Source organism: Homo sapiens, chromosome 4 (assembly GCF_000001405.40).
Source record: "Homo sapiens chromosome 4, GRCh38.p14 Primary Assembly".
Classification (NCBI taxonomy): domain Eukaryota; kingdom Metazoa; phylum Chordata; class Mammalia; order Primates; family Hominidae; genus Homo; species Homo sapiens.
In genome coordinates this window covers 69,553,462-69,697,640 of record NC_000004.12, presented here as the reverse complement: position 1 = coordinate 69,697,640, position 144,179 = coordinate 69,553,462, and the positions used below count along the sequence as shown (strand labels likewise).

General features: G+C 35.1%; 2 protein-coding genes and 1 pseudogene across 7 annotated transcripts, besides 2 other annotated features; all 3 read left to right on the top strand.

Annotated features, from left to right (window-relative positions):
* Positions 40,118–41,317: an enhancer, noted in NCBI's record as "MED14-independent group 3 enhancer chr4:70522042-70523241 (GRCh37/hg19 assembly coordinates)". NCBI's record gives its function as "activates an origin of replication core promoter dependent on BRD2, BRD4, P300/CBP and CDK7 cofactors, and independent of MED14, by STARR-seq in HCT116 cells {active_cell/tissue: HCT116}" and the evidence as "EXISTENCE:reporter gene assay evidence [ECO:0000049][PMID:35650434]".
* Positions 44,394–109,224, top strand: UGT2A1 (UDP glucuronosyltransferase family 2 member A1 complex locus). 5 transcript variants are annotated; one of them, NM_001389565.1, is made up of 8 exons: positions 44,394–44,453; positions 49,943–50,711; positions 58,113–58,742; positions 98,247–98,395; positions 101,260–101,391; positions 102,392–102,479; positions 102,945–103,164; positions 107,990–109,224. In NM_001389565.1, exons 2-8 carry the CDS (start codon positions 49,997–49,999, stop codon positions 108,267–108,269), a joined length of 2,214 nt encoding a protein of 737 aa, NP_001376494.1. In that variant the 5' UTR covers positions 44,394–44,453; positions 49,943–49,996; the 3' UTR covers positions 108,270–109,224. The 5 variants fall into 5 exon arrangements, with proteins under 5 accessions (NP_001376494.1, NP_006789.3, NP_001239204.2 ...); NM_006798.5 differs by lacking the exon at positions 58,113–58,742; NM_001252275.3 differs by lacking the exons at positions 58,113–58,742; positions 101,260–101,391 and adding an exon at positions 61,819–61,950.
* On the top strand, positions 57,999–109,224 carry UGT2A2 (UDP glucuronosyltransferase family 2 member A2). Of its 2 annotated transcripts, NM_001105677.2 has the most exons (6): positions 57,999–58,742; positions 98,247–98,395; positions 101,260–101,391; positions 102,392–102,479; positions 102,945–103,164; positions 107,990–109,224. In NM_001105677.2, the coding sequence occupies exons 1-6, from the start codon at positions 58,001–58,003 to the stop codon at positions 108,267–108,269; spliced, it is 1,611 nt and encodes a 536-aa protein (NP_001099147.2). In that variant the 5' UTR covers positions 57,999–58,000; the 3' UTR covers positions 108,270–109,224. The 2 variants fall into 2 exon arrangements, with proteins under 2 accessions (NP_001099147.2, NP_001288162.1); NM_001301233.1 differs by lacking the exon at positions 101,260–101,391.
* Positions 102,963–103,163: a silencer, noted in NCBI's record as "peak5055 fragment used in MPRA reporter construct". NCBI's record gives its function as "represses an SCP1 promoter by STARR-seq MPRAs in K562 erythroleukemia cells {active_cell/tissue: K562}" and the evidence as "EXISTENCE:reporter gene assay evidence [ECO:0000049][PMID:32103011]".
* On the top strand, positions 112,114–123,300 carry LOC100422024 (UDP glucuronosyltransferase family 2 member B7 pseudogene; annotated as a pseudogene).

Here is a 144,179-nt window from a genome sequence, read left to right as displayed (position 1 = left end):
TCATAGAAAGCATACTTTCGAACCACAGTGTGATAAAAATAATGCTTAATCTTGAATTAGTCTGTTTTCAAACTGCTATAAAGAACTACCTGAGACTGAGTAATTTGTAAAAAAAAAAAAAAAAAAAAAAAAGAGGTTTCGTTGACTCACAACTCCACATGGCTGAGAAGGCCTCAGGAAACTTACAATCATGGCACAAGGTGAAGAAAAAGTAAGGAACTTTTTCTCACAGGGCAGCCAGCAAGAGAGAGAAAGAGAGAGGGTTGGGGACTGCAAAACACTTTTAAACCATCAGATCTTGTGATAACTCACTCACTGTCACAAGAACAGCATGTGGGAAACTGCCCCCATGATCCAATCACCTCCCACCAGGTCCTGCCCTCAACAGATGGGGATTATAATTTAAGATGAGATTTGGATGGGGACACAGAGCCAAACCATATCAAATATAAAGAATGGCTCTTAAAACTAAACAAATACATATAAATTAAACAACGTGCTTCTGAATGATTCATGGATGAACAGTGAAATTAAGACAAAAATAAGATAATTCTTTGAAATTAAAGAAAATAGAGACACAACCTCCCCCAAGTGTCTCGGTTTTAGCAAAATCAGTGTTAAGAAGAAAGTTTATACTGCTAAATACCTTCATCCAGAAATTAGAAAGATCTCAAATAGGCTGGATGTGGTGGCTCATGCCTGTCATCTCAGCACTCTGGGAGGCCAAGGTGGGTGGATCACCTGAGGTCAAAAGTACAAATAAACTAGAAAATCTAGAAGAAATGGATAAATTCCTGGACACATACACCCTCCCAAGACTAAGCCAAGAAGAAGTTGAATCCCTGAAAAGACTAATAATAGGCTCTGAAATTGAGGCAATAATTAATAGCTTACCAACTAAAAAACATCCAGGACCAGATGGATTCACAGCCGAATTCTACCAGAGGTACAAGGAGCAGCTGGTACCATTCCTTCTGAAACTATTCCAATCAATAGAAAAAGATGGAATCCTCTCTAAATAATTTTATGAGGCAAGCATCATCCTGATACCAAAGCCTGGCAGAGACACAACAAAAAAAAGAGAATTTTAGACCAATATCCCTGATGAACATCAACGCAAAAATCCTCAATAAAATACTGGCAGACCGAATCCAGCAGCACATTAAAAAGCTTATCCACCACGATCAAGTGGGCTTCGTCCCTGGGATGCAAGGCTGGTTTAACATACACAAATCATTAAACGTAATCCAGCATATGAACAGAACCAAAGACAAAAACCACATGATTATGTCAATAGATGCAGAAAAGGCCTTTGACAAAATTCAACAGCCTTCATGCTAAAAACTCTCAATGAATTCGGTATTGATGGGATGTATCTCAAAATAATAAGAGCTATTTATGACAAACCCACAGCCAATATCATATTGAATGGGCAAAAACTGGAAACATTTCCTTTGAAAACTGGCACAAGACAGGGATGCTCTCTCTGACCACTCCTATTCAACATAGTGTTGGAAGTTCTGGCCAGGGCAATCAGGCAGGAGAAAGAAATAAAGGGTATTCAATTAGGAGAAGAGGAAGTCAAATTGTCCCTGTTTGCAGATGACATGATTGTATATGTAGAAAACCCCCTTGTCTCAGCCCAAAATCTCCTTAAGCTGATAAGCAACTTCAGCAAAGTCTCAGGATACAAAATCAATGTGCAAAAATCACAAGCATTCTTATACACCAATAACACACAAACAGAGAGTCAAATCATGAGTGAATTCCCATTCACAATTGCTTTAAAGAGAATAAAATACCTAGGACTCCAACTTACAAGGGATGTGAAGGACCTCTTCCAGGAGAACTACAAACCACTGCTCAATTAAATAGAAGAGGACACAAAAAATGGAAGAACATTCCATGCTCATGGATAGGAAGAATCAATAGTGTGAAAATGGCCATATGGCCCAAGGTAATTTATAGATTCAATGCCATCCCCATCAAGCTACCAATGACTTTCTTCACAGAATTGGAAAAAACTACTTTAAAGTTCATATGGAATCAAAAAAGAGCCCACATTGCCAAATCAATCCTAAGCCAAAAGAACAAAGCTGGAGGCATCACGCTACCTGACTTCAAACTATACTACAAGGCTACAGTAACCAAAACAGCATGGTACTGGACCAAAACAGAGATATGGACCAATGGAACAGAACAGAGCCCTCAGAAATAATGCCACACATCTACAACTATCTGATCTTTGACAAACCTGACAAAAACAAGCAATGGGGAAAGGATTCCCTATTTGATAAATGGTGCCAGGAAAACTGGCCAGATTTATGTAGAAAGCTGAAACCAGATCCCTTCCTTACACCTTATGCAAAAGTTAATTCAAGATGGATTAAAGTTTTAAATATTAGATCTAAAACCATAAAAACCCTAGAAGAAAACCTAGGCAATACCATTCAGGACATAGGCATGGGCAAGGACTTCATGTCTAAAACACCAAAAGCAATGGCAACAAAAGCCAAAATTGACAAATGGGATCTAATTGAACTAAAGAGCTACTGCACAGCAAAAGAAACTACCATCAGAGTCAACAGGCAACCTAGAGAATGGGAGAAAATTTTTGCAATCTACTCATCTGACAAAGGGCTAATATCCAGAATCTACCAAGAACTCAAACAAATTTACAAGAAAACACCAACCACCCCATCAAAAAGTGGGCAAAAGATATGAACAGACACTTCTCAAGAGAAGCCATTAATGCAGCCAACAGACACATGAAAAAGTGCTCATCATCAGTGACCATCAGAGAAATGCAAATCAAAACCACAATGAGATACCATCTCACACCTGTTAGAATGGCGCTCATTAAAAAGTCGGGAAACAACAGGTGCTAGAGAAGATGTGGAGAAATAGGAACACTTTTACACTGTTGGTGGGACTGTAAACTGGTTCAACCATTGTGGAAGACAGTGAGGCAATTCCTCAGGAGCTAGAACTAGAAATACCGTTTGACCCAGCCATCCCATTACTAGGTATATACCCAGTGGATTATAAATCATGCTGATATAAAGACACATGAACACCTATGTTTACTGCAACACTATTCACAATAGCAAAGTCTTGGAACCAACCCAAATGTCCATCAGTGATAGACTGGATTAAGAAAATGTGGCACATATACACCGTGGAATACTATGCAGCCATATAAAAGGATGAGTTCATGTCCTTTGTAGGGGCATGGAAGAAGCTGGAAACCGTCATTCTCAGCAAACTATCACAGGGACAAAAAACCAAACACCACATGTTCTCACTCACAGGTGGGACTTGAACAGTGAGAACACTTGGACACAGGAAGGGGAGCATCACACACCGGGGCCTGTTGTAGGGTGGAGGGAGGGGGGAGGGATAGCATTAGGAGATATACCTAATATAAATGACCAGTTAATGGGTGCAGCACATCAACATGGCACATGTATACATATATAACAAACCTGCACGTTGTGCACGTGTACCCTAGAACTTAAAGTATAATAAAAGAAAAATAAGTACAAGATCAGCCTGGTCAACATGGTGAAACCACATCTCTACTAAATACATGAAAATTAGCTGGCGTGCTGGTGGGTGCCTGTAATCCCAGCTACTCAGGAGGCTGAGTCAAGAGAATCACTTGAACCCAGGAGGCAGAGATTGCAGTAAGCCAAGATCATGCCGTTGCGCTCCAGCCTGGGCAACAAGAGTGAAACTTCGTCTCAAAAAACATAACAAAACAAACACACAAACAAACAAAAAACAAACACACACCAACAAAATAACTCAAATAAACAATCTAAGTTTGCATCTAAGGGAATAGAAAAAAAAAGAACAAACTTACCCCAAAGCTAGTAGGAGAAAAGAAATGACAAAAGTTAGAGAATAACTGAACAAAATTGAGACATAAAAGTCTATACAATAGATCAATGAAACCAAGTGTTGGCTATTTGAAAAAATAAACAAGATTAATAGACTACTGGTTAGATTAATAAATAAAAAGAGAGAATATCCAAATAAACACATTCAGAAATGACATAGATGACATAACAACTGATCCCACAGAAATAGAAAAGATACTCAGAAAATAATATGTACAAGCGTATGCACACAAATTAGAAAATCTACAGGAAAATGATAATTTCCTGGAAACACACACTCTCCCAGGGTTGAATCAGGAAGAGATTGAAGCCCTGAATAGACAAATATCAAGCTCTCAAATTGACTCTGTAATAAAAAAACCTATCAACCATAAATGCCTTGGACCAGATGGATTCACAGCTAAATTCCACCGGAAGTACAAAGAAAAACTGGTACCTATCCTACTAAAACTATTCCAAAAATATTGAGGAGGAGTGACATTTCCCTAATTCATTCTACCAAGCCTGCATCACTATGATACCAGAATCTTGCTGAAAGACAATGAGAAAAGAAAACTTCAGGCCAATATCCCTGATGAACACAGAAGCAACAATCCTCAACAAAATACTAGCAAACCAAATCCAGCAGCACCTCAAAAAGCTACTTCATCATGATGAAGTAGGCTTTATTCCTGGGATGCAAAGTTGGTTCAACATATACAAATTAATAAATGTGATTCACCCCATAAACAGAATTAAAAGCATAAGCCATATGATCATCTCAGTAGACACAGAAAAAGGCTTTGATAAAACCCAACATCCCTTTATTGTAAAAACCTCAACTAATAGGCATTGAAGGAACATATGTCAAAATAATAAGAGCCATTTATTACAAATCCACAGCCAACCTCAACTGAATGGTAAAAGCTGTAATCATTCCACTTGAGAACTGGAATAAGTTAGGAATGGCCACTCTCATCACTCCTATTCAACATAGTGCTGAAAGTCCTAGCCAGAAAAATCAACCAGATAAAATAATAAAAGGCATCAAAATAGGAAAAGAATAAATCAAACTATCTCTCTTTGTTTTGATATTATTCTTTACCTAGAAAACCTTAAAGACTCCATAAAAATGTTCCAAACTGATAAATGACTTTAGTAAAGATTCAGGATAAAAAACCAATGCACAAAAATCAGCAATTTCTATATACCATTAACCTCCAGGCTGAGAACCAAATCAATAACACAATACCATTTACAATAACCAAAGGAAAATGAAACATCTAAAAATACAGCTAACCAAAAATGGTCAAAAATGTCTACAAGAATAATTACAAAACACCACTGACAGATATCAGAGATGATAGAGATAAATGGGAAACATTCCATGCTCATGAGTTCAAAGAATGAATATCAAAATGGTCACACCACTCAATGCAATTTATGGATTCAATAATATTCTTATAAAACTCCCAAAATCATTCTTCACAGAATTAGAAGAAAGTAAACTATTCTAAAATTCATATGGAACCAAAAAAGAGTGTGAATAGCCAAGGTAATTCTAAGCCAAAGAACTAAGCCAGAGGCACTATACTACCCAACTTCAAACTACATTATAAGGCTACAGTAATCAGAACAACTCGGTACAGTTACAAAAACAGACACATAGACCAATTGAGTAGAAAAGAAACTCACTATTAAAGCCACCCACCCACAAGCATCTGATTTTCAACAAAGGCAGACAAAAACAAGAAATAGGGTAAGAACTCCCTATTCTGTAAATGGTGCTGGTATGACTGATTAGCCACATGCAGAGGAATGAAATTGGACCCATATATTTCACCCTATACAAACATTAACTCAAGATGGATTAAATATTTAAATGGAAGACTTCAAACTATAATAAAAATTTAAATGGAAGACTTCAAACTATAAAAATATTTGAAGAAAACCTAGGATATAATTTCTTGTCAAGGGCCTAGGTAAAATATTTTTGGATAGGTCTCCAAAAGCAATTGCAACAAAAACAAAAATTGGCATGTGGGACATAATTAAATTAAAGAACTTCTGCACCATAAGAGAAACTATCAAGAGATTACACAGACAATGTATGCCAAGTATATACACTGCTGAATTGACAGACTTTTCAATGAATGGTGCTTGGAAAACTGTATATCTGTATGCAGAAAAATGAAACTAGACCCCTATCTCTTGCCATATATAAAAATTAAATAAAGGAGGATTAAATATTTAAATGTAATACCTCAACCATGAAAATACAATAAGAAAATGTTGAGGAAACACTCTAGGACAGTGTTCTGGGAAAATATTTCTTGAGTAAGACCTCAAAAATACAGGTAACCAAAGCAAAAACGGACAATGAAATAGCATCAACCTAAAAAGCTCCTGTACAGTGAAGTAAACAAACAACAAAGTGAAGAGACAGCCCACTGAATCTGAGAAAATATTTGCCAAGTGCCCATCTGACAAAGAATTGATAAGCAGAATCTATAAGGAGCTCAAACAACTCAGTAGGGAAAAAAAATTGTCAATTTTAAAAATGGGTAAAAGATCTGAATGGATATTTCTCAAAAGAAGAATGGCCAACAAGTATATGAAAAAATGCTCAACATCACTAATCATCAGAGGAGTGCAAATAAAATCTATAATGAGATATCTTATCCCAGTTTAAATGTCTTTTACTCAAAAAAGTAGGCAATAACAAATGGCGATGAGGATGTGGAAAAAGGGGAACCCTTGTACACTGTTGCTGAAAAAGTAAATTATTACAACCATTATGGAAAACTGTGTAGTTTCCTCAAAAAACTAAAAATATGACTACCATATGGTTCAGCAATTCTACTGTTTGGTATATATCCAAAGAAAGGAAATCAATATATTTAAGAAATATGTGCACATGCATGTTTAATGCAGGACTATTTACAATAGCCAAGAGGTGAAATCAACATCCATTTCCACCAATGGATAAACGGATAAGGAAATCCTGGTACATAATACACAATGAATTATTATTCAGCCATAAAAATTATGAAATCCTGTCATTTGCAATAACATGGAGTGTCCTCCAGTTACGTTAAATTAAATAAGCCAGGCACAGAAAGAAAAATATTGCATGTTTTCACTCTTATGTTGGAGCTAAAAACAAAAATTAACTCATGGACATACAGAGTAGAAGGATGGTCACCAGAGGCTGGAAAGGGTGGTGAGAATGGGGGGTATAAAGAGGGCGTGGTTAATGGCTACAAAAATCAAGTTAGAATAAATAAGATCCAGTGTTTGGTAGCATAATAAGGTGACTATAGTAAACAGTAAGTTATTGTATATTTTAAAAGAACTAAAAGAGTTGAACTGAAATTTTCCCAACACAAAAAAAGATAAATGCTTGAGGCGATCGGTATCCCAATTACCCTTATTTGATCATTATACACTTTACACTTGCATCCAAAACAACATGTACCCCATAAATATGTGCAACTATTATGTATCCGTAATAATTAAAACTAATCTTTTTATCTTCTAACTAGAATATGCAACAGTTCATTAAGGGAAATAATAAATGGAAAAGTGCAAGCTGTAAATTCTCTGTTTAGCTAGGATTGTAGCTTATCATTACTACACAAATCTAAAACTAATGACACTTTGAAATTTCTTTGCCAAAGATTTTTATTTTTTTGGAATAGTCGTCTTTAAGTTTCATTGTCCCACTTGAAATTACCTTCTGTGTATGTGGCATCTCTAATTAAAGATAGTGGAGTAAAGAAACATATGCATAAGTTTTTGCCCATGCTTTTCTTACTACTGTTTTGTAGTTAAAATGTAAGTGAATAAGAAATATGTAATTGGTGAAAATGGAACATAATTCCAGTTTGCATTTGCCAGGGATTCCTCAACTTCTCTGATTTTGATTTCTTCATCTATAGCATAAAGTTAGGAATAGACAACTTTTGCTAGGGTTCAACATGAAACTGTGTAAAAGCACTTTCGAAACTGTAATATTAAAATCTACATCCTTTAGGATATGCTGCCCTCATGTGGATGATGATTGATAGTGCTGAATAAGTATGATGAGTCCAAATTATTAGGAATTTAATAATTTTGTTGATGGCAAAATGATAAAGTTTCATCTAAATATATATATATATATCCAAAACAGAGATGAACACACACAATATATTTATTAGGAAATTCTGTGGTTATTCTCCAAGCACTAGTTTTTTTTTATATTTATCAAGACTTTTTCAGGTTAGAGTTAGTGCTATTTATAAATTAAAACAAAGATATAAATACATTAAAAGTTTAAGCAGATTTCATTAGCAACATATCGGCTCCATTAATAGGTTTAAAATAATTTTAAACAGTAAAATGACACAATTTTTATTCAATACTATATATTAAAACTTCTAAAACTATTTCCACTAACATCTAATTAATATCCAGGATTATCTGATATAATTTTCAAGATCATTGAATTAAAATATAACTAGGTTTCAAAATAATGCTGGAAAATATTATTGTCTGATCTAAAAATGTTCAATACCTAGTTTCCTGAGGAAGTAACAAAGGTAACACAATAAAAATAACAACAACAACAAAATGATAAACAAGACATTGTAATCCTAGCGTTATTGTGTTTTAATAAGCCGTTTGGAAATCACTCACATTTGATTTTAAATGAGAGATAATTTTACAGGCCTTAAGAATTTATTTGTTCAAAGTCATTCAATGAAAGGTCTAAATAGATTCAAATTACAGAATAACTTGATTGCAGATTTTTATATAGTTTGTATCCATGTTGTATAATCATCATAATTCTATGAGAAAATATCATTTCACAGAAAAATAAGCCTGTGGGAAAATGTGTGTGTGTGTGCCTATGTGTGTGTGTGTGTTGTGTATGTACGTTGAAGGGGGAAGCATGTACTGAATTTGATAGAACTGATTATATTTCACTTGAAAATATTTTTGAGACATCAAATTAAATAGAGTTAGAAATTCCAGGAACTCAAATTCATCAATATAGTTGAGAAATTCTACCAAAGTTTGGCAAAAATATTGTCACATGAGAACAGTTTTAAAAAGCACAAAAATATCTAGGCAAATTCTAATACATTTCTAAGTGTATTGATTCAAATGATCTTTTGCTATTCCTGCTGCCAAAAATAAATTTATTTTAGCCCTGCGGTAGTTGCATGATTATATAAAAATAGAGCACAGTTAAGTGAACACTTTCAAATGTTTCCATTTGCACCCCCAAAAAGGAAAGTATGTAAAGACTAAAACATATTGTCCATTAATTCCTGAAGCCCTTAATGTAGTAAAACCTTCATGCTTTTCAGATTGAGCTTTGAATAAAATTTCTTAAAAAGGTACTTCAAACTTTAATTGACTCTATTAAGCAACAAATGTAGAAAAGTCTTAAATGTAGCCCAATACCCTTATTGATTAAAAAATAGCAGTGAAATTTCTTAATCAGATGAAAAATATGAAACAACAGCTATTAAACAAAAAGAAAAAATAAAACAAGGAAACTACCTTGAGGAAATAATCTACTTAATAATGAATGATTAGAATAATTTTTAAAAATCAGGATCAAGACAAAGATGTTCTTTAACATCTCTCCAATTTAACGTTGAATTTGATGTTTTAATTAATGCAATATACATATTTATGTTTTTCTAAAACAAATTGCTGAATTATTCAAATCAGAAAGTCTATCAGAATTGCTATATATGAAACTAATATACAAAAGTAAATTGCAATCTTACACACAAATAACAATCAGAAATTTTAAAATCACTGAATGAGACACTACAAATAATACAATATACCTATTAATAAATGTAACATAAAAAGATTCTAGTAATTCTAAAACAAATTATCCAATGGTTAATTCTGTGTTTGTATGAACTTTATTTCTAAAATCTGTGAAATAAATAATCGGCTTGATATGGTTTGGCTGTGTCCCCACCCAAACCTCATCTTGAATTGTAGTTCCCATAATCCCCACGTCATGGGAGGGACCAGGTGGAGGTAATCGGATCATGGGGGCGGTTTTTGCCATGCTGCTTTCCTGAGAGTGAATGAGTTTCACGAGATCTGATGGTTTTATAAGCACCTGGCATTTCCCCTGCTTGCACTCATTCTCTCTCCTGCCCGCCTGAGAAGAGGTGCCTTCCGCCATGATGGTAAGTTTCTTGAGACGTCCCCAGCCATGTGGAAACTGAGTCAGTTAATACCCTTTCTTTATAAATTACTCAGCCTCGGGTATTTTTTCATAGTAGCGTGATAATGGACTAATACAGGGCTCAAAATAGCCAAAATACATTTTAAGGACAAAGTCATACTCACCTGAACAGCTAATAAGGTAAATAATAAATAATAACACTTAAGTAATAATATAGTGTGGTAACAACACAGGGATGGAAAACTAGCATATAAAGAAAGGTAGAGACCTAATCATATATGTATAGCTAATATGTCACTGCATTTCATACCACTGGGAAATGGGAAAAATTATAGATTGCTTAATTAATGACCTGAAACAATTGTTTAACCACATAGAAACAAAAAGAGAACTGCATTTTTTTGTGCCTAACAAAACCAATTACAAATTTCTTAAAGAAACAGATTTTAGAAAAAAATAATTTTTATTATATATTATCTGTCAAATAGACATATAGTATTTATATAATATATAATATTAATGTATAAATAATATAATATTTATTACATATTAAAATTATATATGTTATATATCATGTTAACAACTCCTGGTATAGAAGCTCGAAGGTGAGAGGGGCATATATTATTTTGTGTGTTATAAACTTTAATTCTATGCATTGTCTCCATGCAAGAGGATGCTTAATTATCTAGCTAGGAGAAGAGAGTCTTCAATTGACCTGTAGGGTTCAGGGGAATATGGAGGTTCAACGTTCTCAAATATATCAATCCAGCTGTCCCAATCCTATGCCTTGGCTTTGGTGTAGGTTATTTGCTGGCTAGGCAAAAAGAATTGCTGTAAACTCAGCATCCTTTGTAATTCTGAGAAGCCAAAGATTAGGTCCTGGTTATGATTTTCAAGACAGTTTGCCCATTTGCTATGGGACTTAAGGGTCTCTTTAAAAACTAAAAACTCTCAATAAATTAGGTATTGATGGGACGTATCTCAAAATAATAACAGCTATCTATGACAAACCCACAGACAATATCATACTGAATGGGCAAAAACTGGAAGCATTGCCGTTGAAAACTGGCACAAGACAGGGATGCCCTCTCTCATCACTCTTATTCAACATAGTGTTGGAAGTTCTGGCCAGGGCAATCAGGCAGGAGAAGGAAATAAAGGATATTCAATTAGGAAAAGAGGAAGTCAGTGTGGTGATTCCTCAGGGATCTAGAACTAGAAATACCATTTGACCCAGCCATCCCATTACTGGGTATATACCCAAAGGATTATAAATCCTGCTGCTAGAAAGACACATGCACACGTATGTTTATTGCGGCACTAGTCACAATAGCAAAGACTTGGAACCAAACCAAATGTCCATCAATGATAGACTGGATTAAGAAAATGTGGCACATATACACCATGGAATACTATGCAGCCATAAGAAAGGATGAGTTCATGTCGTTTGTAGGGACATGGATGAAGCTGGAAACCATCATTCTCAGCAAACTATCGCAAGGACAAAAAACCAAACACCGCATGTTCTCACTCATAGGTGGGAATTGAACAATGAGAACACATGAACACAGGAAGGGGAACATCACACACCAGGGCCTGTTGTGGGGTAGGGGGAGTGGGAAGGGATAGCATTAGGAGATATACCTAATGTAAATGACGAGTTAATGGGTGCAGCACAACAACATGGCACATGTATACACATGTAACAAACCTGCACGTTGTGCACATGTACCCTAAAACTTAAAGTATAATAACATTAAAAAAAACTGTACTGTAAGTACTATACTCTAAACACAGTATAGAGTATATAAGGCTAAAGTAACCAAAATAACTGGCACAAAAACAGACACATAGATCAGTGCAACAGAATAGAGAACCAAGCTCTGCCACTACCATCCGATCTTTGAGAAAGTCAACAAAAACAAGGAATGGGGAAAGAAGTCACTAATCAATACATGATGGAGGAGTAACTGGCTAGCTATATGCAGAAGACTGAAACTGTACCCCTTCTTTCCACCATATACAAAAAACAACTCAAGATGGATTAAAGACTGAATTGTAAAAACCTAAAATCATAAAAACCTTTGAAGATAACCTAGAAAATACCATTCTGGACATAGGAGTTGGCAAAGATTTCATTATGAAGATAAGAAAAGCAATTGCAACAAAAACAAAAATTGACAAATGGGACCTAATTAAACTAAAGAGCTTCTATACTGCAAAAGAAACTATCAACAGAGTAAACAGCCTACAGAATGGTAGAAAATACTTGCAAACTATGCATCTGACAAAAGTCTAGTATCCAGAATCTATATGGCGCTTAAGCTAACAAGCAAAAACAACCCCATTAAGAATTGAACAAAGAACATTAGCAGACAATTTTCAAAAGCACACATACATGCAGCTAATAAGCATATGAAAAACTACTCAAAATCAATAATCATTAAAGAAGTGCAAATCAAAACCACAACAAGATACCATCTCACACAAGTCAGAATTGCTATTATTTAAAAGCCAAAAGATAAACAGACGATGGCGAGGTTGCAAAGAAAAGGGGATGCTTATATATTGCTGGTGGGAATGTAAATTAGTTCAGCCATTGTGAAGCAGTTTGGTGATTTTTCAAAGAACTCAAAGTGGAATTACCATTCAATCCAGCAATCCCATTGTTCGGTATATGCTCAGTCATATAAATCATTTTACCTTAAAGACATAGGCACACGTGTTCATCACAGCACTATTCACAATAGGGGAGACACAGATTCAATCTAAATGCTTATCAATGGTAGACTGAATAAAGAAAATGTGGTATATATACACAATTGAATACTATGCAGTAGGAAAAACAAACAAAAACAAAAACAAAAAAATGAGATCATGTCCTTTGCAGCAACATGGATGGAGCTGGAGGTCATTATCCTATACAAAATAACACTGGAACAGAAAACCAAATACCACATGTTCTCACTTATAAGTGGCAGCTAAACATTGAGTATATATGGACATGAAGAAGGAAACAACAGACTTTGGGGCCCACCTGAGAGTGGAGGGAGGAAGGAGGATGAGGATCAAAAAACTACCTATTGAGTCCTATGCTTATTACCAGGTTGATGAAATAATCTGTACATAAAATACCCAAGCACAAAATTTACCTATGTAACAAACCTTCACATGTATCCCTGAACCTAAAATAAAAGTTTGAGAAAAGAATTACTATGAGAAAAAATAAAACCTGTCATGGATGCCTTCTGCTTTTTATTGTGTCCTGAGATATACATGGCTGAATTGATTCTGTTATCTTCTTTCTACCTTATGTTGTTGAAGGTAATAAACGCAGCTAACAGGTACGTAATCTTATAATCGTTATTGGTCCCATATTTCTTAAGTGTTGATTTTGCACAAGAATAGTCCATCCTCTTCCATCTGTTCCTCATCACAATTCACCAACAATGAAAATAGTAGTAACTGTGATTGTACTGCATGCCAAGTAATATCTACCTCACTTCTACCAGTAATGTAGTTTTTATAGCTGTATGGCCTAGAATCACTACAGTATTACCCTCTGTTTTGAGTTCCTAAAGAAATAGGCTCTCAGGAAAAAATTTGAGTGCAAATAATTTCTGTAAGAAGCATTGCCAGGTAATTCCACAAGAGCAGTGGATAACATTAAATAGGGAAAGGACAAGAGCCAATATAAAGGTATTACTAAGTCACTTACCACTGTCGGAAACTGTGCACACATGTAATAAAAATCAACATAATATTTAACAGAATATTGTGTATTCTGTTATATATTTAAAAATATATAAAATGTTATTTAATAATAAATACAAAAAATCATTACAAAGAACATGAGAATTAAAGAATTGAAGTCACAGATAGAAGGAGCAAACAAGCAGGCAAGATATGTAGAATTGTATTGTAATATTTAATTTCTTTAGATGGCTATCAGATAGATTAGTATTTGTTTTACCTCACTTTATGTGTGAAATTATGTATGACTATGTATAAAAATAGTTCAAATAAAACCTTTGAGATAAAGGTAAAAAATTGAGCTTAATACTTTTTGTAACAGATTTATTTGAAAGTAAATTAAACAAAAATAAAGACATAAGCAAAAGCATTTCAGAAAATAAAAACAACAAGAAAGATAAAGATTTTACAAAATTAATGCAGGTCAAAATGCCCAGAAAAACACCTTAAAAAGGCATGTTGTATATCGTAAAATATAACAAGAACATTTAGTTTTTGCAAATTATTTTTCATGAACAATATGAACTCTATTATTTCTTATTTACTTTCTGTATGCTTATTTTGTCAATTAGTAAATGAAGGCCATCATGATTTCCAAGTATAAATGGGAATCTATTTCTCCTTTAATTTTCATCAATTTGCTTTCTTTACTTTGATGCTGTTAGGTACATATATATTTATGATTGTTATGTCTTCTTGATGAAATGACACCTTTAATTATCAAGTCACCATTTTTCCCTAATAATTTTTCCAAAAATTTACTTTATTTGATATTATTGTAGCCACCCCAGTTTTACTATACTTGTATTACTATAAAATGTGTATTCTCATTTTATTTTTAAACTTTTTCTTTATAAAATGAGTTTCTTCTAGACATCATATAGATGTCTAGAAAAACCAATCTGACAATGTCTAATTTTTAGTGAGGGTAGTGAGACCATTTATATTTATTGTGATTATTCATATGTTTGAGGAGAAATTTATTATTTTGCTATTTGTTTTATAAATTCATCTTATCTCTTCTTTGTTCTTTTTTTCTTTTCTACCTTCATTTGAACTACTAGAATATATTTTTTAATTCTATTTGACATTTTATTGGCCTTTCAGATATTTGTTTTGTTCCTTTTCTTGTAGTTGTATGTTCAGTTTGCAATTAATATCATCTTTCGCATAACAACTTTACAACAGTTTACTTCCTGTACCTCTTCTCAGATTTTCTGCTATTGTTGCCATATATTTTACACCTATGTGTTATAACTTCACAATACAATAAATAACAGTAGTTATTATTTTGGTTTTAAGCAGTCATTTAACCTTTAGTGATATTAAATAAAATTTTTAAACATCTTTTATATTCACACACATATTTACAATTTTTACATCTCTCCATTCAGTTGTCTATGTCCAAATATCCATTAGATATTATTTTTCTTCTGGCTTTAACATTTTTTAAAGAAGTGGTCTTCTAGAGAAGATTAATTTTCTTGTTTCTTGTAGCTATAAAAAATCTTTATTCAGTCTATTTTTAAAATTATATTTGCTATATATTTAATTTTCTGGGCATACATATATTTATCACAAGGATTGTATTTTTTCAGGACTTTTTAGATTTAGCTTTATTGTTTTCTAGCTTGCATTGCTTTTAATGAGAAGTCTATTTCTATATTTTCTTCATTCATTAGGTGATATGTTTTTTAAAACTTTTCTGCAATTTTTAAGGTTTTTTCTTTATCACTGGTGTTCAGTACATTGATTATGATGTGCTCAGGATGATTTTTTTTCTTTTTACCTGGTAAATTGAATTTCTTGGATCTATGTGCATATGGAATTCACCAAATTTGAAAATAATTATTATTTCTTTCCAAATTTGTTTCTGTTGATGTTCCCTCTTTCAGGAAATCTAATTACATGCATGTTGGGATGCTTTGTTTATTTTGTAGGGGGAGTGAAGAGTGGTTTTGTTCATTTTTAGTAGTTTATATTACACTACTTTAAAGTTTATTGTATTTTTCTATAGTATGTCTAATCTATTAACACTATCCTAAGTATTCTTAATTTTAAATATTGTGTATTTCATCTCTGGTAGTTTAATATAGGCTCATGTTTAGATCTTTTATTTTTCTCCTTACATGCTCACTTTTATGTTTTTCGGCCATAGCTATTTTTTTTTCAGGTCTAAACTATATCATTTAAGTAAATTTAAAAGTCACACACAGAAATACAGAGCAACTGCTAAGTATTGTAAAGATGTATCCTTTCAAAAGCTCCAAGCAAGATAACTTGCAAAATCAATAAACAAATATTAAAACTAACTAAAGAGTCTAACAACTAGTCTGATATAATATCAAGTTATAAAATTCAATAGCCTTCCCTAAGCCAGATACAATTAGAAAATATAGCAAAACCTATCCTCGGAGGATTATCTTAGAGAAAGCTCAATAACCATAAGATGTTTATAATAGCTGTTTTCAAGTCTACTAATTCTATCATCAGTGTCATTAGTGTGACTTGGTTTATTAAATAATATGCCATATTTTATATCATATGTGTCACATATTTATGATTTGTTGAATATTTCAGAACTTTTTAACTCTGATTTTACCTTGTTGGTTACTGGACTTCATTTATGTATGTACGCATGTATGTATGTATGTATTTATTTATTTATATTCTTTTAAGTGTTTGGTGGCTTTGATCTGGTAGAGAGAAATTTCTAAATGATCCATTAGAAGCTGGCTTTTAAGTTTATTAAATCATATTCTAACATTTTATTTCAGAGTAAATTTTACCCCACCAATGAGGTAATAGACTTTAAGGAATGTGCTTTGATGTTTGGAGATCTTTTCACCATGGCAGGAATCAATACGAACTAACTAACTAACTCTTCCTGGACCACCTATTGTTTGTAGTGGTTTTATGCCCTATTATAGCAGTTTCCTCACCTGCATGTGCAGATCAGTATTCTGACAAAGGCAATGATTCTTGAAGGGGATTTGATCATTACTATTTTTAATTTTAAGAGGCTCTTTACTGAAACAAAATAGCTCATATTTCTTAGGAAAAAATGAACTTAATTGTTTAGTTTCTAGTGATTATGTTTACTGCAAGTTATTTTATTTTTCTTAACTTCATAGGACACCCTTCTCTCTTAAGCATCTGTCACTCTTTTCATTGCCGTCAAGTTTTTTAACAATTCAAAAAAATTGATTTATTACTTTTTTGGAAAAATATTTTATTCCTAGTGAGCAATTGAATTGTTTTATAACAAGTCTCTACTCTACATTAGAAAATTATAGTGTCCTATCAGGTTATATTGTGGATCAAATTACATCAACCTGTCATATTATATTGTCCTTCCCGGCTGAGACTATAATCACAGATTAATTTTTACTTAAAATTTAATTATTTTTTATCTTAATCAAATGTTCTTATAGAGAGCAGATAAATCATTTAAAAATATATTTACACAGAATATAATTGTCAGATACCAAGAGACTAAATAAATTTTTAAAATTAGGAAAAAAAATTAGTGTCTTTCTTAAAACTTTTGCAAACTGGATCTCTCTCCTTTTTAATGAAAAATATTCTATGTCACTTTAACGTAACAAGAAGCCATGAAGCTAGAAGGGATAACTTTGTTTATTTTGCATCTTTTCCCTAAGATTAATACATTGTCACATCTGTGATTATAGTCAGAGAAGACTCGTGCAATATTTATTACACAATAAATGTATAATTTTAGTAGCAAAGTATGTCTCCAAATGCATTGCATCAAATTTTGTTGTCTTTTAATTAAGATCCTATTTCAATATTTTAGTGCCATGATTTTTATCTCCTTATTCCACATATTTTTTGTGCCAATATTTATTTTATGCTTTTAGAGATGTTTTTCTTGAGTGTGTTTTCTTTGTGTAATTACCTTAAAATTGATATCATGGAGACTAGAGTGGTTCTGTACTTATATACTATTCTGAAGGCAAATATGGTCCCTATTATATTTTTAGCAATTGTAAATTATTCTAGCAAAGTGTCCATATATTAGACTGATTCAGGTATGAGTTACAGAGATCTTATAATATTGTCTTTTCAGCACCTTTGAGTGCTCCATGTGTCTCACTGCTGAAACATACGTTGACTGTTTAGTATCATGCATCCCAACACACTACCTTACCCCCATCCTTAAGTGCCTCACTTCCCAGAGTTATATACATTAAACACAATAAAACAGGAATTTAAAAAATTTTACGGGAGGTGTAGTTGAGGAAATAGATGTATCCTTATGGCACAAAAAGAAAAAAACTAAATGTTATTGTACTGACAAATATATAAGCTTGGGCTTAAGAATAGAGAAAAACAAGAAATGGGGAAAAGATTCCCTATTTAATAAATGGTGCTGGGAAAACTGGCTAGCCATATGTAGAAAGCTGAAACTGGATCCCTTCCTTACACCTTATACAAAAATTAATTCAAGATAGATTAAAGACTTAACTGTTACACCTAAAAACATAAAAACCCTAGAAGAAAACCTAGGCAATACTATTCAGGACATAGGCAAGGGCAAGGACTTCAGGACTAAAACACCAAAAGCAAATGGCAACAAAAGCCAAAAGAGACAAATGGGATCTAATTAAACTAAAGAGCTTCTGCACAGCAAAAGAAACTACCATCAGCGTGAACAGGCAACTTACAGAATGGGAGAAAATTTTTGCAATCTACCCATGTGACAAAGGGCTAATATCCAGAATCTACAAAGAACTTAAACAAATTTACAAGAAAAAAAAAAACATCAAAAAGAGGGCAAAGGATACGAACAAACATTTCTCAAAATAAGACATTTATGCAGCCAACAGACACATGAAAAAAAAGCTCATCATCACTGGTCATCAGAGAAATGCAAATCAAAACCACAATGAGATGCCATCTCATGCCAGTTAGAATGGTGATCATTAAAAAGTCAGGAAACAACAGATGCTGGAGAGGATGTGGAGAAATAGGAACACTTTTACACTGTTGGTGGGAGTGTAAATTAGTTCAAGCATTGTGGAAGACAGTGTGGCAATTCCTCAACAATCTAGAACTAGAAATACCATTTGACCCAGTGATCTCATTACTGGGTATATACCCAAAGGATTATAAATCATGCTACTATAAAGACACATGAACACCTATGTTTATTGTGACACTATTCACAATAGCAAAGACTTGGAACCAACCCAAATGTCCATCAATGATAGACTGGATTAAGAAAATGTGGCACATACACACCGTGGAATACTATGCAGCCATAAAAAAGGATGAGTTCATGTCCTTTGCAGGTACATGGATGCAGCTGGAAACCATCATTCTCAGCAAACTATCACAAGGACAGAAAACCAAACACTGCGTGTTCTCACTCATAGGTAGGAATTTCACAATTAGAACATTTGGACACAGGGAGGGGAACATCACACACTGGGGTTTGTCGGTGTTGGGGGGGGGTTGGGGGAGGGATAGCATTAGGATAAATACCTAATGTAAATGATGAGTTGATGGGTGCAGCAAACCACCATGGCACATGTATACCTATGTAACAAACCTGCACATTGTGCACATGTACCCTAGAACTTAAAGTATAATATTAAAAAAAGAGGGACTGCTCATAAAACTAAATTAAAATTTTAAAAAAATGAATTTTGCTAGCTGGGCATTAATCCTTTCTACATGAAATATTTTAAATCTAGTGAAAATGATTTTAAAGAGAAAGTCAAAAGACACTACTTGTGGTTGAGATTTTAAATACAGTTATATATATATAATGTTCACTTCTATGAACAGATGATTAGGTATTATTATTGATCATTGTACCTAAGATCAAAAAACTAGGGTACTTAATGAAATGTTAAGATTTTGAAGACCCATAGACTTTATGATATAAAGGTAATGTTAATATGATCTTTGGTTATGCATACTGAATTTTGACATGAATACTCTATGTAAAGAAACAACATAAAGTTTTTACAAGATAAATGTGTGCTTTTAGAAAAATAATTGAGTTTCTCTGTGTTATATTTTTACCCACTTGATATTAAAAAATATGCAAAGTCAAAGAAATGCTTTCAAAAGCAACAGAATATGCAAGATGGGCTCTATGGATCTCTAAAATATACTATGGATCTCTAAAATTTTTTTTTAATTTTTAAATTTTTTTTTGAGTACACGGTAGATGTATATATTTATGGGATATATGGTATGCCTTTCATAAAGTCATGCAATGTGAAATAACCAAAATAGCCACCTTATGCAGAATGGGGTATCTGTCTCTTCAAGCATTTATCCTTTGAGTTACAAACAACTCAATTACATCTTTAAGTTATTTTATAATGTACAATTATTATTCACTATAGTCACCCTATTCTGCTATCAACAGTAGGTCTTATTTATTCTTTCTATTTATTTTGTAGACATTAACCATCTCCACCTCCTTCCTCCCTCCAGCCCCTCACTACCATTCTCAGCCTCTGGAAACCATCCTTCTTCTGTATGTCTATGAGTTCAGTTGTTTTGACTTTTGGATTCCACAAATAAGTGAGAACATGTGACGTTAGTCTCTCTGTGCCTGTCTTATTTCACTTAAAATAATTATCTTCAGTTCCACCAATGTTGTTGCAAATGACAGAATCTTATTCTTTCTTATGGCTGAATGGTACTCCATTGTGCATTATGTACCACGTTTTCTTTATCCATTTATCTCTTGATGGACACATACGTTGCTTCCAAATCTTGACTACTGTGAAGAGTGCTACAACAAACAGGAATGCAGATATCTCTTCAATACACTAATTTCCTTTCTTCTCACTATATACCTAGCAGTGAGATTGCTGGATCATATGGTACCTCAATTATTAGTTTTCTGAGGAACCTCCAAACTGTTCTCCATAGTGGTTGTATTAACTTACATTTCCACCATCATTTCCTTTTTCTCCACATCCTCAGCATCATTATTAATGTCTGTCTTTTGGATATAAGCCATTTCAACTGGGGTGAGATGATAGCTCATTGCAGTTTTGATTTACATTTTTCTGATGAACAATGATGTTGAGCACATTTTCATATGCCTGTTTGCCATCTGTATTTCTTCTTTTGAGAAATGCTTACTTCTGCCCATTTTTGACTGGATTATTAGATTTTTTTCCCCTATAGAATTGTTCAAGCTCCTTATATACTCTAGTTATTAAGCCCTTGTCAGATGGGTAGTTTACAGATATTTTCTCCATTTCTTTGGGCTTTCTCCTTACTTTGTGAATTGTATTTTTTTGATGTGCAGAAGCTTTTTAACTTGTGATCCCGTTCTTCTGTCTTTGCTTTGTTTGCCTATGCTTGTAAGGAATTGCTCAATAAATTTTTGCCTAGAACGATGTCTTGGAAATTTTCCCAAATGTTTTCTTGAAGTAGTTTCGTAGATTGAGGTCTTAGATATAAGTCTTTAATTCATTTTAATTTGATTTTGGTAGCTGGTGAGAGATAGGAGCTAGTTTCATTCTTCTGCATATGGATATCCAGTATTCCCAGCACTATTTATTGAAGAGACTGTCTTTTCTTCCAGTGTATATTCTTGGCACCTTTCTCAAAAATGAGTTCACTGTACGTGTGTGGTTTTTGTTTCTGGGTTCTCTATTCTGTTCCATTTGTTTCTGTGTCTGTTTTTATGTGAGTACAATGCTGCTTTGGTTACTATAGCTCTGTCATATAATTTGAAGTCAGGGAATGTGATTACCCCAGTTGTGTCTTTTTCCTTAGGATACCTATGGCTATTTGGGGTCTTTTGTGGTTCCACACACATTTTAGGATTGTTTTTTCTATTTCTGTGAAGAATGTCATTGGTATTTTTATAGGGATTGCATCGAATCTGTAGATTGCTTTGGGTAATATGGACATTTTAACAATATTGATTCTTCCAACGAATGAACATGGAATATCTTTTCATTTTTAATTTTATGTGTAGCTATTGTAAATGCTATTACTTTTTTATTTCTTTTTCATATTGTATGCTGTCAGAATGTAGAAATGTTGCTGATTTTTGTATGTTGATTTTATATCCTGCAACATTACTAAATTTGTTTATCAGGTCTAGTAGTTTTTCAGTGGTGCCCTTAGGTTTTTCCAAATATATTATCATATCATCTGCAAACAAGGATAATTTGACTTCTTCCTTTCCAATTTCCATGTCCTTTATCTTTCTCTTGTTTGATTGCCCCAGCTGGGACTTCAAGTACTATGTTGAATAACAGTGGTGACAGTGGGCATCCTTGTCATGTTCCAGATCTTAGAGGAAAGGCTTTCGGTTATTCCCCATTTAGTATGATACTAGATATGGGTCTGTTGATATTGTTTGGATTCGTGTCCATGCCCAAATCTCATGCCTAATTGTGATTCCCAGTGTTGCAGGAGGGGCCTGTTGGGAGCTGACTGGATCATGGGGGTGGATTTCTTCCTTTCTGTTCTCATGATAGTGAGTGAGTTCGCACTAGATGTAGTTGTTTAAAAGTGTGGAGTACCTCCCGCTTTGCTCTCTCTTCCTCTTGCTCTTGCCATGTGAAGACATGCCTCCTTCCTCTTCACCTTCTGCCATGATTGTAAGTTTCTTGAGGCTTCCCCACCCGTGCTTCCTATGCAGCCTGAAGAACTATGAGCCAATTAAACCTCCTTTCTTTATAAATTACCCAGTCTCAGGTAGTTCTGTATAGAAATGCAAGAATATACTAATATATCTGTCATATATGGCTTTTATTATGTTGAGGATTGTTTCAAGACAGTGTTGGAAGAATGAGCTGAGCACTCAAGTGAGGGGGATGGGAAAACTAAAACTTTATTACTGTGAGCAAATATCACAACAAAAACAGCCTTGTAACAAGAGAAGAAAAAAGTGTAACCAAAGCTCAACAAAATGTAACCAGAAGCTCATCAGACCACAGGAAGAATCATCACCGGAGTCAGAAGGCAGACGCCTAGCATCCTGGAGTAAAAGTTGTAAGCAAATATCACAGCAAAAGCAGCATTAAGTAGGTATAAACGAACCAGCAAAAGAAGACAACATGTAACCATAGCTCACCAGACCACAGGAAGAGTCATCATCAGAGTGGGAAGGCAGACACCTGGGATCCTGCAATTGGCGTTGGTGCTGTTCCCCAGCACACAACAGCCTTCAATCCTCCTTTGTGTAAACTCCCTTTATTAAGTCCAGTTGTTACTTTGGGCACCCTCTTTTGTTTGCTCAGGAGGCCCCTTCCCAAGCAAGCAACACTGAAACAATCATTATGGGAGCAATGTTCTGGGACCCCCTCCCGGACTTTATCATTCTGGGAGCAGTGTCCCGGGACATGTTCCAGGACTTGAAGTAATTTCTGGGCTTTTAGTGAAATCTTACACAAGGTGTTTACCTTTTCACCTTTGGTGCCCCTGCCTCTTATAGATGGAGGCATATTTTAAAATGGTTAGTGTGGCCATTTTTTTCTCTTCCTAACAGGGTGTTTTTCATGAGGGGATGTTGAATTTAGCGAATGCTTTTTCAGCATCAATCGAAATGATCAAATGATTTTTATCCTTCATTCTGTCAATATGATTTATCACATTGTTTGATTTGCATATGTCGAACCATCCTTGCATCTCAGGGGTAAATCCCTCTTCGTTATAATGAATGATATTTCTAATGTGTTGTCGAATTCAGTTTACTGGCATTTTGTTGAGGATTTTTGCATAAATATTAATCAGAGGTATTGGTCTGTAGTTTTCTTTTTTGATATGTTTGTTTCTGGTTTTGTTATCAGAGTTATTCTGGCCTCATAGAATAAGTTTGAAAGTATTCCCTCCCCTAGTTTTCAGAATAAATTGAGTAGGATAGGCATTAGTTCTTCTTTAAATATTTCTTTAAATATCAACAGCAAAGCCATCAGGTCCCGGGCTTTTATTTACTGGGAGAATTTTTCTTACAGCTTCGATGTTATTACTTGTTATTTTTCTGTTCAGGTTTTGCATTTCCTATTGGTTCAGTCCTGGTAGGTTGTATTTCTTCTAGATTTTCCAGTTTATTGGCATATAGTTGCTCATAGCAGCCATTAATGATGCTTTGAATTTCTGCAGTATCATTTGTAATGTCTCTCCTTTCATTTCTGATTTTATTTATTTGGATCTTCTCATTTTTTCTTAGTCTGACTAATGGTTTGTCAATTTTGTTTAACTCTTCAAAAAACCAACTTTTCTTCATTGATCTTTTTATTGTTTATTCATTTCAATTTTATGTATTTCTGCTCTAATCTTTATTATTATATTTTTTCTTCTTCTAATTTTGGGTTTGGTTTGCTTTTGCTTTTCTGGTTCTTTAAGATGTAGCATTAGATTGTTCATTTGACCTTTCTCCTCTTTTATGATGTAGGCACTTATACAAATAAACTTCCCTCAGTATTGTTTTTGCTGTATTTCATAGTTATTGTAATGTATTTTCATTATCATTTGTTTCAGGAATTTTTTCATTTCTCTTCATTTATTCACTGATCCCTGGTCATTCAGGAGCACACTGATTAATTTTGATGTGTTTGTATAGTTTCCAAAACTCTTTTTGCTATTAATTTCTAGTTTCATTCCATTGTGGTCAGAGAAGATGCTTGATATTATTTCAATCTTTTGGCTGTTTTAATACTTGTTTTGTGACCTAACATATGGTCTATCCTTGAAAATGATTCATGTGCGGAGGAAAAGAAAGTGTATTCTGCAGCTCTTGGTTAAAATATTCTGTAAAGTTCTATTAGATTTGTTTGATCTATAGTACAGATTATTTGATCTGTACTTTAGATACATATATAGTACCAGATTATTTGATCTGTACTATAGATCAAACAGGTCTAATAGATCTTTACAGAATATTTCATTTTTTTTATTTTCTCTCTGGAAGATCTGTCCAATGCTGAAAGTGGGGTGTTGAAGTCTCCAGCTATTTCTGTATTGGGGTCTATCTCTCTCTTTAGCTCTAATAATATTTCTTTTGTATATCTGTGTGCTCCAGTGTTGAGTGCATATATATTTAAAATTGTTATATTATCTTGCTGAATTGACCCTTTAATCATTATATAGTGACCTTGTATGTCTATTTTTATAGTTTTTGTCTTGAAATCTATTTTGTCTGATATAAGGTTAGTGACTTCTGCTCTATTTTTGTTTCCATTAGCATGTAATATCTTTTTCTATCCCTTTATTTTCAGACTATGTATGTCTTTATAGGTGAATTGTGTTTCTTATAGGCAACATATAAATGGACCTTGTTTTTTCATCCATTCAACAAGTCTATGATTTTGCCAACTACATCTTTTGATTGAAGAGTTTCATTCATTTATGTTCAATATGATTCTTAATTGATAAGTATGTGCTTATTCCTGCCATTTTGTTATTCATTTTCTGATTGTTTTATGGCCTTCTCTTCCTTCCTTCTTTTCTTCCTGTCTTCCTCTCATGAAGGTTATGTTCTCTGATAAGATTTCGTATCTTGCTTTTTAATTTTTGTGTATTTATTGTATTTTCTTTAGTTTAATTTTACCATGAGGCTTGCAAATACTCTTATAACCCATTATTTTAACCTGATAACCACTTAACACTATCTGCTTTAACAAACAAACAAGCAAGCAAAAATAAAACAAATAAAAACTCTATGCTTTAAATTTGTCTTCTCACTTTTATACTTTTTGTTGTTTCTATTTATATTTTATTGTACTGAGTATGTCTTGAAATGTTTTTGTGGTTATTATTTTTTGTTCGTTTATTTTTTAGTCTTTCTATTTAGTATAAGAGTAGTTTATACACCACAGTTACAGTGTTATAATATTCTGTATTTTTCAATGTACTTACTATTACACGTGATTTTTATACCTTCAGATGATTATTTATTGTTCATTATTGTCATTTTCTTTCTGATTGAATAACTGTCTTTAGCATTTCTTTTAGGACAGGTCTGGTGTTGAAATCCCTCAGCTTTTGTTTTTCTGGGAAAGTCTTTATTTCTCTTTCATGTTTGAAAGGTATTTTCGCTGAATATACTATTTGAGGGTAAAGGTTATTTATTTATTTATTCGTATTTTATTTGTTTTTTCCTTCAGCCTTTTAAATATGGCATGCTACTCTCTCCTGGCCTATAAGGTTTACACTGAATACTCTGATGTCAGGCATATTGGAGCCATATTGTGTGTTGTTTGTTTATTTTCTCTTGCTGATTTTAGGATCCTTATTTTTTTTTTTAATCCTTGACCTTTGGAAGTTTCATTATTAAATACCTTGAGGTGGTCTTATTTGGGTTAAATCTGCTTGGTGTTCAAAACCATCTCATATTTGGATAGGATTTCTTTGTTTAGCTTTGGGTATTCTCTGTTATTATCCCTTTGAATAAACTTTCTACACCTTTCTCTTTCTCTACCTCCACTTTAATGCTGATAACTCTTAGATTTGCCCATTTTGGACTATTGTTTAGATTCTGTAGGCATGCTTCATTGTGTTTTTTTTTCTTTTATATCTTCTGACTGCATATGTTCAAGTAGCCTCTTTTCAAGCTGACTAATTCTTTCTTTTGTTTGATCAATTATGCTATTAAGGGACTCTGATGCCTTCATTATGGAAATTGCATTTTTTCAACTCTAGTATTTCTTGAGAATTCTTTTTAATTACTTCAATCTCTTTGTTACATTTCTCTGGTAAAATTCTTAATTATTTCTCCGTTATCTTGAATTTCTTTGATTTTCTTCAACACAGCTATTTTGAATTCTCTGTCTGAAAGTTCACAAATCTCTGTTTCTCCAAAAACAGAGATACCTGGAGCCTTATTTAGACAAGTCCCTGGTGCCTTATTTAGTTCATTTCAGGAAGCCATGTTTCCCTAGATGGTGTTGATGCTAATAGAGGTTCTTTGGTATTGAGGAGTTAACTATTTATTGTAGTCCTCACTATCTGGAGTTATTAGTAGCTGTACTTTTTTTGAAGGTTTTCCAGATACGTAAAGGAACTTGGGTGTTGTGATCTCAGCTGTATCTTCTTCAGGGAGCACCATAAGCCCAGTAATACTGTAGTTCTTGCAGGCTCATGGAGGTATTGCCTTAATGGTCTTGAACAAGATTTGGATGAATTCTCTGGTTTACCAAGAAGAGAATCTTATTCCCTTCCCTTTTTTTTCTCTCAAACAGAGTCTCTCTCTCTCTGGTCTGAGCCACCTAAATCTGGGAGTAGAGTGACACAAGAACTGTGTGGCCACCACCACTGTGACTGTGCTGGGTCACACATGAAGCCAACACAGCTCTGGGTCTCACCCAAGCCCTGCTGAAACAACTCCCTGGCTACTGTATATTTGCTCAAGGCACTGGGTGCTACAACCAGCAGGTGAAAAAGCCAGCCAGGTCTGTATTTTTCCCTTCAGGATGGCAAGGTCCTTCAGGCACTGGATGGGTCCAGAAGTGCTTTCCAGGATTCAGAGATTAGAGCAAAAAATCTTAGAAATCTATACGATATTCTATTGTATTGAGACTGAGCTGACACTCAAACCACAAGACTCAGTTCCTGCCACTCTTACTTCAACTTTCAAAGGCAAAGGAGCCTTACCCCATAGCCACCTCCACCCCAGCCCACATGGAGTACTGCCACACTGCCACTGATGTTCTCTTAAGGCCCAAGTTCTCTCTGTCTCTATTTCTGTCTCTCTCTCTCTCTTTCTTTCTTTCTTTTTTTTTTTTTTTGACAAAGCCTCGCTGTGTCATCAAGGCTGGAGTACAGTGGCACAGTCTTGGCTCACTGCAACCTCTGCCTCCCAGGATCAAGCAATCCTCCCATCTCAGCCTCCCAAGTAGCTGAAACTACAAGCACATTCCACCACACCAGGCTAATTTTTTGTATTTTTAGTAGAGATGGGTTTTTTTTCCATGTTGCCCAGGCTTGTCTGGAACTCCTGGGCTCAAGTAATCTGCCCACCTCGGTCTCTTACAGTGCTAAAATTATAGCATGAGCCACGGTGCCCAGCCAGCCCAAGGTCTCATAAGTTGGCTTGTGGTGAATGCTACTTTCTCTGGAACTCACCTGTTAGGGAAGTGAGTTCCTCTCTGGCCTAGGGTAGATCCAGAAATTCCGTCCAAGAGTCAAGTCCTTGAACCAGGGACCTTAAGAGCCCAACTGGTGCTCTATACCCTTGTGGTCATGCTGGTACCTAAAGTGTAAGACAAAGTCTCCTTTAAATTTTCCTCTGCTTTTCTCAAAGAGAAGAAGTTTTGAACCACATCCAACAGAGCTGATAATGTTCTGTGTCTCACCTGAAGCTAGCATGTCTCACACATGGCTCTGTATGTAGAACCTGAGTATCACTGCTTGTTATTCAGGGCCCAAGGGCTCTTCAGTTAGCAGGTGATGTTTTCAGGACTGGGTCCTTCCCTTCAAGGCAACAGGTTCCTTTCTGGCCCTGGGTGTGTCTAAAAATGTCATCTGGTAGCTAGAGCCTGGATTAGGGACTTTAAGACTTTGACTAGTGCCCTATCCTACTATGTCTGAGATGGTATCCTAGATTCAAGGTAAAGTGGTCCCCACTCTTCCTTCTCCTCTCAAATGCAAGGAAGGGGTCTCTTTAGGAGCCATAAGCTGTACAGCCTGGGTTTAGAAAAGAGGTGATGCCAGCACTCCCTTGGCTGTCCTAACTTATCTCAATATGTCACACGAGCCCCAGTCCATGGTCTCTGGGCCTGGTACAGCAGTAGGACTCACATAAGTGTTGCAATCCTTATGGCCTAGACTGCCTTTCAAGATTACTTGGAGATACAGAGCACTGTAGTCCTCTGTGGTGAGGTTTGCAGGCACTCAAGTTCTGACCACTGGACTTGGTGGTTCCCCTCTGACCAGGGCTGGTTTAAATGCTCCCTCTGTGAGTGGGTGTTAGCTGAGTTTGGTCTGGGTTTACTTTCTATTCTGAGTTCAATGCCTCACTCTTGCTGTGTTCTCCTCCTCCAGTGCCCAGAAGTGCTCTCCACACCACACTGCTGCTGTGGAGTGAGGAGGGGTAGAATCTGCAATTCATGACTTTTTTTTTTTTAATCTCTTCAATGCCTCTTTCAAAGTTAAAGGCAGGTACTATGTAACTATGATACAAAGTTAAAAGCAGGTACTATGAGTGGTCAACTGATTTTTTTTATAAAGATTTTTTTTCTGCGTAGATATTTGTTAACTTGGTGTCCTTGTGATGTGTGTGTGGAGGAAGATCGATGGAGCTTTCTATTCCACCATCTTGTTCCATCTCTTGTAAAATACACTTAAATGAATACAAAATTTAATGTCTTAAAAAAATGGAGAACCCAATACCAAGGTTTTTTTTTTTTTTTTGGTGTTGTTCGTATTGCATGGTTTGATATCTGCATGGTTGTTTCTAGAGGACATAAGGATAGCAAAGATTAATTTACCAGTTATAAAATCAGCTAGAATTTCCTAAGAAAAAAAGGAAAACATTTACTTGTTATTTTTCCATATGAGAAGGCAGGTTAGCTGTCAAAAGACCATTGTTCTGAACTTCAGCTTTCCTCTTATTTAATATTCTATAGAATTTGACAAAGTTCTAAAACCTCATATATTGGGTAAGTAGAATATAAAAATGCTACCTGATAAACATAGGGATTTTTTCCAGCTGTGCTAAAATAAGTAAAGATATAAATGTCACCCTTAGTTTTTATTTTTTCTTTACCATATTGCATTATCACATATCTCCAAATATTAGGCAGTATTGACAGATTATATTATAAGCAATACTCTTTGAGTGCTCAAAGTACAGAGACTGAAAATGGAAGAGAAAATTAGAAGTTAAAGAAGATTGGAAGAATATCACTAATTTAATTTAATAAAAAGTGACTATTTTGTGTATTTCTAAAGTGTTTAAAATTGTTCCTCATATAGATTTTGTATATGCTTTGTTAAATTTATGCTTAGTTATTTTATCTTTTTAATTAGATTATGAACAACTTATCTTTCTTATTGTATAAAATTCTACACATATCTCAATTTAAACTTTATATCTTATTATTTTGCTCTATATACTCTCTTGAACTTTATAATAGTTTTCCAAATATTCCTCCATATGAACTGCAACTAAAGATAAATTACCTCTCCCTCTCCATTTTTGACATAACTGATTGTCTTCTTTTGCCTAACTTTTCTCATCTATACCTCTAAGCACATGTTTAATTGTAGTAAAGATAATGGCCTTTGTGTCTTAATTTGAATTTAGTGTCAGGATTATGCTGGCCTCATAAAATGAGTTAGGGAGGATTCCCTCTTTTTCTATTGATTGGAATAGTTTCAGAAGGAATGGTACCAGTTCCTCCTTGTACCTCTGATAGAATTCAGCTGTGAATCCATCTGGTCCTGGACTCTTTTTGGTTGGTAAACTATTGATTATTGCCACAATTTCAGCTCCTGTTATTGGTCTATTCAGAGATTCAACTTCTTCCTGGTTTAGTCTTGGGAGAGTGTATGTGTCGAGGAATTTATCCATTTCTTCTAGATTTTCTAGTTTATTTGCGTAGAGGTGTTTGTAGTATTCTCTGATGGTAGTTTGTATTTCTGTGGGATTGGTGGTGATATCCCCTTTATCATTTTTTATTGTGTCTATTTGATTCTTCTCTCTTTTTTTCTTTATTAGTCTTGCTAGCGGTCTATCAATTTTGTTGATCCTTTCAAAAAACCAGCTCCTGGATTCATTAATTTTTTGAAGGGTTTTTTGTGTCTCTATTTCCTTCAGTTCTGTTCTGATTTTAGTTATTTCTTGCCTTCTGCTAGCTTTTGAATGTGTTTGCTCTTGCTTTTCTAGTTCTTTTAATTGTGATGTTAGGGTGTCAATTTTGGATCTTTCCTGCTTTCTCTTGTGGGCATTTAGTGCTATAAATTTCCCTCTACAAACTGCTTTGAATACGTCCCAGAGATTTTGGTATGTTGTGTCTTTGTTCTCGCTGGTTTCAAAGAACATCTTTATTTCTGCCTTCATTTCGTTATGTATCCAGTAGTCATTCAGGAGCAGGTTGTTCAGTTTCCATGTAGTTGAGCAGTTTTGAGTGAGATTCTTAATCCTGAGTTCTAGTTTGATTGCACTGTGGTCTGAGAGACAGTTTGTTATAATCTCTGTTCTTTTACATTTGCTGAGGAGAGCTTTACTTCCAACTATGTGGTCAATTTTGGAATAGGTGTGGTGTGGTGCTGAAAAAAATGTATATTCTGTTGATTTGAGGTGGAGAGTTCTGTAGATGTCTATTAGGTCCTCTTGGTGCAGAGCTGAGTTCAATTCCTGGGTATCCTTGTTGAGTTTCTGTCTGGTTGATCTGACTAATGTTGACAGTGGGGTGTTAAAGTCTCCCATTATTAATGTGTGGGAGTCTAAGTCTCTTTGTAGGTCACTCAGGACTTGCTTTATGAATCCGGGTGCTCCTGTATTGGGTGCATATATATTTAGGATAGTTAGCTCTTCTTGTTGAATTGATCCCTTTACCATTATGTAATGGCCTTCTTTGTCTCTTTTGATCTTTGTTGGTTTAAAGTCTGTTTTATCAGAGACTAGGATTGCAACCTCTGCCTTTTTTTGTTTTCCATTTGCTTGGTAGATCTTCCTCCATCGTTTTATTCTGAGCCTATGTGTGTCTCTGCACGTGAGATGGGTTTCCTGAATACAGCGCACTGATGGGTCTTGACTCTTTATCCAATTTGCCAGTCTGTGTCTTTTAATTGGAGCATTTAGTCCATTTACATTTAAAGCTAATATTGTTATGTGTGAATTTGATCCTGTCATTATGATGTTAGCTGGTGATTTTGCTCATTAGTTGATGCAGTTTCTTCCTAGTCTCGATGGTCTTTACATTTTGGCATGCTTTTGCAGCGGCTGGTACTGGTTGTTCCTTTCCATGTTTAGCGCTTCCTTCAGGAGCTCTTTTAGGGCAGGCCTGGTGGTGACAAAATCTCTCAGCATTTGCTTGTCTGTAAAGTATTTTATTTCTCCTTCACTTATGAAGCTTAGTTTGGCTGGATATGAAATTCTGGGTTGAAAATTCTTTTCTTTAAGAATGTTGAAAATTGGCCCCACTCTCTTCTGGCTTGTAGAGTTTCTGCCGAGAGATCCGCTGTTAGTCTGATGGGCTTCCCTTTGAGGGTAACCCGACCTTTCTCTCTGGCTGCCGTTAACATTTCTTCCTTCGTTTCAACTTTGGTGAATCTGACAATTATGTGTCTTGGAGTTGCTCTTCTTGAGGAGTATCTTTGTGGCGTTCTCTGTATTTCCTGAATCTGAACGTTGGCCTGCCTTGCTAGATTGTGGAAGTTCTCCTGGATAATACCCTGCAGAGTGTTTTCCAACTTGGTTCCATTCTCCCCATCACTTTCAGGTACACCAATCAGACGTAGATTTGGTCTTTTCACATAGTCCCATATTTCTTGGAGGCTTTGTTCATTTCTTTTTATTCTTTTTTCTCTAAACTTCCCTTCTCGCTTCATTTCATTCATTTCATCTTCCATTGCTGATACCCTTTCTTCCAGTTGATCGCATCAGCTCCTGAGGCTTCTGCATTCTTCACGTAGTTCTCGAGCCTTGGTTTTCAGCTCTATCAGCTCCTTTAAGCACTTCTCTATATTGGTTATTCTAGTTATACATTCTTCTAAATTTTTTTCAAAGTTTTCAACTTATTTGCCTTTGGTTTGAATGTCCTCCCGTAGCTCAGAGTAATTTGATCGTCTGAAGCCTTCTTCTCTCAGCTCGTCAAAGTCATTCTCCATCCAGCTCTGTTCCGTTGCTGGTGAGGAACTGTGTTCCTTTGGAGGAGGAGAGGCGCTCTGCGTTTTAGAGTTTTCAGTTTTTCTGTTCTGTTTTTCCCCATCTTTGTGGTTTTATCTACTTTTGGTCTTTGATGATGGTAATGTACAGATGAGTTTTTGGTGTGGATGTCCTTTCTGTTTGTTAGTTTTCCTTCTAACAGACAGGACCCTCAGCTGCAGGTCTGTTGGAATACCCTGCCGTGTGAGGTGTCAGTGTGCCCCTGCTGGGGGGTGTCTCCCAGTTAGGCTGCTCGGGGGTCAGGGGTCAGGGACCCACTTGAGGAGGCAGTCTGCCCATTCTCAGATCTCCAGCTGCGTGCTGGGAGAACCACTGCTCTCTTCAAAGCTGTCAGACAGGGACATTTAAGTCTGCAGAGGTTACTGCTGTCTTTTTGTTTGTCTGTGCCCTGCCCCCAGAGGTGGAGCCTACAGAAGCAGGCAGGCCTCCTTGAGCTGTGGTGGGCTCCACCCAGTTCGAGCTTCCCAGCTGCTTTGTTTACCTAAGCAAGCCTGGTCAATGGTGGGCGCCCCTCCCCCAGCCTCGCTGCCGCCTTGCAGTTTGATCTCAGACTGCTGTGCTAGCAATCAGCGAGACTCCGTGGGCGTAGGACCCTTCAAGCCAGGTGCGGGATATAATCTCGTGGTGCACCGTTTTTTAAGCTGGTCAGAAAAGCGCAATATTCGGGTGGGAGTGACCCGATTTTCCAGGTGTGTCCGTCACCCCTTTCTTTGACTCGGAAAGGGAACTCCCTGACCCCTTGCACTTCCCGAGTGAGGCAATGCCTTGCCCTGCTTCAGCTCGCGCATGGTGCGCGCACCCACTGACCTGAGCCCACTGTCTGGCACTCCCTAGTGAGATGAACCCGGTACTTCAGATGGAAATGCAGAAATCACCCGTCTTCTGTGTCGCTCACGCTTGGAGCTATAGACCGGAGCTGTTCCTATTCGGCCATCTTGGCTCCTCCCCTCTCATTGATTTTTTGAAGGGGTTTTTGTGTCTCTATCTCCTTCAGTTCTGCTCTGATGTTAGTTATTTCTTGCCTTCTGCTAGCTTTTGAATGTGTTTGCTCTTGTTTCTCTAGTTCTTTTAATTGTGATGTTAGGGTGTCAATTTTAGATCTTTCCTGCTTTCTCTTGTGGGCATTTAGTGCTATAAATTTCTCTCTACACACTGCATTAAATGTGTCCCAGAGATTCTGGTATGTTGTGTCTTTGTTCTCGTTGGTTACAAAGAACATCTTTATTTCTGCCTTCATTTCTTTATGTACCCAGTAGTCATTCAGGAGCAGGTTGTTCAGTTTCCATGTAGTTGTGCAGTTTTTGGTGCATTTCTTAATCCTGTGTTCTAGTTTGATTGCACTGTGGTCTGAGAGACAGTTTATTATAATTTCTGTTCTTTTACATTTGCTGAGGAGTGTTTTACTTCCAACTATGTGGTCAATGTTGGAATAGGTGTGGTGTGGTGCTGAGAAGAATGTATATTCTGTTGATTTGAGGTGGAGAATTCTGTAGATGTGTATTAGGTCCACTTGGTGCAGAGCTGAGTTCAATTCCTGGATATCCTTGTTAACTTTCTGTCTCGTTGATCAGTCTAATGTTGACAGTGGGGTGTTAAACTCTCCCATTATTATTGTGTGGGAGTCTAAGTCTCTTTGTAGGTCTCTAAGGACTTGCTTTATGAATCTGGGTGCTGCTGTATTGAGTGCATACATATTTAGGATAGTTAGCTCTTCTTGTTGAATTGATCCCTTTACTATTATGTAATGGCCTTCTTTGTCTCTTTTGATCTTTGTTGGTTTAAAGTCTGTTTTATCAGAGACTAGGATTGCAACCCCTGCCTTTTTTTGTTTTCCATTTGCTTGGTAGATCTTCCTTCATCCCTTTATTTTGAGCCTATATGTGTCTCTGCACGTGAGATGGGTCTACTGAATACAGCACAGTGATGGGTCTTGACTCTTTATCCAATTTTCCAGTCTGTGTCTTTTAATTGGAGCATTTAGCCCATTTACATTTAAGGTTAATATTATGATGTGTGAATTTGACCCTGTCATTTTGATGTTAGCTTGTTATTTTGCTCATTAGTTGATGCAGTTTCTTCCTAGCATTGATGGTCTTTACAATTTGGCATGTTTTTGCAGTGGCTGGTACTGGTTGTTCCTTTCCATGTTTAGCGCTTCCTTCAGGAGTTCTTTTAGGGCAGGCCTGGTGGTGACAAGGTCTCTCAGCATTTGTTTGTCTGTAAAGGATTTTATTTCTCCTTCACTTATGAAGCTTAGTTTAGCTGGATATGAAATTCTGGGTTGAAAATTATTTTCTTTAAGAATGCTGAATATTTGCCCCCACTATCTTCTGGCTTGTAGAGTTTCTGCCGAGACATCCACTGTTAGTCTGATGGGCTTCCCTTTGTGGGTAACCCGACCTTTCTCTCTGGCTGACCTTAACATTTTTTCCCTCATTCCAACTTTGGTGAACCTGAAAATTATGTGTCTTGGAGTTTCTCTTCTTGAGGAGTATCCTTGTGGCATTCTCTGTATTTCCTGAATTTGAATGTTGGCTTGCCTCGCTACATTGGGGAAGTTCTCCTGGATAATATCCTGCAGAGTGTTTTCCAACTTGGTTCCATTTTCCCCATCACTTTCAGGTACACCAATCAGATGTAGATTTGGTCTTTTCACATAGTTCCATATTTCTTGGAGGCTTTGTTCATTTCTTTTTACTCTTTTTTCTCTAAACTTCTCTTCTCACTTCATTTCATTCATTTGATCTTCAATCACTGATACCCTTTCTTCCACTTGATCGATTCGGCTACTGAAGCTTGTGCATGCATCACCTAGCTCTCATGCCATGGTTTTCAGCTCCATCAGGTCATTTAAGGACTTCTCTACACTGGTTATCCTAGTTAGCCATTCGTCTAATCTTTTTTCAAGGTTTTTATCTTCTTTGTGATGGGTTTGAACATCCTCCTTTAGCTCAGAGAATTTTGTTATTACCGATTGTCTGAAGCCTTCTTCTCTCAACTCATCAAAGTCATTCTCCGTCCAGCTTTGTTCTGTTGCTGGCAAGGAACTGTGTTCCTTTGGAGGAGAAGAGGCGCTCTGATTTTTAGAATTCTCACCTTTTCTGCTCTGGTTTCTCCCCATCTTTGTGGTTTTATCTACCTTTGGTCTTTGATGATGGTGACATACAGATGGGGTTTTGGTGTGGATGTCCTTTCTGTTTGTTAATTTTCCTTCTAACAGTCAGGACCCTCGGCTCCAGTCTGCAGCTCCCAGTGTGAGCAATGCAGAAGATGGGTGATTCCTGCATTTCCAACTGAGGTACTGGGTTGATCTCACTGGTGCTTGTCAGACAGTGAGTGCAGCCCACGGAGCAGGGCAGGGCATCACCTCACCCAGAAAGTGCAAGGGGTTGGGGAATTCCCTTTGCTAACAAAGGGAAGCTGAGACAGACGGTACCTGGAAAATTGGGACACTCCCACCCTAATACTGCTCTTTTCCAACAGCCTTAGCAAATGGCACACCAGCAGATTATATCCTGCACCTGGCTTGGAGGGTCCCCTGCCCACAGATCCTTGCTCACTGCTAGCACAGCAGTCTGACATCAAAGTGCAAGGCAGCAGTGAGGCTGGGAGAGGGGTGTCTGCCATTGCTGAGGCTTGAGTAGGTAAACAAAGCTTCCAGGAAGCTCGAACTGGGTGGAGCCCACAGCAGCTCAAGGAGGCCTGCCTGCCTCTGTAGACTCCACCTCTGGGGGCAGGGCATAGCTGAACAAAAGACAGCAGAAACTTCTGCAGACTTAAACATCCCTGTCTGACAGCTTTGAAGAGAATAGTGGTTCTCCCAGCATGGAGTTAGAGATCTGAGAACGGACAGACTGCCTTCTCAAGTGGGTCCCTGACCCCCAAGTAGCCTAACTGGGAGACACCTCTAAGTAGGGGCTGACTGAGACAGCCAGGTGCCCCTCTGAGACAAAGCTTCCAGAGGAAGGATCAGGCAGCAACATCTGCCATTCTGCAGTATTTGTTGTTCTGTAGCCTCCACTTGTGATATCCAGGCAAACAGGATCTGGAGTGGACCTCCAGCAAACTCCAATTTCAATTTTCTTAAATGTATTGAGGCTTATTTTATGGCCTATCACATGGTTTAACTTGAAGAAAATTCCATGCACTGTTGAATAAAATGTGCATTCTGCAGTTGTTGGATGAAATGTTCTATCTATCTATCTATCTATCTATCTATCTATCTATCTATCTATCTATTAAGTCCATTTGTTCCAAGGTGTAGTTTAAATCCATGGCTTCCTTGGTGACTATCTGTCTTGATGATCTGTCTAGTGCTGTCAGTGGAGTATTGAAGTCCCCCACTATGATTGTGTTGCTCTCTATCTCATTGCTTAGGTCTATTAATAATTGTTTTATAAATTTAGGAGCTCCAGTGTTAAGTGCATATATGTTTAAAATTGTGATATTTTCCTGCTGGTCAAGGCCTTTTGCCATTATATAATGATCCTCTTTGTCCCTTTTAACTTCTCATACTTTAAAGTTTGTTTTGTCTGATATAAGAATAGCTACCCCTGCTTGCTTTTGGTGTCCATTTGCATGAAATGTCTTTTTCTACCACTTTACTTGAAGTTTATATGAGTCCTTATGTGTTAGGTGAGTCTCTTGAAGGCAGGAGATGGTTGGTGAGTTCTTATCCATTCTGAGGTTCTGTATCTTTTAATTGGAGCATTTAGGCCAATTACAGTCAATGTTAGTTTTGAAATGTGAGGTACCATTGCATTCATCATGCTCTTTGTTGCCTGTGTACTTTGGTTATTTTTGTTTTTTTTGTTTTTGCTTTTAAACTTGTATTTTTGTTTTATAGGTTCTGTCTGACTTATGCTTTAAAGATGTTCTGTTTGATGTGATTCCAGGATTTGTTTCAAGATTTACAGCTCCTTTTAGCAGTTCTTACAGTGGCTTGGTAATGGCAAATTCTCAGCATTTGTTTGTCTGAAAATGGCTGAATTTTTCCTTCATATATGATGCTTAGTTTTGCTGGCTACAAAATTGTTGGCTGGTACTTGTTTTGTTTGAGGAAGCTGAAGATAGGGCCCCATCCATTCTAGCTTGTAGGGTTTCTGCTGAAAAATCTGCTGTTAACCTGATAGGTTTTACTTTATAGGTTACCTGGTTTTTCTGTCTCACAGCTCTTAAGATTCTTTCCTTCATCTTAACTTTGGATAACCTGATGACAATGTGTGTAGGTGAAAATCTTTTTGCACTGAATTTCCTGGGTGTTCTTTATGCTTCTTGTATTTGCATGTCTAGGTCTCTAGCAAGGCCAGGGAAGTCTTCCTCAATTATTCCCCCAAACATGTTTTCCAAGCTTTTAGAATTGTCTTCCTCCTCAGGAACACTGATTATTCTTAAGTTTGGTTGTTTAACATAATCCCAGACTTCTTGGAGACTTTGTTCATATTTTCTTATTCTTTTTTTCTTTGTCTTTGTTGGATTGGGTTACTTCAAATACCTTGTCTTTGAGCTCTGAATTTCTTTCTTCTACTTGTTCAGTTCTATTGCTGAGACTCTCCAGAGGATTTCACATTTCTTAAAGTCTGCCAAAAGTTTCCTGAATTTTTGATTGTTTTTTCTTTAAGCTGTCTATTTCCTTGAATATTTCTCCTTCAATTCTTGTATCATATTTTTGGATTTCCTTGCATTGGGCTTCACCTTTCTCTGGTGCCTCCTTGATTAGTTTAATAATTAACCTCCTGAATTCTTTTTCAGGTAAATCAGGAATTTCTTATTGGTTTGGACCCATTGCTGGTGAGCTAGTGTGATTTTTTGGGGGTGTTGAAGAGCCTAGTTTTGTCATATTACCAGGGTTTGTTTTCTGGTTCCTTCTCATTTGTGTAGGCTATGTCAGAGGGAAGGTCTAGGGCCAAAGGTTGCTGTTCAGATTTTTTTGTCCTACAGGGTGTTCTCATGATGTAGTACTCTCCCCCTTTTCCTGTGGATGTGATTTCATGTGAGCCCAACTGCAATGATTGTTAACTCTCTTCTGGGTCTAGCCAGCCAGTGAGTCTACCCAGCTCCGGGCTGGTACTGGGGGTTGTCTGCAGAGTCCTGTGATGTGAACCATCTATGAGTCTCTCAGCTGTGGATACCAGTGCCTGTTCCATTGGAGGTGGCAGAGGTGCATTGGACTCTGTGAGGGTCCTAGCTTTGGTGGTTTAATGATCATTTTTGTGCTGCTTGGCCTGTTGCCAGGAGATGGCACTTTCCAGAAAGCATCAGCTGTAGTAGTGTGAAGAGATACCCACAGTGGATGGGACCCCAGAACTCCCAAGATTAAATGTCCTTTGTCTTCTGCTACCAGAGTGGATAGGGAAGGCCCATCAGGTGGGGGTAGTATAGGTGTGTGCGAGCTCAGCATCTCCTTGGGCGGGTCTTGCTGCAGCTGCTGTTGGAGATGGGAGTGAGACTCCCAGGTCACTGGAGTTGTGTACCTAGCAAGAGGTGACAACGTGCCAGCAGCCCTCACTTGCTCTCGGCACCTCCTCGGCCTTGGCGTCTGCTCTGGCCAAGCTCGAGGAGCCCTTTGGCCCACCACTGTGCTGTGGGGGCCCCCTCTCTGGGGCTGGCTGAGGCCAGAGCTGGCTCCCTCTGCTCACACAGAGGTGTGGAGGGAGAGGAGCAGGCTGGAGCGAGGGCTGCTTGTGGTGCTTGTGGGCCGGCACGGGTTCCCAGTGGGCGTGGACTCCACGGGTGCAGCTGGTCAGAGCCTGCTGGGCTTGATCAGGGAACGAGCTCCCTCTGGGCTGCCAGAGTGCCCGGGCTAGGTGCTGCAAAGTCCCACAGTGAGTGCCATTGAGAGGTGAAGCTGGCTGGGCTTCTGGGTCAGGTGGGGACCTGGAGAACTTTTCTGTCTAGCTAAAGGTTTGTAAATGCACCAATCAGCACTGTGTATCTAGCTAAAGGTTTGTAAATGCACCAATCAGCACTCTGTGTCTAGCTAAAGGTTTGTAAACGCACCAGTCAGCACTCTGTGTCTAGCTAATTTGGTAGGGGACTTGGAGAACTTTTGTGTCTAGCTAAAGGATTGTAAATGCACCAATCAGCGCTCTGTGTCTAGCTAAAGGTTTGTAAATGCACCAATCAGTACTCTGTCAAAATGGACCAATCAGCAGGATGTGGTGTGTGTGTGTGTGTGTGTGTGTGTGTGTATTTGTATTAATATAAACTCTGGATGAATGTTTACCGAAATATTCAGTGATAATTTATACATGGTAGAATTAGAAATAATTTCCAAATTATTTTGCCATCTTTGTGCATTTCTTATTTTAAAATAATAAATGTGATACTTACATAGTCAGAAAAAGAAAAAAAAAAAAGAAATAAAAGCAGGCCATCCGAGCCAGCTGGGGTCCCCTTCCACGCTGTGGAAGCTTTGTTCTTTCACTCTTCACAATAAATCTTGCTGCTGCTCAATCTTTGGGTCTGCGCCGTCTTTAAGAGCTGTAACACTCACTGCAAAGGTCTGTAGCTTCACTCCTGAAGCCAGTGAGACCATGAACCCACCGGAAGGAACTAACAACTCCAAACGCGCTGCCTTGAAGAACAGTAACACTCACCGCGAAGGTCTGCAGTTTCATTCCTGAAGTCAGTGAGACCACGAACCCACCAGAAGGAAGAAACTCCAGACACGTCCGAACATCAGAAGGAACAAACTCCGGACACACCATCTTTAAGAACTGTAACACTCACCGTGAGGGTCCGCGGCTTCATCCTTGAAGACAGCGAGACCAAGAACCCACCAATTCCGGACACACTAGGAGAAGTACGGCTGCCTCTGCTGAGTCATGTAGGTTGTCAGGTAAGTAGGGGAAAGCCAGCAGTCACAGGCCTCACCTAGTTCACATGCTAGCTGAAGGGCCAGTCTCACTCCCACCGTGTCCCCCTCAACAACCTGGAGTCTGTTTCCAGGTGGAGGGTGAGCCCTGCTTGAAAACTTGCCTGAGGCTTTCCACCTCCCGGCTGCCAAAGAAAAGGGCTTTAGTTTTCCCCCCTGCCTGTGAGGTCTGCATGCTGGATTCACACCCTCCTTGAAGTACTGGCCAGGAGGCTTCATGCCCCGTTCAAATTGTTACAGAGTTTAGCTAGAGAATTCCTTCTGCCTGTGGTATTTTACCCCCTACTTCTCTGGCCAACCTCCCAGTGGATCCCTGTGGTGCCAGGCAGGTATGGGCTGCTTGGGGGACCCAGCGAGCTCCCAGGGTCTTTCCGCTACTTCCCCTACCCCTGTATTTCACTTGGCTCAGCTCTCTAACTTGACTCAGCTCCAGGTAAAGTCAGAAACAGCTTCTCCAGTGGGGTGTGTGTTTGGAAGAGAAGGGTCTCCCTTTCCAATTTCTGCAGTTGGGACACCCACAGTATCTGTGGTGTCTCCTTGGTCCTGCAGAAACAGTCTGCTTCCGGCAGAGGATCTGTGGGTCCTCTCAGGATTACCGGTTTGCTCTTGCAGTCGATCTGGAGCTAAAATTCAATGTGCAAGCCTCTGTCTCCTGCTCTGTCTGGAACTGCAATCTAGTCCTGCCTCCTATCTGCCATGATGCCTCAGTCATCACAAATGATATTTTAATAACATTATGACTAAGCATGCATACCCTGTAGTCAGATAGTATACATTTAAGTACTGGTTGTGACATTAAGTCTCTGAGTGTTACTGGGCAAGTTACATAAGCTTTCTATGCCTTGGCATTTTCATCTGAAAATGGGAACAAAATAGTATTACCTACCTCAAAAGGTTGTTGTAAGAATTAAATTAATCTACATAAAATACTTAGAATAGCACATGGCACATTGTAAGAGTACCATAAATGTGAAATTACAAAAAAACTGAAAATGCAATGAGATAAAAATTTATATTGAAGTAATGTGTGTAAAATTAATCACAAGAAGAGAGAATCATTCACAAGAATGTAAAATTTGAGAAGCCATTTGAGAATGTATTGTATGGTGGGCTGTTTGCCATATGGCCCTCAAAATTCTCCCACTATGACCCTAGGCTTGGCCAGGTAACTTGTTTGATCTAATAGAACTCTACAGAAGTAAAATATGACTTCAAGGCATAATCCTTAAGAAACCTTGCAGGTATTATCCTCACTTTTTTGGGACAGTGCCAGGGTGCAGCTAGATGGAGTTTCTTTACATGAGAGTCTAAGAACATTGTTTCAAGAGAGTGACGGCAAGAGTCGATATCCAAAACTTAAGTGAAGCCACCTTAGACAATCTGTCTGAGTGGAGTGTGTTAGGGTTCTCCAGAGAAAGAGAACCAACAGGATGTGTGTGAGAGTGTGTATATATGTATGTGTGTAGAGAGACAGATATGTACATTTATTTTAAGGAAATGCTTCATACAGTCGTGGAAGCTTGGTAAGTCCAAAATATGCAAGGTAGGCCAGCAGGCTTGAGACTCAGGGAAGAGTTGCAATTTGAGTCCAAAAGCAGTCTGCTGGCAGAATTCCTTCTTACTTAGGTCTGATGTCAATTATTGTCTATTAAGGCCTTCAACTAACTGGATGAGGCCCACCCGCATTGTGAAGAATAATCCAGTAAAATATTATCTCATTCCCAAAACACATAGACAGAAATATTTAGAATGACGTTTGACCAAATATCTGGGGACTATCATCCAGCCAAGTCGATACAAAAATTAACCATCACATAGAACCACCAGGATGACTTTTGCTGCATGAGGTATATACAGGGAAATCAGTAGAACTGTCCAACTGAGCCCAGCACAAACTTCTCACCCAAAAAATTGGTAGCAAATAAAATGATTGTTGGTTGAAGCTACTAAATTTGAAGTGACTTTTTTCACAGCAATACACAACTGATACACATAGGAAAAATAACTCAGAAATTAAAATGAAAAGAAAACATTTGACATGAATTTTTCAAAATGCTTTTTAAACATTGATAAAAATTATTATCATACATGGTATGAAATATGGTTGTTTTACAAAGAAGTTTATTGGTTAACCTTGAAGTTGATGATACTTTATTCAGTATTTCTCATTAATTATAAGTGGTGAAAATTGTTGTCATTGAATTGGGTAAAATGAGTCATTTCCAAGAAAAGCTTCACCAATTTAAAATATTTTCTTGTTATAGAGTTAGTCCCATGAAGCCTGTTAGTCTTCATGGGAGGGTGAGTAGAATAACAGTAATCTTTTACACCTAGAAATATATTGGAATCATAGGGAGTCTTCAGGCCTACTGTGTCCAGTGTTCATTATAAATTTTTCTTATTTCGAGTCTCTCTTTTGTCTAGTTGGGAATCATGCTGTTCAATATTTTCAGTTACTGGCTTTGCTCATTCTGTCCTAGATAGAAATTTAACCACCTGTAGCAAGTAAAAATCTTGGACAAGCAAAAAAACTTTTATATTACAGTTAATATATTTGATATAAATTTTACAGTACAGAGAACCAAACAGAAAAGAAGCTTTTTTAAAAAAAAATTAGTTATCAATTATTTGGCTTAAAAGGAATGTGTGTGTGTGTGTGTGTGTGTGTGTGTGTATTTGTGACTGGGATTATAAAAAGATAATAGAGTATGATCAAATAGATTTGAGTGAAAACTACAGGAATTAAAAATATTAATTAACACCCATGCTGTGTTCCAAGTGTGAAGGCAAAAGATATATTACTGCAAGTGTAAAGACTCAGAAAAGTTTCTATTTGAGGGCTCATGTTGAAATATTTGCATGAAGACTCATTTTATTTAGCTGAGAAGTTAATTACATTAGCTATTCAAAATGGAGAAATCATTGTATGAAACACACACATTACTTCTCTTTTATCAAGATTGAACTTGCACTCCATGAATTGATGAATATTTGTAGTCAGATGTATGCAATCCAAGCTGACTTGAACTTAAAGACTTGCTTGGGGCCTCCACTGTTCTTCTTTATTTCCTCTTCAATGTTATCATACAAAGTGTGTCTCTGCCGGACTATGCCATACTTATCAGCTGTATGAAATTTATTTCCACATTTCCATAAGTTTGCTTATCAGCAAAAACAACAAGTGGTGATGTTCTATCTCAGTACTTAGTTATTACTAAATATGACATATTTGGGATGCTATGCCAAAAAACATACTAAGTTATTTTTTGCTACTTCAAAATATTTGCACAAAGAAACAGCAGTAATTTTATTCCCCAAGGATGGTGCATAATGAAGGTGTGCAACTCTAAAAAAGTTATTTCATTATCTAAATTACTATCTTCTTTATTTATGGCAAAGATCAATCAAACCACCCACTTTCATCATCATGAATCAGGAAAATATATATATATAAATAAAAATAAAGACATTTTAATTTTTAAAACTTTTTTCATAATAATATAATAATTGTTTGTTTCATAAGTTTGAGGGATATTAATTGCTCATACTTATTCATAACAATCTCAAGATTACTAATTATTGTCAATCTTATTTTAGATATATCCTGGCATACTTGGTTAGTTGGGGTAGGGGCAGAGACCATGATAGTAAATGCAAAATTCAGGGCAAATAGTTGCTAGGGAACCAACAGAAGGTTACACCTTTGACAAAAGGTTAATCTGCTTCACAGTGTAGTGGGTGGAAAATGTTAAGTATAAACAACTTTACATAATCTTTTTTCCATTTAAGATCATATTACTCATTATATTATGCTTATCCACCTAGGATTTATTTACATTCGGCTTCTTCCTAATGTCAAATGAGTGCTGTTAAAGTTCCTCCAGGAAACTTCAGGTAAGAAACTAGAAAACTTCATGATAATCAATATAAAATGTATATTTTAATTTATTTTCCATTCTCTTCTTAAAGAAATATCAATCTTTAAAACGCTGGTTTACCTTTTGGTTTGTTTCATTGCTTACCCATGAAAGCATTATTAGTTCTACTTTATAATTTGATGGATTTTTCTCCCAGATTTTATACTTCAAAATAATTTTACAGATATCGAGGGAACTGTGTGGACAGAGCAGTAAGTTGAGAGTTTTGTCTAAGTGTGAACTCAAAGTCCTCTTTAGGGATTCTTCTCATGCCTTTTGTTCCTACCAGTGGAGAGTTGTTTGTTCCTTCATTAGATGACACATAAAGTGACAAATAAGAAACTTTATACTGATATATGGTGAAGACAAGAATAATGTACACAAGTGACCACTGTGGTCCTTAAGACAACACATGAATGAGAGGATGTGAGATGTCATCTTTAGTGGGTATTTTATTTTCTTAATATTGTTTAATGGATTTTTAAATATTTATTTTAAAATCTATTTACTTTAAATATAAGTCAAATGTTTTATGCTATAAATCAAATAAGTTTTATGCAAAATCAATTTTATTTATTAAAAAAAGAAAATAATGGCCAGGCGCGGTGGCTCACCCCTGTAATCCCAGCACTTTGGGAGGCCGAGGAGGGTGGATCACCTCTGGTCAGAAGTTCAAGACCAGGTGAAACCCCGTCTCTACTAAATATACAAAAATTAGACAGGTGTGGTGGTGGTCGCCTATAATCCCAGCTACTCGGGAGGCTGAGGCAGGAGAATAGCTTGAACCCGGGAAATGGAGGTTGCAGTGACCCGAGATTATGCCCTTGCACTCCAGCTTGGACAACAAGAGCAAAACTTGGTCTCAAAAAAAAAAAAAAAAAAGGACATAAAGTTTTTCTAAAGAAAATGCTGTTGTAAAAGCAATAACCAATTGTGTTAATGTGAATGCCATGCTAACTCCTTTTGTATGCAGTTGTTAACCAGTAGAAGGCATCTGAGTTATCAGTGGCGAATCCTTACAGGTCTGAAGCAACTTCAATTCTTGCCTCCTCAGAAGTAAGAATTTGACTGGGGGGCATCAGGCAGATGAGACTGACGGGAGTTTCAGAGCAGGAGCGGAAGTTTATTTTAAAGGCTTTAGAACAGGAAAGAAAGGAAAACGTACTTGGAAGAGACTCAAGTGGGCACCTGAAGTGCCCCGTTTAACCTCGATCCTAGGACTTTATAGGCTCGCCTCTTTTCCATGATTCTTCCCTTAGGGTGGGCTGCCCACATGTGCAGTGCCCTTCTTACCCTTGGGAAATGAGCATGCACAGTCTGTTTAGGAAGTTGTATATATGCTCATCTGAGGCTTTCTTCCCTTTTTTGGTAAAGTGTCCTTGGATGGTCACACTTCAACATTTTGTCTCTTAATGCACGTGCCCAGGCAGTCGCTCCTCTCTGGCATCTGCATTCAATTAACACTTTAATGTTAACAGCTGTGGATCATAAAGAGCTTGTCTCTCCCTGGCACTACTGGCTGCAAAATTCTCATTTTTAGAGAGGCAGTGTGATAATCATGGAACTGTCACCTGACATTCCTAATGCCTATCTAATTACCTGTAACACAATTAAGCAAAGTATATATTTTATTATCATTCTCTAAGATGAAAATATTTGAGTATGCTAGCTTCTTCTGAAATACGTTAGTTTTTTTCTCTGAATTCATGAGCTTTCACAAATATAGTAATCATATTACACAGTTTATTTTTATTTTTAATTTTATGTGCACATAGTATATATAGGTATATATTTATGACATATTTGTGATGTTTTGATACAGGCATACAATGTGTTTCTTTCAAAATTTTTCTGGCAAGGGCAGATTAGCTTTTCAGTGATTTTAAGATCAGAGTAATTACAAACACAAATTCAGACCCACATTTTAGGCCAAATCTTTTTACTTAACAACCTCTTTAAGCCTTTTGTTGTGAATATAACTTCATTTAGTTTTCTATTAAATTCGAAAATACAAATCAATCTAAAATTTAACCTCACTAGTGTGAGAAATTTTTTAATACTGATCATATTTCTGAGGTATTTATGCTGTATCAGCACATCACATGTATCACATGAATTTATGCGTCTATTATGTACTCCACAAAAATTAAAATAGAAAACATTTAAAAACACTAAAGTTCATTAGTGGCATAACAGCAATTGCCTTTTTGCGCACTGCTTGTCATGCACATCCAGGTAGCCTATACTTCAGCATGAATATCAAATATCATACCTTTCATGAAGACTTTCCTATCCTCCACCCTACCGTTAATCCCCCCAAAAAGCTGGAAGTAATCTCTACAGATCTCTGAAAACACTTTACCTATGTCATTTCATCTGAAGGCCCTTGTTAATTTCTCTAGGGAAGAGAAAGAGAAGGGATTACATGAAAAAGATAGTATATTTTTAAACGTCACTTTTACTCCAGGTAATATACTTGTTGCTTAATAAATACAATTGTATCTATTTAAATATATAGTTTTCTTATATGTGGTATGTATTATTACATAATAATTTATGGTATTTTTTGTATATTCATTTTTAATTTATTAACAGATATGTTGTTTATTTTATTTTATTACTTTATATTCTCAAACTCAAGTTGTTTTTAATTTTCATTTTATATATGAGAAAATTGAGTCTAATAAATATTAAGCAGCATAATGTGAAGCTAGGATTCTTTGGCCTAATTTATTCTAAAATCTAAATTATGTTTTTAATATCTTGCTGACTATAATGTACTACAGTGATTTTTGTCACAGATATGTATGTATTTTTCTTATCTTCCACTGATAGACTATAAAATTAATATGAGAAAGATCTCCTGGATTCCTCTTCTACCTAGTAGGTACTGCTGTGTGTGAATAGTAGGTACCCAATAAACACATAGTGAAGCAGCCCAGGGTCACTGGAGCAGTCTCCCTATCTGAGGTATTACTCAAGAGTTCTTTGTCTTAGGACCAAGAAAATTAATGAGCGTGGACATCAAAGGTGAGGTTGGAGTGAAAGTTTAATAAGTGAAAGGGGAAAGTTTTCCACAGCAGAGAGGGGGCCCAAGAGGATTGCCATTTCTCAGTTGAATACAAAGGCTTTTATAAACAAGCCAGTGGGGTGGGGTGTTTAATTTTCATATGGCACACAAAAAAAGATTTTTATTTGCAAAGGTGTGAATTTCTCACAACTCCACCCACTCCCTCTCATGCACATGCAGGCCCTTAACCTGAGTTACTCCTTATTACCCTGTTTCCTTACTGCGCATGTGTCAGGAGATGGACTTTTCCATTACAGACATGTCTGGTTCTGTGTAACTAATCTTATCTGTGCACCTCCAGGCATGTTGTAGGCAAGCCCCACTGTGTAAGTTATTTTATCTGATTATGTCCAAAAAAGGAAAGAAACATGCTCACTGAAGCCCACAGCATGTATATGTATATGTATATGTCTTTTGCTGGTTACAAAAGACAAGGGTGTTTTAGGGTCGACCTTGCCTGTTTATCTGTGCTTGAAGGTTGTGCAGCTTCAGGCTGCCCTTTTGTTAAAAAGAATTTTACCAACGGACCTTGTTCTAACTATCTGCCTAACTGGTTTCTTGCTTTCTCCTCTCTCAATAGCACCTGAATAAAATACTATATTTTAGTTGTCTAAAACTGGACCTGATTCCCTGCCAATAAATAAATAGAAGAAAATAACATCAGTGAATCATGACATCCTAGTGAATCATGACAATTATTTTAAAGTTTCTTGCCAAGTCACTATGAACCAGACTGACACCAGAAAGGCAAAAATTTTGTGCACACCATAACATCTTCTGCAGAGAAACTTCAATGGAAATACACTCAAGGAATTTTATGATTACTCTGTTAAACTTTGAACAGTACTTTATAAAAGTAATTGTTTTAATGAAACAGTTGATGTTTCCATACAGATTATCTTTGGTGATGGGAGAGCTTAGAAGAGACATTTTTATGATATTACTAAAAATATAGAATTTATAATTTCAGAAGATTTATTAACATGAAAAGGATCACTCTGCTTATTCACAGACATATGCATACAAACATAATATTTTCACAGAGATCGCTTTACTTGAATTACTTGATCCGATATTATCCAATGTGCGTTACACAATTTTGTATTGTGTTAGCATGCTTTTGGCAGGCTGCTATTCATATGGATTCCTTAGTTGGTAAGGGGACGTGATACATTTTGATGTGGCAATCTATCCCAGTGGTTAATACAATAGGCTGTGGGAGTCAGAGATCCTTAAGACTGCTACCAGCAGTTCCTATCTTTTATTTATTCTTATTTTTATAGATTTAGGGGTTCAAGTGCAGTTGTCCTGTTTGGGTACATTGTGTAGTGGTGAAATCTGAGGTTTTAGTATACCCATCACTCAAGTAGTGTACACTGTATTTCCATTGTACCCAATAAGTAATATTTTCTTATTTTGCTGTAGGAACATGGCAAATTATTCAATCTCTTTGGGCAGTGGTTTCTTTTTCTTTGATGTGGGAGTAATTATAAAAGATCCATAATTGGATAATTTTTAAAATAAGGAAGAAATGAAATTAACGTGTTAAAGAGTTTGCGTAATGTCTGACATAACAAGGACTTAATAAACGCTAGCAGTTGTTGAAGGCTGAATCTAGATGTCAAGTAGCTGTTTTTCATGCAGGCTAGATAGTTTTTGAACAGCACTTTTGGTAGATGTATGCTTGACTTAGTAATTCTCTTAAATAGCTCCTATTCACTACTAGCATTACCTATAATCTCTTGCACATATTTTATTTTATTCATTTATTTATAATATTTTCTTGAGGATTAACAAACTATTTTTGTAAACATATTACTAAAGTAGTAATATAATACTATATGTGTTATACATATTATTTATAAGTATTATTTGAATTTATAAATATTTGAATTTATAAATATTTATAGTAATATATTTATACATATTATTTGACAATCTTATATATTGTAACTGTTATTATAATGTTTAATTGTGATAAATGGAATTATATTCATGCATTAAAAATTTAAAAACTTACAGCATTAACATCTTTAAATTTCTGAATGAGTTTTGGTCCTATCTGAGGTTTCAATACCTAGGCCTGAATGTAGAGTTGAGATGTACAGAAGCTTTATCCAATTTAATAGTAAAAATGTAACAATTATGAAACACACAAAAAAGGGTTGGAGTATCAAGTTCAAAAGGAGGATTAGACAGCAGGAATCATAACTAAAACACTAAAATTAAAACAACAGATTTGAGAAGTAAGACACATTACCCATAAATCTGTAAATATCCTAAAATATGGAGCTACTATGACTAGTATCACTTTCTAGAAAGAAGGCTTTTAAGGATATTAATGGTTTGCCTCAAAATTGAGAAATAATTTTGTCTTTCCTTTTTTTCTTTAAAAGCAGAGAAAAACATTTGCTTCACATCTCATCAAATCTTCTGCATCAAGCCACATCATGTTAAACAACCTTCTGCTGTTCTCCCTTCAGATAAGTCTCATAGGAACCACTCTTGGTGGGAATGTTTTGATTTGGCCAATGGAAGGTAGTCATTGGCTAAATGTTAAGATAATTATAGATGAGCTCATTAAAAAGGAGCATAATGTGACTGTCCTAGTTGCCTCTGGTGCACTTTTCATCACACCAACCTCTAACCCATCTCTGACATTTGAAATATATAAGGTGCCCTTTGGCAAAGAAAGAATAGAAGGAGTAATTAAGGACTTCGTTTTGACATGGCTGGAAAATAGACCATCTCCTTCAACCATTTGGAGATTCTATCAGGAGATGGCCAAAGTAATCAAGGACTTCCACATGGTGTCTCAGGAGATCTGTGATGGCGTTCTTAAAAACCAACAGCTGATGGCAAAGCTAAAGAAAAGCAAGTTTGAAGTCCTGGTGTCTGATCCAGTATTTCCTTGTGGCGATATAGTAGCTTTAAAACTTGGAATTCCATTTATGTACTCCTTGAGGTTTTCTCCAGCCTCAACAGTGGAAAAGCACTGTGGGAAGGTACCATACCCTCCTTCCTATGTTCCTGCTGTTTTATCAGAACTCACCGACCAAATGTCTTTCACTGACAGAATAAGAAATTTCATCTCCTACCACCTACAGGACTACATGTTTGAAACTCTTTGGAAATCATGGGATTCATACTATAGTAAAGCTTTAGGTATGTAACAAATTTTGTTTTTATTACTTGAATTTGAACAAACAGACCTTTGTAGAGCCTCTTCTTTATTTCCCTATGTCTATTCTTTTTTAATTCCAAGTATTGATGTACTATATATTACTATCACTTGATAGCAGAAAAGAAGATAAAAGACATTGTACTTCAGAAGTACAGTGTGTTGTTTTCTAATTGCATGGACTTAAATATATCAATTCAGTTCTTTTATGGATAAAATATAGTGACAAATACTTCAATTTAAAAGTTGGGCTGGATCTCATGTAGATAATTATGCTCAAAATAGAAATTGCCTAGAAACTGCAGTGATGTGTGGAGAAAGCCGGAAAATGTTAAACTTTCCACAAGCTTATTATTAATACAGACATTAATATGCACGTTTAAGAACATACATATATGTGGATAATCTCTGATCATCACTTAATAAATATTAAGGCTCATAAAGAAACAAAATACATTAAGGCTTTATCACCTTTAATTGTAAGGTGTGAACTACAACCATTGATCAGGGTGATTTATCCATGCTAAGCTTATTTAATTTGCTTAAGTGTGATATGGTGTTTACCTGATGAATACAATATAATCAATGGTACTAGAATAAAAGCCTATATTGATCATGTTGATACATTTATACACATATTTGTCTAAAAATCAAACAGGCCTTGCCCATTTTTTATGCTTTTGAATTTTATCATTTATTCTTCATTAATTATAGATTTCTTACTCTTTACTAAGCACTCTTTTAGATAGGAAGACTAAAATAAAGTCCATGGATTCAAGGATTTCACAAACAGATAAATCAGACATTAAAAGGAATATTTATTATGTGAATTATGTAAATATGGAAATATATACAAAATACAAAATGTAGAGGAGTTAGGTATTATGCGACAGACAGAGTGAGTTATTCTGAAAAACTTCAGAGTTCAGATAATGCATAAGGATATTTTAAAATACTGAATGTGAGTTTTTCTGCAAGGTAAGAATGGGGAAGGAAAAGTGTGCTCAAAGTTGAAGACAAAACAGCACAGGTGCGATGGATATTTCTGATAATTTAGTATTTCTGAAGGTTCAAGTGTAAGGTAGGGAGACATGGAGGAAGATGCTAATGACGTCGGAACCGCAAGAATGAGTGAATTAATTCAATGAATATTTCAAAGTCTCCTGTATGTCATTCTAAAAACATTTTAATCTAATAAGCAATTCAGGACCATCTAAAGGGAAATATTATGACCTGATTTTCATTTTACGTAAAACACTTGGACAGATGTGGCAGTAGAGTTGAGAGGTGTGAGACTAGACTAATGTATCACTCTAGGAAAGATGTGGTAGGAGCCTGCCCTACAGAAGTAGCTGATAAATGGAGGAAAATAATGCAGTATGAGACTACCTAGCAACACAATTGGGAGAGCAGGTGCTTACAGGCAACATCCACATAGCAGTCTGTGGCTGGGAAAAGTAATTCAGTCTCCTTGCACCTGAACTTCATTTATCTCATCTCTGACAGGGCTACTAAAAGGACTAAATTAGTTTACATCTGAAAGGATTTTAGAATAGTGTGGCCCAATCAACCCTGATAGCGAATATGGGAGAGTAAAAATTAATATTGCATTGAATTTTGGACATGCTGTGTATGTGATACTTTTGGGAATATTTGGCGAAATCCAGTAAGCAGCTGGATATACGGGATGAGATCTCAGAGGTAATCTCATGGGTTATTAACATTGACACATTAATTTGTGTGCATTCGTTACTGATAACAAAGTAATAATGCACAGACTGCAGAGACTGTAATGTTTGCTAAGCAGAGCTTGTAAGGCCTAGAGATGTTTACTAGCTAATGAATGAACATCCTAAATGCTATTAAAAATAATTTAAAGATGACGAAGTGCACTGTGTAAAACAGTGGGTTGCGTGAATGTTGGCAAAAGAAAAAGTGAGATTTCTGTGTAGTGATACCTACTGACACATTAGCTTCTTTTCTACAGATCTCTGTTCTAAAACAACTGTAAAGTTGATATGTATCAATCAAAATAAATATGCATAGGTTAGTATGTGAATGAGGATGTGAGATACTACAGCCATGTGAATGATTATTATCAAAAGCTGGTAAACCAATTATAATTAGCACTGATAGCAAAAGTCATCACCTCCTCTGGGTATGTTAAGTAATTGGCCCAAAATTCAAAAACAGATCTTTAAATCTTGGGATGTAAAAGAAGAGCTAGCTATTCTGTCATTCAGAGAATACAAGCCTTGCTACAATGATTATAGATAAACCTTCAAGTGTCCTATAAAGATAAAAGTGAATGGGAAACATCTTATGGTTGAAACTAGATCTTAAAAGAAAGCAGAGAAAAAAAATTGAAGTTTTGTGAAGCAATGAAACTGTCAAGATGGCAAAATCTCCTTCATATCCTCAGGTGTATGGTAAACTAAAAGGGACTCTGAATATGTGCAGCATCTCCGTTCATATAAGAGCGGAATGTACATAGACCGTCTCTTGGTCACAATTTGTATTTACATTTTCAATCCTACCACTTCAGTTTTGTCAACTGCTCATCATCAACCTTGGAATTCTAATTTTCATGATTACTATGCTCTTTATTTGTGAAGTTATCCACTAGTTTACTTTACCTAGGCTGGCAGTCTCAGAATCACATGTTCCATTTTATTTTGCCTGTAAGTTAATGCTGGTAATAAAAGCACACTATTCTTTCAGTCTTAAGACATGAGGCTAATCTTTCTTAACAATTTGTTCAGAGGAACATAATAAAGATTTCTAAAGATGTTCTTATCCTCTGATTTTGATATATCATGTTTCTGATCAAATTACCCTCTTCTGACTTAGAATGACTACTTAAGTTTGTCTTTATTAAAACACAATATTCTTACTGATGCCAGGAACATGAACAGTCATATTTAAAAGACCAGGTAAGAAGTAAAGTATTGACATGACAGAGTGACTTATTTTTGTGCAAGTCTTTGTGGATGTAGAATGATAAAGGAGAATGATAAATGGAACTGACTTGTAAAAATAACTCCTTTCCAATTTGTAATTTGAATTGATCTTCTATATTTACTTAAAATTCTTTAATGAAATCATTGCAACAAATTTATATCCACTCAGGCCTCGAACAGCCTCACCTGAGTAAATAAATAGAACAACTCCCTAAGTTTACTTCTCTGCAGTGGAATGCAATAAGAAGGTCAGAGTGAGTCCTTAATCTCTGCTAATTGGTAGAAATTGGGTATTTATAATGTAAAATTACTCATTTTATTTCAGATCATGGGCATTTAGCTCAAACTCATGGATATCATAATAATGATAGCAGTATATATTAATATCTTCCTATGCACTAGCCACTGTGATAAGTGATTTACATATATTTTCTATCAATCCTTGAACTGTTGCAGTTCATTGCAAGAAAAAAGTTGTAACACAGAAAAGAATATTGAGACTTGGAAATATCAAACATGTTAAAATTATGAGAAAATAGTATTCAAATGAAAATCTTTCTCATATCAAAGCTTTGATGTCATATTTCCTTGTTCTAGGAATTGTTTTTCCTTCTTTTTAAATTTCAGGTGCAAATCTATTAACTGTTCAGAATATTTTAGGTTAAATTTTTCTTGAACGCTTTTCTTCTTTTCAATGTGTTTAGCTTTTAAAATCTGCTATTCTATTTCTTGCCTATTTTTGATTTGTCAAATGAATATAATTGGGCCATTGTATCACCAGATAATTTACTATCCATTAAGGAGTAGGTCATCATGTGATTCTGTTGTCTGGGGAGGATTGTCTAGGGATATATTTTTGGCATTAGGAGAGCTTTCTAAGTCACCTCTAACTGAAAGGAAGTAAAGGGTTCCACAGTTTCGAATGTATACCTTCAAAAAATTTTTGAATTTTTATGCATTTCAAAAAATGGAACCAGGTATTTCATTTTTACTTTTATTTAAAAAAAAACACCAAAACTGGGCACATTTAAGGGGAGAAAAATGTAACATTTTTATCATTAAAAATACTTATAATCCATAAGCATTACATATTGTTACCAACAGCACTTTACCCTTTAACCACTGTAAAAACAAGGTTTTTTTGTGAATAATCTCTATATATTAGAGGTATATAATATGTAAAAATACATAACATTATATATGAATAATTAGGTGAATAATCTCTAAGATGAATGCCATCTATAATAACATACTTTAGCAAGTCTAGTAAATAAGAAATCTAGATTTTCAAAAAGAATGATCATAATATCTAGATCTTTGCATGAACTGTGGGCTCACTAAGCATGAGTAATTAATGTAAAATAAAGTGCTAGAAATGAAACACATTCAAGTGTATATCCTTCCATGATTCTTGATTTTCAGTAGTAATTTTAAAGAAGAAAAAATGCACTGGAATCTTTTCCTGTAGAATAATACATTACTACTTAGGTCTTCCTTTTTTTCTTTTTCTCTTTCTTACTAATCATTCCTTTGCTTTCCTCTCTCCTTCCTTCCTTCTTCTTTTTCTGTTTTAATTTACATTGATCTTGATTGGTTAGAATCTTTGAAAAATCTTCTAGTATCATTCCCTTTTCTGCAATGAGCCATAAGCTGAATGACAGCCACCGGCATTACATTGGAGATGTAATTGACATTGGGACATTGGAAATTCTCAGAGATAGTGATCACTCTATCTTTTTCGCTCCCACTCATGAGAGAGTATCAGAACAAAAGGAAATGGAAGTTACAATTTGTGTGGATATAATCTTGAGTTTTATATGCATATATTTCTTAAAATAAATAATTTGTAAATTTTGGTACTCTGTGCATTGTTAATAGCCTATCACTTGTGGTCTGCCTAAAGACTGAGAGTGACTGCCTTATGGGGAGACTCTCAGTGTTTGAGAAATTCTGCACCAAACCCTAGATTCCCCAGTCTGTCAGTGTAGGAGGAGGGAAAGAGTAGAGAAGGGTCAAGGTAATGAGATCGGATTAATTTGATCATTTAAAAAATAAGATTCTCTCCCTAAAATATCATAGCTAGCTATTACTTATGGAGCCCAGGTGCTGTTCTGAATCATTTACCTGCATTATGTCACACCATACCCAGAACTATAGGAAATAGGTGCCATTGTTCTCATCATTTGTTAAATGAGGAGGCTAAGTAACTTGCCTAGTTACAATTCAGAAAGTGGTGAATCATTTAATATCAGACTCCACTCTGAGGTAAAAAGCAAAGTGCTAGAATATACTGTTTCTGTTTAGCAAAACAAAGAAAAACTAAAAGTACATCTAAATTTAAGCTTTTAGAGAATTAGGTAAATACAAATCAAGAAACTCAAATAAAACTGAATCACTCATCCCCAAAACAGTATGAAAGCTGGTTTCCAGGCTTTTTTTGGCCTTGGGGAGACAATGAAAAAAGAGCCAGCAGAGTTGAATCCTAGCCATCAGGTGCAATATTCAGGGAGCACTTCGGAAGAGAAGACTTTCAGGCAAGGGCATGTCTTCAGTGGAAAAGAAAATCTTTCATACCAAAATGTTGCTATGAGGATTATCAATTCAGACTAATAGGATTGTATACATTTTACTAAACAAAATGTTGTTTTAAGGATAATCAACTCAAATTAAAAGCGTTATATACATTTTATTGTTCTTCACTAAATTAGGTAAATATTTTATTGCCCTGCAGATATTACGTAAAAGTGGAAGTTGACTAATATCATCATTTTTTCCCTTACTCTGGGTAATTTAGGGATATCTATATGTATTGAGATTTTGGAGCATATTTTGATAAGCTTTTATGTGCTATTGCAGCTACATTTGTGAGTAATCCCTAATTAATTATTATATTTTTCTTACATGTAACTCAATATTTGAACAAATCTAAGTATTTTATAGATAGACTTTTGTTCATGTTTTCTATAATGTTTTGCTTTCTTTACTTTTTATTGAAAGTTTGACAGCAACAGATTTCTTTATGAAGATTTTTAAACCCCTTTTACTGGGCTTATTTTGAAGACCATTAAGATTATTTACACTCTTCTCTGGCTGCCTTGTTTCAAAAATCTAATTAATTTTTAAGGTACTGCCACTATATTCAAATTGAGGCTTATTCTTGAGAGGACACAAATGCAAAAATTCTAAAACCATCACTTCTCTCTCTTGTCTTTCCTGTTCTCTGTCCTCCCAGTTCTTTTGTTACTCAAGGGCCTGAAATTACATAATTTAAGGGCAATTGAGTATAAACTTAAAATCTGTCACTTATTTTCTAATCTTAATTTTTGATTTTTATCCTTTTAATCACTCTATTTGTTCTTATTTCTCTTTTTAATGGTAGCCTGTAATGATTTCAAAACAGCATTGTTACATAATTGCTATTGCTCAGTTTGGGATTCACTAAGAATTGCAACACTATATCCATATCTGATCTCACTATATCCAAGTCTAGCCAGTCATTCTGTAGCTGGCCTACTGATTTCCTAATCAATCTTTGGACAAATTTATTAAACCGCTAACATTACTACGCTCTTACTCTGTACCAAGAAGATTGAAAAGTAGCTTTACAGATACTATTGTTAATCCACAAAGTAATATAACAAATTAATGTCTCACCTCTCATTTTTCTTTGAGAAAACTGAGAATGGGAGGGTCTGAATAATTACCCGGTGTCAGAAATCTTATAAAAGGACAATATTTGAATCTGGGTCTATTGAACTCCAGTGTCTACCTAACTTCTCTGAATAACAAAGTCTGTGATTCTTTGGAGTTCCAGGCCATATCTTCTTGATCTGTGTCATATGGAAGAAACTGAAAAATTCCCTGTAACAAAGGCATAGGAGACAACAATCAGTTGGCTTTATGGAGAAGAAAGCTATTCTATATCAAATGCATAGTATTTTACCCTATAATCCATATAATCTAAAACACCTTGAAATGTTTGAGCAAACTTCCTCTGAAAGTTGTTTATTCAATTTAGTGAAAAATATATTAAAGATGTATTTTATAAATCATAGTTATTATCACAGAATATGTAGATGGTAGGTTTATAACCCCGTGCTTCCTTTTCTTTAAAAAGAACCAGATTTTATTTCTGTTACTGAAATAATGATGTTAGTGCATATAGGAATTTGAATTATATTATTTACCTTTTAATCTAAAGATCAATTGACCTACGACTGAGTGTAACCATCGCACTAAATATTACTTTATTTAAAAATTGACCTAAATATACTTTGAAGATTTTTTTTTCATCTTGAAGGATCTACAGTAGGATGGTTTCCATAAGGGATTTTACCATGCCTAAGAAGTTTGTCCAGATGCTGGTTTTTAATTTGACTCTGACTGAAGTTGTTCTAAGTGGGAATGTGTTAATTTGGCCTACAGATGGTAGCCATTGGTTAAATATTAAGATTATTCTAGAAGAGTTGATTCAAAGAAATCACAATGTGACTGTACTGGCTTCATCAGCAACTCTATTCATCAACTCCAATCCCGATTCTCCTGTGAATTTTGAAGTGATACCTGTTTCCTACAAGAAGAGCAATATAGATTCCTTAATTGAGCATATGATAATGCTGTGGATTGACCATAGACCAACTCCTCTCACAATATGGGCTTTCTACAAAGAACTAGGAAAACTTCTAGACACTTTCTTTCAAATTAACATACAACTCTGTGATGGTGTACTAAAGAACCCAAAGTTGATGGCAAGACTTCAGAAAGGTGGTTTTGATGTGTTGGTAGCAGACCCAGTAACAATCTGTGGTGATCTTGTTGCTCTGAAATTAGGAATTCCATTTATGTACACATTGAGGTTCTCTCCAGCATCAACAGTGGAGAGACACTGTGGGAAAATCCCAGCACCAGTCTCCTATGTACCGGCAGCCTTATCAGAGCTCACTGACCAGATGACCTTTGGTGAAAGGATTAAAAATACCATATCTTATTCTCTGCAAGACTATATATTTCAGTCCTACTGGGGAGAATGGAATTCATACTATAGCAAAATTTTAGGTAAGTCTAAAATTTTCTCTTTTTAATGACTCCACATCCCTTATTTATTCTTATTGTCATATGGCAAACGATTTCCATTCCACTGCATATGCTGAGCTGAAGATAATGGACTTCTTATATCTCTGTACAAACAATTCCCTGATTATTCTCTTTGAATAAATCCTTAACAATGAAATGGTGGTATTAATATGTATGCTATTGTCTCTTAATGCAAACAACTTTGTGTCCATTTAGGTAATAGCTTTTCAATGTATAAATCAATTTCAAAATATAAATGAAAGTGCCCATATTAGGATACATTATAACACTACTGAAAAATACCCTGGCAAATATTTTCGAGGTGATACATGATTTACCATGCCTCCTTTGTCCTTCATTATTTTCTTTGTCTGCAGAAAGCTTTGAAAAGCATAGAATCAGGCAATAGAAAACTGGAGTTTACACTCTACCCTGGTTCTCACTGTCTCTCTATCTTTACACATCTCTGGGTAGTTGGACACCATCTCTCAAATTAATTTCTCTCTATCCTGTGGCCAGCCTCATGTTTCCTTGCATGAAACATTCCTTATGAGAATCAAACACAATAATGTTAACCATCAAGGCCAGTCCTGATTGGTTGTTTATATTACTTATTTTTCCTGGCTTTTATGAGCCTCCCTTTATATTTTTATTTCCTTCTCTCTTGATGATTTTGCCTCCAGATCTCTTAGTACTCGGGACACTAATCAATAGCAGGAATTAACAGATGATGCTACCACTGGTACTTTCTCACAGAGGTAATGTGAAAGACTTTTTTACATACCTTTTGACTTTCTTTCCTTTCTCCCTCACTCCCCTTGGTCGTTCCTTTTTTCCTTCCTTTTTTTCCTTCCTTCTTTCCTTCCTTCCTTCCTTCCTTCCTGCCTGCCTTCCTTCTTGCCTTCCTTTTTTCCTTCCTTTTTTTCCTTCCTTCTTTCCTTCCTTCCTTCCTGCCTGCCTGCCTGCCTGCCTTCCTTCTTGCCTTCCTTCCTTTTTTACTTTTCTTCCTTCATTCTCTCTTGTTTACTTTGTGTAAAAAAAAGTATTTGTTGAATGCCAACCTAGTTCCTACAACTTGTCTAAGTGGTAGGAATACAACAATAAGCAAAACAGATCAAATTCTCTATCTCATGGAACTTACATTCTCATGAGAGGAGACAACCAATAAATAAAATAAATATATAAATTTAGCCTGTGATATATGCTATGTAATAATAAAGTAAGAAGAACAGATAGTTCTTAGAGTGAGTTTGCATATTTAAATAGAGCAGGCAGAGAAAGTATCAAATGAAAGAATGACATCAGGCCAAAGACCTGAGGGAAGTGAAAGTCAGAATCCATAAGATCCCTGGAGGAAAAGCCTTTTAGGAGTAGGTAAGAACAAGTACAAAGACCTGTGGCAAGCCATACACATAAACTAACTTGAATACTCATAAACTAACTTGATCTTACTCTTACCTTTCACAAGGGGTATTTGAATATATCTTTTTTCTTCTCTTGATATTGCAAAACTCTTGCAATAATTTTTTTTATCAAAAAGTTTTCAACTTTTTCTTAGAATTTGTCTAGAGGAAAGATATTAAATATACCACATATAAAACATATGCAAGGTAAATAAAATTTGAGTTTATTTTTGAAGATGCTATAACTAAAATTTTACAAGTATAGTTCTGTATTTTTAAAATTCCTTTAAGGCATAATTTAACCGTAGTTTCTTTTTTTCTGGCTTTCAAATTTTATATGCCTTCAAACCACATTTTTCTTTTAATTTGGGTATAATTCACATGAGTATGTCTCAAGACATTTGAAATGTGTTCTACAATAATTGTAACTACCCAGCTATGTATTGGATAGTGATTATTGCAGCTACTGAATGAGTTAACAATCTATACACCTTAAATAAGAGACATACAAAAAGTAACAAGGTGAAGGGTCCTGAAAAATGCATGTGGCTTCAGGTTCCACTGGCTAACTGGGATCTCAGACAAGTAACTGAAACTTTAGAGTCACAGTGCTTTCTCTTCTTTAAAATAGGGTTAAAAATTTCACTATATTCGTTAGGAGGATCATATGATATCATATGTGGCTATTCCATGTCAACTATAAAGAATTATACTTATATTAAATGTTATTTACACCAAACTACTTAGGAAATCTGCAATGATAAAACCCTTTTTATATTACCACAGGGCTCTGTAAATGGAAAGTAGCCAAAAAAATCTACAAAAAATAAATGGTTTCTGGTATGTACTAAACCTTCCTTCTCAAAGGAAGCCATAACAAATTAGATAAGTGTGAAAAAGGCTTTGTAAAACAGCAAGTTCTCAACTTCTCACCTTTACAAAATAATAATCTAGGTTCAGAAATTCTATCATTTAAGAAATTAAATATCCTATTTACTTAAAACCTTTATGCTTCTCATGTTACTGAACATAATTTGAACAACAAATAACTGCCTTGAATATTTTATTTCAAATTAAGGTATACTGTGAAGAACTGGTAAAACCCCATTTTGTATTTTGTTTGCCATCACAAACAAAAGGATTAAGAACACCTGCTAACTGTAAACTGATATTGAAAGAGGGCAGATACACAATTTTACGTAATTATGTTTGACCGCAGGAGAGCTAACAACATGTCAAATTTTTGTGGCGTTTCCATTACAATAGTTGTTCTTCAGTTCTGTGTAGGAAAAACAGACTTGAGAAATGATATGTTAAATTGTGACAAAGAAGAACTCCAAATGTCTTGAAGGACATCAGAATAAGTACAAGGACATATTTGATTGCACCAGTTAAAAAACTTGTTTTCTATATCAGTGAGGAACTCTTAAATCTTACAGATGAAATGAGTAAAACAATTAACATTTTAAAAATACCTTTAATAGCTAAGGGAACAGGGATATCAGGAATTATGAAAATCACTGCTACTCATATCCAGAAGTGAATCTATTAATAAATTTTGGTCAGGCCAAGTGTTCTGCATGGCACCATCAAATTTAACTGAACCTTATTTCTCTCTCTCTCTCTCTTTTTTTTTTTTTTTTTTTTTTGGTGAGGTGGACTCTTACTCTGTTGCCCAGGCTGGAGTGCAGTGGCGGATCTTGGCTCACTGCAACCTCTGCTTCCCGGGTTCAAGCGATTCTCCCGCCTCAGCCTCCATTGTAGTTGGGATTACAGGCTGCCAGCAGGTCAGGCTAATTTTTGTATTTTTAATAGAGACGAGGTTTCACCATGTTGGCGAGGCTGGTCTCAAGTTCCTGACCTCAAGTTATCCACCCGCCTTGGCCTCACAAATTGCTGGGATTACAGGCTTGAGCCACATCACCCAGCCTCTGAACTTTATTTCTTCCTCAACTTCTAAGAGATCTGCTGTACAGCAAATAGATAGTTCTCACTGTAGAATTTGAGACTAGCCTTTGCTGCAGCAATAGAAAGGTTAAGCCCTTGAACACTGTAGTGAAAATGGTTAGACAGGTAAGGCCACTGGAAACTGGATGGCTCCATTTTGCATGTGTCTTTTGGGTTTCCAGTCTGTCTCTATCCATCCCAGCGCACTGTAGATCGGGAGAGCAGAAAGCCCAGTAATAAGCTATGTGACACTTGGCTGGTAAAATTTAGTTTTAACTGTCAGTACCATGTTGGGCCCTCTTTCCCTGCTGATATATTTTATTTATTCATTTTTATTTTTTGACATTTAATATTTAATTTAAATCTGAACTTTAATCCTTACTCCTCTTTTTAAATTTATTTTTATTTTTATTTTTAAACTTTCTTGTGGGTACATAGTAGTATATATTTAGGGGGTAGATAGGATGTTTTGATACAGACATGCAATGTAAAATAAGCACATCCTGGAGTACGGGGTATCCATCCCCTCAAGCATTTCCTGCTGATAAATTTTAGATGGATTCTTAGAACTAATGTTACCTTATCCCAGCCCATGAAGAAAACAAATCTCTTAACAGTTAATGAGACACTCCAGCACAATATAAGATAAAAATGAGGGTAATGGGCATTTTGTCTCATTCTAGATGTCAGTGGAAAATCATGCATTGTTTACCATTAAGGGTGATGTTTGCTGTAGGCTAATTTTAGATATCTCTTATTAGATTGAGGAATCTCCCTTTTTCTTTTTAATTCAAATAAATTTTCATCATAAAAGGATGATGAATTTTATCAAATGTTTTTCTGCATCTATTCAAATTATTATATTATTCTTCTCTTTGTTCCGCCAATATGGTAAAATATATAAAGTGATTATCAGTTGTTAAATCAACTTTTTATTTTTGGAATAAACCCCAATTAACTTAAGAAAAAAACAGCCTCTTAACCTTCCCCCTCTATCCAACTTGTCTGCAACTAAACTAGATTAATCACAATAATGTATTATTTGTATTTCAACTATAGTTTCTTTTCTGGGCCCAGTGTTGTATTTATTGCTTCTCTCCGTTTCCTATCCCCACTCTAATTCTCATACCCTGCTTCCCACCCTTTCCCTGGAAAACTTGGAGTTTCTGTTAATCTTTCGTCACCTAAGCCTTCCAATTCCTTCTTATATGTAGCTTTCCTGTGATCAGTGTTGTGGGTTTTTGTTGTTGTTGTTGTTTTGTTTTGTTTTGTTTTGTTTGATTTTTGAGATGGAGTCTCGCTCTGTCGCTCAGGCTGGAGTGCAGTGGCGCGATCTCGGCTCACTGCAAGCTCCGCCTCCCGGGTTCACGCCATTCTCCTGCCTCAGCCTCCGGAGTAGCTGGGACTACAGGCGCCGGTCACCAAGCCCGGCTAATTTTTTGTATTTTTAGTAGAGACGGGGTTTCACCATGTTAGCCAGGATGGTCTCGATCTCCTGAGCTCCTGATCCGCCCGCCTCGGCCTCCCAAAGTGCTGAGATTACAGGCGTGAGCCACCGCGCGCGGCCGGGTTTTTAAAATTTTGTATATTCTTTCTGCAAAACATAAATCCTAAACTTTATAGCTCATTGAAGTTTCACGAAGTAACCCCACCCTTGCAACCAGCACTCAAATTAATAAACAAAACATGAATGCAATCCATAACTCCTCTTTCATCCGCTTATCAGTCCCCACAACTCCTATTTAATGGTAAACACTTTCTTGGCTTCTGAAACCATGGATCAATTTTCCTTGACTTTAAACGTTATATAGTTGAATCACACATTATGTACTCCTTTGTATCTTGCTTATTTTGATTAATATTATGTTTTTGAAATTCGTACAAGTTGTTGCATGTAGATATGCTGTGCTCATTCTTATAGCTATATGGAGTCTATTGAATTAATGTATCACATTTTATTTATCCATTCTACTGCTGATGGAAATTTAGGCTATTTTGGTTTTGCCACCTTATGATGAACACTGCTTTGAACATTCTTGTACCTAATATTGGTGAATACATGTATGCCATACTGTTGGATATATTCGTGAGAGTGGAATTGACAGGTCATAGATATCATTAAAATTTAGTTTCCCAAAAGGTTGTGCAAACTAGTAAACCTACTAGCCATATACTAGGGTTCCAGCTCTTCTCCATTGTCATCAACACTTGGTATTGTTCTTTTTGGTATTTATTTTCATTGTAACCATTCTGTTGATCTCTATTGTTTTTATTAAGGTATAATTTTTATGTGATAAAAAGTGCATAAAGTGTACAGTATGATTTCTTTCATCAAATGTGTATGTGTGTAACTAACACATCAATCATTCTCTGGGATTCCTCTCTAACAAGGCCACTACCCAGACCTTTTCAGATACTTAGGCTGAGTAACTCCTACCTCTTACTTCTCATTCTTCATTCTTACTCACTTTTAGTTTTCTTTGGTGGACTTTTTACTACATCCTCTTATCATTTCAACTTTAACATCATGATTAAATTGTCACCCACGTCCGGTTTGTAAGCCATCAAGAATCTCTAGTGCATAACGTATTCCTTGATTAAAAATAAAAGTTGTCTTAAATGTAGTTACTTTTTTTTTTTTTTTTGACCGAGTCTTGCACTGTCGCTCAGGCTGGATTGCAATGGCGCAATCTCGGCTCACTGCAACCCCCGCCTCCTGGGTTCAAGCGATTTTCCTGCCTCTGCGTCCAGAGTAGCTGGGATTACAGGAGCCCTTCACCATGTCTGGCTAATTTTTGTATTTTTAATAGAGACAGGGTTTCATTCTGTTGGCCAGGCAGGTCTCAAACTCTTGACTTTGTGATCTGCCCGCCTCTGCCTCCCAAAGTGCTGGGATTACAGGCCTGAGTCATTGTGCCTGGCCAGTTACTTCTTTATAAAAATATATTCACTAAGGATGATTTCCATATTTACTATTGTCGTGCATAAGAAGTTTGCCACCCTCCTGTTTTTAGTTGGTCATAAATAGAAATTATCCTCCGTGAGATTATGCTCTTTTGGCCTAAATGATGAAGCCATTGGATGTTTCAAAGAAATCATAACGTGGGTGTACTGGCATCATCAGCAACTCAACTTCAATTCTGAAAGGTGCTGTGTGTAAACTAAAAAAGAATTTCCCTACTTGTGGAAAAAAAATTTACCTTATCTTTAATGCAGACCCCTTATTAACCCCAAAACCTAGTCCTTTTGAGCTTTGTAACATTACATGTTATGCCTTCCCTCTTCCTTCATGGTAGCAAATCAAATTATTTTGTAATTTCTGTTATATTTATATCAAAACACCTTGAACCTTTTAAAAATTGCTGTGAATGTAATTATCTTTGAATTCATAGACAATTTTGTTATTGAAAATAAACACATAGGAATAGATCTTTCATTTTCGTGAATCTCTTTCAAAAATAAAGTTAATATACATCACATAAGTGAACAATTTTAGGAATAAAGAAAAACTAATAACTATAATGTGGTATTTATTGGATTTATACAAACTGTGGTGCTTATATTGTCATTTTAATGATATTATTTTGGAATCCATGTTTCTAGATATTTTCTGTCTTTTCTTGACAAAAGTGCCAACTAAAAGTAGTGTGAAGTGGTAGCCTTGTGTTAGAATAGAAATTGAATTCAACCAATCTTTGTTTTTAGCTCAATTGTGATTTCATTAAAGTTGGTATCCCAGCATCAGTGGAGCCTAGTAATATGTCCGTAGTCTTCAAATTCCCAAAATACCCTGATGTAGTGGCTACAGTTGTTCTCTTTTTCAGGTTGTCAGCTGGGATAATTAGTGGACACACCCAGAAATGCCCATGTACACACTCCTCTCCTTGCTTGGCAGGTTTAGATACACAAATATCTGACTACATTGAAGTTATGGCTTCTCATCTCAAATAGTATTCTTCATTCTGTTATATTTTTGTATATTCTGTTATATACCTTGGAAAGATAACTAAACTATTTCTCATTATTGGTGGTTAGGCAGTAAATCTGTTGACAGCCTACTTTCTTGTGCTATAATCTTCAGTTTAGTTTTAAAATTTATGATGATGTAACTCTCCACTGAAGCATTTTTCTAAACATTTGGATTATTATTACTAATTTTCACAATATATTTACAAAATATTATCATTTTAATTTTATGATAAAATAAAAACATAAAAATTAAGTAACTCTCTCTTTGACAAACATCATTTTGAAAAAATATGGGAAGATAGATCTATTTACCTCCAAAGCCCACTTAACTAATTTCACTAAAACAGTATAGGTATCTTTGTGATTCTAGGATTCACTCAAGCCCTAGCTCTCTGCTTTTCTAAAGAAAAGACGTTAATAGGAAGTCAAAAATAAAGCATTTGATATTGAGATAGCTATCACTGATTCTCTTTTTCAAATGAGAAAGTAGTGTTATAGTTTAAGAAAGAGAACAATAGAAAGCTTATGTCGATGATTTCATATCTAGAGAGCTGGGACATCCTATCACAGAGATCACATTCAAGTTATTAATAACATTTAAGTAGTATTGTTAACTCTGCCACTTAGTCGTGTATTCTTTAGCACACACCACAGTGTAATTCTTACATGTATGTATATATATAATATATGTATAATTGATATATAGTATATTTGTGTGTTGTGTGTATGTGGGTGTGCTGGAGACTTGGTAAATCAGGAATTCCTCCAGCGGTAGAATTGCATTCACGGTTTCACCTTTAGGGTCTGTATACCAGTTCGCTAACATAATAAAACATATATAATTTTTATACATCCTTGGCATCTTGGCTATAATAAATGGTTTTTATTTTGTGACCAGTTTGTTGAAAGTACATGTCTCATTTTAACTTGCATTCCTCTGGGGTTTTCTTAGAGGCCTATTTTATAATTCCCTGTTTATGACCCTTTTCTACTTGGAGGAGTATTGATATTCACAGTGATTTGTAGTAGCTTAGAGTACAATGTGTAAATATCATTGAATCTGCAAAATTCAAATGAAGGTGGTTAAAAGGAGAGGGAATAGTGATGGTTGATAAAAACTATGGCTTGTGGTGCTGGGGAAATGACAAAGGTAGCTTTAACATAGTCAGGATAAGAGTGTAACCGGGAAGAGGTGGGAATGGGGAGTTATAAAGAGTAAAGACGCTGCATGGCACATCTGGGAAGAAGGAAATGGCTTAAAGACCCTGTTGCATATGGCCTCACTCCAACTACGTCAAAAATTGCAGGAGAAAAAAATGAATCGTAGCCAACTGCAGATGGAGCTATTACTATTGGTATATCCTCATTAAATCAAAGAGAAAGACAAATGTCTACAAGAATGGAAACTTAGAGCCCTGATCCATATGGCTGTATTTTAGTTATATATTTTAATATAATCTTTTAATATAATCTTAATTACACTATAATGGTGTAATTTAAAGTCACGTTTAAATATGAGAAATAAATTCCAGTAAATTATTTTTCATGTGGTATTTTGGAATTTTAAGTATACTTGTACATTCAAGATTAAGGAAAAAATATTTTACAAAGAAATTTCTATTGCAATGATAATATACATTTTGTTTTACCAAAATATTCATAACTTCTTACTGATTATTCTTATGGATCTACTCTGAGACTCGATGATTCACTAGAAAGACTCACAGGACTCAGAAGCTGCTAGGCTCATGGTTATGGTTCATTATAACAAAATAATACAGATTACAGATTAAAATAAGGAGAGAGAAAAGACCTATGAAGGGTAGCCCAGAAAAGATCAGTTGCAAGCTTGCAGGGGTCCTCTTCCAGTAGAGTTGTACAGGATTTATTTAATATTCCTAGAAATGATATGTGGTGACGGGATGCAGTTTTATCAACTAACTCACCTGAACCTTGATGTCTTGGGTTATTGCTAAGGCTCAATCACATAGATGTCTAGAGCCTGTTTGACTAACCTCAGCTACCCAGACTCCAGACCCTCAGAGCAAAAACTGGTGATCATGGTAAATCACATTGATAACATAAACTATCTAGTCAAACTAATGTGGACCAAGACCTCAGATATACAAAAACACTCTTATTAGGCACTGTATTCCAAAAGATTGGAACTCAGCTCTTAGGAGCCAGGTATGAGCCCCTCTTGAATATAAGAACATGAGTCTTTTTTGGGAATGTACAAGTTGAGAAATCCAGACCTGCAAAGTAAACACTTTGCAGTACACCTCCTGAATGAACGCTATTCATAGTGCTAGGAAGCTACTTTTATTGACTGTATTACCTGGCTCCCTTTCTACCTGGAGGAGTATTAATATTCCCATCATTTGTAGTAGCTCAGAGTAGCATGTGTGAATATCACTGAATCTGCAAAATTCAAGTGAAGGTGGTTAAAAGGAGAGGGAATAGCAATGTTTGAAAAAAGCTATGGCTTGTGGTACTGGGGAAATGACAAAGGTAGCTTTAACATAGTTCAGGAGAAGAGTATAACCATGTATCACCTGATATCACCTGGCTCCCTTTCTCTTTGGTATCAATTTGGGTTCAACAATGAATCCCCTTTGAGACTAATAGCTGAGGGAAATTGAAAGATTATCTCTCTCAGTGTAGACTATAACTTAATAGTGGCTGTAGATTCCTTTGAATTTCAATATAGACCATAATAGTATGTAAAAGTTGTGGCGGTCTTTTTTCTTTTTTTCAGTTTTTAGGCATTTCACGTATTTTATTTTGTAAGCTGAAACTTTACATTTAGTATTAAGTAGAAGTAGGCATTCTAGATCATTCATATATTTGCTTTTAAAGAAAATGCTTTTATTTTTTTCTCCCATTTAAGCTTATGTTAAATATATAACCATTGTATTAATTCAAAAAAGTTCTGTTTTCTAAGTTTTAAGAATTTTTTTCATCAAATTTGAAGAGTGATGGCTTCAGATAAGGCTCCAATTTCCTTCTTTTGCTTGTGGATATTTAGTGTTTCTGGCATCATTTATTGAAGAGACTACTCTTTGTTCATCGTATATTCTTGATATCTTGTTGAAAGACCAGCTGACCATATATGGGTAGGTTTCTTTCTAGACTCTCCATTTTGTTCCCTTGGTCTATACGTGTGCTTTAATACTGTTTGGATTCTTGTCACTTTGTAGTGTATTTTGAAACTAGGGAGTGTGATGTCTGCAGCTTTTCTCTTCTTGCACAAAGTTGCTTTGAATATTTGTTTTTTTGTGGCTCCATATAAATTTTGGTTTTGTTTTTTCTATTTCTTTAAAAAAATGCCAGTGGGATTTTAATATGGATTCATTGAATCTGGATTGTTTTGGGTAACATGGACATTTTGATGCCCTGAGACAAATTAAATATTCAACCTAAGACCTAAAACCACAAAAACCCTGGAAGAAAGCATAGGGAAATGCTTCTTGACATTGACCTTGGCAATAATTTCTTGGATATAACACCAAAAGCAAAAACAGACAAGTGAGATTATATCAACCTAAAATAGCTTCTGGCCAGCAAAAGAGACAATCAACAAACTTAAAAGGCAATCTGTGGAATGGAAGTGAATATTCGTAAGACATATATATGATAAAGGGTCAGTATGCAAAAATTAATAATATTTTAGTATTTTTTATCTCCATTCTCTTTTAACCTGTAATATTGTCTATGACATTTATAAATTTTCTATTTATCCCTCCTTCCATCTTGAGTTAATTTCAATGTGATATTAATATTTTATATTTTCTTGTTCATCATTAATTCCAGTTTGCTCATAATTTGATACAGGGACACTTGCCTTTGTATTCATGAGTGTTTATGAACCTTAAATATATTTGTTCTTCAGTCCTTTTCTGAACAGTTTGAATTGGCCTTAGGAGATTTTCTTTTTTCTTTCTTCTCTTTCTTTCTTTCTTTTCTTTCTTCTTTTTTTCTTTCTCTCTTTCTTTCTCTCTCTCTCTCTCTCTTTCTCTCTCTCTCTTTCTTTCTTTCTTCTTTCTTTCTTTTCCTTCCTTCCTTCCTGCATGCCTGCCTGCCTGCCTGCCTGCCTGCTTGCCTGTCTGCCTATGGAACAAAAAATATTTCTTATTTGGAATTTTGTTATAATCTATGCATAAAATCATATGAATCTATTATGTAGTAATGTAGTATGTGATATGAGTCTAGTAGTACTGTTTTAATGCTGTTAAGAGACTCATTTATAAGACAAATATTTTTCCATAAGCAGTGGATTTGATTTTTTTTATAAATCTCTGAGTAATTCCAAAACAAATTTCACATATTTATTAAGACTTATCAAATAGGTAAACATTGTGTTATTGTGGCAAAGGATTTTTACTGTTAAAAATTATTTAGAAATAGATAATAGAAAATGTTTATGTGTGTGTCAGTATGTGCAAATATATTTTCTCTCTTTGTCCATTGAAAACACATGAAACTCCAGTAACAATGAATATACCTATAATATACATCTTGAGTTTTATATGCCATTATCTAATAAAATAAAATACCGTTCACTGGAGAAGTGTTTAATTTTAAGTTTGAGGCAGCGAAAACAGAAGTCGAGTCTAAACCATCTAGTAATACCAAAAAGTGAAAAGTGCTCAGAAATGATGGAGCCATTTCAAAAGAATACAGGAACTACTGTGAAGAAGGTTCCAAAATCTGGGACAATTTGAGAAGCAAAATAAATAATTAGTATGAATGAATAGAACACATAAAATAAAATTCATTAATATTTTAGTTTATACTGTATAAACAGTTCAATGAACAAGCAATCTCTTAATTCCAATTAATGAATATAAAATGAATAATGAAAATTTTTTAAATGACCAGCTTTCTTTAGTAGTAACATTGTATTTTATTTTTTATCTTCTGCTTTCATTTTAGTTTCCAAGGGTATATGTGCAAATTTGTTATCTGAGTATACTGCGTGTCACTAAGGCTTGATGGATGAATAATCCCATCACCCAGTAGTGAGCATAATACCCAATAAATATCCTCAAGTCTGTTTTGTTTTTTGGAATACTGATCTGCACACGAATGTAAGGAAAATACTGAAACAGGTCATAAAACAACTAGAAATAGTAGGTGGTCCAATAATAGTTACTTCATGTATACATACGTATATAAAAATCATACATATGTATATAGTTTTTTTTTTGCCATGGTTAAAGGTCTCCAAACATCATCCAAATAGAGTCTTTAGATGTGTATGGCCTCTTTGGTGGAATAAAATTTACTCCGAAATAAAATGTTAGAATGTGATCTAATAAACTTAAACGCAAGCTTCTAATGGATGAAATTACAAATATCTCTCTACCAGATCAAAGCGTCCAAATATTTAACAGAATTAAAAAAAAATAGCCCAGTATCCAACAAGGTAAAATCAGAAAAAAAAGTTATGAAGTAGTTAACAAAGCATAAATATATGACTGAGAGCAACAAATAGCATATTATTAAACAGACAAGTTCACAGTCATGACATACATGATAGAATTAGTAGACAAGTACTCTAAAACAGCTATTATAAATAGCTTGTGGTTATTGAGTATCTTTAAGATAACTCTTCGATGATAGTTTGTGTTGCAATTCTAAACATCTTATTTTGTTACATTTTATACTTGTATCTGGGTTAAAGAATGCTATTGAATTTTGTAATTTGATATTATGTTGGACAACTTACAAGACTAATTAATTTTAATATTTGTTTATTGATTTTTTAAGTCTTCCTGCCTGGGGCTTTTGAAAAGATACATCTTTAGACTTTTTAGCAGTTGCTCTGTATTTCTGTATGTAAATTTTAAATTTACATAAGTGCTATAGTGTAGACCTAAAAACAAAAATAGGGTATGGCCAAAAGAACATAAAAGTAAGCATATAATGAGAAAAATAAAATTTCTATAAACAAGCCCACATTAAACTACCAGAGATGAAACACACAATATCTAAAATTAAAAATACATTGGATAGTATTAATAGATTGGACACAGCATAGAAAAAAAGAATTTAAAGATATAGTAATAGAAACTATACAAAATGAAAAATAAAGAGAAATAATCACTTCTCCCTTCCCCACAAAATAAACAAAACATCCTAACATATACTATTTCAATATCCTAAAGGAAGGAGCATCAGCAGAAAAAAATATTAAAATAAATAATGGCCCCAAATTTTTCAAATTTGGTGAATTCCATATACAAATAGATCCAAGAAGTTCAATTAACCAAGTAAAAAGAAAAATAAAATGCCTCTATCACATCATAATCAATATATTGAAGAGTAATAAAAAGAAAATCTGAAAAATGGAAGGAAAATTAAAAAATACTTCATCTAGCAAAGAAAAAAAAAGAATGAAAACAGACTTCTCATTGAAAGCAATGCAAGCTACAAAACAGCAATTACACCTAAAAAGTACTAAAATAAATTAAAATTATCATAATTAATACATATATTCCCAGCAAATTTAATACCCAGCCAATTTAATTTTAAAAATAAAGGCTGATTTTTTTTGTTGCTACAAGAACCAAGAAAATTAATCTTCTATAGACCACCACTTCTTGAAGAAATGTTGAAGGCAGAAGAAAAATGATCTCTAGTAAAAATTTCGATCTAGACGAATGGAGAGACAAAAATTGTAAATAAGTCAATGAATAAAAAAGACTTAAAAAATGTTATTTAATATTACTAAAGGTTAAATGACTGCTTAAAACCAAAATGATAACTACAGATATTTATTGTATTGTGAAGTTGTAATACATAGAAGTAAACTGTATGGCAACAATAACACAAAATCTGGGAAGAGATACAGGAAGTATACTGTCGTAAAGTTGTTATGCTAAAAATGATACTAATTGCAAATTTTACACACAACCACAACAAAGGTAGAGCAAAAAAAGAATATTTAATAAGCTAAAAAAAATCAACTAGGATCATAAAATGTGTTCAACTAATAAACATGAAGATAGGAAAGAAAAAAAGAACAAAAAAGAGATGAGGTAACTTAAAAAAAGTAGCAAAATGATAAATCCCAACTCAAACATGTAGATAATCACATTAAATGTAAAGTTCTCACAACCCTCACCAATAGTTAGACATTGTCAAATTGGATTTTTTTAAAAAAAGCAAGACTAAACTCTGTGCTATCTTAAGAAACTCATAAAGAAAAAGGTGAAAAATAAAATGAGAATATACCTATGATACTAACAGTAAAGTAAAGGTGGAGTGGCTGCATTAATATTAGATAAATTAGACCTTCAGAGAAATGATTATTATGAGAATAAAGGTCATTTTATAAGTAAAGGTGTTAAATTCATCAAGAAGACATAATAATCACAAATATGTGTGTACCTAAGAGGATCAACGTAAAGAAAGTAAATTGATGAAAATTAAAGGAGAAATAGACAGATTCCCATTTATACTTGGAGATTATGATGGTCCTCTCTCAGTAATTGATAATACAAGCACACAGAAAATAAATGAGGAAATAACAGAGTTCATATTTTTCATGGAAAAATAATTTGTGAAAATTACATGTTTTTGTTACATTTCACAATCTATAAGATGCTTTTTTAAGGTGCTTGTCCTGGGCATTCTGGCCAGCATTAATTTTGTAAAATCTTTATCTTTCTTGTTTGTATTTTCTGAAATGCTTTTGCTCAAGTCTTTATTTTTATTTAATTTACTTTCAAATGAATCTGTTTTAAAAAGCATTAAGCTCAATTTTCTACCTTTATCTCAAAGGTTTTATTTAAATTATTTTTATAATGTATTACATATAATTTTACACTAACTTGAGATGAATCCTAATATATTTGATAGCCATCTGAAGAAATTAAATATTACTATAGAATTTTTTATACCTTGGCTGCTCATTTGCTCTTTAAAACTGTGACTTCAATTCTTTGCATCTGTTGTATGTCTTTGTACATTTTGTATCTATCATTAAATAATGTAAAATATTATTTTATATTTTAAAAATATTTATATAAACTATTCTGTTAAATATTATGCTATTTTTTTACATGTATGCACAGTTTCCTGCAGTGGCAAGTGACTTGGTAATGCATTCATATTGGCTTTTGTCTTTTCCCTATCCCATTTTATCCACTGCCTTTGTGGTGTTACTTCGAGATGATTCTCACAAAAATTACTTGTATTCAAATTCTTTTCTCAGCGTCTGTTTCTTGGGGAACTCAAAACAGAGTGTTACATTGTAGTAATCCTAGGCTAGATAGCTGTAGAGACTACATTACTGGTAGAAATGGGGTAGTGGTATCACTTGGCATGCAGTACAATCACAATTACTACGATTTTCATTTTTGATGAATTGTCATGAGGAACAGATGGAAGAGGATGGACTAGCTTGTGCCAAATCAACAATTGAGAAGTGTGGAAGCAATAATAATTGTAAGAATTATGTAGCTGTTATCTGTGTTTATTGCCTTCAGTAACAGAAGGTAGAAAATTTCAATTAATTCAGACATGTATAACTCAGGACACAATATAAAGTAGAACACACCCATGACAATTTTTAAAGAGACCTTTATGACCCATAGCAAGTGGGTGGACTGTGTTGAAAATTATAGCCAAGACCTAATTGTTGGCTTAGCAGAATTATAAATGAGGCTGAATTTTTAGCAATTTTTGTCAGGAAATGTCCTACACCGAAGCCAAGACATAGGATGTGGACCGCTGGATGAATGTGTTTGAGGACCTTGAACGTCTATATTCCTGTTGACCCTATGGGTCATGTGAAGATTTCCTTCTCTTTGCTAGACAATAGCAGCATCACATTGCCTAGACATCAAGTATAGAATTGAAGTTCATAACACATGAAATCCTCAATGCATGCCCCCCTCACCTTTGAGCCTCGAGACCAAGAACTGGCAGTACAATATCCAATGCATATATAATATTAAGATATAATATATTATTCATTCAGTATATTGTATCCATTATATAGATTCCCTGAGTCTATTATATAGATAACACATAAAAACAATTGTTTTCAAATCTATTTATTTAGTGAGTTTGTAATTGGTTTTCTTACACATAAAAATACAGTTCTCTTTTACTTTCTATGTAGTTAAGAATTGTTTCAGATAATTAATTAAATAATTCGTATTTTTTCCCATTTCTCAGTTGTATGAAATACACTGGCATATTAGCTATAAATATGTTTTGATCTCTAACTTTTTGTATGCCAATTTCCCATCTTTGTGGTGTTATACATTATATTATTACTTTGTTATGTATTTTGACATATGTTTTGGTAAGTATTCATAACTTTTTTCTTTCAATTTCTCTTGGCTATTTTAAGCTCATATGTTAAATTTTTTATTTAAAAAAATAAAAACCTTTTGGTTCAGGAGTACATGTGCAGGTTTGTTACACAGGTAATGTGGTACACAGGGGTTGGTTGTACTGACTATTCCATGACCCAGGTATTAAGCCTAGTACTCAATAGTTATATTTTCTCTTCCTCTTCCTCCTTCCACCATCCACCCTCAAGTAGGCCTTACTGTCTCTTGTTCCCCTGTTTGTGTCCATGAGTTCTCATCATTTAGCTCTAACTTGTAAGTGAGAGAATGTGGTATTTGGTGTTCTGTGTCTGCATTAGTTTGCTAAGAATAATGACCCTCCCCCCAGCTCCATCTATGTTCCTGCAAAAAACATGTTCTCTTTCCTTTTTATGGCTGTGTAGTTTTCTATGATGCATATATACCACACATTCTTTATCCAATCTGTCGTTGATAGGCATTTAGGTTGACTTCATGTTTTTGCTATTGTGAATCATGCTGAAATGAACATTCACATGCATGTGTCTTTATGATAGAATGATTTATATTCCTTTCGGTGTATACCCAGGAATGGGATTGCTGGGTTTAATGGTAGTTCTGTTTTTAAGGCTTTGAGGAATCACCACACTGCTTTCCACAATGGGTGAACTAATTTACCCTTCTACCAACCATTTATAGCTGTTTCCTTTTCTCTGCAACCTCGCCAGCATCTGTTATTTTTTTTACTTTTTAATAAAAGCTAATCTGACTGACATAAAATGGTATCTCACTGTGGTTTTGATTTTCATTTCTCCAATAATCAGTGGTATTTAGCTTTTAGCTTTTTAATATACTTGATGGTTGCATGTATGTCTTCTTTTGCAAACTGTCTGTTAATGTCCTTTGCCCACTTTTTAATGAGGTTGTTTCTTTCTTGTAAGTTTGTTTAAATTCCCTGTAAATACTGGATATTAGATCTTTGTCAGATGCATACTTTGCAAATATTTTCTCTCATTCTGTAGATTGTCTGTTTACTGTTGATAGTTTATTTTGCTGTGCAGAAGCTCTTAAGTTTAATTAGATATGATTTGTCAAATTTTGCTTTTGTTGTGATTGCTTTCGGCATCTTTGTCATAAAATATTTCCTTTTTCTATGTCCAGGATAGTATTGACTAAGTTGTCTTCTAGGTTTCTATAGTTTTGGGTTTTACATTTATGTTTTTAATCCATCTTGAGTTGATATTTGTATATGGTGTAAGAAAGGGGTCCAGTTTTGGTATTCTGTATATGGCTAGCCATTTATGCCAGCACCATTTATTGAATAGGGAATCCTTTTCTTATTGCTTGGTTTTGTCGGTTTTGTCAGTTTTGTAGAAGATCTGATGGTTGTTAGGTGTGTAGCCTTATTTATGAGCTCTCTATTCTGTTTCCTTTGTCTATGTTTCTGTTTTTGTACCAGTGCCATACTGTTTTGGTTACTGTAGCCCTGTAGTATAGTTTAAAGTTGGATTGTGTGATGACTCCATCTTCGTTCTTTTTGTTTAGCATTGCCTTGGCTTTTGTGGCTCTTTTTTTTTTTTGGTTCCATATATATATTTTAAAATAGTTTTTTATTTCTAATTCTGTGAAGAATGGTATTAATAGTTTAATATGAATAGCCTTGAATCTCTAAATTGCTTTGAACTATATGGCCATTTTAATGATATCGATTATTCCTATCTATGAGCATGAAATGTTTTTTCATTTGTTTGTGTCATCTCTGATTTCTTTGAGCAGTGTTTTGTAATTTTCATTGTAGAGATCTTTCACCTCCCTGGTTAGCTGTATTCCTAGGCATTTTATTCTTTTTTAGCAATTGTGAATGGGATTGCCTTCCTGATTTGGTTCTCTGCTTCGCTGTTGGTGTATAGGAATGGCAGTGATTTTTGTAGATAGATTTTTTTTCCTGAAACTTTACTGTAGTTTTTTATTAGTGCAGGCAGCTTTGGGGCTGAGACTATGGGGTTTTCTACATATAGAATCATGTTGTGTGTGAACCAGGAAAGTTTGACTTTCTCTCTTCCTATTTGGATGCCTTTTATTTCTTTCTCTTGCCTGATTGCTCTGGAAGGACTTCCAGTACTATGTTGAATAGGAGTAGTGAGAGAGGGCATACTTGTCTTTGCCAGTTTATAAGGAAAATGCTTACAGCTTTTCCCCATTCAGTATGGTGTTGGCTGGGGGTTTGTCATATATGTCTCTTATTATTTTGAGGTATGTTTCTTCAATGCTTAGTTTATTGAGTTTTTGCATAAAGGTATCAAAAGCCTTTTGTGTGCCTATTGAGGTAATCTTGTGGTTTTTGTGTTTCTGTTTACATGATGAACCACATGTATTGATTTGTGTATGTTGAACCAATCTTGCCTTCTGCAGATAAAGCCTATTTGATTGTCATGGATTAGCTTTTAGATATGCTGCTGCATTTGGTTTGAAAGTATTTTGTTGAGGATTTTTGCATCAATATTCATCAAGGTTGTTGGCCTGAATTTTATTTTATTTTTTGTTGTGTTTCTGCCAGATTTTGGTAACAGGATGATTCTGAGTTCATTATTTTTTATCACAGGTTTTAGAATGTGTTTAAGTTTCACACAAATGGAATAATTCACCTGAAAAAGATTATATTCCTTTTATGTTAGATTTATTTCTGGGTATATCATTATTTTTAGAGTCTTCTTTAACGTTATTTTAAAATTTCACTTTTGTTTGTATGGGGTATGTAAGACTGCAATTTACTTTTGTATATTGGCTTTATTTATTTTATTTTATTTTATTTTATGTATTTATGTATGTATGCATTAAGACAAGATTTTGCTCTGTCACCCAGGCTGAAGTACAGTGCCACTGATGTTGGCTCACTGTAGTCTCAACCTCCCAGGCTCAAGCAATTCTCCCACCTCAGTTCCAAAGTAGCTGGACTACACGCATGCACCACCACACTTGGCTAATTTTTTATTTTTATTTTTATAGAGATATGTCTCCCTGTGTTGCTCAGGCTGATCTCAAACTCCTGGGCTCAAGCAATCCTCCTGTATTGGCTTACCAAAGTACTGGGATTGTAGGCATGAAGCACATCAGGTGGCCTGTATATTAAAATTGTATCTATCAATATTGATAAACTTTTTTCTGATATAAATAAATTCCTACATTTACAAATGTATATACATATATTGTATAATATATAACTTTTTTCCATATATTATTGCATAATTAAATTATAAAATTCAACATTAATTTAAAGTATGTTAAACAACATCTTTGTCTTGATCCTGAGTTTTTAAAAAATTTCTTCTAACCTTTCAATGTTGAGTAGAAAATTTTCCGAAGTTTGGTTTCTTGCTGGTCTTATTTTGTTTGTTTTTTTGTCATTTAATAGTTGTTTCATAATTTTCATCTGTCTAAGAAAGTTCACTTCTATTTTTTAACCAATAAAGGTATTGGAGTATACTTAAGGCTTTTCTACATTGATTGATATAATCATAGAATTGATTGAACTTAGAATTACACTTTTAAAGAAATTTTAACCAAAGTTGAATCTGAAAAGCATAAAGATTTTACTGTATCGAGGGTTTCAGGAATTAATGGTCAATATACAATCTTTGTGTACTTACACATGAAAACTTATTTCAAAATATTATTAATATGGTCTGTTTAAATTCTCATTCAACGGCCACATGGTTAAAATAAATTTATTTTTGGCAGCAGAAATAGACAAAGACCCTTTCAATAAACAAAGTTAGAAATGTGTTAGAATTCACCAAGACATTTTTGTGCTTTTTAAATCTCTTCTCTTGTGACAAAGCCTTTTGCCAACCTGTAGTGGAATCTCCCAATTAGATTGATTAGTATGAGTTCCTGGGGTTACTGGTTGGACTTAATTTAATGCCCCAAAAACATTTTTAAGAGAACTGTAACCAGACTTACCAAATGTAATACATTCTTCCCCCTTCAACACACACATACACACACACACACACAAACATACACACACACACACACACACACACACACATGCTTACTGGCCTATTTATCTGTGAAATAATATTTTCTCATAGAATTATGATGATTACGTACACGGATACTAAATATCTATATAAAAACATGTAATCTAATTTTTATTTAATTTGAATCTATTTAGACTCATAATTAAATGATGTCAAACAAATAAATTCTTAAGGCCTGGAAAATTTTCTCTCATTAAATCCCAAATGTGAATGATTTCCGAAAGACATATTTGAACACAATAATGTTAGGATTGTAAAGTCTTGTTTTTCATTTTTGTTGTTACTGTTACTGTGTCGGTTTTGTTTCTTCCTCAGGAAACTAAGTATTGAAGATTTTTACATAAGACAATTATTGCCCTGTTTTATTTTGAAACCTAGTTATATTTTATTTCAACTATCTTGAAAATTACATCAGAAAATCCTAGATAGTAAGTGTATTATAATGGCAATATTTTTAGAAATGTTAACTCCCAATAATGAATAATAATTTATATTATTTTAGTATTTTAAAGAACGTCTTAATGGACCCTGTATGTTGCTAATGAAATCTACTTAAACTTTTAATGTATTTATATCATTATTTTAACTTATAGATAGCACTAGCCCTAATTTGAAACAGTCTTTCTTCCTGAATATGAAGGAAACTAGTGCTTAGAGAATGGCTACAATATTTCCTATTAAATATGTTGTGTGTGTTCATCTTGGTTTTGTACGTCTACGTATATACGTACACATAATTTGTTTTATAATATACATTTCTTACATGTTATAAACATATATATTATATCTTTGTATAAACATAAGTAGATCTAAATGAACTTTATTTTTACGCCGTCAACAAAATTATTAAACTCCTAATAATTTGGACTCACCATACTTATTCAGCACTATCAACCATCATCCATAGGAGGGCAGCAGATCCTAAAGCTTGATAAACTGCTTGAAGAAAAAGAAAGTCTCAAGTGAGATTTAACTTTAACCTAAGGACTACATTTAGCAACTGCCAAAGGATGCACATTTTTGTTTTATAGTTTTGAAAGTGCTTTTACACATAGTTTATTGTTGAATACTAACAATAGTTCTGTAATTCTAACTTTATTTTACAGATGAAGAAATCAAGATCAGAGAAGTTGAGAATTTCCTGGCAATTGGAAACTGAAATTATATCCTATTTCCACCAGCTACATATTTCTCATTCACCTACATTTTAACTACAAAACAGTAGTGGAAAAAGCATGGGCAGAAACTTATGCAGATATTTCTTTCCTCCATTGTCATTGATTATAGATGCCACATACACAGAGGCAATTTCAAGTGGGAAAATGAAACTTAGAAACCACTATTCAAAAAAAAAAAAAAAAAGAAAAGAAAATGGCAGAGAAATTTAGAAAGTGTCATTAGCTTTTGATTTTTATTATAATGAGAAGCTACAGTTCCAACTAAATGGAGGATTTATAGCTTATACTTTTCCATTTCTTATCTCCCTAAATGAACTATCGCAAATCCTAGTTAGAAGATAAAATTATCAATTTTTTCTGGCTTCATTTCTCTCAAATTAATTGAATGGGTAAGCCAGTGGCTTTACAGGAAATGGTAAACTGGAAGTTGCAAACACTTCAGTTCCTTTTTGTTGGTGGGGTACATGTTATAATTGTTTAAGTTTTCATTTTTAATTATTATGTATACATAATAGTTGTATCGATTTACAGGAAATGTGACATTTTGATGAAAGCTTAAAATGTGTAATGATCAAATCAGGATAATTGGGATATCCATAACCTCAAACATTTATCTTTTCTATGTTAGGAAAATTCCAATTCCACTCTTAGTCATTTTAAAACACACAAATTATTATTAACTATAGTCATCCTATTGTGCTATCAAACACTAGATTTTTTCATTCTAACTATATTTTTGTAGCTATTAATCATGCCCTCTTTATACCCTCCCCACCCCCCAAGACCTTTCCCAGCCTCTGGTAACCATCTCTCTACTCTATATCTTCTCTATATCTTCATTCGTTAATTATTGTTTTTAGCTTCCACATGTGAGTGAAAACACGGCATATTTGTCTTTCCGCGCCTGGCTTATTTCATTTGACTTAACTGGAGGAAACTCTAGATTCATCCAAGTTATTGCAAATGACGGGATTTTCACTTGTCCGTTGATTCACCCATTGATGCACATATAGGTTGATTCCATATCTTGGCTATTGGGAACAGTACTGCAATAAACATGGGTGTACAGATATTTCTTTGATATACTGATTCCTTTATTTGGATATATACCCAGCAGTGTGATTGTCGGATCATATGGTAGTTTTATTTTTAGTTTTTTGAGAAATATCCACACTCTTCTCCATAGTGGCTGCACCAATTTTATATTCCCACCAACAGTGCACAAGGGTTCCCTTTTTCCATATCCTCACCAGCATTTGTTATTGCCTGTTTTTTTGTCTGTCTGTTTGTTTGCTTGTTTGTTTTTGCGGCGGGGTCAGGGTGGTAAAAGCCATTTGAACTGGGCTCAGATGATATCTCATTATAGTTTTTACTTGCATTTCTTTGATGAATAGTGATGTTGACCATTTCTTCACTTGCCTGTTGGTTGTTCTTTTGAGAAACGTCTATTCAGATCTTTTATCCATTTCTTTTTGATTACTCATTCTTTTCTTTTTGAATTGTTTGAGCTGCTGATATATTCTACTTATCAATCCCTTGTCAGATGGGTACATGGAAAATATTTTCTCCCATTTTGTAGACTGTTTCTTCAGTTTGTTGATTGTTTTCTTTAATGTGCAGAAGCTTTTTCGGTTGAGGTTGATGTGATCCCATCTGTCCATTTTTGCTTTGGATGGCTGTGCTTCTGAGGTCTTATTAATCAAATCTGCCCAGAACATTGTCTTAGTGTTTCCTCAAAGTTTCGGGTTTTAAATCAGTGAGATTTAACTTAAAGATTAGAAAGATTAGATTTAAATTAGAGTGATTTAATTTTTCAGGGTGATTTGATTTTTGTGTATGGTGAGAGATAGAGATTGATATGGTTTGTCTCCTGTGTCCTCATCCAAATCTCATGTTGAATTGTAATTCAAAATGTTGGGGGAGGGATCTGTTGAAAGGTGATTGGATCATGAGGTCTGGTTTTCCACTTGCTCTTCTTGTGATAGTGAGTTCTCATGAGATATAGCTGTTTAAAAGTGTGTAGCAATTTCCCCTTATCTCTTTCTCTCTCCTGCCACCATGTGAAGATGTGCTTGCTTCCCCATTGCCCTTCCACCACAATTGTAAGTTGTCTGAGGCCTCCCAACCATGCCTCCTGTACAGCCTGTGGAACTGTGGGTCAATTAAACCTCTTTTCTTTATAAACTACAGTGTCAGATAGTTCTTTATAGTAATGTGAGAACAGACTACTCAGAGGTCCACTTTCATTGTTCTACATATAGATACCTAGCTTCCCAGCACCATTAAGAGTCCATTCCTTTCCCAATGTATGTATTTGGCAGCTTTGTTGAAAGGTAGTTTACTGTAGATGTACAGATTTATTTCTGTGTCCATTATTCTATTCCATTGGTCTATATGTCTTTTTTTATAATAGTGCCATGCTGTTATGGCTACTAGCTTTGAAGTATAATTTGAAGTCAAGTAATGTAGTTCCTCCAACTTTGTTCTTTTTGCTCAGAATAGCTTTGGCTATTCTGGTCTTTTGTGGTTCCATACAAAGTTTAGATATATATATATTTTTTAATTTGTGAAGAATTTTATTGGTCTTTTGATAGGGATTGCAATGAATCTGTAACTTGTTTTGGGTGCTATAGACGTTTTAATGCTTTCGATTCCTCTATTCTATGAACAGAAAACATTTTCATTTTTTTCTGTCCTGTTCAATCTTTTTCATCCATATTTTGTAGTTTTCATTGTAGATATATTTCTCGTATTTGATTCAGTTTATTCTTAGGTATTTTATTTTATTTGTAGCTGTTGCAAATGGGATTACTTCCTTTTTTAACATATGGTTCACTGTTGGCATATAGAAATGCCACTGATATTTGTATGTTGATTTTGTGTCCTGGAACTACTGAATGGGTTTATCAGCTTAAAACAGTTTTTGGTGAGGTTGTTAGGTTTTTCTAGATACAAGATCATATTTTTTGTAAATAAGAATAATTGACTTTATTTTCTTTATAATTTGAATGCCCTTTACTTCTTTCACTCGTCTAATTGCTCTGGCTAGGACTACTACTATGATGTTAAGTAAAAGTTGTGAAAGCACATATCCTACTCTTCTTCCAGATCTTAGAAGAAAGGCTTTCAATTTGTACTCATTCAATATGATGCTACCTGTAGGTTTGCGGTTTATGGCTTTTATAATGTTGAGCTATGTTCCTTCTATACTCAGTTGTTTTGAGAGTTTTTAATCATGAAGAGATGTTAATGTTCTCAAATATTTTTCTCATCATCAAATAAAATAATCATATGGATTTTGTCCTGGTACTGTTGATAAGATGTATCACATTTATTGATTTGCATATGTTGAAAAATTTTTGCATCCATGAGATAAATCACATGTAATAATGATGAATGATCTTTTTAATATGTTGTTGAATTCAGATTGCTAAATTTTTGTTAAGATGTTTGTGTCTATGTTCATCACAGATATTGGCCTGTAGTTGTTGTTGTTGTTACTGTTGTTGTGTCTTTGGTTTTGGTATTCCAAACATAGTTGGAATACTATGTTTTGGAACATATTTCAACCATGTTTTGAATAGTTTCAGTAGAATTGACATTAGTTATTCAAATGTTTGGTAGAATTCAACAGTGAAAGTCTTCAGGTCCTGGGCTTTACTTGGATAGGAGAATTTTTATCACTGCTTTACCTCATTATTTGATAATGCCTCGTTCAGGTTTTGGATTTCTTCACACTTCAGTCTTATGGGCTATATATGTCTAGGTATCTGTTTACTTCTAGTTATTCTATTCCATTGGTCTATATGTCTGTTATATGTCTATATGTCTGTTTTATATATCATTATGATTTTGATTCACATTTCTCTGATGATTAGTGATAATGCACATTTTTTCGTATGCAGGTTGATTGTATGTCTTCTTTTGTGAAGTGTCTATTCATGTCTTTTGCCTGTCTTTTTTAGTGAGGTTATTTGTTTTTTGCTTGTTGACCTGTTTAAATTTTTCATATAATCTGGATATTAGACCTTTATTAAATGAATAGTTTGTAAATATTTTCTCCCATTATGTAGGTTGTCTTTGTACTCTCTGGATAGTTTTTTTTTTTTTCTGCAGAGGTTCTTTATTTAATTATGCCCCACATGTCAATTTTTGTTTCAGTTGCAATTGCTTTTGAGGACTTAGCCAAAAGTTCTTTGCCATGGCTGATGTCAATACATAATATCCTAGGTTTTCTTCAAAGATTTTTATACTTTGAGGTCTTCCATTTAAATCTTTGATCCACATTCCATTAATGTTTTTATAGGGTAAATTGTGACAATCCGGTTTCTTTCTTCTGCATATGGCTAGCCAGTTATCCCAGCACCATTTATTGAATAGGGAGTGGTTTCCCTATTTCTTGTTTTTGTCCATATTGTGAAAAATCAAATGGTTTTGTGTGGCTTTATTAATGAGTTTTGTTTTCTGCTCCATTCGTCTATCTGTCTCTTTTCAAACTGGTACCATGCTTTTTAAATTACTGTAGTCTTATAGTTTGAAGTTGGGTAGTATGGTGCTTTCGGCTTAGTTCTTTACTTTGGCTATTCTCACTTTATTTTGGTTCCATATAAATTTTAGAATAGTTTTTATCTAATTATGTGATGATTTTGGTAGTTTGACATGAATGTCATTGAATGTGTAAATTACTTTGGGCAATTTGGCCATTTTAACGATACTGATTTTTCCAACTCATGAGCTATCTTCCAACTCACGATAGTATATGGAATAATTTTATATTCTATTTCAAATAATTCTAATATTTGAAATAATTATATTAATATTTCTAGTCTCTGTTACTTTTGCTGATTTTCATACATGAAGTCTTGTTTCTCGGTAAACAGGAGCTGCCTATTAACCTTGGAATTTGATCTGTGGGAAGGCTTTGAGGCTAGTGTCAGTTTCTTCCAAGATGCTTTTCTAGCTTGAATTTTAACTGGAACTTCACATGAGTGCTGACTATGTTAATTCTGAGAGAATATATTTTTCTTCCACACAGGGACAAGTCAACAGAGGAAATTTTTCTTGCTATACATTTCCATGTAATGGAATTTATTTGTAAGAGTGAGGGTAGATTTGGGGAGTTGAACTTATGTGAATGCGTATGTGTAATGAGGGAAACTAGGGCAATCCATTAGGCTTTCCTACTTTCCCACCCTAAAACATACTGTGTATCTTCAGAATGAACCATTCAAGTTTTACTAAATTGTGTATTTCAGAATTCATGTTTTTACTTTGTTTTGGCAGTGTGCTGATTTTTATTTTCTTGCTTACTCAAAAGTGATTTGTAAAGGGAACAATTTTATATTTAACCCAGCCTAATGAAAAATAATCCCATAGTTTTAAATTTATGCAATCCCTGTTAGACCTTCGTTTTCTCAAATAAAATAATTTAGAAGTATTTCTATGCTAACACACAGATTTGGAGAAAAAAACTCTGAGCTATATCATGTAGCATTACTCTTCATTTAAAGTATTTCATAATATATTATGAACCTTGTCATAGTGTGTGCATACATTTATTAGTTTTTTTTTCTTATCATTTCTGGGTTATCTTGTAGAAAAGGACTTCCATTCTCTGAGACTATAATGTTACCTCTATTTTCTTAGAGTACTTTTATGACCCTGCTGTATTTTGTTGTTTCTGACTTTTTAAAAATTTGGCAGAAATTAATAGCATTAAGAATAGCTGGACTTGGAGGTGACCTACTGGGAGATTGAGGTAGGAGGATTGCTTGAAGCCAGGAGGTCGAGACTGCAGTGAGCTGTGTTGGTGCCACTGCACTCCAGCTTGAGTGACAGAGCAAGATTCTGTCTCAAAAAATAAAACAAAAACAAAAACCCAAAAAACAGTAGATTTCTTTTTTTACTTCACTGATAACATTTATTCTACCTATTTTAAAATTATTTGCCTATTCTGCTAAATAATGGTTTTGCTTTCTAATTTTTATGTACACAGCTTTCATCTAAATCCATGAACTGAGGTAGACTTCCACTCCAACTATTATCTTTAAGAATCATAAGGAAATGTGAACTAACAAACCAAAGGTTATACTGGGTATGAAAAAGATTAGCTAATTTAACTTCCTAACCAGTGGTGTGTAGCTGTAGCAGTGCTAGCAAACTAATACAAGAACTAATAATAACAAAGGTTTATTTTCTTACAGTTCTGATGGCTAGACGTCCAAAATCAGGGTTTGCCAGGTCTGTTTTTTCTTGAAGTTTTTATGGCCACCATCTTATATTCTCATATAGCTTTTTCTCTGCATATGGGCATTCCTGGTGTCACTTCCTCTTCTTGGAAGGACACTAGTCATAATGGATTAGAGACCCACCCTTGAACTCTTTAAGCTTAATTATCTCTAAAGGCCTTATCTTCAAATACAGTCAGGCTTCATATACAAATTTTAGGGGAGTACAATTCAATTCATAACACTGATTTTTAAAACAGATTATTTAAAGTTTGTGTTTAAAGTTTTAAAGGGTGCATAATATTAATTGGTTCATAAGTCAACTGAAAAAAATATTTGTAATACATAACACAGGAAAAAGGCTTAAATTACCTAAAATGCCCTAACAGTTACAAGTCAAGAAGATAAATGGCCAGATAGAAAATGAAATGATTTGTACCCTGCCCCAGAAAATGTCTGAGGGTAAATGCTAAATGATTAAGCAATTTTAGGGTGCTTCATACTAGAGACATAAGGACAATGAATTCAATGCAACTTTTTTTTTGTAATGGCAGAATTAGAACAATGCAAGATTGACTCATGAACTTTAATTTTTGCACATTTAAAAATATTTTATATATCTTTTAAAATATGCATGTATTTTCCACTTTTAGAAACTATATCAACTTTGCTAATACATGAGTGTAAAGTTTTGCTGCCAGTATTAGAAACATGATTCTTCCAATGGAAACCAGAAGCCTGACTGGTTTTAACATTCTCTTTAAAAACTTTATAGGTCTGCTAGTTATATGTTATTTCCTCAACATTCTATTATTTAGTTTTTTGAAATGTATACAAACACATATGTAGAATTTCTACTTATGCTCAACATTAGTGTAGAGATACAATCATGTATTTCCTTTTTATTTTTCCCCAAGTTCTATGACAGTTTTCCATCAGGTGACTATAGCATGACATTCTGTCAATTGACAATTGACTGTAATTTTTTTGTGGAATGCAGTGAACATTTGCTATGTGTCTCCTGTTCCAGAAGAACAATTGTATTTACAGGATATAAACCATTTATTTTCACCCAATAAGTATAGGTATAGGTATAGGTATAGGTGTGGGTATAGGTATAGAAATATGTATAGGTATAAATAATCTCATCTCAGAGACATTATACTAGTTTATACTTTCACGAGTAGGGTGTTATATTTCCCATTGTTCTGCAAACTATTCAATTCATTTACTGACTTTTATTAACAGTTGTATTGAGATATAATTTACATGCTTTAAAATTTACAGTTTCAGTCTACAACTCAATGATTGCTACACCTGTAATCCCAGCTCTTTAGGAGGCCAAGGTATATCACTTGAGCCCAGGAGTTTGAGGCCAGCCAGGGAAACAGAGAGAGACATCATCTCTACAACACAAACAAACAAAAAATTAAAACTGAAAAATAAAAAATAGTAGAAAAGAAAAGAAAAAAATAGCTAGGTTTGGTGTTGTGCACCTCTGGTCCCAGCTACTGAGAGGCTGAGGTAGGAGGATTTCTTGGGCTCATAAGGTCAAGGCTGCAGTGAGCTGTGTTGGCACCACTGCATTCCAGCCTGGAAGACAGAGAAAAACGCTGTGTCAAAAAAAAAAAAAAATCTTATATATTCTAGATGAGCCTGAGCCAGTTTTATATATTGCAGATATCTTCCTACAGTTTATGATGGTTTTCTCATTATCTTTTAATATCAGATAATGAATCGTAGATTTTAAATTTAATGGAAGTGAATATATTAATCATACTCTTTATAATTTTTCTTTATGTTCCTGAGGAAATCCTTTTCTACTATGAAATTAAAAAAAGGATTTTTATGCTGTCTTAATAGAAGCTATGGTTTTGCTTTTACTTTAAACATATAAATTTGTTTAAAATTATTTATTTTTTACAAAAATTACTGGACATGGTGGCATGTGCCTGTGGTCCCAGCTACTCAGGAGGCTGAGGTGGGAGAATGGCTTGAACCCAGGAGGCAGAGGTTGCAGTGAGCTGAGATGGCGCCACTGCACTCCAGCCTGGGCAACAAGAGTGAAGCTCTGTCTCTAAAAATAATGATAATAAAATAAATTATTTTTTGTGTGTATTTTGCAGAGTTGAGTCCATTTCTTTGCATTTTTTTCATTTTTTCCCTCCTTCCTTCTTCCCTGACTCCCTCTCAGCCTACCTATTTTCTTTTTTTCTTTTTCTTTTTATTATACTTTAAGTTTTAGGGTACATGTACACAACGTGCAGGTTAGTTACATACATGTGCCAGGTTGGTGTGCTGCATCCATTAACTCATCATTTAACATTAGGTATATTTCCCAACGCTATCCTTCCCCCCTCCCCCCACCCCACAACAGGCCCCGGTGTGTGATGTTCCCCTTCCTGTGTCCATATGTTCTCATTGTTCAATTCCCTCCTATGAGTGAGAACATGCAGTGTTTGTTTTTTTGTCCTTGAGATAGTTTGCTGAGAATGATGGTTTCCAGCTTCATCCATGTCCCTGCAAAGGACATGAACTCATCATTTTTTATGGCTGCATAGTATTCCATGGTGTATACGTGCCACATTTTCTTAATCCAGTCTATCATTGTTGGACATTTGGGTTGGTTCCAAGTCTTTGCTATTGTGAATAGCGCTGCAATAAACATACGTGTGCATGGGTCTTTATAGCAGAATGATTTATGATCCTTTGGGTATATACGCAGTAATGGGATGGCTGGATCAAATGGTATTTCTAATTCTAGATCCCTGAGAAATTGCCACACTGACTTCCACAATGATTGAACTAGTTTACAGTCCCACCAACAGTGTAAAAGTGTTCCTATTTCTCGACATCCTCTCCAGCACCTGTTGTTTCCTGACTTTTTAATGATCGCCATTCTAACTGGTGTGAGATGGTATCTCATTGTGGTTTTGTTTTGCATTTCTCTGATGGCCAGTGATGATGAGCATTTTTTCATGTGTCTTTTGGCTGCATAAATGTCTTCTTTTGAGAAGTGTCTGTTCATATCCTTCACCCACTTGTTGATGGGTTTGTTTGTTTGTTTCTTGTAAATTTGTTTGAGTTCATTGTAGATTCTGGATATTAGCCCTTTGTCAGATGAGTAGATTGCAAAAATTTTCTCCCATTCTGTAGGTTGCCTGTTCACTCTGATGGTAGTTTCTTTTCCTGTGCAGAAGCTCTTTAGTTTAATTAGATCCCATTTGTCAATTTTGGCTTTTGTTGCCATTGCTTTTGGTGTTTTAGACATGAAGTCCTTGCCCATGCCTATGTCCTGAATGGTATTGCCTAGGTTTTCTTCTAGGGTTTTTATGGTTTTAGGTCTAACATGTAAGTCTTTAATCCAGCTTGAATTAATTTTTGTATAAGGTGTAAGGAAGGGATCCAGGTTCAGCTTTCTACATATGGCTAGCCAGTTTTCCCAGCACCATTTATTAAATAGGGAATCATTTCCCCATTTCTTGTTTTTGTCAGGTTTGTCAAAGATCAGATGGTTGTAGATACGCAGCATTATTTCTGAGGGCTCTGTTCTGTTCCATTGGTCTTTATCTCTGTTTTGGTACCAGTACCATGCTGTTTTGGTTACTGTAGCCTTGCAGTATAGTTTGAAGTCAGGTAGTGTGATGCCTCCAGCTTTGTTCTTTTGGCTTAGGATTGACTTGGCAATGCGGGCTCTTTTTTGGTTCCATATGAACTTTAAAGTAGTTTTTTCCAATTCTGTGAAGAAAGTCATTGGTAGTTTGATGGGGATGGCATTGAATCTATAAATGACCTTGGGCAGTATGGCCATTTTCTCGATATTGATTCTTCCTACCCATGAGCATGGAATGTTCTTCCATTTGTTTGTATCCTCTTTTATTTCATTGAGCAGTGGTTTGTAGTTCTTGAAGAGGTCCTTACGTCCCTTGTAAGTTGGATTCCTAGGTATTTTATTCTCTTTGAAGCAATTGTGAATGGGAGCTCACTCGTGATTTGGCTCTCTGTTTGTCTGTTATTGGTGTATAAGAATGCTTGTGATTTTTGCACATTGATTTTGTATCCTGAGACTTTGCTGAAGTTGCTTATCAGCTTAAGGAGATTTTGGGCTGAGACGATGGTGTTTTCTAGATATACAATCATGTCAACTGCAAACAGGGACAATTTGACTTCCTCTTTCCTAATTGAATACCCTTTATTTCCTTCTCCTGCCTGATTGCACTGGCCAGAACTTCCAACACTATGTTGAATAGGAGTGGTGAGAGAGGGCATCCCTGTCTTGTGCCAGTTTTCAAAGGGAATACTTCCAGTTTTTGTCCATTCAGTATGATATTGGCTGTGGGTCTGTCATAGATAGCTCTTATTATTTTGAGATACATCCCATCAATACCTAATTTATTGAGAGTTTTTAGCATGAAGCGTTGTTGAATTTTTTCAAGGCCTTTTCTGCATCTATTGAGATAATCATGTGGTTTTTGTCTTTGGTTCTGTTTATATGCTGGATTACGTTTGTTGATTTGCGTATGTTGACCCAGCCTTGCGTCCCAGGGATGAAGCCCACTTGATCATGGTGGGTAAGCTTTTTGATGTGCCGCTGGATTTGGTTTGCCAGTATTTTATTGAGGATTTTTGCCTCGATGTTCATCAGGGATATTGGTCTAAAATTCTCTTTTTTTGTTGTGTCTCTGCCAGGCTTTGATATCAGGATGATGCTGGACTCATAAAATGATTTAAGGAGGATTCCCTCTTTTTCTATTGCTTGGAATAGTTTCAGAAGGAATGGTACCAGCTCCTCCTTGTACTTCTGGTAGAATTCAGCTGTGAATCCATCTGGTCCTGGACTTTTTTTGGTTGCTAAGCTATTAATTATTGCCTCAATTTCAGAGCCTGTTATTGGTCTATTCAGAGATTCAATGTCTTCCTGATTTAGTCTTGGGAGGGTGTACGTGTCAAGGAATTTATTCATTTCTTTTAGATTTTCTAGTTTATTTGTGTAGAGGTGTTTATAGTATTCTCTGATGGTACTTTGTATTTCTGTGGGATCGGTGGTGATATCCCCTTTATCATTTTTTATTGCATCTATTTGATTCTTCTCTCTTTTCTTCTTTATTAGTCTTGCTAGTGGTCTATCAGTTTGGTTGATCTTTTCAAAAAACCAGCTCCTGGATTCATTGATTTTTTAAAGGGTTTTTTGTGTCTCTATTTCCTTCAGTTCTGCTCTGATCTTAGTTTTTTCTTGCCTTCTGCTAGGTCTTGAATGTGTTATGCTCTTGCTTCTCTAGTTCTTTCAATTGTGATGTTGGGGTGTCAATTTTAGATCTTTCCTGCTCTGTTCTGTGGGCATTTAGTGCTATAAATTTCCCTCTACACACTGCTTTGAATGTGTCCCAGAGATTCTGGTATGTTGTGTCTTTGTTGTCGTTAGTTTCAAAGAACATCTTTATTTCTGCCTTCATTTCGTTATGTACCCAGTAGTCATTCAGGAGCAGGTTGTTCAGTTTCCATGTAGTTGAGCGGTTTTGAGTGAATTTCTTAATCCTGAGTTCTAATTTGATTGCTCTGTGGTCTGAGAGACAGTTTGTTATAATTTCTGTTCTTTTACATTTGCTGAGGAGTGCTTTACTTCCAACTATGTGGTCAATTTTGGAATAAGTGCGGTGTGGTGCTGAGAAGAATGTATATTCTGTTGATTTGGGGTGGATAATTCTGTAGATGTGTATTAGGTCTACTTGGTGCAGAGCTGAGTTCAATTCCTGGATATACTTGTTATCTTTCTGTCTCATTGATCTGTCTAACGTTGACAGTGGGGTGTCAAAGTCTCTCATTATTATTGTGTGGGAGTCTAAGTCTCTTTCTAGGTCTCTAAGGACTTGCTTTATGAATCTGGGTGCTCCTGTATTGGGTGCATATATATTTAGGACAGCTAGCTCTTCTTGTTGAATTGATCCTTTTACCATTATGTAATGGCCTTCTTTGTCTCTTTTGATCTTTGGTGCTTTAAGGTCTGTTTTATCAGAGACTAGGATTGCAACCCCTGCCTTTTTTTGTTTTCCATTTGCTTGGTAGATCTTCCTCCATCACTTTATTTTGAGCCTATGTGTGTCTCTTCACGTGAGATGGGTTTCCTGAATACAGCACACTGATGGGTCTTGGCTCTTTATCCAATTTGCCAGTCTGTGTCTTTTAATTGGAGCATTTAGCCCATTTATGTTTAAGGTTAATATTCTTATGTGTGAACTTGATCCTGTCATTATGATGTTAGCTAGTTATTTTGCTCATTAGTTGATGCAGTTTCTTCCTAGCCTCGATGGTCTGTACAATGTGGCATGTTTTTGCAGTGGCTGGTACTGGTTGTTCCTTTCTATGTTTAGTGCTTCCTTCAGGAGCTCTTTTAGGGCGGGCCTGGTGGTGACAAAATCTCTCAGCATTTGCTTGTCTCTAAAGTATTTTATTTCTCCTTCTCCTCTTATGAAGCTTAGTTTGGCTAGATATGAAATTCTGGGTTGAAAATTCTTTTCTTTAAGAATGGTGAATATTGGTCCCCACTGTCTTCTGGCTTGTAGAGTTTCTGCCAAGAGATCAGCTGTTAGTCTGATGGGCTTCCCTTTGTGGGTAACCCGACCTTTCTCTCTGGCTGCCCTTAACATTTTTTCCTTCATTTCTACTTTGGTGAGTCTGACAATTATGTGTCTTGGAGTTGCTCTTCTCGAGGAGTATCTTTGTGGCGTTCTCTGTATTTCCTGAGTTTGAACGTTGGCCTTCCTTGCTAGACTGGGGAGGTTCTACTGGATAATATCCTGCAGAGTGTTTTCCAACTTGGTTCCATTCTCCCCATCACTTTCAGGTACACCAATCAGACGTAGATTTGGTCTTTTCACATAGTCCCATATTTCTTGGAGGCTTTGTTCGTTTCTTTTTATTCTTTTTTCTCTAAACTTCTCTTCTCGCTTCATTTCATTCATTTGATCTTCCATCACTGATACCCTTTCTTCCAGTTGATTGAATCGGCTACTGAGGCTTGTGCATTTGTCACGTAGTTCTTGTGCCTTGGTTTTCAGCTCCATCAGGTCCTTTAAGGGCTTTTCTTCATTGGTGATTCTAGTTAGCCATTCGTCTAATTTTTTTTCAAGGTTTTTAACCTCTTTGCCATGGGTTTGAACTTCTTCCTGTAGCTCGGAGCAGTTTGATCGTTTGAAGCCTTCTTCTCTCAGCTCGTCAAAGTCATTCTCCGTCCAGTTTTGTTCTGTTGCGTGTGAGGAGCTGCTTTCCTTTGGAGGAGGAGAGGCACTCTGATTTTTAGAGTTTCCAGTTTTTCTGCTCTGTTTTTTCCCTATCTTTGTGGTTTTATCTACCTTTGGTCTTTGATGATGGTGATGTAGAGATGGGGTTTTGGGTAAGGAGCTGTCCCATCACTATTTATTGAAAACATTTTTTCCTGCATGCCTGCATCTTTGTCATTCATGAATTTCATTACATAAGTGGTTTTGTTTTTTTTCACTATCTTAACTGCTTTCCTTTATATTAGTTCTTGATATCTGGTAAAATAATATTCCTTCCTCTTGTATCTCTTCATCTGGAGTTCCTTGATTATTTTTGGCTCTTTGCTTTTCCGTATGGATTTTAGAATCACATATAAAGTTCTACAACAATTGTAAAGGTTTATGAAACTTGTGATTTTGAAATTTTAATAAGATTTATTTATTTATTCATTTATTTTTTATTTTTTTTAGATGGAGTCTCTCTCTGTCACCCAGGGTGGATTGCAGTGGCGTGATCTTGGCTCACTGCAACCTCCTCCTCCCGGGTTCAAGCAATTCTCTGCCTCAGCCTCTAGAGTATCTGGGATTACAGGCACCTGCCACCACGCCCGGCTAATTTTTTTGTATTTTTAGTAGAGACGGGGTTTCACCATCTTGGCCACACTGGTCTTGAACTCCTGACCCTTAATAAGATTCATAATTAATCTATAAATTGATTTTAGAGAATGGACATCTTTATGAATTTTGATCTTCTTATCTGTGAACAAGTTAGCTCTATTTACTTTTCTATTGTGGGTTTTAATACAATTTTGCAATTATAAGCATGAATAGATTATGTAACTTTTGTAAAAACTATTCCAAGTTTTTCAGTGGAAATTTAGTTTTTAAATTAAATCTTCGTTTACTTGTGCACAGAAATTTCAGTTGCTATGTTATAGTTTTGCATTCAGCAAAATTAAAACTTCTCTTCCTCATTCTGAAGATTTATCTGTATATTGTTTTGGATTTGTTACATAACATGATATCAGATAGATAGATAGATAGATAGATAGATAGATAGATAGATAGATAAACTCCTAAATCTTTGTTATTCTAAAAATTGTTTTTCTTGTTTAACTGCAGTAAAGTATTGTTGAATTAAAGTTGTCATTAGTACATACCACTGACTTTTTTTCGTCTTGATAAGAATGCTCTTACTATTTTAACATAAAGGTTACATTTGATGAAACTTTTTTGTTTGGAGTGCCTTTGTTGGTGTAAAGAAATTCTTTTCTATTTGTAGTTTACTAATAGAATTTCAAGATTATGAACAACTGTTTTTATTGCTTGAGATGATAGGATTTTCCTCTTTTTACCTTCTAATAAGGTGAACTTATCTACTTTTCAGTTTTAAGCTATCATTTCATTACTATAATGAGTCCAACTTTTTCATATCTTTTGTTAAAATATTACTAGATTTAGTCAGATAATCATTTTAACTGTAACAGCATCTATTTTTGAGTATGATTGACTTTTAATTTGATTTCTATTTCAATAATATACTTTTTCTTGATTATATTAATTATTCAAGTTGTCTTAGTTTTACTCTACCCTTTAATTTCTCAAGTTGCATGGTTGTGGTACAGCCCTCCTTTGCCCAAGAGTAAGAGTCTCTGAGGGCCAGACTACTATGAGTGCTGCTGCTCCTCTAGACCTGGCCACCCAGTAGGGCTGTCACACCCCAGACTGGTGCTAGGGAATGTCTGCAAGGGATCCAGTGATATGACCTGTCCTCTAGTCTCCCATCAGTGGATACCAGCACCAGCTCTGACAGGGGTGGCAGGGGAGTTACATAGACTTTGTGAGATTCCTTGGTTATTGGCCTTAGCAATGTTGACTTTCTCAAATGCCAGCTGTGGTAGTAACGTACTGGCATGTGGACAAACTCAGGACCTCCTGGTTACCCAAAGTGATGCAGGTAATAGTGATAGCTGAGGTCATGCAGAAGTGTTTTCCTTCTTGGGGTTGTGTTATTATGCCTGCAGATGCTGTAATGGACTGTCAGTTGGCCTCTAGCCAAGAGGTGGCACTTGCAAAAGAGCTCCAATTGTAGTGGTAGAAGTGAGTTTTGTGCTTGCCTTATGTTACCCAGGAGTAGTACTCCGGGGGGCGGGGAAGGGCATGGAGCTCCCCAAATTCTCTGTCCTTTCTGTTAAGCCACCAGGGCAGGTGCAGGAGCAAGAACACGAGGCTGGGTCAGTCAAGTCTGTGCTCTGGCTCCCCCTATGTAGGCATGAGTAGTGGTCACAGTGAGGATCAGAGGGAAGCTCTCTGGCTGTTGGGGTAATGTTCCAGGGAGAAGTGCAGCCGCCTCTGCTGCACAGAAGAATCCACATGGGGAGTATGTGTAGCAGCAGGAAGTAAACCTCACCTGGCTCCTACATGCTTGGCAAGGCAGTTCTCACATTTGCAGTATTCCACTAGCATCAGGTAACTGGATTCCAGGCACACTCCTCTCAAAACTCAAAAATGCCCCAGGTCATAAGCCTTCCCCACTGAGATGGTTTAGATCTGTGTCTCTGCCCAAGTCTTATGTCAAATTGTGATCCCCAATGTTGGAAGTGGGGCCTGATTGGAGAGGATTGGATCATGGGGGTAGAGTATTCATGAAAGGTTTAGCGCCATCCTCCCTTGGTACTCTTCTTGTGATAGTGAGTGAGTTATCACGAGATCTGTTTTTTTTTTTAAGTGTATAGCACCTTTGCCCTCACTCTCTCTCTTGCTCCTGCTCCCATCATGCAAAACAACCTGCTGCTCTGTTGCCTTCTGCCATGATTAGATGCTTCCTGAGGCCTCCCCAGAAGCAGAAACCACTATGCTTCCTGTACAGCCTATGGGACCATAAGCCAATTAAACCTCTTTTTAAAAAAATAAATTACTCAGTTTCAAGTATTTCTTTATGGGAATAAGAGAAAGGCCTAACACACCCACTGAGATGGAAACTGTGGCTTTCAGGCCATGCTCCTCTAAAGTAGGGATGTCCATCTCTTGTGCCTGTGGCCATAGCACACTTCCTACTCATTCCTCAATTCTGGCCAAAGGGAGTTTGTCCCCACTCAAAATTGTACTGTGATTCTCAGTTGGGAGCTCTCTCAACCTGTGACCACAACCTGAGTTAGTTGACAGACTTCCGCAAGGTCCCTTGTGATATAGGATTAGGAGTGACTTTTCTCTGTCCCTGCTGGAGTCTGGGAGTGCACACAAACCATGTCCAGATGCTGCTCTTTCTCATGTGTTTCCCACTGCTCACTAAAGCAGCTCCAGTACTGGGTAGGGTTAAGGCATTTCCCCGTGGTCTGGATTGCCAGGTTTCCCAGTGGGTGTATATATCCCAGAGGCAGTTTCTCCCCACTCACACTCTGGGGACTCATGGTTTTTCACCTGGCTCACAGGATAGGCTGCTGCCCACCACTTTTTTCAAAGGGTTTATGGTTACTTTTATTTTTCTGTTAAGTTTCTGTGTTGCTTCTTGTAAACAAATTCACAGTGTGTCTCTCTATTCACTATATTGTCTTTTCAAGTGGGAGAGGCATGCTAGCAATGCCTCTGATTTGCTGTCCTGGGGAAGAAACTTATCTGGCATTTAACTGAAGAGAGAAAATGAATGTTTAATTTGTCAGTAGTTGTAGTTATAGTTTAATTTTGGTTGATTTATTATTGTGAAATTACACTTACACATTACTTCTTTTTCACTAACAAAAAATCCTCCCTCCTTCCTTCCTTTCCCAGGCCCCACTCTACTCCCTCTCTTCTTCCCTTTCTCCTTTTCTCCATCTCTCTCTCTTCCTCTCTCTCTCTCTTTCTTTATTTCTACCTCTTTCTTCCCTTTTTCTCACTTTTCCTTGCTTTCCTCTCTCTCCCTCCCTGCTTGCCTGCCTTCCTCCCTTCCTCCCTTCCTTCCTTCTTTTCTTCCTTCCTCCTTCCTTTCTTCCATCCTCTTTAATTTCTCCTTCTTCTTAATATATAAACATGATAAGTATTCTAGAAGACCTAATTCAGTTTTTTCTTAACAGCTTATCAGGAAATTACTGGTAGCTTTTTTTTCTCCTCAGCAAACATATAAGCTAATTTCCTCCATCCAACTTGTTACATTTTCTCCAGGAAGACCCACTACGTTATGTGAGACTATGGGGAAAGCTGAAATTTGGTTAATCCGAACATATTGGGATTTTGAATTTCCTCGTCCATACTTACCTAATTTTGAGTTTGTTGGAGGATTGCACTGCAAACCTGCCAAACCTTTACCTAAGGTAGGTCTACAACAGTGGAGGATTTTATGCTCTTCATAATAAAATACTTAATTTTCTTTTAAAGTTTATAGCCTCAATAACAAATAAATGCTGCTGGACATTTCAGTTTGCTACTCCACATCTATTTTCCTTGTGATAGAGGTCTCCTACAAGTGATATTAGGTGTTTTGAACTTTACATTGACAATTTAAACTGAAGAATAAAATGATTAAAGCTGTGTGTTACAAATATCAGTGTGTCTACACCTTGATACTGGACTTGGTGGGACAGAAAACCAGATCATAGAAATTACGAAGGATACTGCCCTAGTCTTACCAAGCCACATAGCATTATGAACAGTAATATTTACCAAATTTCTTGAGAGATAAAGATGTCTTCATGAAAACTGTTGGGTGAATTCCATTTAACTTGGTGAGTAAGAGGTCATTATTGAAGAAAGACAATGAAATAAGGCAGGGCTCTTAGGTTTTAATCTTGAGAATTTATTAGACAGTTGTGCCATCTACTGTTAGGAAACAATTGGTTAAAAAAAAAACTCTTTTGAGTTGACAATGGTGAGTTTAGTTTCTGACCTATTTACTGTAAGGAACAAAAAGGAGTTTTGGTAATTTCTAGAAATCATTTAGGTAGTACAAAGTGTAAATTCAAGCAGGAAGCATTAGAAATAGATTCAGATTCATCAGCATAAAGTAGCTATTATAAAACTGAGAGATACAAATGTTGTATTGGTTCTTTATAAATATAGTGTCAGGTTTTATGGCATGAGAAGGAAATTGTATGCTACAATATGAAGTCTTCAGAAAAGAAATGTGGAATATAAGAAATGTTATACAGAAAAAGTGTTGAGAAGCAAAATAGAGTACAGGTACACATGGTAGGAACAATGTATTTAACTATCAATAAGGAGTGAGGAAACAGGCTATTATTTACTTGGTTTATACACAAGCAAATGTAATCTTTTTAGAAAGTTGCAGGTTCCTATAAGAGTACTAAATTTCTGTTTATAGTAACAGACATATTTAAGTTTAAAATTTTATTTCAGGATTCTAAAAATTTTATTTCAGGATTTTCTGGCCAGTCAAGTTATGGCTGCAGGCAAGCTCTAGTGAATGTTTATTATAGGAAATAATGTACCAATATCTAAATAAAGACACAGAAATATTCATGACGTATCCATAGGTCACTGGATAATGACCCATGACACCCTATTATGTTTTTCCTCCCAAACCCACTTTTTACACAAACACACACATATACACATATTCTCACAATTTCACAAAGACAAATCAGCCATGTTTTACAATAGCAGACATTATGCCATTATGTATTCAATCAATATAAATATCGATATAGGCTTTGGGAAATATGAATACCAACCATGGGTTATATTGCTGATGAAATAATTACGCCAATCACTGGGTACACAGAATACAAAAACAACAAGAGACTGTCAAATGAAAAATCCATATCAGTATGATAGATGTGTACGTTTGTGTGTATGTGTATGTTTGTGTGTGTGTGTGTGTGTGTTATTTTAATGAATTAATATCTGTTTGGAAAATAAATCAAAATGGCAAAGCACCAATTCCTGGGACTTCAGAAATATTCTCCTGACATTAACTAAGCCAAAAATAGCAATCTATTTTCACTTAAGATATCACCCTCCCCTAGTTATTTGGCTAGTCATAAAGTGATACATCAGTGATTCCAGTGTGATCCCAACAAATATTTGCACAGGGAATGCAGGATACATCTGTAGAAAGTAGCATTCATATAGATATGATGTGAAAGGCCTTAATCTCAGATTTTGCAGTGTCAAATTTGCAAAACTATAAGTAATTACCTAAGGAATTTTATTGGCAGACAAATTTATATTTTAATTTTGCTTTAAGGCTCAAATTAAGGGCACATAGCTAACATCACACTCATGGCAGCTTATACATCAAGAAGAAAGAGATGCACTGTCTCATACGCATCATTGTGATTACAGTTGGAGATGCACTTTGTTATCCTGTTCTAAAATATGTTACAATTAGATGCCATTTTAAACAAATTTTTTCTTAGACCTATGAATCAAAGGAGGCATACAGTTGAGAAAATGATCTTGAATGCTTAACAGGAACCGATAAATTTATTAATAATTTTATTAGATATAACTGGAATGCTAACAATTTTAAAAGCCTAGCTCAGTATCCTTTGTTGGGCTTCCCTCCAAAAACTGTTTTTATGAGTTTGCAAACAACCCTGTTGATTGGTTAAATTAAGCCTTGGGGGTAACAATTTCAGTTAGCATGAGAAGAGTTGTCCCTTATTTAGTGTTCATTTCTGTAATGGTTTTGCTTTCATGCTTGGACTTGTAATCACTGATTATATATTTAAGTTATACATTTCAGAGACGTGTTTCCTCTTAAGGAGACTATTTCTGACTGGGCACAGTGGCTCATGCCTGTAATTCCAGCACTTTGGGAGACCAAGGCAGGTGGATCACTGGAGGCCAGGAGGTGGAGACCAGCCTGGCCAACATGGTGAAACACCATCTCTACTAAAAATACAAAACTCAGCCAGACACGATGGCATGAGACTATAATCCCAGTTACTCAGGAGGCTGAGGTGTGAGAATCACTTGAACCGGGGAGGTGAGGTTGCAGTGAGCAGAGATCATGCCACTGCGCTCCAGCCTGGGCGACAGAGCGAGACTCTGCCAAAAAAAAATATAGAAACTAGATCTTTCTACATGTCAGAAGACAGACAGTTCAACAGTTTCTCTGACATATATCTTAATTTTACCTACTTAAATGTGTAAGTAAACTTATTTTTTCTTATGATGCTACACCTTTGTAATAGAAAATATATTATGTATGCAGGAAATGGAAGAATTTATCCAGAGCTCAGGTAAAAATGGTGTTGTGGTGTTTTCTCTGGGATCAATGGTCAAAAACCTTACAGAAGAAAAGGCCAATCTTATTGCCTCAGCCCTTGCCCAGATTCCACAGAAGGTCAGTACAGCCTGGAATCCTGGTACACAGCTTTTTACTAATGGGAGAGACAATGCAGCTAGTAATGTTCTTTCCATATGAAAATCAAAACTCATTATACACTGAGTATCACTAGTAACAGTTGTAAGTAACGTTGTGTAATATATTAAAATTGTGTACATTAGCACATTGAATCATTTGCCTACTGAGCCTTGGCATTATTTTAGAAACACATACTTTTTTGAAGTCATTTATTTTTAATGGAATAGAAATGAAAACTTTAAGCCCCTACTGACCTTTTACTATTTGAAATTTTTTGTTCTCCACTGACTACTTTCAAAAGTTTTGAAGTTTGTTAGCTCCATGGTCCAGGAAAAGAGAGTGTAAACACAAAGCAGGGAGAAATTATGCTAAAAATATAATTCGAATGTCTAGGTTTTATTACAACTCTATCAAAGTGTAGTTGGTTTAGAAGTAGAAGCCTCAATTCACTTAGCCTTTCTAAGTTGAATATTCTCTAGCTAAAAACAATTAAAATTCAAATATTATAGTCCAACAACATGCAATTTCTGACTTATGTTATTCAATTAACCTTAATTTTTATCTCTACAATTTTGCATTTCTATTCTTTTTATACTTCTATTCATGACACATCCTAGGACTCTTTATATTTATGTATTGTTTAAAGCACATAACACTCTTCATGATTTTTCCCCTTCATGTTGTGATTGATTAAACTGGTACTGTTTACGTTCTATTTCTTCACTTAAAATCTAACTTCCAAAAGCTTTTAAGTGATAAATATCAAAACAATAATACTATACTTGGTAGACTATTAGTACAAGACTTTACAAAAAGGTACATATAAACAGTCCTACTACGTATCTCAACGTTTGTAAACTACTGCTTATGTAATTCCCGTCTTCCAAGTAGCTGGCTAAATGATTTCTAAATAATTCTCCCAACTTAAAATGTCCTCATTGTGTTTTTCCTTGCAAAATTAAAGCACCATTTTCCACAGGTTTTATGGAGATACAAAGGAAAGAAACCAGCCACATTAGGAAACAATACTCAGCTCTTTGATTGGATACCCCAGAATGATCTTCTTGGTAAGACTGTGGGGAAAGAAAAGCTGTACAGTGGGACAATAGACAAGTTAAGTAACTGTTTAATAGCAAATAAATTCAATACATTTTTAATAATTTAAAATGTTATTTGACACTCAATTTTAAAGCAGATATAATTACATAATTGGCCATTAATTTTATAGACTCAGGCTTCCTCTGGTTCACAAAAGAGCATTTTCAGTTAACATTAATCACACTTCAAGTTTCATTTTCAGTTCAGATATCATCTCCTCAGTAATATATTCCCAGAAAATGCAAATGCTGTTAATTACTGCTTTTCCTGGGATCACAGTTTTCTGACATTCCAATGCCCTATGTGATCTGCTTTTGTAGAAAACGTATCCTTCTTTAGAGAGTTACATTACAGCTTTTTGACCCCTTCTGTCTCTCAAATTCTGCTAATGTGTTATTATTACACACCCACTTCTCACTCCATCCTCAAATTAGGACATCCCAAAACCAAAGCTTTTATCACTCATGGTGGAACTAATGGGATCTACGAAGCTATTTACCACGGAGTCCCTATGGTGGGAGTTCCCATGTTTGCTGATCAGCCTGATAACATTGCTCACATGAAGGCCAAAGGAGCAGCTGTGGAAGTGAACCTAAACACAATGACAAGTGTGGATTTGCTTAGCGCTTTGAGAACAGTCATTAATGAACCTTCGTAAGTACTAAGGCTCCTAAAAACTTGCCTAACTTTAATTACATTATTCATAATACCAGAAAATGTACATTCTTTTATACTTTTGTAATTATTTTCCAATAACAACCATAACCTGACCAATATAAAAACTATTTTATTTGCCAAACTGCTAAAGTGATTTGCTGAAATCAGAAAAATAAGAAAATCCTAAGACTTCAAATATTGGCCGGGCGCAGTGGCTCAAGCTTGTAATCCTAGCACTTTGGGAGGCTGAGGGTGGCAGATCACAAGGTCCGGAGATCGAGACCATCCTGGCTAACACGGTGAAACCCTGTCTCTACTAAAAATACAAAAATTTAGCCGGGTATGATAGTGGGCGCCTGTAGTCCCAGCTACTCAGGAGGCTGAGGCAGGAGAATGGCGTGAACCCGGGAGGTGGAGGTTGCAGTGAGCCAAGATTGTGCCACTGCACTCCAGCCTGGGCAAAAGAGCAAGACTCAGTCTCAAAAAAAAAAACAAACAAAAAAAAAGACTTCAAATATTATTTCAATATTTTTCAAAATAAAGAATGCTATGATTATATAAATTCTCATTTTTTCTGGATAATCTGCTTAATATTATAAACTAATTAGTAAGTATGTACATATTATAAACTAATCAGTAAATACAAAATTGAAATGATAATACGCTCAGTAATAAGCATTCAGAAATAACTATTCACACTGAGTATATACCATTCGATACCTTTAATTAGTATATGTATACACACAGAGAGAAAAGATATAGGGTAGTGGATAATTTTTTAAATATTGATTTGTACTATGTGATATTTTAAATAAAATTTAAGTATAATTTTATCTGATTCAGCTTTTAGATTGAAATGAATCTATAAAATATATTGAGTTATGTATACATAGCTTAGTATATTATATATATAAGTCTATATATATAGCTTAGTAGATAGTGTGTGTGTATATATATTGTGTCTTATTTTTTTCTCTGAAAGATCTCACCAAAGTAATATGATATATGTATATGTAATTTTGAGTCTTTATTTTTGATGATGTGTTTTAATTTTAGCTACTTATAGTTGAACTCCTGCTTTGAAATGTATCTCTATTTCATTCCAAATTTATATTACTTATGTTGTAATTTTACTTTACCAATATTTATGTCATTTTTTTCTCACATTTACTCTGTTTCCTATATTTTAAGGGACTCAGTGTTCACCGTTGAATTAGAGATTATTTATTCCAAAATATTTAGGATTTATTTCTTGACTGATTATCTCACATGGAATTTTCTTTCAATAAAGACTTGGATATTGAATTCTCTGAGATAATGTTTAGCAATATTCACTCACTGCTTTGTTATGAGAATGACTTTTATCTGAATACAATATATTTAGCTCTTGCTTTCTTTCCTTCAGACCTGTGGAAATATTACTTATGGCCTTCCAGTTTAAATTGTGCTATATGATTTCTGAGTCCTGCCTGACTGTTGTATCTTTTTGCTTTCTTTTCAACTTGGAAAAAGAAATAGTTACTTTTTAAAATTCAGAAACTCAGTTATGGTGTATTCTTACAAATTATTTTATATATTTTTCTTCAATTATACTGTGTCTTTACAACAATGTTAATCTAAGATAAAAAATTATCCAGTTTTTCTTTTCAGAAATTAATTTTTTTTGTATTATTTCTTTGAATGCCTTTTATTTCCATTTTTTATCTTTACTTCTGGAGCACCAGTTTAGTCTTCCCTATGATAAAGTATTTTGGTATGTTTTCCTCTCTTATTTCCTGTCTAATTGTTCTAATCAATTTTTACTATTATTAATTCATTGAGATTGCCTCCAATAGTTCACAAATTAGTAAATTTATTATTTTTACCATGAGCATTGCTTGCTGTTTCTAATTTCTTTATTAATTCTTTCAACTGTCATTTTTAACAACTTGTATCATCAGCTCACCTATCTCCTTATCACTTCCTCTTGCTTTGTAAGTCAATTTTGATATCATATTCATTACCCTCCCGCTATTATTGTATTTTGAATCTCCTCTTCTTTGGACTATATGCAATACCTAAATGCATTTTTAGTTTCTCATTTATTTTTCAATATGTGTAAGTGGTTATCAGGCTGTTATTTTTTCTCGGTCTTGGTGTTTGCTCTGAATTTGTGTGGGTGCTTTAAACTTGCTTTATGTTGTATTGGACTTAATTGTTTTCATGTAGAGTCCAAGCTTGAAGAATAGCTTTAATATTTCATTCACTTTTCCTGAAGGCTGAGATTCAGGAGAGGAGAAGGTAAACTCGGATGGAATTTAGTGCTTTTTCTTAACGGAAGTAACCTGCTTAAAAACATCTATTCAGTGACCTTTGCCAGGCATTTTAGACACGAGGGCTAATGTATTCATTTCAAAAAAGAAAGACACTCAACAGTTGGTTTAGATTCATACCAAGACTCAGCCCTGGTTGTCCACTTTTGCTCCCCATCCACATTCCAATTAATTGACTTTTATTAATACGTACATGTTGTATAAGTCATAATTTTAGAAATCATAATTCATGAGCTAAGTGGTGGGTTAGGAGCTTCAGCAAGGCTCAGTATGATCTTTTTTTGACTTTAATGACTAGTCAATTAGACTATTACAAAGTTGTTAGTTGCTGACAATTTTGTTCATTTTATTAATTATCAGTGTAGGTACAGTCTGTGATTCTCTTTAACTCTAATGCTTAAAATGATGGTTAAATTTTATTATTGACTTGAAAACTGTAAACCAAAAATAAAAATTCTAAGCTTCTCACCCAACCATCCAAATGGACTTCCTCCTCAGCCAGAGGAAGTTAAAATTTAACCTGAGAGTCTGTTTCAGGCCATGATGGGAAATGAGGGTCAAATATGCCTTAGTATACCTCTCTGGCATTAGCATCAACACAGACTTTCAGTCTGATAAGAAACGTTTCACAACCTATTCTCTCTGAAGCCTACTACCTGAAGGCTTCCTCTGCAAATAAGGACTTGGATCTCCACAATCCTTTATCTTAACCCAGGCATTCCTTCCCTTTGATCCCAGGTCTTTAGAGAAACTCAACCAATTGTCAACCAGAATATGTTTAAATTTACCTATAGCCTGGATGCACCCCCACTTCAAGTTGTCCCACCTTTCTAAACCAAACCAATGTATTTCTTAAACATATTTGATTAATGTCTTATGCCTTCCTAAAATGTAAAAACCAAGCTGCACCCCAGCCACCTTGGGCACATATACTCAGGACTTCCTGAGGGCTTTATCATGGGCCATGGTCACTCATATTTTGCTACAAATAAATATCTTCAAATATTTTAGATTTTGATTCATTTCATTGACAAAACTATTGATGCAAAAAAATGAGAACTATAAATACTGTTAGAAATTTCTAAATAAATGCCTAAAAATTATTTAATTTAAAGTAACTTCACTTTAACCCTAAACCAAATACCACCTCTGGGAACACAAGGTATAGTGTAGAGTATATATATGGATGTGTTTGTACTCCATTCTGTTATTCATTAAAGCAATTAATAAACATTAACAATTACATTTGAATAGACCATTGTAATTTAATTATTCAGAATATTTTAACATATCAGTCATAAAACATTAGTGTATAATAAAACATGAAATAATAAATTTATGAGCATGGTCTTTGTCCCACATCATTTATAGGAAAACATGCTTTCTTCTTCTTATTTTTTGATTCACATGTACAAATTTATTTATTGCCTAAAGTATATTCGGATGATCCATGTGAAATTACTTACTTATATTCTTTTTCACTAGACAGACAGACACACAAACACACACACACACACACACACTCAACACATGTAAACTACTCCTGCTGCTGAATCTAGTTGTACCATGTTCTCTTGTAAATGATGACCATGTTCCCCATTCCCCAGTCCTAACAATGTCCTGCCAACACCGGGACATCTCTGCACAAACCATTTACCTTCGCTCATCTTCATGAATCCAGGCTGGAACTTTTCTTCCAGACACAAACCAAAATGAAACCTACTAATTTTGGTTTAACAACTAGGGAAACTGCAAGTGAAGACACAGTTTGCCTTTTAAATATGTAGATATCCACCCAATATTGTTTGAGAAGCCATTAGAACTGTTATCTCTGTTACTATCTCTATTGTGATGGCAAGTTGATTTAGAGCTCTAATTCTAGGGAGATGTTTCAATTGAAACATCAAAGTTCATGTACTTGGATATGCCACTTCTTAAATCACCAGAGTATTTTTGTTCAGTCTTCATGTTACAGATACAGACACTGTCCTTTTCGTCACAAACATACAGATGTGTGCCACAGAGTAATTATCACAATGCCTACATCTTAGAACTGTAAAATGACTCACTAATGCTGACTGCCAATTTCCTTTGTCTGTCATATGAACTAGCCAGACACTAGAGGATATGTTTATGTATGTCTTAAATGATTTTTATCCCACAGTATTAGGTTATGTACCATCTTGGTATTGGAACCATCCTACAGTATAGCTCACACAGTATCAAAATTATTTTTGGAAAAATTATGCTAAACATCTATATTTACAACTGGCTTACTCTACTTTTTTATGTCTACATTTGATCATACTGTGTTAAGCATATATTTCATCCATATCTTCCTTTTTGTAACTCTTAAAATCCTATACAACTAACAAAGTTCATGCAAGAATTATATTTTCTCCACGTAACTATGGCCTTAAACTTGTAGAGCAAAAGTGTATCACATATTTATCTTCAATGAAAATAAAAACAAAAATTGTCTAATTTCTGCCTATTTATTTGTCTTCTAGTTATAAAGAGAATGCTATGAGGTTATCAAGAATTCACCATGATCAACCTGTAAAGCCCCTGGATCGAGCAGTCTTCTGGATCGAGTTTGTCATGCGCCACAAAGGAGCCAAGCACCTTCGGGTTGCAGCCCATGACCTCACCTGGTTCCAGTACCACTCTTTGGATGTAATTGGGTTCTTGCTGGTCTGTGTGACAACGGCTATATTTTTGGTCATACAATGTTGTTTGTTTTCCTGTCAAAAATTTGGTAAGATAGGAAAGAAGAAAAAAAGAGAATAGGTCAAGAAAAAGAGGAAATATATATATTTTTAAGTTTGGCAAAATCCTGAGTAGTGTAGTCCTATTAATTCCAGACAAAAGGAGTTTAACAAAAACACGTCTCCCATCCTGTTTCCAAATTTTCTATTTCTCTACCTGCGATAAGCCTACTGATAAAGCCTAGATTTTGGCATGATTATTATTAACTTGTGAGTTATAGTCTTCTATTTTTCCTTTGTCTCTCCCTGCTGACTATACCCTCTTCCTGTCACTTTTCTGACACAAGGATACTACCTAATTTTAAATATGTTCTATTCATAGTATCAAATTATTTTATCGTTAACCTTAATTAATGATTAACAATATGCTGAATCCTGGTAATGCATACAGTGTAGATGGAATTTGATAGGTGTAAGGAAGAGTCAAATTCACAAATTTCCATATACCAAACAAATCAGGGAGCCACCGTAGGAGAGTAGTGTGTTATGAGAAAGGTAATGATTTCCTTTTTTAATAAAAACAAACTCTTCTGCTTGCTCAATGTTTCAGGAGTTAGAGAATGAATTTTAAGTGTGACGTGCGTCCCTATTAAATGTCTACAAAATTTTCATTAAGCATATCTAGAAAATCACGGCATAACTTGCCTGCCTTTCTTCAACATATATTCTTATATAACCTGTAGTGGAAGATTTGGGTACTGTCTTTAATAAATCAATCAATCGACTCTTTTATTTCAAGGAGAAAGTTCTATGTTATATGTTGAAGGTGAACAGATCATATTTAGAGGATATAACAATTAGAAATCTAGAAAATAATTATCATTTTTATAAAATTTTTAGTCAACTGTACAAATAATTACATAAAACATCAATTAATTATGCTTAAAAATCACTAATGTTCATAATATATAATCACTATTTGTAATCAAAAGTTTAATTTTATGCCAAAAAATAAAAAATGCTTACTTGGAATTTGATATCATTGCATTATTTTTGTCTTTATCTTCCACAAATTTTAATTTATCAATTAATTGTTATGCTATGTATATAAAAGACTAAGAGCTTCACCAAGGATATGGCATAATAAATGTTTATCAACGGAAAGCATAGTTGAAGGCAAATACTTTTACTTGATTCAGCCTTGCATTAATTTAATAAATATATTAAAGATTTTGCTTTCTTTACCCTTTATAAATTTAATGACATTTCTAGCTAAAGTGTTAATTTCAATATTTGAAATTGAGAAGATAAATTACATTCGTTGCCTTAGTGATATTTTTGAAATTCTTCTTTCTTTCACTGTTTCTTTTTTCAATTTTATGTTATTTTAAGTTCCAGGATACATGTGCAGGTTTGTTACATAGTAAACGTGTGCCATGGTGGTTTGCTGCACCTATCTGCCCATCACCTAGGTATTAAGCTTAGCATGCATTAGCTATAGGCATATAGCTAGGCATATACTCAATTTTAATAGTTTGTAAAATCTAGAAATATAGCCAAACATAGAGTCAATTGATATTTGACAAGAATGCAAAACTATACAATGGAGAAAAAACAATATCTTTAACAAATACCAGTGGACAAACTGATTATCAGTATTCAAAAGAATAAAATTGAACCCCTTACCTCAAGTCATATATAAAAATGGACTCAAAATAGATTAAAAAAAAACTAAATGTAAGATCAAGAACTATAAAACTCTCAGCAGGAAGAATATGGGTATAGCTTTCTTTCTAACCCTGAATTTTGCAAGGTTTTTAGATATGACACCAAAAGCAGAAGCAATCAAATTAAAATTGATAAATTGGACTTCACTGAAATCAAAATTTTTGTACATCCAAACACCAGCACTAAAGTCTGAAGAGAAACCAGACTTTGGAGGATATAGTTGCAAATTACATACATGGTAAATGACTTGTGTAAGAAATTTATAAAGAAAGCTTACAGCTCAATGATAAAAAAAAAATGACCCAATCCAAAAATGTGCATAAGATCTGAACAGGCATTTCTCTAAGGAATATGTAAATGTCCAATGAGGACAAATGAGCAAATGTAATGTCCAATAAGAACAAATGAAAAAATGCTCTGCATCATTAAGTTCAACATTATTACAGGAAAATTTAAGTAAAAACCACAATGAGATACCACTTCACCCTCACTAACATGGCTATTATCAAAAAGATAAGTAATTAAAAGTGTTGGCAAGGATATGGAGAATTTGGAATCTTCATACTTTGCTTGTGTGTATCAAAAATTATTCAGGCACTTTGAAACAATCTGCCAGTTTATTAAAGTTTAAACAGAGTTACAATATGACCCAGCAATTCTACCTCTAGTAATATACCAGACACAAATGGCAATAGGTCTATACAAAATTAATACATGCATGTTGATAACATCTTAACCAAAACTGGAGAGAAAACTACAGTTCATCACTGATAAATGAATAAACAATATGTTTTAGAATATTATTTGGCAATAAAAATAATAAAGTCTTGATGCATGCTATACCATTAATGAGACTTTTTAAAACATTATACTAAGTATAGATGCCAAACAACAAAGATCCTTCATATAACAATATGTCCCTTCATATGAAATGCTCTTAATAGGAAAATTGATAGAGATAAAAAATAAGTTAGTGTTTGCCTAAAATGCAGGATAAGGAATGGCTAAGGGTACAGTGTTTCTTTTGGTGGGTGATAAAATACTCTAAATCTTGTTGTTGCAGTTGTTGAAAAATTCTATGAATATACGATGAACCACTGAATTGTATATTAAAAACTTTTTTTTTGGAAGACAGGATTGCAATCTCCACCCTTTGCAGCCTCAACCTCCTGGACTCATGCCATCCTCCCACCTCAGCTTCCCAAGTAGCTGGGACTGCATGTGCACACTACCACAGCCAGCTAATTGTTCGTTTTGTTTTTGTTTTTTTTTTGTAGAGACAAGGATTCACTGTGTTGCCCATGTTGATATCAAACCTCTGGGTTTAAGTGACCCACCTTCCTGGGTTTCACAAAGTACTGGGATTACAGACATGAGCCATTGCACCCAGCCATTGAATTGTACACTTTAAATTGATAAATATGTGAATTGTATGTGTACAAATTTTTTACACACAAAAGTATCTTGAACCGTGACATCTAAGAAATGGTAATTCAGCTGTATAATTACTTTATCTCCAGTTCTGTGTCAAGGGGACTGCAGACCAAGAAGTCTCCATTTCTCACTGTACTTGACACTTCACAAACCTCTTATATGACTTAGGTGTCTAGAACACACAAGTTCAACTCTTACTGGGGAGTAAAACACTTGTAATTTTAAAAGACACAGTAACACACACTTGTAAGCATGAGGCCATCTACCTTTTCTTGATCCATTTGTCATCCAGAAACTGTGATTGTTCATATAATGTATTTACTTTGACATTGCTATGGTTGGAATGTGTCCTTTCCAAAATTCAGGTGTTGCCAATGTGACAGATTATGAGGAGGGGCCTCTAAGAGGTGATATTGCCTTCTTCGTGAATGGGATGAAGGTCTTTTTAGCTTCATTCAGCAGGCTTGCTTTTCTGCTACATGAAGATACAGAACTGGTCACTTTTGCCATTCCACTTCTACCATGTGAGAATGCAGCAAGAAGGCTTTCCCTAGATACCAGCATCTTGATCTTTAACTTGCCAGCCTCCAGAACTGTGAGAAAACAATTTCTGTTCTTGGTAAATTGTCCAGTCTCAGGTGTCTTGTTATAACAGCAAGGCTGGGTAAGCCAGATGTGTTGGAGTTTTATTTTAAATTCTTGATGATTTCTCCTTAGTTAGAAGCAACAGATGCATAGAGAAATAAGCATTGCATTTAACTAGACTGTCTATGAAATGAACTTCAGTTTTGCTTCCCCTACAGTTGAGTTGTTACTTTAGGTAGAGGAGTTGTGGAAAGGTGCTGGTAAAATATAGACACTGGATCAATATGAAGTGAATTGAGAACTGGATGAACTCACTTCATATGAAGTGAGTATTGAATAAACTTGTCTAGAGAGGTCATGAGGTGACTGTTCTAGACCTTTGTCTTCCATTTTCCTTGATCTCAGTAGTCTATCTAGTATTAAATTTGAACTTTTTTATACATGTTGCGCTAAAGATGGATTGTAGAATTTTTTGACAGGATAGATCAATGCATAAAAGATGTACCCAAAGATACATTTTGGACAGATATTGCACCACTGCAAAACAATTACAGGGATATTGTGATTGTTATGAAAATCTTTGTAAAAATTTGGTTTTGAACAATAAACTTGAAAACCTACAAAAGTTGAGGTTTGATGTCATTCTTTCACATGCCAGTGGTCTCAGTGGTGAGCTGCTGACTGAGCTACTAAAGCATCCTTTTTTTTCACAGTTTCTGCTTGTTTCCTGACTACATACTGGAGAAGCATAGTGGAGGACTTCAATTACCTCCTTCCTACATGCGTGTTGTTCTGTCATAATTTTTATAATCAAATAACATAAATGGAGAACTGCGTGTGTGTGTGTGTGTGTGTGTGTGTGTGTGTGTGTGTGTGTGTTTTGACTTTTGGTTTCAAACAATCAATAAGAAATGAGATCAGTTTTAAAATGTGCCATCAGAACCTGGTGTGGTGGCCCACGCCTGTGGTCTCAGCACTTTAGGAGGCTGAGGTGGGTGGATCTTTTCAGGTCAAGAGTTTGAGACCAGCCTGGCCAGCAACCTTGTCTCAACTAAAAATGCAAAATTGGCTGGGCGTGGTGGCACATGCCTGTAGTTCCAGCTACTCGGGAGGGCTGCCTCCTCTTGAACCTGGGGGGCAGAGGTTGCAGTGGGCCAGGATCGCGCCACTACACTCCAGCCTGGGCAACAGAGAAAGACTCCATCTCGGAAAAAAAAAAAAGTAAAAATGTGCCATCAAGTTAGAAGTTTTAAATTCATGGTACAAGCATTGCCATAGATGTCCCTGAAAGAAACACACAGATGACTTCTTTTTTGAGACAAGATCTGTGTTGCATAGGCTGGAGTGTGGTGGCATGAGCATAGCTCACTGCAACCTCGACCTCCCAGCCAGTCTCAAGAGATCCACCTGCTTCAGAATTTCATGTGGTTGGGACCACAGGCGTGTGCCACCATGACCAGCTTTTTTTTTTTTTTTTTTTACTTTTGTAGAGAGTAGGGGGAATCTAACTTTGTTGCCAGGTAGGTCTCGAACTCCTGGGCTCAACCGATTTGCCCACCTTGGTGCCCAAAGTGCTGGGGTTACAGGTGTGAGCTTTTTTTTTTTTTTTAAGAGACAGTCTTACTTCATTCTGTCACACAGGCTGGAATGACTTTCTAAAACTGCAGAAAGCAGAACATATTCCTTGCTGTTTATAATACTGTGGTCATACCAAAGGGAAAGAGTATTCCTCCTTAAATAAAATTACAAATAAAAAATTTATGTTTTACTCTTACTCGTAAAAGGTATTGTAGAATACAAAACATTTTTCACACTGGTTTTGTCTTTGGCTTTTATAATCCACACTTCACAAGAAAAAATGCATTTAACTTTTAAGAGTAACTTAGTCAAAAAGTATAACCTTGCTTTGCCTTGCATAACCTCTAGCTATTGCACATGATGTTTTGTTCTTCCCCTTTGTCCAGTATTTTCCACATGGTCAACAGTTTAAATATTTAAGCTTGCACTGAGAAACCTTGCCACATTTCAGAAGTTTTGTTTTGCTTTTGGTGGAGAGCACCTGATCTCGACTTTATAGCCAATGTATTTACTCTAAATTACACTTTTATAGATACAAGGTAAAGTGTAGCTGGGTGAAGGCACTCAGGAACCATAAAATGTGGTCAACTACAATAAATGAAAATATAAGCCAAACAAAGTATTCACACTTTCATTTTTCTAATAAGGAATTTAAGATACATAGTAAAAGTTTAATGCTTGGAAGAGACACAAATTCACGGTGATAAAAATATTAATTAGAAGACACATAACATGCCTCAAGTATATCGACACTTGACTCCACAAACAAGGCATAACCATGAAAACAACACTCTCTTTATTTTGGGCTCCCAAAATCAAAAGTAAGATTAGAACTAATATATTTAATCTATCACAGATATTTAGTATACTCCATGAACTAACATTTTCTTTAAAAAAAAACACTAATATTGTACAATGTTTCTATAGCTGTTGAAAATTTTAGCCTCAATTTGAAACATGACCTGCATGACAGGCTTTAAATTGTCAATAGTTCTGTTTCTTTGGAAAAGTACAGTTGTGACATTTAATCATTTTAGCAGATAGCTAAAAGGGAAAAATAAGGAAAAATATACACTGGACCTGCAGTTAAGTTTTTGACAATGCCAAGGATCAAAGACAGACAAAACAACAGTTGTTGAAGATGAAAAGGTATTGCATTGGTCTTAATAGAGATGTTGCCATCTCTAGGTAAGGATGCTGACTGAGTCTGTTCTGTTTCTTCACCTCTATGTGTTTTCTCTTCTGTGACAGACCTCCAAGAAACAAGATCCATGTAGTCAGCCACACAAGGTCCATTTGACCTTTCTCATTCTTCTCTAGTCTCTTGCCTGTGACTTTTGACAAAAATGCTCAGTTCACAATATTAGCTGCCTGCTTCTGATGGGTAGGAGGTATATAATCAAAATACTCCCACCAAAGCACTCTATGGTCTAGACTTGATACTTAAAATTTAATTTTCAGCTTTCCTCAACAAGGATAGCTTGAGGTAATAGGAGATATTTTGGTAAGTGAAAATGATTCCTGCTTGGAACACAGCTTACTGAACTCAAGATTTCATTTCTTTGAGTATTAGACAGTTCTCAATAAGTTGATGTATACTGAGAAATGATTCTAAAGAAGTTAGTGATATCCTGTTTAGGAATAGATTTAGAAAACTGAAGTTACTTTCCAGCTCTACAATTCTGTATTAGGAACAATAGGGAAATGATAAAGTGCCTCTATATGGCAATCTAGTGAATCTCTGGGGGATGACTGTCTACCTGCATAGTAGTTGAGGAGCAAGACAAACTTCCAAACACACAAAAATCAACTTGAAATAACATCAAATTCAGCCTGGGCAATATATTGAGACCCCATATCTACAAAAAATTAGCCAGGACTGTGGCACACGCCTGTAGTCCCAACTACTTGGGAGGTTGAGGCAGGAGGATCGCTTGAGCCTGAGAGGCCAAGGCTGCAGCCAGGTGCGATCATGCCACTGCACTCCAATCTGGGCAACAGAGAGAGACCCTGTCTCAACAAAATCAAACAAAAGCATCGAATGCATTCCATATTCAGGTTCTGTAACAGTGACATGTCTACTGAATTACTTTTATTTCTTTTAGGAATGTCTATATATATGGATTGTCACTATTAAAAAAAGAACTGTGAGCTTGACAAAGGGAGTAAAATCATACTTTGTTTAAAAAAAAGGAAATGGAATTAGTTTTACAGTGAAGAACTATGTAAGTTTTTAATTGGTATTATGAAGTCCTACCTTTCCTTATGCCTTTTAAGGTAAGTTTATATAAATATAAAATAAAAAAACTGTGTGTTTTATAGGTGAAACGATAAAATTCAAAGATAAAATGATCAATAATCTTACTAATATGGTGGAAAAGCTGCACCGAAAGTTACAGGATCAGCTAGAAACCTGTGGCCATCACTTATACAGGACACTGTAGGAAGTCATACAACTATGAATTAATGAATTGCAAATGTATTTCGGCAATTAGATATACATTTTACCATACATTCATTTTTATCTTATAAAAACCCAGGAGACATCTTCCTAATATCTTGATAAACAAGTACATAGATTTATGAGGCACACATATATTTCTAGCACAGTTGTGTAGCATTGAGGAAATTGCCTTTTCTTGTATAGATCAGTTTCCTTATTTAAAATGAAAAATATTTATTTCATATTACTTAAAGGATGCTTCACAGGTGAGAAATACATTATCTTTTTCTCCAGATGCAAAAAAATCCTATACTTTGAGGTTTTTAATATTTATACATTTCTTTATTAAGTTCTCACAAGTCTGTTTTAAAGACATAAAATCCTGTTAAAGTTTGGACATACATGTAATTAGTCTTTACTTTTTAAAATCTATTTTTCTCCATTTAAAAACTCAGCCAAAACTAAGGGTGAGTACACATCTTCATTTCCATAATTTCTGAAAAAATTCCAACTGATATTTGCAAATATTTCTATAAACAATATTCTTCAGTTATTAACATAACTAAAAGCAGTACATTCACTTGAGACACTTGAGCAGACATTGTCTCAAAAACATCACATTCACTTGAAAAGTCAATGTTCAGGAACCAGTTTGCTAAATAGTAGAAACTAAATAGTAGAAAATAAAATCCTGGGAAACCCGTTTCCATGGATATGTTAAGATTACTTGATTATGCAGCTAAAATAGTTGTTTACATTTATATCTTTAGATAGAAAACAAATGCATATTCAATTTTATAGTGGGTTATTTTAATGACTCGGTGATGTTAGAGACATAGTCTCCCGTCACTTTGCCTTTCATATATATGTGTGTGTATTTGTGTGTATACATATACTATATAACATAAATTATTCACACAAATTATATTATGTCCAAATTAGTATAACTGTTTCATTAATGCACAGACACTGTGTAAAGCATTGCCTGTATTATTCCAACTTATTTTGGAAAATTACACAGTCTATTCACATGACAATTATCTCATTATCCTGTCTTTTACTCAACCAGGGAGACCCACTACATTGTCTAAGACAATGGGGAAACAGAAATATGGCTAATTAGAACCTCATAGTATTTAGTATTTTCTCTCCCAAACTCATCAAGCTTTGATTTTGTTAAAGGACGCTACTGAAAATCTGCTAACCCCCTGTCTAAAATAACTATCATTATATCATTATAGAATAAAGTGAGATGCCTGTAAAACATTAAGAATAGGGTCACTGAAACTAAGGAATTCATTACTCAACACAGAAGCCAGTATAAATCATTTCCTCAAAAACTCTTTATAAAGTGACTAAAATTCACCAGAGGTAAGTGCTGGATTTGCAGAGAAAGAAATTTAGGGACATTTTCTACTCCCATAGACTTTAAAATCTATTTGGAATTGTAGAATAAAAAGCATGTCATAAAATGTGTATAAAATGTTTTAAAAAGAAAGGACCACAATGCTTGGAGAACATTCAGTAGGGATAATAGTAGGTATACCAGCAACACTGATAATAAAACTGAGACCTGAATGATTTGCAGAAATAGGTCAAGTGAGAGGAAGATACAAAATGAAAGCAGGTAGAAGAGTAATGATAGTTCAGTTCCGAAACTCCAAGTTTAGTTTAGCAGGAAGAGGTTGAATAAAGAGGCAGATTTCCTTAGAGAGATAATTTGGAATCAGATAACAGAAATAAATTTGAAATATCTAACAAAGACATTGGGGAGTCAGAGGAAAAAAAATTGAGCTGGGGAAAGATATGATCAGACTTCATTACAAAAAAAAAAATGCCTTAAGATACAGTGCCTGGTTTTAATTGAAGAGGGCCAACACTATGCACAGAAGCATTTAGGAGACTGGTGTAAGAGTTCAGGCAACAGTTGATAAAATTATCAGAGAATATTCTCATCCGAGATGACTATGACTACTCTAATAATAGTACAAATCTTACATTGCATTGTGTGGGAAAAGCAGTTAATAGAGACAAAACTCTTAAAATGTATTTGTTACCTAGTTAGTGATTTGAATTAATGTTGACTGTTAACGTCATTGCTATTTCTTGTTGTTGTTACTAACACTATTAATTTCCTAATATGTGTCAGACACTTCAGATACCATTTCATTCAATAAGGACTGTTATTCCAATAGATTAAGATTATATTCTTAGGTAAATCCGAGAGAAAAGAAATCCTATGTACTTGTTTAAAAGTAAATGTACACATTTTGGCAACACGATGAACAGAATGAAATGCTAAAATTTTAATACAAGAGTTGAGGCACTTTAGCATTATTCTAGCTTAAAATGTACACCATTTTTCAACAGTATAAATGTGTGGCCCCAGCAATATTTGCATCCAAATCCAATGTTTATTGGCTTTCACCCCATGACTAAATCATTCTTTGTTTGAGATCACAGAGTTGTATAACTAAAAGTAAAAAAGAATGATGTTTTATCTTATCAGAGCTGGTATTTTCTGCCTTATGCCATGCCTATAAAACAGCTCAGTAAAGCATCATTGTAAAATTTGCGTCTCAACATCATAGCTGCCTGACAGAAAAAGACAGAGAAAATGTACACTGAGTATATTATAAACATCAAGTAATTTAACCACTTGTATCTGAAAACCATCCTGAAAACTGACTATAAGGAAGAATCAAGAACAGGTGCAGTGGCTCATGCTTAATTCCAGCACTTTGGGCAACCAAGGTGGGAGGATCCGTTGAGCCCAGGAGTTCCAGACCAAACTGGGCTACATAGCAATATCTCATCTCTAAAAACAAGCAAAAAGAAAATTAGCAGGAAATACAGGTACATATCTGTGGTCTTAGCTACTCAGAAGGCTGATTTAGGAGGACTGATTGAGCCCAGGAGTTTGAGGTTTCAGTGAGCTATGATTGCACTTCAGCCTGAGTGATAATGTGAGACCCTATCTCAAATAGTAGAGGAGGAGGAGGAGGAGGAAGAAGATGAAGAAGCAGAAGAAGAAGGAGGAGGAGGAGGAGGAGAAGGAGGAGAAGGAGAAGGAGGAGAAGGAGAAGGAGAAGGAGAAGGAGAAGAGAACAGAACAGAAGAAAAGAAGAGGGAGAGAAAGAAGAGAAGTAGAAGGAGAAGAAGAAGAAAGAAGGAGGAGGAGGAGGAGGAGTCAAGTAGAAGGAAGCCAGGTAGGGAGAGAGGTTCAGATACCCCATAAATTATAGTAATAACTAACTTTCTAATATGTACAATACAGCTTTGATCTAAATATTGTTTTGAATATTTATGAGGTATTCTTTAGTTTTACATCCTATATAGCCTTCCTGTAATCACCTTTACTATTTTTTTGCTGCAAATCTGAAGTTACATTTAATACTTATATAGCAAATATATGTTAAAATGTGTTCATTATACTCTATGAAGATTGTTTGGTAACTCCAAAATCAGTACTTCATTTTGGTATTAGGCATATACCAAATGGCTTAGCTATAGATGACCATAATGATCACTGCTGTCAACGTTTTGTAGTTTGTCACCGAAAAGTTAACAGCAAGTTGAACAAACTTTAGCATCATCACAATTTTGGAAAATTTTCAACTGCCCTATCATTTATGAACTATCAATCAGTCTTTCCTATATTTAAAGAATTTACAATGCTAACAAATATGATAATATTCTGAATATATGTGAAAATGTCACTTGAATTTTTTATGGAAGAAATGCTTAGTAATTTGTAATTAGAAACAAGTTATATGTAATTTCTAAGCAGAATTCATTTAGTTCTCATACATAAATGATTGCATAGATTTGATTTTTTGTAAATCATCAGCTGTCAGACTCTAACTTATGGAATAAGTGAATATAAGTAAATTCTCTCCAATTTAATTGATTTTAAAATAAAAAGCTTAATATTAAATTTGGCAGATGAAAGTGACTATGGTAAATACATTAATTAAAAAGGTGTAGACCATTAGTAATTACTCTGCTTTACATTAGAATTATGACTGCTTAACAATTACTTAAATGCTTGAATTTATCACTTATTATCTTATTTGTCTAAGTCACTATGTGTGAAACATCACGATTGCATTTAACCTAATTTAATGTAAAAATAAATAAAAAATAGGTTGGTGCAAAAGTAATTGAGGTTTTTGACATTACTTTTTAAAAAACTGCAATTACTTTTACACCAACCATTTTATTTATTTATTTATTTATTTATTTATTTATTTATTTATATTTACTTCAGTCTTCTGTAGCTCTGTTACTTAACCTATCCTGTCCTCATATCCTTACCAGCTTTATGGAAGGCATTTATCTCTTTATCATTTTAGAAATCTTACAAATATGCTGTAATTTGAATTTGACTCATATGACAAGGTACTTTTTTTTTTTAAACTTTCACTTTAAGTTCAGGGGTACAAGTGATGGTTTGTTCCACAGGTAAACTTTTGTCATGGGGGTTTGTTGTACAGATTATTTCATCACCCAGGTATTAAGCCTAGTACCCACTAGTTATTTTTCCTGATCCTCTCCCTCCTCACAACTTCCACCCTCTGAAAAGCCCCAGTGTGTGTTGTGGCCCTCTATGTGTCCCTGTCCTATCATCGTTAGAGTCCCTTATCTGTATGGTTCTACGGAAATTTGGTGACAGGAAATCAGATACGTTAGTACCAATACTCAGCTGTACAAGTGGGTATCAGCCAAACAGGATGAAAATGGTTCAACAGAAAACTGTTTCACCATTTATTATTTAAAAACTCAAAATCTAACTTCGTTACATTAATATTCCAGTCCTGGGGAAAAACATGATAAACTACAACAGTTAGCATTTTATCATACACAGTCTGGCCAAGCTTGAGGAGCCCTTCAGCCCACCGCTACACAGTGGGAGCACCTCTCTGGGCTGGCTGAGGCCAGAGCTGGCTCCCTCTGCTTGCGCGGAGGTGTGGAGGGAGAAGTGCGGGTGGGAACCTGGGCTGGGCAGGGCGCTTGTGGGCCAGCGCGAGTTCTTGGTGGGCGCCGGCTCGCGGCCCCACACTTGGAGCTGCTGGTGCCGCCCGCCCTGGGCAGTGAGGGGCTTAGCACCGGGGCCAGCAGCTGTGGAGGGTGCACCAGGTGCCCCAGCACTGCTGGCCTACCCATGCCGTGCTCCAATTGTCACCCTTCAGCCGCCTTCCCACGGGGCAGGGCTCAGGACCTGCAGTCTGCCATGCCTGAGCCCCTCCCCAGGGAGCGCCACCCTCTGCTTCATGGTGCCCGGTCCCATCCATGGCCCAAGGTCTGAGGAGTGTGGGTGCACGGCAGGTACTGGCAGGCAGACCTGCCCCGCGACCTCCCAGCGGGATCCACTAGGCAAAGTCAGCTGGGTTCCTGAGTGGGGTGGGAACTTGGAGAACTTTTATGTCTAGCCGGAGGATTGTAAATACACCAATCGGCCCGCCCTCTTTGTCTAGCTCAGGGTTCGTGGATGCACCAGTCAGCACTCTGTATCTAGCTAATCTGGTGGGAACTTATGGAATTTTTATGTCTAGCTGGAGGATTGTAAATGCACCAATCAGCACTTTGTGTTTAGCTCAAGGTTTGTAAATGCACCAGTCAGTGCTCTGTGTCTAGCTCAAGGTTTATAAATGTACCAATCAGTACTCTGTGTCTAGCTAATCTAGTGGGGACTTGGAGAACTTTTGTGTCTAGCTGAAGGATTGTAAATGTACCAATCAGCACTCTGTGTCTAGCTCAAGGTTTGTAAATGCACCAATCAGTCCTCTGTGTCTAGCTAATCTAGTGGGGACTAGGAGAACTTTTGTGTCTAGCTAAAGGATTGTAAATGCAACAATCAGCCCTCTGTGTCTAGCTCAAGGTTTGTAAACACAACAATCAGCACCCTGTCAAAATGGACCAATCAGCTCTGTGTAAAATGGACCAATCAGCTCTGTGTAAAATGGACCAATCACTGCTCTGTAAAATGGACCAATCAGCAGGATGTCGGTGGGGTCAGATAAGGGCATAAAAGCAGGCTGCTGTAGCCAGCATTGGCAACCTGCTCAGGTCGCCTTCCACCCCGTGGAAGGTTTTTATTTCGCTCTTTGAGATAAATCTTGCTGCTGCTCACTCTTTGGGTCTGTGCCGCCTTTATGAGCTCTAACACTCACTGTGAAGGTCTGCACCTTCACTCCTGAGGCCAGCGAGACCACTAACCCACCCAGAGGGATGAACAGCTCCGGACAGGAGGAACCAACGGATCCAGATGCGCCGCCTGAAGAGCTGTAACACTCACCAGGAAGGTCTGCAGTTTCACTCCTGAAGCCAGCGAGACCATAAACTCCGGACACAGCATCTTTAAGAACTGGTAACACTCACCGCGAGGGTCCGCAGCTTCGTTCTTGAAGTCAGTGAGACCAAGAACCCACAAATTCTGGACACAATATTATTTACGGCCAGAAACAAACTACCTTTATTTCTAGTGTTGTTACATTGCATAGATAATTTTTCAATAATATTCTGGTTTGTCTGTCTCCTACTTTGAATGTTACACCTACCCTTTCTCCTAATATATAAATATTTCAAATACAACTAAAAAAAGCAGCTCTTCTTTTATTATCAGTGACTGTATTTTCTATGGGAATAAATCCCCAGTCTTTATCATAAGGTGTTAATGCATTTTGTGATGGAGTATGGCCTGTCCTTCTATTCAAGCACCACCACCACCCCACTCCCTGCTGCCCTGGACAACATCCCCTATCACACTCAGTGACTTTACTATTTCTCTAAGAGATCATGTTCCAGTATGCATCCTGCTTTTGGGGGGCTGGAGTGGGGTATATGCAGTTTTGTTTATCCACAGTGTGCTCTATTTGTCCACTTGACAATCTTCTATTCATTTCTCAAGCCTCAAGTCACATACCACTTGTGGAGCCTTCACTTAAAGCCCCAGAGGTGCTTCTTCCTCTGAGATCTAAAGCAATTTTAATGCAGTTTTACTGTAACAGTAATTTGTTATCTAGAGAACACTGCCCGTTTCATTGCCTCATATTGTGCATTGCTCGTTTTATTTCTAAGACTTATAATGAGTAATTATTCAAATATTCATCAAATCCTTGATCATCCAAAAACCAAAGCTTTCATAACTCATGGTGGAGCCAACGGCACCTATGAGAGGATCTACCATGGGATCCCTATGTGGAGGGGGCTTCCTTTGTTTGCAGATCAACCTGATAACACTGTTCACATGAAGGCTAGGGGAGAAGCTATCAGACTGGACACAAAAACAATGTCAACTACAGATTTGCTCAATGCATTAAAAGCAGTCATTAAAGATCCTTCATGAATGTACAGGGTTTTTTTAAACTACATAGCATGGATTGATGAGTTCTTACATGAAGACCGAGGGAGCAGCAGTGACTCTGAACATGAACACAATGCTGAGTACATGTATGTATTTTCTAATGCTTGAAGACAATAGTCAATAAACCATTGTGAGTGTCACAATCTGTTTTGTGTGTGTGTATGTGTGGTTTTAGTGGAAACATTTGTCAGAGGTTTTAGGATAGTGCATCAGTTATGAAATAACTGAAAAGTGAAATAAGAGAAATTGCTGATGATGGTAACAGAAGGATTATGAGGAAAATTGAGAACAAACCTGAAGCTGGGAGCCATGAATGTCATGACAGTACTGACTAATTTATGCAGGTCTTTCCGCATTAGAGCTCATCAAATGTTCATTTTAAATAAATTTTATTTTGTATATTGAAGACATACAAAGTGATGTTATGGGATACAAATACATAGTAAAAATTGTACCATAGTGAAGCAAATAAACATACAGGATTTCATATTAGTTACACATTTTCCCTTATGTTTAAAACTCTTTAAAACTAATTCATTTTCATTAAATTAGCATGACATAATCAAACTCTAATTCCCATTATATTTAATGCCTTCCAAAGTTTTTATGCTAACATTTTGTTCCTATCACTGATAAATTGTAAACTACCAGAGCTTTCAAACTTGACTTTTTAAAATTATTATAAAAAGAAGATACTAGTATAAATGTAGCTATATTCTTTGTTTTTATAGCTGTGGTTGCTTTTTTTGAAAAAAAATAAAATCAGAAAATAATTGACTTGAAAGAAATAAGTTGCCAAAATGTCTCAAAACAGAAATATGAGGCTTCTTCTCTATAGCACTTTTTGGTTTTGATATGGTAAGCCAAATACTTACATGTATTCTTATTCTTTGTCTATTAGTCAATAATTATTTCAACAGCAGAAACAAATGGAAGTACAATGCCTCAAAGTAAAATATTGAGCACCACTTAGATTCTACAAACCACAATACAAGAAAAAGAGTAATAATAGCAAGTATTTACTGAGAACCCCTTTATAGTGAGGATAATTCTACCAAGTATTCTAAGATTCAAACTAAATCCAACCAGTTTTATGCTTTTAAACATTAATCCACGGACATAATGTCAATACTAATTCATGGTCAATACCGACTTCTTATTAGCTTTGCCTGGAAGTGTACCTGAACCTTGTCATAGGTTTGTCTCCTACCTCTAGGCTTTGATACTATTTTCAACCATGTATACAACATCCATTAACAATTTTTAAAGCAGATAATTAAACTTCTGTACTCTCAAATGATATATATGTATACATGTATATATATGTACATGTATATATATATACATGTATATATATGTACATGTGTGTATATATACATATATATATATATGTATATATATAAATTTCCTTTTGGCTTTAACTTCTTCCACTCTCTAGGCTGGAAATACTTGTTGTCTCTTAAGTTCCCTCTTCACATCTTGAAATCGTATGCATCCAACAAATTCTAGTCCATAAATCAAAATCTCTATAACCACCTTGAAATAAAATATTTTAGTTTTCATCCATGTTTATGTGGCACTCATTTTAAACTTCTGCAAAAAATTTTTCACATATTTATCTTTTCTAGTTGATTCTATAAGTTGGCGTCTGTTTGATTTTCCTTTAGCTGTAAAGAAAATGTTACATGGCTGTTGATCATTCATTACGTTCAGCCTATGAAGCCCTACGAAGTCTTCTGGATTGAGTTTGTCACACACCAAAAAGCAACCAAGTACCTGTGCCAACTGCCCACAACTTCACCAGGTTCCAGTACTACTCTCTGCATGTGCTGGCCTTCCTTGGCAATTGTTATTCTATTTGTCATAAAATGTTGCTTTTTTGGTTATCAAACGTTTGTTAAGTTCATAAAGAAGGAAAAGAGACTGTAGCACTCTTTGAGATCTAAGGCTGGTAGGCATAACACCGGAGATCATTCAGTTTAATTCCACATCGATGCATTAAGTTGTGGCAAGATTCTCCTCTACATTTCATAAGACCTGTAATTCCTGACTTAACTAAAAATTTTAATATTTATTAAACATTAAGTAGTGTGTAATTATAATTTTAGAAAACCTCAAATAATTCAATTTTTATGCTTACAAGTGTATATTTTTAAAGTAAAATAAACAAGATTCACTGGAATTTCAATCTGTTGATTTGAAATCAGAAAGACTAGGCATTTTACTGTGCATTTTAACAACATCTTCTGTATAAACAAAATACAATCAAATAGAATATATGTGTTTCTGCTAAGAAAATCAAAGCAAGGTCCTTGTTAAAGATTGCAAGACAGATGTTATTCTGACTACTGAAGTAGGGGATAGAGACTATGGTATAAACTGAGCTCAACGCCAACTGAAACAAAGGTACCGAGGTTTCTAAAGAGAAAACTGATATGAATAAAAAGGAAATATGAGGAAATGAAAATAGGGAAAACAAGGGGCTAGTAGGACTATGTGAAAATGGAATATTACATAAAAAGGAAATGGAAATAATTGATAATTGTTCAGGAACATCAGCTAGACAGCAGTTCGACAGGTTCATGCTATTTTCAGCAAAGTCTCAGCATGGAGGCTGGGGTCACTTTTCAGGACAAATCCATCACCTAGTGCACATATAAGCTCAGATAAACTTGGCCAAGGCTCTTAGCATGGTGTTTAGGCAAGTCTTTTGTGTTACATCGAAGTTTAAATTCACATTCTTTATGAAATACACAATATTTCCTCATGAAAATTTTCTTTGTTTCAAAAATGCTAGACGGTCATAATTGGCTTCCTATCTAAAACTATGCAACCTGGTAAACTATTTGTTTAGACGGTCTAAAGGTGTTTTGCTCGTACGGGCTTAAATGTGCTTGATTTGCTATTTTTGCTTTAGTAGTGACCCTTTGTAATTGGATAGTAATACACAAAACAAAAGGAGAGGCTGGTTCCTTTTAGTTAGGAATGACAGATGGAGCCCAGCAAGTTTAGTCCAGTCCCTCTAGATTATAATGTTACAAGATTTCTCTCCTTCACTAAGATCTCACACTTCTTGGCCTTACCTTGTCAAGTCAGATATTTCCAATTACTTTAATACCTGGCATACTGAGGATATACAAACCAGAAATGTATATAATCATTTTACTTACTATCCTCTCGTAACACAAAAAAAATAAATTGTAGATTGAATAAAGAACCAAATATTCTGTACAACAATTTTTAAGGTCTAAGCTGGAGAAAGCATAATAAATGGCAAAAGCTCTCTAAATCTTGCCTTTAAATTTTGGTGATTATAGCTTTTAGATTCAGAACAAGAATTGCAAAGCAAATCACAGAGAAGAAAGAAACCAATTTACGAGCAGTTCTTCTGTCTGACGAGATCTATCTGAACAGTTGAATGAAAAAAAGCATAATAATAATTTATGACACATGGGAAATAATTTTACAACGCTCCTCTATAAATAATATTTTTAACAATAATTGGTGATGAAACTATGATAATGTCTAGAAAAGAAATATACACTGAATATTTTATAAACTGAACATATAGGTATTCCATTAAAAAGAAAAAATAGTAAAATACAAGGAAAGAAAAAAGTAATGCATGAATGCTCTTTAATTATTTTAATGTGTTTTTTTTTAAAGGGGTAAACCTTACATATAAATATTAGCCTAAGTCAATAATGAAGCTCAACATGTACTATGGAAACCAAATACTAGTTTATTTATATTTTCTTAACAAAATATTATCTGGAAATGTATTAATGGCTTTGTCAAAATAGATCTTCTTTGCAATTCTTAGACCACATAGCCAGATACATAAGTCTATATCTATCCACAGGAGATCAAAGAATATTTTTGCTTCGATTGGTTTAATTTTGAAAAGTCTTTTTACATAAAGTGATATATACATATACAGTTAGGAAAATATGTAAACATGAAGGTATACTTGATAGAGAGTCGTAAAAATCCCAAAGTATATTAAATTCAAAAAATTGTAATATTGTGCGTCTGTTTCTTTGATATTGATTCAATAAACTTTTAAATGTCTCAGCCATTAAAAATATGTAAACACATAAATTTTAAGTAATCACATAGAACGACTGAGTTTATGTAACATTCTTCATCTCTGTGATAATCTTTTTCATTTTTATTTTGAATATGATACTTAAAGACAGGAATATGCAAGCAAAACAGGGGTTGAAGACAAAAATCAAATAATTGTGAACTTAGTCTTGAAAATAACATACAAAGCAGGGTCTATCTACGTCAAGGACAAACTGTATATGCAGGAGTTTTCTATATTGATTCCTGAGCAGAATGCTATGTTTCTTAAAAGGTAAAACAAATATGCTAATTGAAAATGGCCTCTTATATTAAGTATATTTTTAAGTACATTCTTTAAAATACATATTGTTAAAATCCAATAATCACCATAAAAATTACTGAATAACAGTAAAGAGTAGGGCCTTGAGAGGGATGTATCTTCCTGCCTCCACCACCTCACAGTCATTCCAGTGTCCTCTATTGATGAAGCTTACCATTCAGACAGCTGGCAAATGAGGAATGTTTATAGGGTCCTAGTTCAACATCACAAACCTTTATTTGCACCTGAGGAACAATCAGTTGAAAACTGGTAAACAAATTTCAAATTTCTCATTTGTTAGCATCCCCAAAGTTATTGTACCCTTGGCTATTGAATCTTAGATTCAGATGAGTAAGAGTCATGGCTTTCTTTTGAAAATAATGTTTTTGTAAGTTGGGGCATATAGAAGTTCCAACAAAGGTGAGCTTAGAATTGGCCCACAGAATTTTCAGTCCCACTGGTGGTCAGTTTCCTAATGTGCAAATGTGTAATAAGAATTGAGATACTAGTAGGTTGCAATCTGCTCCTCTGGGCTCCTGTGTACTCCTCACTTATCACCAGTCATGCCCAACAAACTAGCCCTGGAGTCGCCAGTTATTTGGTGCTTTGCCTGTAAATAAGTATTAATTTTATCAATGCAAATATATAAAAATGTATCAGTGATTTTACTGTAAATTTCTAGTTATTAATCTGATTAATCACTTTCTTGGTTTATAATCCGGTCAGAATTTTTTTCATATACTGCCCTTAATTTTTCTTTTTGTGTTTTTTCTATAGATTCTTCTCTAATATAGAGACTTTACAAAAGATAAATTTGTTATTTGAAAGAGATCTACAATCCTGAGTCATCATGACTGTGGTTCAGAGTGACTGGCAAAGATATAAAATTAGCCAAGGTCAGATAAACTAGTAAAAATTAATGAATAATCCTTGGTCAGATAAGGTGATCTTTGCAGTTGAATCGATCAATCATAATGAGGACATGCAAGTTGCAAGAGTTGGGATAGCATGAAATAAAAATGGAAACAAACACATTGAATCAGATCACAAATATTTCAACAAAGCATAGGATGGGTGGTTAAGGCCAAGAAGACAACTAGAAACATGAGAGCTTCAGAAGAAAAACAGGTAATGAGGACAGCTTTAATGTAAGCTGTTAACAACAACAACAACAACAACAACTTATGTTTTCATCAGTTTACTGGCAATTTCTAGAGCATTAGGTGATTCCTCTTGGGGGCAATATTTCATATACTTAGGGAGCCCATTTCTAATTTCAAAAATAAAAATATCTAGTTTTTTTATTTTTTTATTTATTTTTCCATAGGTTATTGGGGTACAGGTGGTGTTTGGTTACATGAGTAAGTTCTTTAGTAGTGATTTGTGATATTTTGTTGCACCCATCACCTAAGCAGTATACACTGCACCCTATTTGTAGTCTTTCATTCCTCACCCCTCCCCCCTCCCACACTTAACCACAAGTCCCCAAAGTCCATTGCATCATTGTTATGCCTTTGCATCCTCATAGCTTAATTCCCACATATCAGTGAGAACATATGATGTGTGATTTTCCATTCCTGAATTACTTCACTTAGAATAATAATTTCCAATCTCATCCATGTTGCTGTGAATGCTGTTAATTCATTCCTTTTTATGGCTGAGTAGTATTCCATCATATATATTTGCATTGGTTCCACGATTTTGCAATTGTGAATTATGCTGCTATAAACAGCATATGCAAGCATCTTTTTTACATAATGACTTCTTTTCCTCTGGATAGATACCCAGTAGTGGGATTGCTGGATCAAATAGTAGTTCTACTTTTAGTTCTTTAGGGAATCTCCACACTGTTTTCCATAGTGTTTGTACTAGTTTACATCCCTACTAGCATTGTAGAAGTTTTCCCTGATCACCACATCCATGCCAATATATTCTGTTTTGTTTTTTTGATTATGGCCATTCTTGCAGGAGTAAGGTGGTATCGCATTATGTTTGCTTGGTTTTTGGAATTCATCCTTCTTATCCCATCCCATCTTTGTCTTATGTTAGTGACTCTTTTTCCTCTGAATATTTGAATCATGCTTATTTACAATTTTTATTCTGTCCAGGTTCAGTGCTACATACCTATAATTCCAAAACTTTGAGAGGTCAAGGTGGAAGGATTGCTTGAGTCCAGGAGCAACATAGCAAGAGCTCATCTCTACAAAAATTTGAAAACATTAGCTGGGTGTGGTGGCATGAATCTGTGGCCCCGGCTGCTCAGGGGGCTGAGGTAAGACAACTCTTGAGCTGGGAAGGTTGAGGCTGCAATGAGCCATGATCAAACCGCTGAAAACATACCACTCTGGGCAGTAGAGCAACATCCTATCTCAAAAATAAAAAATAAAAATAAAACAAACATCTCATTCTGACATTTTTCTCTATCTACAAATCTTGGATGCAAATCTTTCTATTGTGTATGGTTATTTTCTTATATGGCTTTCTTTAGGAAATTTTCAACAGGTATTATTTTATGAACACTCTTCATGTAAGAACATGTCTTCACAATTTTTTTTAATTGACTCTGCTTTAGTCTAGGAAGATTTCTAGTTCCGTTACATTTGTTTTATTTTATTTTATTTTTAAGCAGGAAGTCACTGCACTCTAAATTTTATTCTGTACTTCCAGGGACTATGTCTCATTTGGTTTCCTCCCAAAAGTCACTTTTTCATAGCATTTACAAGGATATAATCATAGAATTCCCTCTAATGTTAACAGTTGGTGGACATAATGTCTTCATTTTCTGCTAGGCTGTGTATGTTTTTCAATGTCATTTTTTCTTCTGGAAGTGTATATTTCTGGAGCAGAGGAAGTGGGAAAAAGTTGAGTCACTTATAATCATTTCAGTATATTACACTGTATGAAACACTGGAATGTATGTATTTGAATAGTGGTGCATTCCTTTTTAATCAATTATTTTTTTAAAAAAAATTGTATTGCACTGTAGTCAGATATGTCTAAAATAAATACTTCAGAATTTGTTGAGATCTCATCTGTGACCTTGCCTGAAGCCAAGGTCAAAGAAATTTATAAAATTGTGTTAGTCAGTTCTCACATTGCTGATGAAAACATACCCCAGACTGGGTAATTTATAAAGAAAAAGAGGTTGAATGGACTCACAGTTCCACATGGCTGGGGAGGCCTCACAATCATGGTGGAAAGCAAAAGGCATGTGGTACATGACATCCTACATGGTGACAGGCAAGAGAGAAATGAATGCCAGCAGAGGAAATGCTACACGCTTATGAAATCGTCAGATCTCATGGAACTCACTCACTATCACAAGAACAGTATGGGGAAAACCGACCCCATGATTCAATTATCCCCCACCAGGTCCCTCCCATAACACTTGGGGATTATTACAATTCAATGAGATTTGCATGGGGACAAAGAGCCAAACCATATTAATACTCTCATATACTCCTTCAGGGTTTGGGAGACAAATAGTGCTACTTAACTTTAATGTACATCCAGAGTCAGGATAACTTTTTCTCCCCTAAAACATAGATTAAAGCATTTCCCAGTAGGATTTATGTGGAATGAGAAAAAATAGCAACACCAATCTGCTTCTTGCTACAAAATTGAGCCATTTAGAGAAGATTTTGTTTTCAGTAACTACTTTTTAGATATGTTGTGACATTCAACATATGTTTGTAAAAGATAGTTTTTTACACTAATAATTATTATTTTTATGTAGCCGTAATTTAGATGAGCATGTCTTATTCCTTCTCTCTTTCCTCAGAAGACTGTTGCTAGACTCTTCTCATAACTATAATATGAAAACACTAAATAATTTGGCATGATTAAAAATAGGATAATAACAATTTTTTAAAAAATCTATTCATGCTGTGGTTAACCATAATCAGTAATAATGCAAAAAATACAAAAATTACAACAATCTTATGGGATAGTCACAGGGATATTCCAGGCCCTTCTGAAAGTTATGAATCAGCAAAGCACTTTAGGATCAAAATTTTTGAGTTAAACAACGACAACAGTTGCCTTTATTAGTAAGAAGACCGCCATTCAAATTGCACAAGAAACATTCTCCAGGCTGAGGTATAAACTTAACTTAAAAACATATTAAAACTATGACGCTAAGAGAACTATAGAGTTTACAATAGAATTTTTAACTCATGTAGATAATTGATATATTTTTAAAGAAAAATAGAACTAATATACTACCATGGTAGATACTTTAAAATTTTTCAAATAAGCCAGAATTATTTTTTTCCAAATCTATCCTACAAAACATGTAACAAAAGTTTGGTCCATTGTACAGTGAAGCTAGTAAAAATTATCAACCAAAATAACAAACAGACCAATATGAATATAGGTGATATATGAACAGGGAGTTCACAGAAGTAAAAAAGACAAACAACATATAAGACAGCAAAAGTCACTGATACTTAGAGAAACAAAGTTTAAGTCAATGAGTTCTTTTTCCAGAGAAGATTTACAATTTATACAAATATAAGAAATTTTTTTTGATGAAGTGTAACTTGGAATAACCTTTCAACATTAAATGTGAATATACTGTTTGGCTCCCTAATTCTACTTTTGACCCCATTTTTCTATTTTTGCTTTGGTTGCCTCTACTTCTGGGGTATTTCTCAAGAAATTTTGCCCAGATCAGTGTCCTGGGGAGTTTCCCCAATGTGTCCCTCTATTAGTTTTATAGATTCAAGTCTTATATTTAAGTCTTTAATCCGTTTTGATTTGATTTTTATGTGAGTAAGAAGTAGGGATTATATCATTATTCTGTAGATAAATATCTGGTTTTCCCAGAACCATTTATTGAAGAGACTGTCTTTTTTGTAATGTATGTTCTTGGCAACTGTCTCAAAAATGAGTTTACGTGTGTGAATTTTTTTCTGGGTTCTCAATTATGTTCCATTGACTTATGTTTGTCTTTTGATGTCATTACCATGCTGTATAATATAATAATGCTGTAGTATAATTTGAAGTCAGATAATGTGATTCTTCCAGTTTTGTTCTTTTTGCTCAAAATATCTTTGATTATTCCGGGTCTTTTGTGACTTCACGTACATTTTAGAGTTTTTTTTCTATATCTGTGAAGAATGTAATTGGTATTCTGATAGGCATTGCATCAAATCTGTAGATTGATTCAGGAAATATGAACATTTTAATAAAATTGCTTCTTCTAATCCACGAAAATTACATATCTTTTTATATTTTGTGTCCTCTTCAATTTTTTTGCACCAGTGTTTTGTAGTTTTTATTGTATATACCTTTCAGTTTATTGGTTAAGGTAAATTTTAGGTATTTAATTTTATTTGTTGCTCTTGTAAATGGAATTATATTTTTATTGCTTTTCTAGATTGTTTACTGTTAGCACATAGAAATGCTACTCATTTTGTATCTGCAACTTCATGAAATTTATTTATCAGTTTTAATTTTTTTTTTGGTGAAGCCTTCAGGTTTTTTGAATTATAAGACATATCATCTGCAAACAAGGATAATTTGACTTCTTCCTCTCAAATTTCAATGTCCTTTATTTCTTTAACTTGTCTTGTTGCTCTACCTACGACTTCCAGGACTATGCTGAACGACAATGGTGACAGTGGGAATCCTTGGTGTGTTCCAGATTTCAGAAGAAATACTTAGCTTTTTCCTGTTCAGTATGATACTAACTGTGGGTCTGTCACAGATGGATTCTATTAAGTTGAGGTATGTTTCTTGTACTCTCATTTTATTGAAGCTTTTATCAGGAAGATATTTTAAGCATTATCAAGTGTGTTTTCAGCATAAATTGAAATGTTCATATGGATTTTGTCCTTCATTCAGTTGATTAGATGTATTGCATTGATTGATTTCCATATACTTAATTTTGCTAACATCATTGAGCTAAATCCCAACTGGTCATAATGATTGATTTTTATTTAATGTGCTGTTGAATTGGATTTCTTAGTATTTTGTTCAGGATTTTTACACCAATATTTATCAGTGATATTAGTCTGTAGTTCTCTTTTAAAAAAAAATGTGTATTTTTCTGGTTTTCTATTTGCCCCATAGAATGAGTTTGGAAGTGTTCCTCTTATTCTATTTTTGCAGAGTTTGAAAGGTATTGATATTAGTTTTTGTTTTTTTTTTTAACTTTTTAATGTTTGGAAGTATTCAACAGTGAAGTGATTGGGTCCTGGGATTTTCTTTCCTAGGGTATGGCTTTGATTTTGTTACTCGTTATTTTTCCGGCCAGGGCAATCAAGCAAGAGAAAGAAATAAAGGGTATTTAAATAGGAAAAGAGGAAGTGAAATTATCTCTGTTTTCAGAAGACATGATTGTGTATTTAGAAAACCCCATCATCTCATCCCCAAATCTCCTTAAGCTGATAAGCAATTTCAGCAATGTCTCAGCATACAAAATAAATGTGCAAAAATTACAAGTATTCCTATACACCAATAACAGACAAATGGAGAGCCAAATCATTAGTGAACTCCCATTCACAATTGCTACAAAGAGAATAAAATACCTGGAAATAAAACTTAAAGGGATGTGAAGGACCTCTTCAAGGAGAACTACAAACCACTGTTCAAGGAAATGAGAGAGGACACAAACAAATGGAAAAACATTCCATGCTCATGGGTAGGAAGAATCAATATCATGAAAATGGCCACACTGCCCAAGGTAATTTATAGATTCAATGCTATCCCCATCAAGCTACCATTGACTTTCTTCACATGATTGGAGAAAACAACTTCAAACTTCATATGGAGCCAAAAAAGAGCCCACATAGCAAAGACAATCCTCAGAAAAAAAGAACAAAGCTGGAGGCATCATGCTACCTGACTTCAGACTATACTGCAAGGTTACAGTAACCAAAACAGCATGGTATTGGTACCAAAACAGGTATATAGTTCAATGGAACAGAACAGAGGCCTCAGAAATAATACCACACATCTACAACCAACTGATCTTTGACAAACCTGACACAAACAAGCAATGGGGAAGGGATTTCCTGTTTAATAAATGGTGTTCAGAAAACTGGCTCGTCATATGCAGAAAACTGAAACTGGACCCCTTCCTTACACGTTATACAAAAATTAACTCAAGATGATTAAGGACTTAAATGTAAGAACTAAATCCATAAAAATCCTAATTCAGGACACAAGCATGGACAGATTTTGGATATTTTTATGGTTCAATCTTGGTAATTGTTTGTGTCTAGGAATTTGTTCATTTCTCCTAGACTTTTGTAAATTTTCAGCATACAGTGGTTCATAGTAGCCACCGATGATCCTTTGCATTTCTGCAGTATCAATTATAATGTCTCCTTTTACATATCTGATTCTATTTATCTATGTTTTCTCTCTTCTTTTTAGTATAGCTAAAGGTTTATCAGTTTTGTTTATCTTCTCAAAAAAACCCAACTTTTTGTTTCATGGATATTTTGCACTTTTATTTTATTTCAAATTCATTTATTTCTGCTCTAATTCTTATCTTTTCTTTCCTTCCACTAATTTTCTGTTCATTTTGCTTTTGCTTTTCTTATTTTTAAAGATGCATTGTTAGGTTACTTATTTGAGGTTTTTCTTTTTTGTTGTCAGCACCTACAGGTATCTTTTTAGTGCTGCTTTCACTGAATCAGTTAGGTTTTGGTATCTTATGATTTTATTATATTTTTTGCAAGAAATTTTTTAAAGTTTAAAAATTTTTTCATTGATCCAATAGTCGTTAAAAAATCTATTGTTTAATTTCTATGTTTTTATATGGTTTTCAAAATTTCTCTTGTTATTGATTTATAGTTTTATTCCAGAGTAGTTAGATAAGATGCTTAATATTATTTCACTTTTTTTCTAAATTTTTAAAAATTTGCTTTGTAACTTAATATATGGTATCTCCTCAAGAATGATCCTTTCTTCAGCCACTGGATGAAATGTTCTGTAAATATTTGTTAGGTTCATTTGGTCTATTGTGCAGATTTAGTCCCATGTTTGTTTGTTAAATTTTTTTCTGAGAGATCTCTCCAGTGCTGAAAGTGGAGCATCAAAGTCTTCCATTCTTATCTTATTGGGGTCCATATCTTTTTTTATCTCTAATAATATTTACTTTATATATCTGGGTGACCCAGTGTTGGGTGCATATATATTTAAAATTGTTATATTGTCTTGCTGAATTGACTACTTTATCATTATTACATAGTGTACTTCATTGTCTTTCCTATTTTGTCTGATAAAAGTGTAATAACTCTTGCTCTTTTTTTGGTTTCCATTGACATGAAATATCTCTTTTCATCTCTTTATTTTCAGTCTATGAGTGTCTTCATAGCTGAAGTGTTTTTCTTGCAGGCAACAGAGAAATGGGTATTGTTTTTTTTCATTCATCCACTCACTCTATGTCTTGTCATTGGAGAGTTTAATCATTTACATTCAATGTTATTATTGATAAGTAGAGACTCCTTCCAATTTGTTATATATTTTATAATTTTTCTGTGGTCTTAGCTTTTTCTTTCTTTCCTCTCTAACTTCCTTTTAGTGAAAGCGATTTTCTCTGTACTATGCTTTAATTTCTTGCTTTTTAATTTATTTTGGTTTCAGTTGTATGTTTTTCTATTTGAGGTTAGCATGAGGTTTACACGTACTATCTTATCCATTATTTTAAACTGATGACAACTTAACACTGATTGCATAAACAAACATGCAAAAAGGAACTAATAAAAACTCTACACATTAATTTTATGTCTCTGATTTTTAACTTTTTATTGTTTCTCTTTATCACGTATCGTACTGTCTTGAAAAGTTGTTGTCGTTATCTTTTTTGATTGGTTTATCATTTACATTTCTACTTACATCAACAGTTTACACACCACAATTTCAGTGTTACACTATCCTGCGTTTTCTGTGTGCTTACTATTACCAATGAGTTTTGTAACTTCAGATGATTTCTTCTTGCTTATTAACACCCTTTTCTTTCAGCTAGAACTCTCTTTAGCATTTCTTATGCTACATATCTGCTGCTGATGAATTCTATAAGCTTTTGTTTGTTTGAGAAGATCTTTATTTCTCTTTCTTGATTAAAGGGTGTTTTTACTAGACATATCATTCTAAAGTAGAAGTTTTATTCTTCAGCTCTTTAAAAATATCGTGCCACTTTCTCCTGGCTTGTAAGGCTTCTACTGAAAAGTGTGCCAGTAGACTCGTTGTAGTTCTATTATATGTTATATTTTCTTTCCTTTTGCTGCCTTTAGGATTCTTTTTTTACCCCTGACCTTTGGGAATTTGATAATATTAAATGCCTTAAAATAGTTTTTTTTTGGGGGGGGGAGGTTGTTAAATCTGTTTGGTGTTCTATAAGCTTCTTGAACTTGAATGTTCATACCTTTCTCTAGGTTTGGGAGATTTTCTGATATCACTTTGAATAAAACTTCTACCTCTGTTTCTTTCCCTACCTCCTCTTTAAGGCAAATAATTTTTTGATTTGCCCTTTTGAGGCTATTCTCTAAATCTTGTAGATCTGCTTTACTGCTTTATTGATCTTTACTCCTTGTTTCTTTTGTCTCCTCTGACTGCGTATTTTCAATTAGCCTATCTTCAAGCTCACCAAAGTTATTATTATTATTATTATCTTGGAGACTGGGTCTCACTTTGTCTCTCAGGCTGCTGTTCAGTGGTTTGATCATAATTCAGCACAACCTTGACCTCCTGGGCTCAAGTAGTGCTCCCACCTCAGCCTCCTGAGTAGTTCAAACTATAGATTCACACCACCTTGCTTGACTAATTATTTTATCTTTTTGTAGAGATGAGGTCTCCCTGTATTGCCTAGGTTTGTTTAAAACTCCTGGACTCAAATGATCCTCCTCCATTGGCTTCCCAAGGGCTGGGGTTACAGACATGAGCCACCATGCTCATCTGTAATTCTTGCATTTGCTGTATCAATTCTGCTATTTGGAGACTCTGATGCATTCTTCATCATGTCAGTTGCATTTTTTCACTCTAGAATGTCTGCTGGATTCTTTTTTATAATTTCAATCTCTTCTTTAAATTTAATAGAATTATGAATTCATTCTCTGTGTTATCTTGAATTTCTTTGAGTTTCCTTAAAACAGTTGATTTGATTTTTTTTTTTTTTTTTGAAAGACTATATATCTCTGTTTCTCAAGGATTGGTCCCTGGTGACTAATTTAATGAGGTTGGTGTTGATGCTTGTAAATGTCCATTGGTGTCTGCAAATTGAAGAGTTAGGTATTTATTGTAGTCTTCACAGTCTGAGTTTGTTTCTGCCTGTCCTTCTTGGAATGGCTTTCCATATATTCTGAGACTTTGGCCCCAAATGCAATAATGCTGTGGTTTTTGCAGACTCATGGAAGTATTGCCTTAGTGATTTTGGATAAGATCTGAAAAAATTCTCTGGATTACCAGGCAGAGAATCTGGCTCTTTTTCACTACTTTCTTCCAAATAAATGGAATTTCTCCCTCTGTGCTGAGCCACCTGGAACTGTCAATGTAGAGATGCCAGCAACCCCGTGGCCATCACCACTGTAAATTTGCTGGATTAGATCTGAAGTCAGTACAGGACTGGGCCTTGCCAAAGCTCATTCCTTTAGGGTTGTCTGTTCACCCTGGCCCCAGGCATGTTCAGAGATGCTGTCTGGGAGCCAGAGATTGGAGTCAAGAACGTTAGAAATTGACTTGATGTTTTATTCTGCTCTAGCTAAGCTGGCACTCAAAGCACAATACAAAGCCTTTTCTGTCTTTCCTCTCCTTTCCACAGGCAAAGGATCCTCTTATGATGGCCACCACCACCAGTTTACAGTGGGGTCTGACAGATCACCACTGATGCTCACTACTGTGCTAAACTTCAAACTAAAAGTGTACAGCTAGTGTCACAATCGCATGGTAATTTGCACATCAGTAAGGCAGAGGAGCTCTTTTGCATTAATGTAAAAACAAGTATCACAGGAGTTTACTTGTGTTATCTTCTATTAAAATATATTACTATGTATTTTTGGCTTATGTCTGTAATCTCAGCACTTTGGGAGTCTAACACAGGGAAATCACCTGAGGTCAGGAGTTCAAGACCAGCCTGGCCAACATGATGAAACCCATCTCTACTAAAAATACAAATATTAGCTGGGTGTAGTGGCACGTCCCTGTAATACCAGCTACTTGGAAGGCTGGGGCAGGAGAGTCACTTAAACCTGGGAAGCAGAGGTTGCAGTGACCTGAGATACTGCCATTGCACTTCAGCCTGGGCAACAAGAGTGAAATTCCACCTAAAGAAAACCAAACAAAAACATAAAACAAATATATTACTGTGTATTTTCCTTCTAATAAATTTCTCCTTAGCACTATTAACAATGGGAGGTATCAACATGAAGAAAATAATACTCAATGCTTGCCTAAGAGAAATGAAGATCATTTTATCAATAATTTTTTATTGTAAATTGGCGTACTGTTTATTTAAAAAGCAAAGAGCTCAGGACTCTCTTGGGCTTCCTTCCAAAGAGTATTTTATTATCTTTGCAAACAGCTTTCTTGGTTGGTTAAATTATGCTGTTCAAGTAACAGTTCCATGCACCATGAGAAGAACTACTCCTTATCATTTACTCATTTTCTAATCCAATTTTGTTTCATGGTTTTACTTGTGATTACTGATAATGCATTTAAGCTGTAAGTATTAGAATCATAATGATTCTTCAGGAAACTAGGCAGCTCTACTTGTCAGAAGAAAGAATCAGCCTAATTATGTCTCTAACACTCCTTTACTGTTTCTAGTTAGAAGTATATGTGAAAAATTTCTTTTCCTCTATGATGCTGCACCTTGGTAATAGAGAGAGTTTTACCTTCACAAGAAAGATAAGATTTTGCACAAAGTTAGGTGAGGATGGAGTTGTTTATTTTCTCCAAGATCAACAGTCAAAAATCTCACAGAAGAAACATCAATTTTATTGCCTGATATGGTTTGGCTGTGTCACCACCCCATCTTAAATTTTAGCTCCCATAATTCCCACGTGTCTCGGAAGAAACCTGCTGGGAGGTTATTGGATCATGGGAGTGGATCTTCCCCTGCCGTTCTCGTGATAGTGAATAAGTCTCATGAGATCTGATGGTTTTATAAAGAGGAGTTCCCTTGCACACCTTATATTGCCTGCCACCATGTAAGACATGCATTTGCTCCTCCTTTGCCTTCAGCCATGACTGTGAGGCCTCCCAAGCCATGTGAAACTGTGAGTCAATCAAATCTCTTTCCTTTATAAATTATGCAGTCTTAGGTATGTCTTTATTAGTAGCATGAAAACAGACTAATACATTTTCTAAGCCCTTGCTCAAATTCACAGAAGATCAGTACTGCAATCCTCATGGCCACTCTACTAATTGGAAAGGTAGATTGACTAACAGTGCCCTTTCCAGATGAAAGTTAAAACATTGTGTAGACTGATGGTAGTTTCTTTTGATGTGCAGAAGCTCCTCAGTTTAATTAGATCCCATTTGTCAATTTTGGCTTTTGCTGCCATGGCTTTTGGTGTTTTAGACATGAAGCCCTTGCCCATGCCTATGTCCTGAATGGTATTGCCTAGGTTTTCTTCTAGGGTTTTTATTGTTTTAGATCTAACATTTAAGTCTTTTATCCAGCTCAAATTAATTTTTGTATAAGGTGTAAGGAAGGGATCCAGTTTCAGCTTTCTACATATGGCTAGCCAGTTTTCCCAGCACCATTTATTAAATAGGGAATCGTTTCCCCATTTCTTGTTTTTGTCAGGTTTGTCAAAGATCAGATGGTCTACCATCAGAGTGAATAAGCAACCTATAGAATGGGAGAAAATGTTTGCAATCTACCCATCTGACAAAGGGCTAATATCCAGAATCTACAAAGAACTTAAACAAATTTAGAAGAAAAAAAATAAAACAACCCCATCAAAAAGTGGGTGAAGGATATGAACAAACACTTCTCAAAAGAAGACATTTATGCAGCCAACAGACACATGAAAAAATGCTCATCATCACTGGCCATCAGAGAAATGCAAATCAAAACCACAATGGGATACTATCTCACACCGGTTAGAATGGTGGTCATTAAAAAGTCAGGAAACAACAGGTGCTGGAGAGGATGTGGAGAAATTGGAACACTTTTACACTGTTGGTGGGACTGGAAACTAGTTCCACCATTTTGGAAGACAGTGTGGTGATTCCTCAAGGATCTAGAACTAGAAATCACATTTGACCCAGCCATCCCATTACTGGGTATATACCCAAAGGATTATAAATCATGCTGCTAGAAAGACACATGCACACGTATGTTTATTGTGGCAATATTCACAATAGCAAAGACTTGGAACCAAACCAAATGCCCATCAATGATAGACTGGATTAAGAAAATGTGGCAAATCTACACCATGGAATACTATTCAGCCATAAAAAAGAACGAGTTCATGTCCTTTGTAGGGACATGGTTGAAGCTGGAAACCATCATTCTCAGCAAACTATCACAAGGACAAAAAACCAAACACCACATGTTCTCACTCATAGGTGGGAATTGAACAATGAGAACAGTTGGCCACAGGAAGGGGAACATCACACACCGGGGCCTGTCTTGGGGTTGGGGGAGGGCATAGGGATAGCATTAGGAGATATACCTAATGTAAATGATGAGTTAATGGGTACAGGACACCAACATGGCACATGTATACATATGTAACAAACCTGCACATTGTACACATGTACCCTAGAACTTAAAGTATAATAATAAAAAAAATAAAATACATTAAAACATACGTATTTTATGTACTATATTACTATAAATCTTATAATACAATATATTAATAAATATTATACTTTATGTTAATAAAAACTTGCATAAAATAAATGCTCAACAAATGGTCATTGAATTTTACTCAATGGATTCTTATAACACTCTACATTCCCTGTTCACTGTATAAAATTTCAGCTATAGCTGCGATGACATTTGGCTACAAACGCTGCCTTGGTGAAATGTGGCCTCATAAGGAATTGAAACAATGGGCACAATTCAGCACTGGGCACTAAGGTTCAGAAGAACGCAACCTCAGAAATGCATACCACTATCAGATCATATAGGGCTTCCTAACTACTTCATTAATGTAGACGCTAAGCATTGCGGAGCAGAAATAAAACCATGGGAGATATATTTTCAAGCAGAAATGAAAAAGAAGATTTTTAAATAGCTGGGTACTAACCTATTGTCTGTTTATTCCCAAAACATACCACTAATCACAGATTTTATTTAAACATATAATATCAAAAATTAATTTCCATTAAGATTATCATATGTTAGTAGTTGAAACTCTGTTCTAGAGGAGGCATTTACATTTGCATGCATTTCAGATATTTTCTCATTCTTATAATGAACTTACAATTATATTTTCTGGACAATAATGAGAAGACATGCATGATAATGAGACTTAATGCCAAAAACTCTACCTGCATATATTAAGTAAAATTTATCAGAGGCAAGATTTAAAAACAAAGCAACCTATTTTTATATTTCAGTATAAAGGGATTGTAATATAAATACCTGTATGCTTAACTTGAATCTTGAAAAAACAATTACAAAAACAATATGCAGCCACCAAAAAAGAAATGAGTTTTTTTGTAAAAGAAATATAATGTAATCCAAAAAAAAAAAAAAAAACGTCGTACACAGAACATAGCTGGGACCAGCTTAAAGTGAAAATTTAAGCTGGACCTTTGCCATAAAATCTTGGCCAATTCCTATGTCCAGAATGATATTTCCTAGGTTATCTTCCCGCCTATTTATAGTTTTTGGTTTTACATTTGTCTTTCTTCCATCTTGAGTTGATGTTTGTATATGGTGAAAGGAAGTGTCCCCATTTCATTCTGCATATAGCTAACCAGCTATCCCAACATCAATTATTTAATAGATAATGTTTTCCCAATTGCTTGCTTTTGTCAGTTTTGTTAAAGATCAGATGGTTGTAGGTGTGCAACATTACTTCTGGGCTGTCTATGCTGATCCATTGGTTTATGTGCCTGCTTTAATACTAGTAGCATGCTGTTTTGGTTACTATAGTCCAGTAGTATAGTCTGAACTAAGGTAATGTGATGCCTCCAGCTTTTTTCTTTTTATTTGGAATTGTCTTGGCTATTTGGGCTCTTTTTGGTTCCATATGAATTTGAAAATAGTTTTTCTTTTTCTAATTCTGGGAAGAATGCCATTGGTAGTTTGACAGAAATAATATTGAATCTGGTAAACTGCTGTGGAGAGTATGGCCATTTTAACAACGCTGATTCTTATCCATAAGCATGAGATGTTTTTCCACTTGTTTGTGTCTTCTCTGATTTCTTTGAGGAGTGTTTTGTGGTTCTCATTGTAAAGATCTTCCACCTACCTGGTTAGCTGTATTCCTAAGTATTTTATTCTTTTTGTGTCAATTTTGAATGGGATTATGTACCTGATTTGGCTCTCAACATGAAGGATGTTGGTGTGTAGAAATTATACTGGTTTTTGAACTTTGGTTTTGTGTCCTGAGACTTTGCTGAAGTTGTTTCTCAGAACAAGAAGCTTTTGGGCAGACTTTGTGGTTTTCTAGACATAGAATCTTGCCATCTGCAGACATGGAGAGTTTGACTTTCCTCTTTCTATTTGGATGCCCTATATTTATTTCCTTTGCCTGATATCTCTAGCCAGGACTTCCAGTACCATGTTAAATAAGAGGGGTGAGAGAGGGCATCCTTGTCTTGTGCCAGTTTTCAAGGGGAATGCTTCCAACTTTTGCCCACTACATATTATGTTGGCAGTCGTTTTGTCATAGATGGCTTTTATTATTTTGAGGTATGTTCCTCCAATGCTTATTTTTACTGAGGGCTTTTAACTTGAAGAGTGTTGAATTTTATTGAAAGTCTTTTCTGCATCTGTTGAAATAATCATTTTTTGTGTTTAGTTCTGTTTATGAGATGAACCATATTTATTGATTTCCATATGTTGAGTCAACCTTGCACCCCATGAATAAAGCTTACTTGATTATGGTGGATTAGCTTTTTGATGTGCTTCTGGATTTAGTTTGCGGGTATTTTTTTAAGGATTTTTGCATCTATGTTCATCAAGGATACTGGGGTGAGGTTTTCATTTTTTGTTGTATCTTTGCTGGTTTTGGTATCAGGATGATGCTGTCTTCATACAGTGAGTTGGGAAGCAATACCTCTTTCTCAAGAAATTGTGGTATCATCTTTTCTAGATACATCTGGTAGAATTTGGCTGTGACTCCACCTGGTCCTGGGCTATTTTTGATGGGAAGACTTTTTATTACTTATTCAGTTTCAGAACTTGCTGTTAGTCTGTTTAGGGATTTAATTTCTTCTGCGTTCAGACTTGGTAGGCTGAATGTGTCTATAAATTTATCTATTTACTCTGGATTTTGTAATTTGTGTGCTTGGAGTATTGTTTTCATTTTAGGCTCTGATTTTTGTTTTGTTT

Coding starts and splice junctions, on each gene's coding strand:
- UGT2A1 (NM_001389565.1), top strand. CDS start 49,997: ATGTTAAACAACCTTCTGCTGTTCTCCCTTCAGATAAGTCTCATAGGA. Junction 98,396..101,259: donor CTGCCAAACCTTTACCTAAG/GTAGGTCTACAA, acceptor TTATGTATGCAG/GAAATGGAAGAATTTATCCA. Junction 101,392..102,391: donor TTGCCCAGATTCCACAGAAG/GTCAGTACAGCC, acceptor CATTTTCCACAG/GTTTTATGGAGATACAAAGG.
- UGT2A2 (NM_001105677.2), top strand. CDS start 58,001: ATGGTTTCCATAAGGGATTTTACCATGCCTAAGAAGTTTGTCCAGATG. Junction 58,743..98,246: donor ATACTATAGCAAAATTTTAG/GTAAGTCTAAAA, acceptor CATTTTCTCCAG/GAAGACCCACTACGTTATGT. Junction 98,396..101,259: donor CTGCCAAACCTTTACCTAAG/GTAGGTCTACAA, acceptor TTATGTATGCAG/GAAATGGAAGAATTTATCCA.